At 47.2% G+C, this 121,896-nt stretch overlaps 9 protein-coding genes across 13 annotated transcripts; 5 read left to right on the forward strand and 4 right to left on the reverse strand.

Annotated features, from left to right (window-relative positions):
* The first annotated feature begins 34,328 nt into the window (after positions 1-34,328).
* Positions 34,329-44,051, forward strand: cbfa2t3 (CBFA2/RUNX1 partner transcriptional co-repressor 3). Its single transcript, XM_068759815.1, has 11 exons — positions 34,329-34,449; positions 36,291-36,532; positions 36,621-36,710; positions 37,365-37,546; positions 38,915-39,225; positions 39,695-39,759; positions 40,786-41,017; positions 41,375-41,443; positions 42,674-42,864; positions 43,689-43,858; positions 43,958-44,051. The coding sequence occupies exons 1-11, from the start codon at positions 34,329-34,331 to the stop codon at positions 44,049-44,051; spliced, it is 1,767 nt and encodes a 588-aa protein (XP_068615916.1).
* Positions 44,052-49,927: 5,876 nt separating this feature from the next.
* Positions 49,928-52,154, forward strand: pabpn1l (PABPN1 like, cytoplasmic). Its single transcript, XM_068760958.1, has 6 exons — positions 49,928-49,999; positions 50,583-50,685; positions 51,084-51,151; positions 51,235-51,341; positions 51,430-51,517; positions 51,825-52,154. Exons 1-6 carry the CDS (start codon positions 49,928-49,930, stop codon positions 52,152-52,154), a joined length of 768 nt encoding a protein of 255 aa, XP_068617059.1.
* A 407-nt stretch (positions 52,155-52,561) lies between these two features.
* trappc2l (trafficking protein particle complex subunit 2L) lies at positions 52,562-53,770 on the reverse strand. Its single transcript, XM_068760970.1, has 5 exons — positions 53,711-53,770; positions 53,277-53,449; positions 52,932-53,019; positions 52,774-52,853; positions 52,562-52,695 (listed from the first exon to the last, which is right to left on the reverse strand). Exons 1-5 carry the CDS (start codon positions 53,741-53,743, stop codon positions 52,650-52,652), a joined length of 420 nt encoding a protein of 139 aa, XP_068617071.1. The 5' UTR covers positions 53,744-53,770; the 3' UTR covers positions 52,562-52,649.
* Positions 53,771-54,208: 438 nt separating this feature from the next.
* Positions 54,209-69,151, forward strand: galns (galactosamine (N-acetyl)-6-sulfatase). The gene is made up of 14 exons (XM_068739226.1): positions 54,209-54,323; positions 54,706-54,829; positions 55,210-55,284; positions 55,423-55,525; positions 55,788-55,931; positions 56,558-56,624; positions 56,829-56,956; positions 57,036-57,175; positions 57,268-57,371; positions 60,358-60,500; positions 61,082-61,184; positions 63,350-63,471; positions 67,728-67,845; positions 68,299-69,151. Exons 1-14 carry the CDS (start codon positions 54,216-54,218, stop codon positions 68,383-68,385), a joined length of 1,566 nt encoding a protein of 521 aa, XP_068595327.1. The 5' UTR covers positions 54,209-54,215; the 3' UTR covers positions 68,386-69,151.
* A 296-nt stretch (positions 69,152-69,447) lies between these two features.
* Positions 69,448-72,551, forward strand: cmtm3 (CKLF-like MARVEL transmembrane domain containing 3). The gene is made up of 5 exons (XM_068741843.1): positions 69,448-69,564; positions 70,976-71,131; positions 71,248-71,343; positions 71,451-71,568; positions 71,748-72,551. The coding sequence occupies exons 1-5, from the start codon at positions 69,448-69,450 to the stop codon at positions 71,774-71,776; spliced, it is 516 nt and encodes a 171-aa protein (XP_068597944.1). The 3' UTR covers positions 71,777-72,551.
* A 330-nt stretch (positions 72,552-72,881) lies between these two features.
* On the reverse strand, positions 72,882-82,603 carry cmtm4 (CKLF-like MARVEL transmembrane domain containing 4). Its single transcript, XM_068739735.1, has 4 exons — positions 82,193-82,603; positions 77,247-77,423; positions 74,350-74,448; positions 72,882-74,250 (listed from the first exon to the last, which is right to left on the reverse strand). The coding sequence occupies exons 1-4, from the start codon at positions 82,376-82,378 to the stop codon at positions 74,086-74,088; spliced, it is 627 nt and encodes a 208-aa protein (XP_068595836.1). The 5' UTR covers positions 82,379-82,603; the 3' UTR covers positions 72,882-74,085.
* Positions 82,604-83,393: 790 nt separating this feature from the next.
* On the reverse strand, positions 83,394-92,440 carry dync1li2 (dynein, cytoplasmic 1, light intermediate chain 2). Of its 5 annotated transcripts, XR_011105703.1 has the most exons (13): positions 92,353-92,440; positions 91,569-91,642; positions 91,162-91,278; positions 90,854-91,084; positions 88,930-89,093; positions 88,003-88,096; positions 87,760-87,895; positions 87,500-87,671; positions 87,310-87,354; positions 87,090-87,207; positions 86,833-86,961; positions 86,094-86,261; positions 83,394-84,940 (listed from the first exon to the last, which is right to left on the reverse strand). XR_011105703.1 is itself a non-coding variant. In XM_068745456.1 (12 exons), exons 1-12 carry the CDS (start codon positions 92,436-92,438, stop codon positions 86,149-86,151), a joined length of 1,476 nt encoding a protein of 491 aa, XP_068601557.1. In that variant the 5' UTR covers positions 92,439-92,440; the 3' UTR covers positions 83,394-86,148. The 5 variants fall into 5 exon arrangements, 4 of the variants coding, with proteins under 4 accessions (XP_068601557.1, XP_068601482.1, XP_068601633.1 ...); XM_068745456.1 differs by having other exon boundaries at positions 83,394-86,261; positions 87,090-87,204; XM_068745381.1 differs by having other exon boundaries at positions 83,394-86,261; positions 86,833-86,958.
* An 18,717-nt stretch (positions 92,441-111,157) lies between these two features.
* Positions 111,158-116,512, reverse strand: nae1 (nedd8 activating enzyme E1 subunit 1). Its single transcript, XM_068758804.1, has 20 exons — positions 116,459-116,512; positions 116,051-116,154; positions 115,909-115,969; positions 115,797-115,827; positions 115,527-115,598; positions 114,475-114,554; positions 114,290-114,399; positions 114,110-114,219; positions 113,946-114,008; positions 113,800-113,863; positions 113,609-113,700; positions 113,464-113,523; positions 113,245-113,378; positions 112,981-113,056; positions 112,574-112,613; positions 112,388-112,474; positions 112,206-112,298; positions 111,810-111,924; positions 111,677-111,726; positions 111,158-111,582 (listed from the first exon to the last, which is right to left on the reverse strand). The coding sequence occupies exons 1-20, from the start codon at positions 116,506-116,508 to the stop codon at positions 111,473-111,475; spliced, it is 1,602 nt and encodes a 533-aa protein (XP_068614905.1). The 5' UTR covers positions 116,509-116,512; the 3' UTR covers positions 111,158-111,472.
* A 799-nt stretch (positions 116,513-117,311) lies between these two features.
* Positions 117,312-121,345, forward strand: ca7 (carbonic anhydrase VII). Its single transcript, XM_068743255.1, has 7 exons — positions 117,312-117,348; positions 118,051-118,248; positions 120,077-120,195; positions 120,528-120,623; positions 120,746-120,808; positions 120,907-121,062; positions 121,226-121,345. The coding sequence occupies exons 1-7, from the start codon at positions 117,312-117,314 to the stop codon at positions 121,343-121,345; spliced, it is 789 nt and encodes a 262-aa protein (XP_068599356.1).
* Positions 121,346-121,896: the final 551 nt, after the last annotated feature.

Genomic DNA, 121,896 nt, shown 5'->3' on the forward strand with positions numbered 1-121,896 from the left:
AACGTCCAAAGTAATTAGATTACTTTATAGATCACAGCGAGGCAATGATAAAGATCTCAAGTAGCAATGATCTGTCTCGGATCAGAATAAACTCAGCCCTTCATGTCGTTCTGACACGTTTCTATTGTTCAGTGCATCAGCCGTCACCTGCGTTACCCTCTGTTTGATGGTAAAAGCATTTACTTGTATCTGATGACAAACCAGCGTTCTCTCTGTGGTGTCGCTCTTTTCCCTTTTATTAATATTCTACAAATTATTGAGTTTTGTGTGAGCAAGCGCAACAAATCGAGCCACATATTGATTTATAGAAGGAAGAAGAAGATGAAAGAGGATCAAAGGTCATGTTTCCGAAAGGAAAGTTGGTTAGAGCAGAGAACAAACTGTATTTAGTAACTAGTTTTCTTGTTAATGTGTGATATTTTAAAATAAATTCACATCATGCTCTGATTGCTCATTCTGTACAACCAGCCATCCAAAAATAAAAAAAGATATCCAATTTATTTTAACAAGGACAAGAAAAAAAAGCTGGAAACTTGGAACGCTGATTTTTTTTTAATTATAAACTTACTTGCAATTTTTGCCTTTAAAATTATGTATTAAGACATTTTATCACTTTGATAAAATGTTACTTTTCACCTTCACCTGCCTCTGTGTCCATGTTCGTGTCAATGTGTGTGTGTGTGTGCGTGCGCTTTATTCTGGTCTCTTGACGCTCAGCACAGCATTGGATCCAAAAAAGAGTCGGCTCATCTTTACAGGCAATTAAACTCAGTTCCATCCTGTGCTCCCACGCACACACACACACACACACACACATATATTGTATCCAGGAAAGTGAGGCTCAAATGCCGCTCAACCTCACCGGGGAGGCTGGTGACCTTTACCACAGACAGTCCCGCTCCTCCTGTCGCTTCATGGCTCTTCCCGCCGCTCCCTCTTCCTTTCTTACATTTTCCTCCATCGCTCTTCTCATCCACCAACACCTTATCACACTTCCTCATCCCTCGTTCTCCCCTGAGAGCTCCGTTTCTCCCTCTGTTCCAGCGACCCCTCCCCTTCCCCCCCCCGCACATCTCTCTTTTATACCTTGAACCTCTCTGACAGCGAGTTCTCATCCGTCCTTCCATCATGTGTCACAGGCGCCACGCCCCGTTTTGTAAACGGCAACAACTGATGCATCAAAGCAGTAACTTGCCTTTTGAAAACGAACGCTCTCTGATGGAAGCGAGGGAAAGTGGTGTGTTTTCACGATTTGAGTGTGAAGATTACATTTTCACCTCTCACCTTGTAGCAAACGCCTCCATCGGCCCCATTACGGTGTGAAATCTGGGGGGGCAGCTGCTACAAAAAAAGCACCTTCAATCAACAGGAGACAGATGAGTGTGCACTTATACAGTATTTTGGTGATCGATAGAGTCACAGATGAGGTGAGACATGAAGCTCTTTGGAATATGATGTTTGCAGATGGCACTGTGATGGGGGCGGAGCTAGAAGTGGCGGAGATGAAGATGCTCAGGTTCTCCTCTGGAGTGACCAGGTTGGATAGGATTTGAAATTAGACAATAAGAGGGACATTGAAGGTTAGATGTTTTGGAGACAAGGTCAGAGAGGACAGTCTTGGATGGTTTGGACATGTCCAGAGGAGAGACAGGGACTATATCGGTAGAAGGATGCTGGGGATGGAGCTGCCAGGGAACAGGGCTAGAGATCGACCCAGGAGACGATACATGGACGTAGTGAGGGAGGACATGAGAGTAGTTGGTGTTGGGGAGGACGATGCAAAGGACAGGCTGAAGTGGAGAAAGATGATTTCCATTGGAGACCCTCACGGGACAAGACGAAAGTACAGTAGTAGTATAGATAATTTGGATAAAAAATAAAACAATGCCTGATCAATGGCATCATGGGTAAAAAACACGCAAAGTGAATTCTTGTACTTCTGATTAAACGGAAAGCCTGTCTGAACAAATATTCCTTACTTTATTTTATATTTACATTTATTTATTTATTTTTTATCTATTCATACTTACAATACAATCCCCTAATAATCAAACACAATGATCACCTCTTAGATGAGGCAATGAGTGAAATGAGGATGACAAGGACTCAGACAGAAAGGGGGGGGGGCAAGGGACAGGGTGCACGGAGGAGGAAATGGGAGGGAGGAAGGAGGAGGAGCTGATAGTTTGAGGGGTTGAGCACCACCTGGTATTCCTTTACAACCAAGGAAAATGCCTCGAGAAATGATAATAAAAAGAGAGAAGTCGCAGAGCCTTCTGTTGCTGACAGGATCTGTGTGTGTGTGTGTGTGTGTGTGCGCACGCACAATTGTGTGTGATGAATAATTCATGGGTGTTCATTAAGGAGGGAATGTGTGAGTGAGTGATTGAGTATGAGTGTGTGTGTGTGTGTGTGTGTGTGTGTGCCGCCTTCGTTGCTCTGTGCCACGTTGCCTGCCTTGTGGCTGCCATCTGGCTTCACGCCATCGGAGTGCCACCCTCCAAAGCTCTCCCTCTCGCAAACATGACATGGGGGGGGGGGGGATAGATTGGGGGGTGTTGAAGGGGCAACATATATGGAGGGGAGGGATGTTTGGGGGGGGGGGGGCGGCAGAGCCTCCAGTTAACTTCTCCATTTCACTGATATCATGTGACGTCCACAGTCTGGTAAAGAGAGACGTGCGGCTGGATGTGAGGCGTGATGACAGCCCGTCACACGTGATGCAAAGTGATGCGCCGACACGCCGCTTAACAGAGACCCTGTCCCCTCTTCCTCTCCTCCTCTGCCTCGGTTCACTTCAATATCACCCCTCTGTGGTCGGTGTCCCACTGGCACACTCACACACACACAACTTTCTAAACAGAAAAAAACACAGAAGAGGCATCCTATGTTGTTTAAGAACTATAATCTTTGGTATTTTCATGCTCATTCTTTCAATCTGTCTCCGATCAGTGGCTCAACTTAAAAACTGTTGAATCACATCAAAAATTGAAGAGTCCACTTTTGAAGTTGAAGCAATTTTATGCATTTTATTTCTCATTTTTCCAATGTAAGTTTTTCTCTGATGTCCGATTAACATAAGTGACATGGTGGCGTAGTGGTTAGCGCTGTTGCCTCGCAGCAAGAAACTACCGGGGTCGAATCCTATTTGTGGAGAGTTTGTGTGTTCTCCTTGTGTCCGTGTGGGTTTTCTCCGGGTTCCTCCGAAAACATGCAATTTAGGTAAATTGATTACTCTAAGTGTGTGTGTGTGTGTGTGTGTGTGTGCGTATGGTGGTCTGTCTCTGCGTGGCCCCGCGATGTGCTGGCGAACCATTTGCGGTGTGCCCCGCCTCTCGCACATAGCTTCTGAAACTCCCGTGACCCGGAAAAGCAGAAGAAGGATGGATGGGATTTATCTTGAGTACGTGTTTTATGCCTGATGATTTATTTCCACTTCCCCTTTTAACGCCTAACTTGTTGAAACACATTTATAAATATCTAAATGAATGAATGACATTGTTTTTTTTCTGATTTAATATTAAGGTCCGGGCTGGGCTCCCTGTCTCACTGCTATTGCTTAAAATAAGAGGAACTACTCATCTCTAGAATAACTCCTATACAATTTGTCTTGTGTGAAAAGTGAAATTATCTGCTGGCATGACCTTTAACAATAACAGTACATTAGAATTCCGGGTTAAGGATGCAGGAACAGGACGCAGCTTCCAGCGATGAAGGATGACTGCATGCGATATGTGCATAATCAGCACAAGCAGCTCTGGTTGTTATGGTAATATAGTGTTTTAAATTGAGACGGCAGGTGTGTCTGTGTGAGTGTGTGTGTGTGTGTGTGTCCATCTGGAGGGGTCCATGAGGTCACAGTAATCTGGCATAGCAATCTCGCACTGTAATCATCTCAGCACTCAGCAGGTGGTCCGGCAGAAGGCAGGAGCAAAAAGTTTCTGCACGATTTCGCTCAGCCATCCGAGGCCATTTCGCCGTATCGAGCTGTGGGCACGCACTCAGACGCTCCGAAAGCCCAACAAGCCTTCCTCGGATTTACCACGTTTGTCTAAGGAGAGATGAAACTCGGCATCTTAAACGGCTCAAGTGAGGAAAGGAAGGAAGTCTTGCGCGGTCTAAAAATAGACGAGCACATTTTCATATCGCGTTACCGTCTGCAGCGGCGAGATGGACGTGTTGACGGTGCGATCCCCAGCTTTGTTGACACGTTCCCATCGGCTGGTCTGCGTGTGGGACGGCTCAGGGAAGACGGGAGGCATGATTACGGCGCGAGTGTCCTCGCCACACCAGGAAGTAAAAAACGCATTTTCCTGATAGCTGTTTACCTTTGGGACAAACGCGGCGTATTCTCCTGTAATTGACAGATAGCGGAGCCGTGAGAGGAACGATAGATATTCCTTGTTTCTATTTCAGGGGATCTGGGCCTTATCAGGCCGCCACACACAGGGGTAATGAACTTGTCCTATCTTGGTGCATTATATATGTGTGTGTGGGTGTGTGTGTGCGTGCAGGGGTGTATGGGTGCTCTATTTTAACCCAAGAGGACAACCGGCGTTGTTACATAGTGATGAAGGGCGCTCGGTTATCTCCGCCCGGCGCCCTTATCGCATCTACACCTTTCAATAACTCTCATTCTCCACCTTTTCTCTAAAAACAGCGGCCATATAGATAAAGATTGTGTGTGTGTGTACGTACAGGTGTGCAACAGTACACAATTGTGCGCCTGAAAGCGATTGGACGGCAGAGGAAAGCCTTTAAGGATATAGCCGGGAGATGGCGGAGCAGATTTGGGGAAGGTAAATGTATGTTTACTAAAGTTCCGTCGTGGAGTTCGGTGTTTCAGGAGTACTTCTGAGGAGTTTTGTTTACACTACAGCTGTAGTACCGCAATGTAAGCCTGTCGCCATAGCGACACCGCTCACTCACGTTGCATGGTCGCGATGATTCTCTCCGTCCAATCAGAAGTGGAGAAGGTTCTATTAAATCTAATTTCATTGCAGGATGTTTAAGACACAGCTGGTCCTCACGTAGCGACAGAGTTGCGTTCAAACTGAACCTACTCGGGTAGACTCCGCCTTCGTTCGCGTGTCTTCGGCTCCACTCGTGAGTTCGAACTCGTGTGGAGGGACTTCCAAGGGATTTTAAACTCCCTTTTTTTCCCCCCCGACTACCGAGTCGTTTGATATCCAAGGTTCCACTGTACTTTTGAATTTCGGAAAGCCCATCATAACTCCGAGTATGTCGTAAAGTGAGGACCAGAGTTTCTTTTACTTGACATTACTTTTACGTGCAGTGAAAATACACAATGCAGTAGAAACAGCAAGAGAGATGGGGCGCGAAGGAGAGACGGCGTAATGCAAGAGGAGGAAGTTGGAGGACTATCAGGAGTGTGAATGGGCAGAATGTAGAGCAGAGAGCCAGGTCTGTTGGCCAGGGTCCATTGAGGATAGTGGGTGTCCCAGTGCCAGCTGGCGGCCTGTCTCTCCCATCTGTGGAGCCGAGGAGAGTGCGCAGTAATCTCGCCGAGATGGCGGCTCAACCCGGGCCAGATTTAAAGGGATATGGCCAGCTGGACAGGCGCAGACAGGTCTGTACCAGGGAGGGAAAGGAAGGGCATGAGAAGGCCACAAAGAAGGGAAGGGAAGGGATGAGCGACCGAGCCGTGATGAGGCGGGTCGAGTGTAATGGCGAGGATGATGGGGCTGGGGGGGGCTGGGGGGGGCTGAGGATTGGCGGTCAGGGAGGAATAACGAGCGCTGATAGCGACAGTTATAGTCTTGCTGCCAGCGAGGAATGGGGCAGGCTTGGATGTAATGTCTCTGCCCTTAACTGGGGACGGCTCTGTGACAGTCTGCGGCTAATGCTACTAGCATGCACCCATGTTATTCCTGGCTAATTATGTGAGGCCGTGTCTGTTTCTCTTCGCTCTGTGACACAAAACTAATGAAGCTCATCGCAGAGAGAGAGACACAGAGAGAGAGAGAGCTCTGTGCTCGCTCTACCAAAAGAAATAACACAAGCTGTAGGCCAAGTAGTTCTGCTTAGCTCTCGGGTTGCTCATCGCTGTGATTGTTGCAGATGGTAATCAGAGCCCAGCTGGCCTGTCGGCTGCAGCTTAAGGCTTTCATTTCAAAAATAATATCAATCGTAGGAAGACGTTTAATCCAGTGTTTCACTTTCATTTTTAGTTGGAACATTTCTGGGATTTTTCTCGTCTTCAAATCGGTTCGTTTGAAGCATTCCTTGAATCTGTTTCATCCCCGTTTTTCCTCTCTTCACCGGTGGAATTGAGTTTTCTTGGTGACATTTTCTTATCTTTGAATGAAGCAGTGCAGGAAACTATTTAGGTTTTTTTTTTTTTAAGCGTTTAAGAGGATAAGGATTATTTTTGCCACTAAATATTAACTTCATTGATTTTTTGTGAGAGACTTTTATTTTGTGGGTGAAATAAAAGGAGGCATTCAGGTTCACAGCTGTTGTCTGTAAAAAGCAAATCTCGACGCGCTAGTATCTGGGACCAATATTACGTATATACATGCATGCACAGGTGTGCTTAATGCACATACACACACCTGTGCACGCAGCCACACACACACACACACACACACATGCCCACGGCAAATTGTGGAAACACTAAGTGAAGCCATGCAAATCCCCAGATGTGCAGGCTGACAGGGGGAAGTAGATGAGGAGGAGAGGATAGGGATGGGGGGTGTAGTGCTTAGAAGGGGGGTGAGGAGGGTGGTGGTGGGGGGGGGGGGGGTGTTTACTACCATTTAAAAGGCAGTGGGTGCTGTGCAGATTAATAAACAGGAGGTAATAGCAGAAGGACTCTATATATATTTTTTATCTTAAATGTTGCTTGTTTGTCGGGATGGATGAATATTGACTGTGAAATTGGGATCAGGGGCGACGCATGACAGTGCTCTGTCTTATCTCTGGGATGCAGGCAGGCCCGGGGCCGTTATCGCGGTGCCACAGCGGCGTGCCGGCACTCCAGCGCTCTCAAAGCCGCCACATTCCCTTTGTATCTGCCCAGAGAAGCCTGTTTACCTTTCACTGGCTTGATATTCCTATTAGAGCCGCTGACTATTTACTCACTGCCACCTCCTCCTCTTTCTCCACCAAGCGCTGTGCTGTCTCTCATCTCTTTCTCTTTCTATTTCCCTCGCTCTGTGCCTATCTGGCTCTTTTCTGCTGTTTGTCTCCTTACTGTATAGCTTTTTGTGCTGCCTCCGCTTCTGACCTTCATCTTTACAGAAATACTGGACACAGCTTTTGCCAACCAAGAAGCAAAGAAAGCTGAGAACTGGGGACATACTTTTCCATACAGATATTTCATACATAGTAATGAGGTGGTCTGCTTCACACCAGGAGGCTGTCCTCGCCGGAAAATGGACAGCATGTATCATGTATAAGTTAAAATCTGGGTGGCAGTCGCCATCCTGACTCTGTCTTCTGGAACAAGCTGCCATTTATTTTAAGTAAAAAAAAATAATCAAAGACTCACTTAAGGGCGAATATAGTCTAAATACCTTATATTTTTTATGTAGCTTTAATTTAGCCACTGAATGTTTCATTAAGAAGAGCAAACCTGTTGAGCAAATGAACCGGCATGTTCATTTAATGCTATTTTTTCCCGATGAAAGAAAGGCCTCGCTCGAGAAGGCAGGCCTGCAGTTAAGTTCCCGACATAGATAAACGCAAACGTTTCCAGCCCTGATACCCGCTCCGGGTTCAGGTTCAGATAAAAACATAGCATTGAAATGAAAGTCGGTGCTGTTGGGACGTCAGGAGAAGTTTCCCGGTCCACAAATCTGGATAAAGAGAACAGAACAAATCCTCCTCAACGACCGGAGAAGATGGGAACTGGTTTTAAAATGGAAAATAAACCCCAATCCTCCGCAAGTCCCGAGACGCCAAACTGATTTGAAGAGAGATTGTTCGCTTGAAAGTAGTAGTCAAGGGTTTCCAAGGCAACCACATGGCACTGAAGGTCATTTCCAGATCATTTCAGAATTACATTTTTGTTGTAGAAAATGTCATTGTCTCAATTTTTTACATTTATTTTTAAGTGACTGCTTAACTCGGTCATTTATTTTTAAGTGACTGCTTAACTCGGTTGGATTTTGCAGGAACAGGGGTTTAGGCAGTCTCCTGGTGTCTCTTATTATGTTTGTTTTTGGTATTTTGATATTTTGGAGAATGCCGTGACACTAGTTTCCTGTGAGGCTCCAGGAATGTTTCCCTAGCAGTCTATATCAACCTTGAATATTTCTTTTTTTTGCATTAAATTCTTCTGTTTGTTCAAGAGGAACTGCCCATTTATTGCAAGAGGTTGTCGCATACAGGCCAGAAAGATCTCTTTTAACTACATAAGTAGCATAAATCAAGTTAATATTTACTCCGCACGTAAGGAGGAGGTCGAGGAGGCCACACTCGTGCAGGAGGCGCACTGCAGTAATCACAGTGCAGAGACAGTGAAGTAAATACAAATGCAACAACCAGAAATAACACCATCCTCCATACTATCAATGGCGACAGCTTAATTGCACATATCTTTAGATTGCAGTATTTATAAGGAAATTATCTGTTTATAGGGAAGTGTTCCTTTTTTAAAAGGAATAATGTCCAGTTTTGTATTTTTTTTAAATGAATAACAAGGCAAAGATTTATATGTACAAATATTCAGTATATTAATATATAAGACGAAACTCATTGCATCCTGACGGCATTCACAAAATCATGTGATCAAAATCTCATGAGTGCACACACAAAAATAAAACGCCAGCAGATGTGTTGAAAGCACAAAAGCTACGCTCCCGCTCAGCAGCCGCCGCACTGCTGCGGGCTGCTGGGCTCACCAGCTTTTAATTGCATCACAACCTGCAGGCAAATACAATTAGAGCTGAAGGGAACTGCGTTTTGCAGACAATCAGTCAGTTGAAGCTTCCATGTATGTAATCGGCGCACATACGACAGGAAATTCAGCTGCGGCGGAGTTAAATGGAACTTTTGGACAGTGTCCTCTCTCTCCTATGAAGGACGCTCAGATTCCATCAGCGATGGCTGCCTCCTCTCTGACTGCAATCATAGTTCTTGAGTTTAGTTTTATCTCTCTCCTCCATGTGGGGCGCAACGAGGGGCTCGAGGCACGCTGCACCGCACGCCGTGCCACAAGGCTGGATAAGAAGCAAACAAACACACGGGCAGCACCCTGATCAGAACGTCTGCCAGGGTCCTGATAAACCCACGGGGGGGGGGGGGAGGAGTGCTGGTTGTGGGGGATAGAGGACTGTTGACAATGGAGGGTGAGCGCTAATGGCCTTGAATATCACAACAGAACACAAGAAGGAAAGTTTTATCTTGAAGGTTCCGAACAGCAAATCCGGGGTTTGACCTTGCAGCGAGCGATTGGTTTGAGTGGATGACGTGTTTGATGACGGACGGAGACGCACAGCGTTTGTAAAAGTGTTTCACTTCTTGTCCAATTGTTTTCAGAAATGTGAATTTGTTTCGAGACTTGTAAAACCGGTTATTGGTACTCACTCACCTTCTTTTCATCCCATTTATTTCTACTTTTTGATGTAAAGAGAGTCGCAATTAGGGTAACGTCAGCCATGTAATCGCATCACCTTTGCCTCCGCGTAGCATCATTGCACCCCCCCGTCCCCCCCCCCCCCCAGGCTGATCAGACCATGACAAAATAATTGCGGAGCACAAGAAGCAAATCAGCCTCAATCAAAAGCAAAACTTTGACGTCTGTGTTCTTACTTTGCATGTTGCGCTGATCAAAGTCAATTTGAAAACTGAGTAAAGGCACGATCTTAATGATCACCTTGGCTCGCCAGATTCAAATGTACCTAAACGCAGCCTCCATGTGTCGATTGCACATTTAACACGCATGGTTTTTGCTCGACCTGAATCTTGTCGTCTTTCATTCATCGCACGGGAAGCATTTTGCAGCAGAATTTCCTGACTGCGTGGAACCAGATGAGACCGAATCAATTCAACGCAGCTCACACTGCAGCGTGTACAGTACAGTCTGTAGCCCTCTGTAGGACATTACAGGATGGGTTTAGGGTTTATGTTTGGGGCCTCCTTGACCCAGATGTATTTTCATTTAACTATCTGAACATCTGCCTGCCTTTTGATGATTGGTCAATCCATCTGTCTGCTGATTAGCACTCATCTGTCCGTCCATTTATCTGCCAGCTTCTGGAGCTCGTTTGTGGGGCATATGATCGACACCCCTTTTGTATATGACACTGTAAGGATGAAATAAACCGAGCTAATGTAATATGTTGGTTGATAATGATTGTTTAAAATCTAATCCGGATGCTTGGGGCACTTTTTTGAGGTGACAGTCGTCCGTTTTGTTGTGAAAAGTCTTATAATTAGTTGGTTTTATGTTAAAACTTTTTTTTTTTACGCTATCCATTCCACAAACCAGTGACTGCTTTGAAAAATCCTTCATTATCTTTCACTTTTCTCTACGGAACGTCGCTCTGTAAAGTTTCCAACAGACGAGATGTTTGTGTTTGACCTCTGCCAGCTGGAATCGGATGGTTTTCCGTAAATCCCCCCCCCGTTAAATACATTTAAAAGTTGTCGGAGGATTTTGATGGGATGTTGCGAAGGCACGAATCATGTATATATTTTGTTTATAACTAATTTTGAACACATGATACCAAAATGCTAGGAGCAGATTTCAGCATAACTTATCTAGCATAAAGCAGATTGTTGATTTCTTTACCGTAATGCGACGCTACTGATGTAATCACACAGAAATGAACTGATTAACAAACATAAAGTTAACGGGGTGGGTTCAAACACCTCCAGCAACGAGATAATCTGGCTTTTGCGTCGTACTGACAAAAGTTCAAGACGAGATTACTCCTGGTCGGGATGAACGGAGGTGAAATTGACCCCATTCTCCTGCGGCCTGATCCCACCTTAAGTATGTTTGCCATGAAATGCCTGCGCAATTTGTGCTTCTTAAACTGTTATTGATTCACTTCAGATCCACGGCTGAAATGCGGAGCCGTAGCATCGGTTGCTTATTGGGTTCACGGGAGGTCTGAGGATATAAAAACCTGTACGGATATCTTAAGCTCATAAGAGGAGGCGGCTCTTTCTTAAAAGTGACTAAAGAATACCTTAAATGCAGTTAATGTTTATCAGTATTTTATTTTTGCTCAACCGTATGACTCTCGTGAAGCGTAAACTTAAGCATAGAAAGTATTTGCGAACGTTATTTGGCCAGGATCTGTTTACAGATCAGTGAGCCTTAATTGGTGCTGTCAGCCCAAGCTCGCTTCCAACCTATCCATTTCAATACTGAGACAATAACAACATTACGGAGCTCAAGAGTTCATATTCCTATGTGGCAATAATATCGGGATCCCTCCTCCTCTCGGTGCAAATCAATGCAGCAGGCTGGCCTTTGGCTTCATTTTTCATCTTTCATATTGATTGCTGTTCTCGTTTGGAGTGCACTGTCAGTCCAATTACCCAGAATTTAATTGATTTTTCCTCACGAGCTGCGTGAGATTGGATTGGTTTATGCAAAGCAGATCAAACAGAAGTGCTCCCTGGACTGCTTTCTATTAGTCAAAAATAAAATCAAATAAATAAGACTACGGCTCTAATGAGCCAGGCGCGCCCTGACACTTACGCATCTCGCCCGCCGCCTCAGCACAAAGGTGACATGTGTGAGCGCGTGCGCACACACACGATTCAATCCAATGCAAGTGTAGAAACAGTTATTATTATTATTAGAAACGCTGTGATGATTCCAAAAATGTCACATGAATAATCATCTTTATATGCAGCGGCTGTTAAGAGTGATTGTGTTCATTCGGGTGGATGTCAACTGTTGTGGTCCCCCCCCTGGAGAGCGCAGGGGCTTTGGCTATTATACTGTTATATTCAGTGAATAAAGGCGGGTGTCTCTTCATTTGAAAATGACCTTTACCGGAGGCCTCCTCTCATGAAATATACATGACCTTGAACACAATATATCAGACAAGTAGACATGGCTAATTAGCTTCAAGGTAAATTCTGCAGACCTCACACACTCGCTCCCCTCATCCCAAAACCTTCACCTATGCCAGTAATTTATTCTCATATTTAGCTGTGAGAATCCAATATTAGCCTTTTCAGGTGTCAGATTGGAGTTTCAGTTCAGTTCTTCAAAATTTCTGGAGGCCTCCGTCGGCACTACCACCGCTCCAATTTGCACTTTTGCACAACCTTGCAAGCTTCTTTGCATTCGCCGGCTAGCAAGTGGGAGATGGTGCCGTCTTCCTTGTCTCCGGTTGCCCCCTCGCTGAGCTGTCATCACTCCCTGGCACCGGCTACGTGGCACAGCTGCAGGGGAACCACTCTACAGGGAACCTTCGTTTCCATCTGTCTCCAATTCACAGTCACGCCTATTTAGGGCTGCTCAGCCATGAGCAACAAGACAGAGAGGTGAGGCCGGTTTGGGAGGGGTCAAGAAGTGATCAACCGATCCCATGCTTGGGTTTATTCAGTCTGACCGCTTATATTCACCGAGGTGTCCCATCGTCCCATCGATAGTTTCACCTCTTTGTAACATATTGCATTTTTATTGCATTTATGATCAGTGTCTCATTGGATTTTAATGAGAGTGACACGAAGGAAGGAAATGAACTGATGGTAGAAAAACAACCCAAACACGAGCAGTCATATTTTACTGCGGTCAAGCAACACGGAATTACATTTATTTCTAAAGTTATATTAACGGACATGATAAAAAAAAGAGCATGCAGAGGAAAAACTGCCTTTTAACAGATCTGAGGCTGGAGGTGGGCGGAGCTTCTGCTGCCACTGTTTGGAACTATTGTTTTAACATGTGTTCATTAATGTCACTTAAAGAAGAAGAAAATTGAAAAAATGAAAAGAGAACAGGCAAATAAAAAGGCAATCACAACGGAAGCAAAGTTGGGGTGGAAAAGAGGAAGAGTGTGAGATGGATGGATGGAGGGAGGGAGAGAGAGAGAGAGAGAGAGCGAGAGAGAGTGATTTAAGGACAGGAACGCAGAACGCAGTTTGCATCATTTATAATACCTATCACCATGACAACTAACACTGATAATGAGGATGATACTTATGTTATTAATTATAGTAATAATAATAATGGCAATGATAATATTGTGTATAATTATCTTATGACACACTCACAGCGGACGATCTAAGCGCGCACAACGTGCGTAAACAGACGTTTTTAAACTTTACAGATGTCAAAAAACTATTTTAGAACCGGCAGATCTTCATAACATCCTTTCAGGACAATCTCACCGGTTATCCTCTCAGTCCTTCTCGGTTTACTATCACCCTGAGCGCATATCAGCCTCTCGCTGAACGTGCGCCCGCATCGGGTCCGTGCGTATTTGCGCACGTATATGTACACACACGGCGCGTTCTATTCGCGAGCTCGCGCCCAGCGTCTGTGGAAGTATGCGAACGGGTTTAATTTAGCAGGTGTGCTTTGACGGTTCTTGAACGAGTGCCAGGTCTGCTGTAGGAAGGATAAGAGAGGCGAGGCGCTCCGTGCGCATTTGCGCATCTGCGTGGAGAGACCGTGACAGATGGGGACGGTTTCACTTCTAGAGTTCTGTTAAGATCCGGACGTTTTTCTGACGCTGCCTCTGCCAGACAGGTGTGTATTCCCGAAAACACCACAGAGGAAGAAGGTGAACGACACTCCGCCAGGTGTATTTAGTCGTTTTCTTTTTTCCTGTGTTTCAGTCAGACCTTTCCCCCCGAGCGGCTTTCATTCATCCTGGAATTGTTATTGTTGGTTTTAAGTGATTCGGTTTTCAATTTATCGCTGAAACCGACAGCATGTTAAAACACTACTTTACACAGAGAAACAATAATGAAGTGTTTTGCTTCATGTTTGCAGAACAGCGAAAAAAGAAACGTCACCCTCATTCTATTAAACACATAAATGTTTCATTTATGAAGTAGGGGTTCATGGTTCTATTACGGGTAATGGATCTATTGGGTATGTTCACCACATTTGCTAATCCTGAAACAAATTGGCATTTCAGAAGCAACCTTACAGAAAGGGAATGTCCCAAATCAGGGGTCGACCCGGAAGTGAGCGGGATCAGTTCGGGCTTTTGATGTTTTTGAAATTGCTTCTTGTTGATTTGTTTTCAGAAATGTACATTTGTTTCTGGAGTTATAATTGTGGTTAGCTTGTCCTTGTCGCAGTAATTGGAGGTGAGTTGTAATTATTCTAGGGGGGGGGGGGGGGGGGGGGGGGGGGGCTGCTTTTGTTTTTTGTCGTGTCTTCCTTGTTTCTCTTGTCAATTAAACATTGATTTTGAAAGAAATGTGCACAAAACACCCCCTTATGAGACCTTTAAAGGTTGATCCCGGGCGTTTTTGGGCCGCTTCACCGTTCGGCTGAGTTTCCCACGCTTTGATTCTTGACTCGGGCTGGAAGTACTTTTTTTTTCCCCCTCTTTGCACTCTTTTTTTCCAGCTTTATGGAATTCTGCTGGCATGACAATGAGACAATTAATAACCTGGCTTGAAAACAAAAATGCCAGATTAGATGCATTTCCTGTGGATTCCTGATACACCAATAAAGTTGCACATTTTTTTGCTTCCCCTCCTGCATGCTGATTAGTTTCAAAGGGGTAATGAAGTCCTGGTGTGTCCTCGCGCCGGGTTTGTACTTAGCGAGGGTTGTCTGCGTGCCGCTGATAGAGGGATCTCTGTGACACGGCTGCTCTGGCTCGCCACATCTGGGAGCCGGCGGCGGCAGCCGCTGGAAGGAGATAAGGCTAGCCGCTCGCCTGTAACTCACGGGTTGTCCCCCTTTGCCCTGTTCTACCCTCTTCCCCCGGTCCTCTCTCCACACATCCTCTGTCCCGCCGTCCCCCCTGACCTTATCTATGAGGGTAGGGGGGGCACCACTGGGTTGCTGGTGTGATAGCACCTGCTATAACCAGTGCTGGCCTCCGGTGATTATGGGTAATCATTATCTCTGGCTCCCCCCAAATACTCATTTTATACCTGCCAACAACTGAGGGGAGGTGGGGGCAAAGGGGCAAAGGCTTCTATAGCAGGTAACAGGATAGAATGTAAGTGGGTGAGTGTCTGTTGGGGTGCGTGAAACATCACATTCTCTGTGGCATTGATTGATTGATTATAAATTAGGATGTTTATTTGCCTGCTGATCTGTTTCCAGCCTCTCATTAACGCAATTTATGGAGGGATTACATCTTTGCCTCGAATGAATCCCGAGAACTTCAGCGAGGATTAACAAACACCGATCAGAGTCGATGTTGCTAACGGTTCTTCTGCTTGACGCTATGGCGGATATAAGTGATAGACTTTCCCCAACCCATATTTTGGGAGGCCCGAATCATCCCAAGTGATATTTAATGACCTGCCCGTGGTTTTATCTGCTAGACAGGGCACACATGAAAATGTGATATTTGAAATATCACCTGTCAGTCACCGACAAGGCGAGAGCTGATCAGCGTGCTGACAACGGGAAGCCATCAGGGTTGACAAGAACTTATTTCACTGTTAATAAAGTTATTTCATCCAAAACTCTTCACGCAAAAAAGAGAAGTGCCCGGGAACTTGGAGCGCTGGCGATCGCCGTCATCAGCGTTCCAGCTGCGGAAAACAATGCCGACTGATGTTAGCTTTGTTTAGCCAGAATGCCAATGCAGGGGGTGAACATAAAACTGGTGGACCTATCGCAATATGATTTGAATTCCGAGCTATAAATCCCAGTAAGACGTTAGGAAATTAATTGAAGAGGAGAAAACACGATGTCGATTCCTTGCTTCAATCGCTCCATTTGACGCAGCGGTTTTTTGTTTTTTTTCACTTTCTGTTATAATTTCCTTCCTCTTCCTATAATTGTTTCTTCAGCAGAGAACTTGGTTCACACGAGGACTCTTAATTTTCAGCTTTCATTATCAGACATCTGCAAAACGCACCTGCAGAGCACGTCGCCTCCTGTGATGGGGTTTCGGTGTCCTTTCCCTGACTACTGTAGCGACGGGGACACTCCCAGCTCATCCCGGAAAATAGGACCGAGAATTCAGACCTTTTAGAAAAACTCAAGTTGATTTCATTGTCGTTAAGATGTCTAAGATTGAGACGTGAAATATCAATGTTTGAACAAGAAAGAGCTGGAAAACCAGAAAGCACCTAAAACCATATGTTGACAGGTTTACCCCCCCCCCCCCACCCCCCCATTTCCCTCCCTCCACCTCTCAATGCAAGTTTCTCTCACTTCCCCTCTGCTGATGATCATATGTGCGGCGGTTTCAGGCACATCTGTGCACTCACATCCCCTCTCACTTCTCTCAGCAGCACACTTCTTGTCCCGTGGTGTTGTCCGAATCTGTATTTGTGTGTTTGAGGCGGTGAGGAAAATACACACCGGCCACTCCATTAAAGGTTAATGAGTCCTGGAGGTGGCAGAGGTCAAGCAGGGGACGGCTACAACGGCGCTCCGGTTTCACCACGCCACCCCGTTTCAGCTGTCCCAGCTTCGTGAAGTTTGTTTTGTCGTCTTTGATTGTAGGCGTGAGACTCGAGGGTTTGAGTTTCCCCGAGTGGGGTCGGTCCTTTGGGTTCATCGACACGTTTCAGACGCGATCTGAGTCCCAGCAGGTCACCATTCATGAAGCATGTTACTTAATGTGTTATAAGTAAGCTTTAGTGTGTAGTAAGCGATTAATTGTGATTTCAACTTAATTATTAATAAGTTAATTGTTGTTTTAAAGTACTTAAATATTCACTCTTCCCAAAATATTTATTTATTGTCAGCATTCCGGGGGAGATTTGATTGACATTTGCGGTTTTTGATCTCCAGTTTATAATTTTCCAGCTCAAATATTGAGTCTTAACAACGAAACAAACATTCACGCCATATAAAACCTCATGTAGCCGCTTCCAACAAACAAGCTTCAAAAAAGCTATCTGCTCAGCACAGAACGTCTGAGAACCAAACAGCTGGTGAAGAAAATCAATCGTCTGACAAGCTAACGACAGAGAGTTTCTCTGTAGCTGCACCAAACCAAGCAGCGCTGGACTCACTGAAGATTCGTGCGACGACAAAGGACAGGAAGTCGTGCAATTTGAATCAAACTCGGAGACATCAAAATGTAAAATCCTTCCCTAAACTCAGCTTCTGTGGACTTGCTCAAGATAAAGAAATGCAAAACGGCATGGAAGGAAAAGTTGGAGCCCTTAGTTTGAATGTTAGGAACGACAAACCCAAAGGTTTTGGCTATGCAACCGCAAAGGATTCTGGGAAGGAGAAGGTAACTGAGGCTGGTGGATGTAAAGATGGAAGGTGTAGCTGCTGGTTCCTGATGGAGGCCCAGGTCCTGCTGTCTGCTGCTATCACCACCGCCATGGATGTAGAGCTGCAACACACGCACACACTCTCACACACACATGCACACACTCTCTCACACACACACACACACACTTCCCTTTTGTGCAGCACATGTGCAGGCAGTCAGGGTGGGAGGAGGGTTCAGATGAGAGCACAGCCCCACAGCCACGAGACCTACTGCTGACCTACTACTGGTGTTCACACACTCTGACACACGCAACACAACACACACGTACACACACACACCTACACATACACACACACTGCTGAGAGGGAACGAAGGGAGATGAAGAGACCGAGATCAACGGAAGAAAAGAAAAAGGAACATGCACACAGGAGCGATAATAACGCACGACTATCTGACGTCCTTCTATTGCAACGTTTTACGCAGCCGTGAAGCACAGGAGACAAATCAGAGGAGTCCAGGAACAAAGATCTCTGATGAGGGGATGAGAGGAAGAAGAAGAGGAAGCAGCCTGGGTTATATTTACTCCTGTTTGGAGCGTCCCTGCTACACGGCCGCCTCCTGCGTGGCAGTTCAGAGGGTCATGGAGTGATCGATTCCAGCCTAGAAGTCCCAGCCAGAAGGCTCAAAGAGGATTTTTGACTTTTTTTTTGGCTTTCGCCACACCGTTTGGACCCTCCAGTAAAGACCCGGTGCGTCGCTGATATTTGAATCTTCGGCCATCCCAACATGTCCGCCAAGGTCCACTTGGAGGGCCAGAAGAAGGCCAGCCTCAGAGCTGGAGCGTCCTCTGATCCAGTCTTTGCTCCACATGTCCCGACAGTCACCCTGATCAGCCACAGAGAGCTGCGGAACAAACACGGCGCCCACAGGCTCCCACCCGGAGCCCTCGGCCCGAACCTGGCAACCAGCGGCCGCTACATGTACAGCGAAGGTAGGAGCTCGCTTTCCTAAAGGACCTGCTTCGTGAAATCTTCTGGCAGCGTGTGAGCGATGAGCGATGGAGGGTCTCACAGCTGTCGGGCTTCCTCATTAAGTTTGAGTGATTGATGGATAATCAGTTCGTGTTGACTTAGTGCCGCACGCTATGAGAGCGACGTGAGGCGTCGCCGCTTCGCTAGCGGATCGGTTGATGACCGAAGCCGGGGATTCAAGGTCGGAATGACTTCCAGCATCGTTGTGGAAATGAGTTCGATGTGGCGCATAATCTAAGGTTGGCGTCCCGGTGCCCTTCATTCATACCGGGGCATAAATATATACCCATTTTATATACCCAATCTTGAATCAGGATGGATTTGAATAATTTAACCAAACAGCACCCTGTTATTGTTGCATTACGGTCTTCATGCAAGCCGTCAAGCGCAAATCGTCGGTGACACCGAGCCCGGCGGAGCTCATGGGGTGGGGGGGGGGTCTTCCTGAACCCGACTTTATTCTCGGTTTCAGGACCCGCACGTTCCTGCAGGACATGAGGGTGGATGAGAGAAAGACTTCCAGGGGGGGGGGGGGGGAGAGAATGTAATTGATTCTTAAAACACTGAAGTAGTGTCTTTATGTTAAAATGGAGCCCTTCAGTAAAGAGGTTCGACGGGAGAGAAATGCATTAAGGATCCGACATTAAAGGCCCAATTTTTATTGCCTCCGGTATGTTGGAACTGTAAGCCAGAGCAAGGACTAATACCCAACGGAGTGAATTACCTGCAGCGGCTGCCGTCTCTTGGCAGTAATGAGCTTTGCGAAAGTCGCAGTGATAAGGCCTCTATAATTAGGCTTAGTCATAAGCACCCCCCCCCCCACCCCCCCCTGTAATTCTGAGATAAAATCCCAGCAGAACTCAGAGGAACCGAGGAAATCAAAACGTGAACTGTAAACACAGCTTTTTGTCTTTCTAGTTCACCTGATGGAGCCGTGTGTGTGTGCTGTCCAGCAATATGCTAACGCTGTATGGAGAAGCCAAACTAATGTGTGTGTGTGTGCGTGGACGCGTCCGTGCGTGTGTGTGTGTGTGTGTGTGTGTGTGTAAGGTGTTGTGAGCTGCAGCATAGGCTTCCTGTGAGGGAGCAGATGTCGAAGAGCTCAGGCACAGCTGCGACGGGCGATAACTGCGGTGGCAGGAATATGTCGGCACACTGGCTCTTCTCCCCGGGTCTTATCAGCCGCATGCAGCATGCAGACGCACACACACACACACACACACATGCACACTTATATAGACACTAAGGAACTGCCACCCATCGCTAGCACACCCTTCACAGTGAGCTCAGATAGACGGGAGGAAGGCAATAAGGGAGATGGAGAGAGGAAGAAAAGGAGCAAGGACTAAATCAGGGGACTTTAAAGGAGTGAATCCCTCTCAAAGCCGCGGCTCGCGGACGGAGCGGATCATAAACGTCAGGAATGTTGTGCCAATCCTAATTCCTTGCATTGAACAGGCTATTCTCCACAGAGATAACTGCAGCACTTTTACATATCTGAGATGGAATCTGGTGATACCTCGTATAAATGGTTGTCCCGGCCGCTAAAGCACTAAAGTAGTCTTTTAAAAGTGACAGTATGCCTTTCATTTTCTGGACTTTCTGCTTCTCTGCTTCAAGTTCAAACTCTCACAGATGTGTTTCGGTGACGATCAATTATAAAAAAAAAAAACATCCATTGACGGGTTGCTTGACGATCCCGTCGCCTCGTTTCTGGCACGGATGCGAGCCAACAGAGGTTGAAATGTGGGAGAAGAGGGGAGCTGTTGATGATGCAAGAAGAGGAAGAAAAACTGAGTAAATAAGGAAGGAGAAATAAAGTGAGGGCATGTGTGGGAGGAGAGGCGATGTGGCGATGAGAGGTGTGTTAGAATCCGTGTGTGTGTGTGTGTGTGTGTGTGTGTGCTACCCTCACCGTTTCCTCAGCAGCAGCTTTGCGGTTTCTATGAGGAACAGATGTTCAAAACTTGATAGGGTGCCTCATCCACCTCCACCCGCTATCTCCAGCGCCAGCACCACCAACTGTCTGCACACACACACTGAGACACACTCTCACACACATGCACGTTGCCTCCTGGGAACGGCGGATATATATGTATATCTAGCAGGTGCTTTTTGCACTCACCTGCATGCTGAGGATTCTTTCACTGTTTCTGTCTGAGCTCAGGTTGCACATCCTGGTCTTGAGTCAATACTGGTGACGGTTCAGGCGTGGCTTTCTCCTTTGTCGGTTTGCGCTTGTGTTGGTCGGACGCGACCCTGCTTGGGGGGATCAGTAACGGGAGAACACATTTACAAATGTAGAAGTTACTAAAGTCATGCAAAAAATAAAACATTGCAGTTGCATTTTGTTTGTTGTCATCACTGGAGTTGTTTTATCGCTTAACCGACAACAGTCAAGAACATACTTGATAGGACTTTTTTCATTTTCTTCGTCTTCTATGGATTAAATTTGAAGTGCACATAATTTCCCGATGATTCAAACAAACAACATTCTGCTGCTCAAATTGCAAATAAAATGTCACTGGGTCGACGGGTGCAATTTGTAAGAACAAGTTTCTAGAATCCGTGCAATTGAGGGTGGGTCAAAGATCCGTCGCGCCGCGCTACATCACAGCAAGACTCTGCCCTCTTGTCCTCTGTCAGAAAATTACAACTTGAGAAGATGCTAACATCCAAAGTGAAAGAACAGCATCCTCTCAGACGTGCAACGCTGCAGTTGCAAGTCCTCAGGGAGGAGTTACGTGACGCAAAGCGGGTTTATTATCGCAAACCAAATCGCTTGTATTCCCCGTTACAAACATCATAGCGGTTCTGGGGCTCAGATATAGATATGCTCTTTCGGGTAAAATGTCGCCTGCGATCATGACTTAAATGGTGACTAGTGTGAGAATGGGGTCGGCTGAAGGTGCAGGAGAGAGGCGAGGAGAGGAGACGGGAGAGGAGTGCAGGAACACAATGGCTCTAGCCTTCCTTTCAGTCGGCTTAGGGCCTTATCTGCGGCTGCCACCATAGGAAAGGATTTACAATGTGTGATTGTAGGAAATGCTGCAAACTAAACTTCTCTCTTCCTCTCAGGCTTTTTACTCCTGACACACACAGAAATAGTCATTTCCATGCAGCCACAATGGCTAAAGCCACCCAACCGGGAGGCGCTGTCGACGGGTCCGGAGCCTGGAGACAACGGGGAGGGAGGGGAGGGTGTCTCGTTTGTGAGGCGACGGCGAGATAGAGGAGTGATGGAATAGACAAAAGCTGTTTGCAGCATTAATGCCATCAAAGAGATGAACGCTGCTGGTTTTTACGGCTCGGGGAGTCCATCGAGGAGGCCGGTTCCCAGAGAGCGTGTCTATTTCATTGTGTAGTTTATCAGGCCGGCCACATGGAGCGTCGGAGCTAACCCGGTGACCGCTCGACAAAAGGCCAAATTAAGAGGAGTGAGAGGCTGTGGTCCGGGGAGGCTGACAGGTTGACTGACGCCGCTCCGGAGGAGAATAGCATCCTGTCAATCTTGGAGCTGACACCTTGACAGGACTCCTTTCTTTGGATGCAACCCCCCCCCCCCCCCCATTACCAACCTTTCTGTCAATCAAGGCCACACACTCACACACACACTCACACACACACACACCTTCCCTTGTCTGTATTCTGCACAGGTAACAAATAAGACATCTACGGTACCATATTAAAGACGCATTCGCTTCATACGGCAAGCACAGAGGCGCCGCAGGCTGCACCTCTAAAGGAGGAACATGTATTGTGAGTTCTGTGAATGCTGCATCCATCTCCCTGACAACTGTACGTGCATCCCGGCACACACCCGGCTTCTCATGGTCTCTATGGATGTGATGCTGCTGGGCTTGAGTCTTGAACTTGAAGTCGTTTCATCTCGTTGATCCGCGCATGAGAGGCCAGTCACGGCTTCCCCGTACATTTTTGTTAAAGTCCTCCGTGCTCCGCGTGGAGGTGGCGTTTGAGGCCGGTGAGACCGGAGTCACAGCAGAACAGCTGTCTGTGTGTACTTTACAACCTGGTTCTGTTTGTTCTGCAGAAACAGGAGGGGTCAGTTTGCATGTCAGCTTTGTCTTCTGTCCGCCGCCACGGCTGTGCATGTGCGAAAGAGTTTGGACAGGCGTGTGCGTCCACCAGAGGGAGAGAGAGGCAAAAGGGGGCGTACAGGCCAGTGTGGACAGGTGGAGGATTCTCACTCTCTATCTCCAGCTGCATGTTCTGTCTGTCTGAGAAAACTTCCTTCATGTATTAATAGCACACAGAAATCCACAATGTTTCACAAAAGTACAAACCCCAGGGCGAAAAAATAATCCATAGTTTGTTACTAAATGTATTTCTTTTTTCTAGCAGTTCCTGTTTTATAATTGTCTATTTTTGATATTTTCTAATGACTAAATAATTAATATTTGAATAATTAACAGGTTAAATTAAAAAAACAGTCATTTGTTTGTTTTTTAATCCTACTCTCTAGTCATATACAGTATCTAAAATTATAGATAGATAGATGATAGATAGATCTTTATTCTGTTTTCCTACAGTCGTCGTCCTGATATGAGGAAACAGCGGCCCCTACGGGCAGACAGCGGAAGAGCAAAACAAACACATTTCAGCTGTTTTGACTTTATTTTTTTATTTTTATTTTTTGGGGGGGGGGGGGCGTTGTTGCAGTAAGTGAAGTAATAACACAATATAATATTGTTTTTTTTGAAGCCAAGCACTCACACATATCTTATATCACCTGCATTAGCAGCTATTGTTTAAACAAAGTGTAACACATAGATAACTGATAATAATGCAGGGCAAAGTATTTCCCTTCCATTGGTTTACTCTTCATCACACTCTTCCATTTGATCTTCAATTCAGAAACGATAGCCCTACAATAGCAGGGAGAGAGAGAGGGGGGGGGGGAGAGAGAGAGAGAGAGAGAGAGCGCTCCAGATGGTGTTTAAACGCAGACAGAAGGCTACAGACAGGACACGGAGAGAGGAGGAGGAGGAGAGAGCCGCGGTTACTGCGTGCTGTGGGCCCGTTTGCTCCACTCATCAGTTAAGACACACAAAAAGAAAAACAGCATCAACTCAAAGGAAAGGCGTGAAATGTTCCCAGCTGCGCGTGATTTTGTCCAGGAGGAGATGCGCCTCTAAGACCGCGGAGGATCGGCGCGTCGGAGGAGGAGGACCATCCGGAGAAACGCGGTAGCGCGCAGCGGGCTGTGGAGAAACTGTGTTTTCACAAGGAAAAGGAAAAAGCCACATTCATCCCAGCGTGGATCCGCTCCCGACGCCGCGGACTGCGAACTCAACAAGGTGGTTTTTATCCAAGTTATCACAGGAGGACCCTGCAGACAAGAAGAAGAAGAAGAAGAAGAAGAAGAAGCCGCGTCTTCATTTGCGTCTTTTTTTTTATTTACCACGGGGTGCGTGAGGATCCGTGGAGCGAGCAGCGACACCTGTAAATAGTTCTGTTGTTCCAAACACAGCAGGAAGGACTGAGATTTGAGAGGACGTTTCTTTCAGGTGTATTTCTCTTTTTCTTTATTTCTTCTGCCTGTGATGGTTGCAAATGAACAAGAGAGCGGATTTAAACGACTGGGACAAGTTGTGATTTATTATTTGTGTAATTTGTTTTAGACACACACACAGAGAGGGAGAGGGGGAGAGAGAGAGAGAGAGAGACTGCACTACCAAAGACATCTGAAGGATCCAACAGCTCTGGCTTCGTTTTTCTTTTGAGACAAGAAATACCTCATGATTTATAATAAATAAAGACAAAAAAAACAACTGGAAAATCAAGACACCTTTTTGGAGCTTCCAAAGGAAGGTTCAACCTTTTCTTTTGTTGGACTGTCTCTCCTCTTAATATTAAAAACAACAACAACAAGAGGATTAACACCTGAATATTTCCCCACACTATTTCCAGAGACAGGCTTTACCTTTTTTTTTTTTTTATCCAAATAATGAGGCGTGAGACGATATAAAAACCGGTTATAGTAACTACTGGATTATCACCGCTACAATTACCTCAACTTGACCTCGACCTTCACAAAGTAAGTAGCCCACGACCCCCAGCCTCCACTGCAGCGAAGCGACAATGGAAAGCTTCGTTGTTCTTGGTGTGACCTACTTTTATTTGGTCTGTTTGCCTTTCTAAACATTAGATTCATCCTTTAGAATAATCTTAAAAGGCTTAAGGATACTGAATAAAAGGGAAATGACAAAGCTCATTCCGTCTGATTAAATTCACACACATGCAGAAAAGGAATTAGAATATTATAATTATCATGAATATTCATGTTGTTACTATGCACTCGCCTCTTTATTTGCACTGTTGTTGCTGCTGCTGTGTTGTGCTGAGGGCGGTGAGGGAGAGAAGCCCCCCCCCCCACACACACACACACACATCAAAGTGATGCTGAGACTAAGTGGGGACACAACGTTTGCTCTCGGTGTCCACATAAACCGGGTGGAGGTGCTGGACGTGAGGGATTACACTCAGACTTCGACCCTGAAACGAGATCCGCGGTGCCTCGGAAAGGACCGCCGGCTTTTGTCGGTGACGCTTTGGTGCACAACCAGAAATAAGCGACTTGGAATCCGGTAAAATGTGAGCAACCGTTGCGGCTCCCCGAGAAAAAGTCCAACCGGAGACTTCTTCTCCCCGCTTGAACAGCCGGAGCAGCTCGACCCTCCTGCCTCTGAGCGCCACAGTAAAACACCCCGGCCCCCTTTCCCCGTGCAGGACGAGGCCCTGCATAATTAAGCCCTGGTAAATATCATCTGAATAATTGAACAGCTGATAATTGTCTCCAACAATGGATGGGAGGTTGCAGCGGTGAAACCGCAGTGCAGACACCCTGCCTCTCGCCTCCCCATCGCTCAGCCGCCCGTTAAAGGCCGACGTCTCCGATCCGTTGTTAAATAGCTCTCTTAAAAGGCAGGCCATTCATTCTGACCCCCCACCAGCCGGGTTTATCTGGCCCCCATCCTCCATAGGTGCGTGGATGGGATGGCTTCTGTTCCACTCGCATCAGGAAACACAACGGCCTTTAGAACGAACAGAAGCGCATGAAGTCGACTCTGACGCTGGTGTTCAATGGCGAATACATTTGAGCCACATCGATGCCCGTGTTTTACCAACAACTCGAACCCAGGCTGAGCCAAAGTCAGCCTGGGTTTGAGTAGCGGTTGCTACCATGGGCTGCTAAGCTAAGCACCAAACCAGGAACAGATTTACGGCCGAATTTACCGACAGAAACTGTCATCCCCAGACGAACCTCCAGGGCATCATCCTGGCAGGTATTGCTTGGACTGTGGTGCACAAAGACCAACGACCCAGTAGACAGGAAGGACCGGCGGTGATGAAAGAGGAGGCGGGACCACGTCATGACATGGTCATGAAGAAAAACTCTATTTGTCCCGTATGGGTGCCCGAGTGCTCAAAAGTAGTTTGTAAGTAAGCACGAGACCCTTCCTGTAGGATCCGGGCACCGTGTGTACATCTTTACCGTGCGAGTGTGTGGGCCCATTGAGCGTGCGCAGTAATGATTGTAATCTAAACGCAGGCGACGCAGGTGATGCTGGCCGTCTGCTAATTAATGAGCGGAGCAGATGTCCCCTGGTGGGCGGGAGCTGCGAGCACACCGAGAGGCCGCTCAGGTGGTCAAACCCAGCACGGACACCTGGGCCACAAACAAGATCCGAGCGGCCGTGCGTGCGCAGTGGGGTTCCCCTGAAAGTCACGCGTGCAGAGTTTTACCCGTGTGTGCTTTGGGGGGGATTTCTATGCTTAGGATGATAAATTAACGCCATTTTTTTTTCTGGTATTGACGTTCACAGCAGAAACATAGTGTACGTATAGCACAGTTAAAAAGATCTCTGTGTGTGTGTGTGTGTGTGTTGGTCTCTCGGGCCCGGTCTATTCCACATGTGTTTGACATTAGTGTGACAAGGCTGCCTGGCCTCTCGGGGGAGATGGGGGAATGTCAGAGACCAGAGTGGAGAAGGGAACAGCTTCCCAACATCTGATGGAATGAGAAACACACTGCTGAATGGCTGGCCCACTGACGCCACAGCGTGGGAGCCAAACGGAGGGCGGAGGCCGAGCAAAACCCCAAATGTGTGTGTGAAATGTCACTCTTTTGCTCGTTTGGCTCATTCGCTTCCCTACATTCACATTTCTGCACACGCAACACAGGCGTTGTTTTTATTTCTAAGGTTTATTATAAGGTTTCTGGATTTCCATGCAGGTGAAATGTTCCAAGATTTTTATGGAAGTATACATTTCGGTAAATTGTTTGCAGAAAACGTTCTTCAGTGCATCCTTACCTAGATGCATTTCAAAAGGAAAGCTCAATCCTAAATGTGGCTTTTTTTCTGGCAGCTTCATCCAAGTAAAAACACGTTTCCTCCTCCTCCTCCTCCCTCCCTTGTCTATTTCCCCTCCCGCCGTCCTTCCTCACCTTTTACTTCCTCGGAGTCCCACTGACCTATACGGTCCCCTTTTGACCCTCGTCCCATTCTCTTCGCGGCGCCGCCCCCCCCCCCCCCCCCCCCCCCACCTCCACCTCCTCCACTTCACGGTAGGAAGTGTGTTCAGATGCGAGTCAGACACAGGAAACAGCTGGTCTAATCTACAGGGGTCCTGAGCTCGCTTTTAATCAAGCCGAATGGACAGGCCAAGAGAGAAAATGGGAAGTTCATATTGCTGCCGCTACCTGGTATCACGAATCCCTCCCTTTCCTCTCGCCCCATGCCGAGGCCTTTTACGACAGGCGGGGACCAAATAAGCGAATACAAGGTGAAGTTATTATTATTGCCTCTCCTCCAAACCGGTGGTCTGTAGACGTCTGAGGAAGTGCTGCAACAGAGGAACGTGCGTACGGAAGATTGGGAAGGAAGGCACGTCGCTCACATCTACTCTCTCTCTCTCTTTCTCCGTGTATTTGTGAAATAAAAAAAATAAAAAAAAGCTGTTATCTTCTGGAAACAGATCCTGTGCCACACAGATGGTTCCGTCTCCCTTCAAATGGGAGGCTGAACCATTGAGTGCCGTTGTTCAGTCGTACAGACCTTAATCTTGGCTCCAGCCTTCCTTCCTCTCTCTCTCTCTCTCTCGGTCATACACAAACACATGCAACTCTTAACAAACTAGATAAAAACCTTACTCCAGTGTCAGTCTTAGGTTATATTTGAAGCACGATGCGTTGAAGAGCATCGGTGCTTTGAGATATGAGTCGTTTAAAGTCACCAGGAGCTTCGGTAGGTTGTGTTTTAGTCGTTCAAGCCTCAGAGCGCGAGATCAAACCATTAGCATTGTGGTTCTAACCCCATGTGAGGCCTTCGGGTGCATCAGGAGACGTTCAGATACGCCGGAAAGTTGCACAGAACCGATAATCTCCAGGTGTTTTTCTACTTCATCCTCAGTTTTTGTAACTTGTTCGAGTTTCTCCCATCGAACATCTCGCAGTTCACAAACAGGCCCTTTTTTGTTGTCCTGTGACTTTGACTTACTTCGCCACTGAGCTCGAGCGAACCCGGGTGTTAGACACCGCGGTCGCTCCCGTTCGCTGTGGTGTTGTGACGCCGTCCCTGAAGAATCGCTGATATTTATCGCAGCAGATTCCGGCCTGAGATGGAGAAACATGAATGCATCCTAAATGCAACGCCCCACGCCGAACGCATAGGCATGCCAGAGCGAGCTGCAGATAGTTTTGTCAGTGCTGACAGTTCCATAGTGACAAAGCAGACGCTTAACGGTGAATGAAATACACGACGGCGAGCAGGAGAGTGACTAATCTCCCGTTTGCTTTCCTATCTTCGCACTAAGTGACAGCTCGACGGGGGGATTCTACCGGGGCACAAATCACCAGGGCGAGAGACTTCGGGGTGAAAAATAGGCAACCAACACACTCGAGGATGTCAGGGTGTGAGAGGCGGAGAGGCCGTGGATGCTGCGGTTTCTGTGGTGTGTGTGTGTGTGTGTTGCCAGGGTCAAATCGGAGCCTTTTGTGCTCCGTAAATCATCAGGCAGCGGCGGTGACGTAAGGACAAACAGAGCGCCGCTCTGCTGCAGCTGGCTGGAAAGAGACGGGGAGAGAGGAACACAGACAGGGAAAGAGGAGCAGGACAGCAGCTGTCGGGCCTCCATCGCACACCTGTCACACAGGAAGTGGGAGCCGGCCCGCCGTTTCCTGGATACACCTCCTCAAACGCCGCTCCCGGAGGAAATGGATGCAGGACATCTGCCGCAGGGAGAGACTGACGGGCAGACCGATCGATTAAGAGGATCGATAGGCGCAGCCGTTTGCGGTGAAAAGGAAATTCCAGATAACGTGAGGGGAACATATAAAGTCTGTGTCACATGTCTCGATGTAGAGACCTCGACCTAACTCTCCCACAATGCAACGGGCCGGCATGCCTTAAACGTAACAGCTCGCTCCTTTCATGGCCAATATTAACCAATCCACGCATTTCACGGTCTTCATTTCCGCTCTCCTCACTCGTTTCACAGCCAACAGGAAGTGACATCACTCTGTGTTTCAGCGCCGCTGATGAGGCAGTTTGAGCGGAGCGGGTCTCGGTTGTGAATGTAGTTTGTCAATTCTAGTTAGGATGGGTCCTCAGGACCCCGCGCGTTCTCTATTCCCAGGCTGTCCTTCATGCTGCCTGAATGCAATTAACAGAGTAATTAAGAGGCTGATGAGCGATTTCCTGCTGGCTGAGGCTGCAGGTGTTTGGTCAGGGAGCTGATGCAGTGAGAAGAAGGGAACAGAGGGTTTTTAATATCCATGCCATGTCCGTAGCCTTTGGTTTCCATGCTACCCTTTTCCAACCTGACCCCAAACCATCTTTGGGAATGCCCTGATATGTTCAAGTCTCAAGCGGTGCATTCAGGTTCAGTCTGGTCTGATAAAGCACCTTAAAGTTTCTGCTCTAACTTCGCCACATCCAATCCACAACATGCTGTGTTTTTTAAAATGCATTATGTCATGGCTGAACGAGCCAAAGAGCTGAGCACATCTGAGAGAGAAGGGGCTGACGAAAGAGATCTGATCTGATGCTGGAAACGAGGCGGCCGAGGCCGAGCTTCTCAGCTGGCGAACGCCGCCTGGCAGCTGACGGGGATGAGGAGCAGAAGATCTCGACGAACAAAGGAGCGTTATCGTGCAATGGACTCCTCGTCTCGCTGTGAGTGCGTCTTCCCTGTTTCCCCCTCTTCTTCTTCTTCTACTTCCCCATTTGTCCCTCCTCTCTCTCCGTAGCAGCTGTGCTGGTGATGGCTGTGTGCCCATGGTGCAAGCTGGCTGTGGGGTCCCAGGTGGTCCACATGACAGTTATTGATGTTCAGGTGTTCAACTCCTCTCACACAGAGACCCTGGAGCCACACACACACACACACACACAAACACACATGCACAGAAACACATGCGTGCTCAGAATACACGCATGTAGTCGCATTATTAATCACAAGCTCTTTCTTTAGCGCCTCTGAGGAGTGTAGTCGCCACAGAAACAAGCACAACAGGCAATCTGTGCGACAAACAGCAGTCGGCGGGAGATCAAAACAGATGCAAACGGCGAAGTCTGATTTGTAGACGATTCCTACGGCTCGGTGTTGCGACTACATTTTCTGCGTGCGTTGTGATGGGAGATCCGGGATCAGTGCCGGTGCCCAACGCAGTCCTAATACTCTCCAGATGTGTCTGGCTAGCCAGGGAGTTGTTCTTGGCACAGCTGCCTCGGCCAAATGTCACAAATACTTTCCTTTATTTAGGAATGGCTAGGGGTTAGTGGCTGGAGAAAGAGAAGGCAGCGAGGATGGATGGATCGCATTGGGTGGGGTGCGTGGAAAGAGGAGAGGTAGATGAAAAGAGCTAAAGAAGTGTTTAGTGCAGTAAAATGAGCAGGAGGAGGAGGAGGAGGAGGAGGAGGAAGGACAGATGATAGAGGTGGAGGGAGTGGTGACGGAGTGAGGCAAAAACAGCTCCAGTCTAGCATCTGGATTTTATTAGCAGCCGTTGGAAAATCTGAAAAGGAAGTTTTTTTTCTGTGCGAGCAGCAGTGATGTGCTGCTCATAAGCACTTCACCGCCGACGAGAGCAGCCAGACCCTCCCAACGGAGAACAGATGGTCGCCCGAACTTCAACACAATTACATCAATAACAGCTTTCACAGATAGAAGCGCCGATATATGACAGGATCCCTGCAGCTCCGAGAGGCTGAAGTACAACTCCGCTACCCTCAGCACCTCTGGCTCTGGATAAATTGCCTTCAATCCATCCTCCCTGCCCGCCTGTCTTCACTTATCTTTATTTTCCCCGCCAGTTTATCCATCTTAAAGAAACGCAACAGGCTTTTGACTCGGGAGAAAAGCCTGCCGACTTTTCATTGATTTGCTGGCGGTAATCCGATCAAAGACAAGAGAGCCTTTGTCATTGCTTATTAAGGAGAACCCCCCCCCCCCTCTCCACCCCCCAGTTTGTTGTTTTGTTCAGCGTGTTTGCTCAGCCGGCGCCGCATGTGTACTATCACAGGGATTCTCAAGTAACAGAGGGGGGGGGGGAATATGTGTTTGCTTCCGCAGCGTGAGCGCATGCATCCTGAAAGCGCACAAGCGCGTTCATATGGATCTGAGCATCTGCATGTTGTGTGTCTGTGGACGCACCGCCCTGTTATTAGCCAGGACTTTAAAGACTCTGAATCTAAATCAGCTCAAGATGAAGTCTGGATCTGCCTTCAGAAGCAGCCCGAGATGCTCACACACACACACACACACACACACACACAACGCTAAGACGTGTCTTGCGCTACTGATGCCTGCAGATGTGTCATCTGGAAGTGGAGGTGCTGCTGGTGCTCCGAGTTCTTAGGTCCAGGCTAAGGGTTACAAGCCTTCATGCTGTCATCCGAAGGCCTAGCGGGGGGAACCGGGGCTCAGGCTCAGGCTCTGTTTGTGTGGACTCCTTAGCGGCTTGATAGGGAACAGATGTGGGAAGGCAGGCAGCCGGGCAGCCAGCCAGAGGCAGCTGGGAGAAATTAAAAACAACAGCATTCCTGGAGACTGGGGGAATTACAGAGGGGGGGGGGGGTAAGAAGCAAGAGACAGAGGGAAAGTTTTAGGGCTATGTGGTCACCGACAAGAGTCTCTGAGCACCAGAGATTGAACAGTCAGGGGGATTTAAGGGATTGTTCTGCAGCGGTTCGCTAAAGCTAATCTGTTGCAGCTGTAGTTCAAGTGAAACACACACACATGGACGCACGCACACACACACACACACAGAGAATTCCAGAATGCACCGCTTGAGACCAAAATATATCTGATGTCTTGTCTTCACATGATCGTGTTTATTCCTGCGTGATCATGTTTGTTTTTAAGGACTTTGGTGGGAACATCTTTAAATTCATAAAGAGAAGTCCAAAGTAGTGCCTGTGTGCGTGTGTGTGTGTGTGCGTGTGTGTGTGTGTGTGTGTGTGTGTGCGCGTGTGTGATCTGTGGTTTTGGGTGCTGCGCAGTGAATTGTTTTTCATCTTGTTTCATCATGGCACAAGGGGAAAGTAGAAGACAGAACATTTTTAGAACTCCGACTGCAGACGGCTTCTTTGGTGAGAAATCTCTCAGCCCCAGTTACGTCAAACCTGAAGACACACAGCTGCTCGGAGAGTCAACGAGACACAGACGGCGGCAGAGGAGTGGGGAATGATTTAATCTTGTGTGCTTTTCGATGTTTGAGAGGTCTTGTGGACGAACGGCGAGGTATCTGTGACATGATCGGATCTATGACAGGCTGTATCGATCACGTATTGGAACGCACAAGAGCCTGAACTCTGTTTATCAGCGTGAAGCACAATGGGAGCACGAAGAACTTAATAATATATTGAAAATCCCCTGTCTAGTCCCCCCCCCCCCCATCAATCAGATTACACAGATGTCAATAATCCCACATAATTATAATCTCCTCTCCTCCGTAACGCATGTTAGAATACACAGTATATAACATAATGACGTGCATCGCAGCTTCTTTGTGAGTCGAGGATTCTTCAAAAGCAAATCTATTTCTACCTGTCCTCCCCACAACGTTGCGTGTTTGTGTTCAGAGGGTATCGCGCGGGGCAAACAGCGGTGCGTTGTCGAGGATCACTGTGTCAATGGCCCTCCTGCAGCCCACTCCAGAACGCCGCTCTTTAAATACTGATACCAGCTGCTGGATGCATCAACACGCTTTCACAAATAGGCTAACATCAGAGGCCGGTGCTGACGGAGGAAGTTCACTGAGATGAAAAACACATTATCGGAAAGAGAGTTGATTTTGTTTGCTGAACGGATAAAAGCCCTTTGAATGTGATATAGTGTAAATATATATACTATTATATAGGTGTCAAGACAGGTGTTGCAATAAGATAAGATGAGGTCGTCCTTTATTATTCCCACAAGGGGAAATATTAAGATTTTTTTTTTATAATAATACAAAATTATAATTTTTAATAAATATATATTCGAATATTTGATTGCTATTCGTATTAATTATTATTATTAGTAGTAGTACGAGTAGTATCATGAGCAACAACCATTATTATCGTGTTGTTTGAAGTACTATTAGGGCCTAATTTGAAATAAGACAATGTCTATTTGCTTCCATTAAATGAAAAGTCTCCGACGCCGTCGGAGACTCAGCGGAATCCACATCTTTATTCAAGGTTAGGGTTCATTTCGTTTGCTGAAACTTGAGTCAGAGAAGAAGAAGAAGAAAGCCAGAGACATTGAATGAACCCTCAGAATGCGACCTTGTCCAGCGAACACTTGTACTGTCTGCACACGAGGATGTGAAATAACGCATCATCGGGGCGATCAATGAGTTCCACATCAGGTTGACATTCCTCTTCCATAAAACCGACATTCACTCCACTTAATGGTGGTGCGTGCAGCACTTCTGCACAACAGCACACATTCCTTTACTAACACGCCAGTATATTTGTGTCATTGTTTGTCATTGCGTGGTGCGTATTTATTGTGCTCCCTGCCAGTCACACACATGTACACACACTAAAACTATGTTCACACAGGCTGCAGAAGTCATCATCCAGCTCAGGTTTGCATTGCAGACAGATCTGGTTCCAGCAGCTGCACCGGCAGACGGACACAGAAATACACTCAGCGCTCTCGATCATGCTAAAGTACATTGCGTCGCGTTGACTACCTTAAAGCCACACGTATAGGAAGTCAGACGGCAGAACCGAGCACACATTGGTGTTTGTGGGACATCCACCCCGTGTCATGTCTTCTCCTCAAGTCGCCTGCCGCTCCAGCCATCGCCTTCCTGCCACCTTGCCTTGTTTGGTCCTGGCAGGATGTCTGGCAGAGGACAGCGAGGCTCCCGGTAGCAACACGGAGCGCTGCTGAAAGCCGGTCGGCGGTGATGGACGGCAGCAGATCCAGCTGCACTTGTCACTGGCTGTCAAGCCGGCCGGGGGGGGGGGGGGGGGGGGGGGGGACGAGATGGGACAGGCGGGCAGGACGGCGGAGTGTGTGCATGCGGATATATGTGTGTGTGTGTGTGTACATGTCTAGGGGTTGGAGGGGCACTGATTGGGATGTCAGAGCTTCGTGGAGTGTGTGTGTGTGAAGGAGAGAGAGAGAGAGGAGGGGAGGGCTCAGTCAGCAGCAGCTGAACGAGTTAGCAGGTGTTACTATATGACCCACAAATCTCCAACCAGAGAGACACAATACAACCGTGGATTCTTTTTCCCTCCCTGCGTTGATTTGTTTTTGGCGCTACTTTCTTCATGGGGCGTTTGGGATAAGGAAACGATCAGCGGCTCCCAGGTGAAGATGTCAGTGCTCTCCTTCCTCGCCAGGCGTCTCTGCTACTACTAAGTTGTCGGGTTTTCTTGTTTTATGACGACCGTGTGCGTTCGTCTCTTCCCGTTTCTCCTCTCCCGTCGTAGGTGGCAGACTGCAGAAGGTTGGAACAATGCCTGATTCACCTGCGGATGTGAAAACCCAGCCCAGGTCCACCCCACCCACCATGCCTCCTCCACCCCCGGCTGTTAGCCAAGCAACCAATCGCAGCGCTTCGTTCACCCCCGCCACCAGTAAATCAAGTAAGGACAGTTTTTATGTAGTTTGCTTAGTATTCTAGGATGAGTGACGCCTGCAGGAATCGATATATCAGGAGATTTATCAGCTCGTATCTGGATAAATAGCTCCTCTCTATGCATGCACAAGTCAAATGCATCTCATTGGTGTCAATCAGCGGCCGAGAGGTTACGAACTTAGGATGCATTTCATCCATTGAGGCAGGAAAGGCTGCCGTTGCTGCATGTTTCCCGGCAAATAAAATTCCTTTCATTTGGTTAAAAAGTCAAATCTCTGGTGACATAAAACTCACCAGAGATTTGTTTTTTTCCCTGATTCTCTTTCTGTTTCTCTTTTAAGACCTGCTGCACCTACACATAAAAATTAATCACACACCTTTCTGTAATAAATGGGGCAACACACCTCTGCTGCACCTCATCACCCTTAAAATACATTGGGTCAAAGGCCCAAGTATTCCAAAATGTGTTTAAGTCCCTTGAGTGTGTGTCTGCAAAATACAACGCGTGTGTGTTTAGGTCAGGCATGGGCAAACCACGGCCCGGGGGCCATATACGGCCCGTTGGGCTTTTTAATCCGGCCTGCCGAACTTGTCCAAATTATATCATTAAACTACCTTTTATTATAATTAAACCTCAATCATTTTACCTGTAAAAGGCCAAATCATTTCATGTAATGGCTTTTACATGTCATTTATATTACTTCATACAAACACTCCATCCATCTGTTCCTGGCCCGGCCCCTCTGTCAAATTTTAGAACCCATTGTGGCCCACGAGTCAAGAAGTTTGCCCACCCCTGGTTTAGGTGCACAGAATGTCCTCACCAGTGTGAAGAATGGCTTTCAGCGCATGTGTGAGTGTGTCTGCGTTGTTTACCAGCTGGTCGGGCGGCGGTGGCCGGAGTGGCAGTGCATATATGTGGACTACTTTCTTCCCTATATAGCAATGACAGACCATGTTATTTCACCTGTTGTGGCGAGCGGTCAGCGGTGTAGTTCTCTCCTTGCACGCTGCCTCTAAAACCGGGACACAAGTGCTGCCTGTCGGGATCACATGGGTCAGTGCATTTGTGCTCGGGCCTCCGACCGCGCGGCAAGCGTTCCCGGGAGGAGCCGGGGAAACAGAGAACTGAGCGGCGGAGCTGTTGTTGCCGAGTATTATATATTTATCAGAGGCCATACGTAATACACACACACGGATTCTCCTGTTTGATGTATTGTGTGTTGTGCTAAAGTCCTGCAAATCGAGTCCTGTTAAAAAGCAGTTTGGGAAAAACAACTTGACTTTTGTGAAATAAGAAAATATGGAAAGAGGGGAAAGGTCAAACGAGAGTGTGTGGGAGTTTGTTTATGCCTTCATTTTGAAGAATATGCCAGGGATTATATTTGTGTATGACTGCGACTATTCTGAAACATAAGGCTGCAAATCTACTTTCAGCTGGCGGACATGTGGACGGCCAGATTTAGCTACACACCTGCTATTGGAATAAAAGTAACGCGGGCTCCGGGACTATTTTTGGCTCCTCTTTGACAAGTTCCTCTTATAGTTGTGTCCTAGTGAGCGAGGTGCGGGCCGGGGGGGGGGGGGGAGCAGCAACGTGGAATTGGCTGATACGGAACGAGATGGGGGGGGGTCAAATGGTCAAATGGTGCCATTTGCTCGACAGCTGAAGTCACTTGTGAGAGTCGAACTTCACTCAGAGGTTAGCTTGACTTGCGTCTTGAACTCACGGCCCCTCCATCCCCCCCCACCCCCCAGATCTGCCAAACGCCTCCGGCCTCCTCCGAAACCACTGACCCAGTTTGTCTCTTCCTCCTCCTCCTGTCTGTTCGTCTGCAGTGCTGAACGGGAGCAGCCATTCCCCTACGTCGCTGAACGGCGCTCCGTCCACTCCTAATGGCTTCAGCAACGGGCCGGCGATGTCCTCGACGGCGTCGCTTTCCAACCAGCAGCTCCCGCCGGCGTGCGGCGCCCGGCAGCTCTGCAAGCTGAAGCGCTTCCTGACCACACTGCAGCAGTTTGGCAACGACATATCTCCCGAGATCGGGGAGAGAGTGCGCAGCCTCGTGCTGGGCCTCGTGGTGAGAATGCCAACCAGAACTATTCATTTAGTCAGGTTCTGTGTTCTGAACGTGCGACTCTCCGCTCTCTCTCTCTCTCTCTGGGCAGAACTCCACTCTCACCATCGAGGAGTTTCACGGCAAACTTCACGAGGCTACCAACTTCCCTCTGAGGCCGTTTGTCATTCCCTTCCTAAAGGTAAGCCCTTTTGACTTCTGCTGGTGTCCATGTGGCGCGGTGTTTGGGACCGTGCACGTTTTTTGCCCCCGAACCGACAGAATTCACAGGAAAACCTGCCGACCAAGACTGAACAGACAGATCCTTTACCTAAACCCCTAATAGCAGTACCAAATAGACGTTTTCGGTCCAGATTTGGCCCGCGGGCCACCAGTCGGTGACTTTTGCTTACTTTTAGTATAATGTGTGATTCTGTGGGATCCGCTTGGGAATGTCCACTAAGAGGACAAGGAGTGTGTCGGACCTCATGGTGTGCAGTGATCCTCCACATCTGGGGCAATAAAGCAATGCCTGTGCTATATCAACCAGACAGGTCTGAGAGAGCTGTGTGACACACACACACACACGCGCACACACACACACATGGCTGAGGAAGGTGTCAGGGGACCTGCCTTATCTCGTCCTGTCTCTTCATCTATCACTTCCTTTTTTTCTCACACTAATCTGACATTATTTCACTCTCACCCCATCCATCTATCGCTCCATCACGAGTTCCCCCGCTCCCGTCTTGTCCTCTGTCCTCCTCTACGTTATCCCACACACATCTAGATCGCTCCTGCCACATATATTTCCTAACCTGGGGCCGTCTGTTCTTCTTGCTTTCTACCCCTGAAGGCGAACCTGCCCCTGCTGCAGAGAGAGCTGCTCCACTGCGCCAGACTGGCCAAGCAGACTCCGGCTCAGTATCTGGCCCAACACGAGCAGCTTCTGCTGGACGCCAACGCCAGCTCGCCGCTCGACTCCTCCGAGATCATGCTGGAAATGAATGAGCACGGCAAGAGAAGGACCCCCGACAGGTATCGGAACGTTAAACACGGGAAAGGTCCGACCTCACCCACGTGCATGTGCAGACTCTCCCACAGCCGGTGTTATTCAAGCATTATTTCCAGGGTATTTGAGAATGCCAAGTGACGAGGGGAGTGAATAAATCCTCTGTGCGGGAGGCGGAAGTCTGGACAGCCTCGATGCCAGTCAGGCTCTGTCTGCTGTCTGAAAAGGAGGGGTTAGATAAATCCAGAGGAGGGAAATAAAGAGCATGTCTGAGGAGATAGAGAGGGGGGGGGGGGGGGGGGGGAGCAGAGGGAGTCGAGTAGAGGAGATCACACAACCAGAAACCAGCAGCGACCTCTGGTTTGCCATTATCCCACGTTTTAACCGAGCTATGAAGGTGTCACTCGAGAGAATTAACTGTTTCCCCCTTTTCCTCCTTCTATGCCTTGAATTCTTTTCCACCTTTCCGGTCTTTGCTCCCCCCCCCCCTCGTTCTCCCGACTGCCTGACCCACGGGCTCCCAGCAGCTGCCCATATGTCAGGGATGCGTCCAGATGGCGATGTGCTGACCGTAACACTGAACACATCCTGAATGGAGGCTGGATCCGAATGTTCAATCCCACTGTAATCTGCACACCTCCGCCTCCCGACCTGTAGCTTACAGGCGGGGCTCGGCGGCGGAGGAGGCGGGGGATGAGGCGGGGGATGAGGCAGGGCCTACATCGCGCCAGCTGTTCCTCCGATTTGTCGGATAGAGCCGGAGACATGTGCGCGTGTAGCCAACACATACACACAAGCATAAGAATGAACACACACATGCACAGGCGCACGTCAGGCAGCACTGCATTTATTCACTTTTTGATGATAAAGAGTGATTTCCAACCCGAATGCGCCGCTATCGCTGTCCAGCTAAACAGATTAATATCAACACTCCCTTTCAAACTGTCCAGATGGTTTAAGAACACAACCTCCAGCACACATCTACACAAAAACATACACGGGCACAAATAAACGTCGCTAAACATCTGCTAAAGAACGCCGCATCCAGCCCATACTGCCCCGTAAGCCCGAGGGCTTGCAATCTAAGAGTGGCCTGGGGGGGGGGCATTCAGATTAAGAGCCTGAGATGAGGGGTGTGCTGCTGGACTTGCCTTTGTTTTCTGCATATGGCGAGCAGCTGTGCTAAAGCTTTTCAGGGCTGCAGCTATACTGTAGCGTGTAGCTGAACAACAAGCAACCCTCAGCAGGGATACGAGTGGGTGCGCTTGTTTGCATCCAACAGGCGGGACTCGAGAAGTCTTGCCGCCTTGATATTTGACAAGTTTAGGGCAAACCTTTCTACTTCATATCTTTGGATTGCCTTTATAACTCTGCTTCAACTTTGTTCTACGCAGGACCAAAGACAGCTCCGAGCGAGATGGCTTGCACCCAGAGCACCTCGCCAAAAGGCCCTGCACCATCAGCCCCAGCCAGCGCTTCAGCCCCAGCACGGGCCTTCCTGCTCACCCGCCTCCCAACGGCCTCCCAGCACACCCTCCTAACGGCCTGTCTCACCCGCCGAACCCGCAAATGGGACCCCAGCACTATCGCTTAGAAGACATGGCCCTAGCGCATCAGTTCAGAGACGCTTACAGGCACAATGAGCACCGCGACGTCCGGGACAGACACCGGCAGACAGGTACGGCAGCTGCAACACATTCTCAGGGTCAGGACAGCGAGCATGTGCATCTGAAAGCCGGGTGCATGCAGCGAACAAAGGCCAGCTGTCCGTCCTGTTCGATAATCCTCGTGGCGGTGCGTCTATATAAAGACCACAGCCATACATGCCCTTGTGCCACAACTGTGGCATCCATATATGCCGCCCGTCTGCTTTCCCAAAAGGAAGGAGAGGAATTCTTTGCCACACTGTCTCAGCGTTTAGACAGGAGGCTGGAGCGCGGAGCCATGAGTTGTGTGGTTTCCATTAGCATGCGCAGACAAAATAAAAAAAGGTTAAGACTTCTCGTCATAATGAATCTGCTGTAGGAACAGAAAAGCAACCCGAGGCTTCATTCGGTGGATCGTTCGCTTGCGTGATCGAGGCGCTCACAGGCAGGGTTGGGTTTCGTGTTTGAGGACCAGCGAACTGAGATCAGCCATGTGTTTGCTTCCTGCAGTGCACGGAGCTCGCCAAGAAGAGGTGATTGACCACCGCCTCACGGATCGGGAGTGGGCAGAGGAGTGGAAGCACCTCGATAACGTACGTAACGTATTCTAACTTCATGATGTTATTCTAAAACGATGATGTCGAAACTCCACAACAGACAGCTAACTGGCTTTCCGGGATTTTAAGTCCACGAAGATGAAATCAGGAATGACAACACACACACACATGGAGGCAGACACACACACACACACACACACACACACACACAGAAACAGGGCTCCAGATGGAGCTCAGAACCCAGCAGAGAGCAGCTCCAGCTGGGGAGAGCAGCTGAGACAAGAGCTGCAGTCATGGAGAGAACCGACCGGGCCTGGAACGAAGCCAAATTAGAAACACTCCACTGAAATAAATATAGCTAACACAGGGGGGGGGGGGGATAATAATATGGATTGAATGCCAAACAGGCTAGATCCATTTTAGTTGGACCAGGCCCGATTTGGAAGTACTGGGCACTGTGGGGTGGGGGGGGTGACACTGTTTACGGCGGTGAGGGGAAAAGGAAAGGAAATCTGTTGAGCTGGCAGAGAAAACAGAGCAGAAGGGTGGAAGGAATTGGCTCAACGTTCTCATCAGCGGCCCAGCTGTTACTTTATCGCTGTTGTAATGCTCTTAGACATCGAAATTCTCTGATGAGCGCACGACAAACGACGCACGCACGCACACACACACACATATGGTAGGTGGCGTGTGTTTTGTGACGGATTATAGCAGCGTGTGTGGATTTATTGCTCGGTGGCGCCATGATGGTGTCTTACCTTTTTAGTGGGCATAAAGGGGGTTGTGGTGGGTTAGAGGATCACATCATCTCGGATATAAAGATACCAAGAACAATCTAGAACCTTTTGGTGCTGATCCAGATCACCATGTGGACGGCGTGAATCCAATTAGGAGGGGGACGAGCTGCTTGGCGGAGGTCTGCGCTCTCAGAGTGCTTTTCTTGTTTCTCAAACCAAGTTGTCCTTTAAGCTCGGAGACCCGGAGACAAACATTCCTGATCCCGACCCCCCCCTGCGGAGAATAAGTCCCGCTCGGTTTTAACTCCTCGATGCCGTCCTGCAGCTCTTGAACTGCATCATGGACATGGTGGAGAAGACCCGCCGCTCCCTGACGGTGCTCCGCCGCTGCCAGGAGTCCGACCGCGAGGAGATGAATCACTGGATTCGGCGCTACAGTGACGTGGAGGAGATGAAAAAAGGTGGGAGCAACGGACAGCACTGCCTTCCTCCTCCTCCTCCTCCTCTTCCTCCTCCTACTACTCACCACAACTCCTCCTCCAACACAGCTAGCAGCAGCGAGTCACTGCCCATAGGAACGTCGTCGGCTGGCGAAAGGCAGACAGGCAGACAGACAGGTAGACGGACACACACACAGGAAGGCAAACACTCACAGCGAGGTTAGGCCTTAGCAGAATAACACAAAGATTAATTGTCCTTTTGTTTTTTTTTGTTTTTTCTTCCAGATTTGTTCATTTACATTTCACTGTTTTAACTCCTGCTTGATAAAGATGATCACAACTTATTTGGTGATGTCGCCACACACATAGTTTTTGTAGTTCCAGATACATATTGAATCTTAAACAATGTGGAGACTTGCTGTGTGTGTGTGTGTGTGTGTGTGTGTGACCTGTAGGCCTGCTTGTGTGTTTCAGAGATCCACAGGGACTTCCTACACCGGCCTCCCTCAGGATACCTGCCGGAAGAGATCTGGAGGAAAGCTGGTAAGAGCCCAGACTCGCCCTCCTCTCTATTGTCTCGTGACCTGACCCAGACCGACAAAGCGCACGCAATCGCCATCATCAGTCTTCAGCCCCCTCCCTTAAGGATAGGACAGGCAGATCAGAGGCCTCGTATAGCCATAGGTCCATCAGGGCGGCGGTCGTCTGTGTCATTAGGGCTAAATGTGTGCCATCTGTCATGACTATGAAGGGCCACTGCAGTTAAACCAGCAGTGGAAATGCAGTTACCTGCAGGCCGCAGCGGCGCAGGTGGGCGATTCAAACGCTCCTCTGTGCTAAAAACACTCAATCTGTAGCATCACCATTGTCCCCCTGATTTGTTGCCAAAGCTATTTAGATACACGGAGGAAGGGAAGCTTTGTTCCGGTTTGAATTTGCAGCTTGTAGCCAATGGGAAGCGGTTGCATTTTGCAGGTTAGACAGAGCCCCTCCCAAGAGTCCTCTGGCTCAGGCCCTGTCCCCCCCCTTCCACCACAAGTCCTAGCACTATTATGTTTCTGTCATACTCCAATACCCCTCGGAGGAAAGATGCTGCTGCTCTTGGCAAAACGACCACGCTGCATTTTTACAGGCAAGAAAAAAAAAAAGAAAAAAAAAAGAAGCTCTATTAATTGCAGTTGTTTTTCCACGCAGGCACTACAAGTATACCGCTCTCCCCAGCACTAAAGCACCTCCAAAACAGGCAGGGTGAGTAACAAACCTCCCTCACTACACCTCGACGTTGAGTGTGTGTCTGTGTGTGTGTCCGCCTGATGTTGCTGCAGCGTCTTTTCCTTTTAATTAAACCTAGAAGAACATTCTCTGGTCGGGTTCTGTTGAAAAATACAACCCGAAGTGCGAAAAAGCAGAGCGGAAAAAAAAGGTCTCGGGGATTTGCCGAACCTCTGTGGATTTACAGCATTAATATTTGCTGCCCTCGTGTTTTTCCATCAAGTGCTAATTGCCCAAGCATCTGCCATGCAGCCTCCTTGATGTGAATTAATTACATTTGCAAACTAATCTTAGCCGCGCAGGCATTAAGCCGGAGATAATGCAGATAGTGTTTGCAAGGGAGAAGGGAAGGAGGAAGAAAACGGTTCAGGTATAGGCGTCATCTGGGAAAGAATCTACCGTCCTCATAAGGCAAATCAAAGGGCAGGAGCAGGCAGGATGGGACGACCCCCCCCCCCCCCCCCCCTGCACACTAACGCTCTGTTTCTCTGTCGTTCTCAGAGGAGGCGGTGAATGAGGTGAAGCGACAGGCGATGTCGGAGCTGCAGAAGGCCGTGTCGGACGCCGAGAGAAAGGCTCACGAGATGATTTCAGCCGAACGCTCCAAGATGGAGCGAGCGCTGGCCGAGGCCAAGAGGCAAGCCTCCGAGGACGCGCTGACGGTCATCAACCAGCAGGAGGACTCCAGTGAAGTGAGCATCACAGACCCCCCCCCCCCCCACACACACACACACACACTGTCTCACCCCCATTGAGGGTGTGGAACACAAACCAGTGGAGAATGAAATCCGGTCCAAAGAGTAACGGGAAAATGCAGAAGAGACGAGTCGACTAGGTTTGCCGCCGTTTATCGGTCTGTTTGTCTGACTGTTATTAAAATAACTCAGAAAGTTAAAGATAGATCTTGATGACATTTTCTGGAAATGTTGGAAACAGCGCCAGGAACTGATTATTACATTTTGGTGATGATCCAGAAGAGATCCTGGATTATGGATCACTTTGAAATTTTTGTTAACATTGCAGTTAATTAAAAATTTTGTTCCTCAATATCTCGGTTGATTATTGACAGATGTTTATTGAATTTGACACAATCATGTATGGTGGGGATCTCTATCTTAGCACCAAATGTCATCCTGTTCAGATCCGGATTGCTGATATTATCGAGATTTTTCTACAGATTTTACCTCCACTAAGGAAGTTTTGTTTGTCTGCAGCAGAATTATGGAAAACCAGCTGGATTGGATCTTGATGAAAACAAATCTGAAGATGATCTTGGTCTAACTTTGACAACATTACATTTTCAAGAGCAATCCGGATCTGGATTAAAAAAAAAAGTCTGGATTTTCCCATTTACATGTGCACAGCGTGAATCGAATCACGAGGGGAATGAACTGCTTGGCGGAGGCCTCCGCTCGCTGAGCGCTTTCCTCGCTTTAGGACTTTGGACTTCTTGACTGTGTGGTAACAAAAAGAGACTTATTTCTCTCAACCCACTCTATCCCCACTGTCTCCACAGAGCTGCTGGAACTGTGGGAGGAAGGCCAGCGAGACGTGCAGCGGCTGCAACACGGCTCGCTACTGCGGCTCCTTCTGCCAACATAAAGACTGGGAGAAGCACCACCACGTCTGCGGTCAGGGCCTGCAGGGGCTGCCCGGGGGCAGCACCGTCCCCCTGGGCACCCCCCCGTCCTCCAGCGCGCCCCCCACGCGCTCTGAGAGCACCCCGCCGGGACCCCTGTCCCTGGCGGGCCAGAGCAGCATCACGGGAGGGGCTGGCAGCGGCAGCGTCTCTGCCAGCCCGAAGGAGAGCAGTTCCAGCAGTGCCTCTCGCTCCACGACTCCGGCTACCCCCGCCCTCCTGGACGCCACCTCTCGCTGACGTCATGCCCCCCCCCCGTACACCGAGGCGATGACGCCCACACTCCACACAAAACCAAACTGAGGAATCTTCATCGCACACTGTTCCCCTTTTCTCCTCCGCGACGGCGATTCTCATCCGAAGCTTTCTGGAAATCTTCTCGCTCCCTGAGTACACACTTATCTCACCTTGACCGCCTCCCCGCCTCCCCACGCAAAACAAAAACACATCTTCTGTGCTTGTTTCCTCGACAAACGCAGCCAAAGCATGAACGTGTCTCCTGTCTGTGTGACGAAGACGCGCCCTCAGTGATGCGCTGTCCGCATAAGGGTAAAACTCAAGGGCTGTGGTAAGGTATCGATGGGCGGGGAGGAGATTAGCACTCGGATTAGATTTCCCTTTAATCCATGCCACGTCCCAGCCCTGACACGTTGTCCCAGCCGTGCGAGGAGGCGACGCTTATTCTACGGTGTCCTTGTAGGAACAAGGAAGAAACAAACGGATGAGGGGAAGCAGGTGGGATTAATTCCTCCGAAACACATCTTCGTATTTATGAACTGTTTATTTCTGGCTTTAAAGGAGAATAAAGAGAAGTCCAAATATCCTAAATGAAGAATAAAATGCAATGCTGACGACGCTGATAATATCGATATGAGAATACATTCATTTTAAACTGCTAACTACCTTGCTAGCGAGCCAAGAAAATCTACACCGGACTCACCTCTCTGAACCCAAATGAATTCAACGATGTGATCCAAACCTTTGTATTACACTGCCAAAGTGACAAAGCGAGAAGGAGGAAGCACTCATCTTATAACCAAACGCAAAAGCAACATCACCTCCTCAGCAGATGAGCCAGCCCCGAGAGGACCGGGCTGCAGAACCGGACCCAGAGGAGAAGGAAGCCGCCCTCTGCGTTCTGGACGACACTACGATTCCTCAGCGATGGCCCCAGACTAGTGAACATGGACGAAGCTGTGAACTTAAAACGGGACGGATGGGAACCCCTGCCGCAGTGTGATTTGTGTTTTAGTTTCTCTTGAACGGTAACAAAGAGGGACGGGCGAGAAAATGCAGAGCAAAGGTCAAGCTACACTGCCTCAAAGGAGATGACGGCAACGGAGCTACCAAAAAAAAAAAAAATGAAATTAAAAAACCTCAAAACAAGCTTGAAGACATTGTCCGAGAACGGGCTGCAGACTGTAGAGGAAAGGAAAATTGTTTCCAAGTCCTTTTTATAAAAAAACAATCAAAGAAAACTCCACAAGGAGGAGTAAGGAATCTCTGTTACCTTCATATTCACTCCCACCTTTTCCAAAGGAGGACAGTCAGATGAAAGAGCCCAGCAAAGGGTGGTTCTCCTCTTTCTACCTCCCGTCACCGCCTCTACCACGCCTCCCTTCTACTCCCCGACTCCTTGACCCGAGTCTGCCGCCCCAGAAGCGTCGGGCCCGCTTTGGACAGAGCCTCAAAGCGGCCGCGTGACGAAAGGGTTAAGAACCTTGTAGATATTGTTCATCATTTCAAATTCCAATAATGTCTCTTGTCTCTGATGTCCATGTGTGCTGCCCTTGTGTATATCCAGAAAGATGGACTTGGCTTCTTTTTTTTTTGTTTGTTTCCTTTTATTCTTCCTTCTTTTTATTTGGAACTGAGCGGCGAAGTCGGAAACCAAGACGCTCGTCTTATGAGAGGAGGCCCCGCGTTTTGCTTCTAGCTCGATTTGTCGTATCTGTATTAAGGAGATGAATCCCCTCTTGTAGAATATTTTCCATCGCTCGCATTGTAAGACAGTGAGAGGACGGAGGTGCAATATGAAGAGAATTCAGCTACTGAATGGAACCTCAGCAACTGCCCATAGGGTGTCATATAATATAGATGCATATAAATATATTTAAAGTAACATCAGTAACTTAATGTGAATGTACATAGTATTTAAAGAGGTCCAAAAATGTGTTTGCCAAATAACAGAAACCTTTAAAAATTTTATGTCCAGAATATGATTTTTTTCCCCCACGCAGCTCATTTATTTCTCTCGAGCGATTTAGTTTGTCACCCAAAATCAAATGGTCACGTGACCCCAGAGTGGAGGAAACAAAGTGCCCCCCCCCCCCCCCCCTGTTGGTACAGGATGAAAACAGATTCTGGGTGAATGGGCTTAAGCGCCGCTGCGTTGACCCTCCGTCTCGTCAGTCTACGTGTAAGTGTGTTTGGTTGGGAGTGTTAATACCCCCCCCCCCCCCTTCTCCCCCCCGCAACTGTAGGATCCACCTAAACAAGCTACAGTAAACCTCTAAAGCGACAGGCTCTGAAATATTTCCTTTCATTCTACATTTTTTTTTTCATACTTAGATGCAATTTAAGCTAAAACTGAAGCTCTAAAGCTCTTTTTTTTATATGTCCCCTCATATTTACTGCAGCAAAAAGTCTGTGGTTGAAAACATATCAAAGAAATCTCCCGTTGGGGAAGCAGACAGAACAACGATCACACAAATCGGACTTCGAACCCATGCGGGTGAGGCCTCAGACACACTTGGACCAAACTTGAGCTTAAATTCGTTAAATTCGTCCTTTCATTCAACAGACTTCTTCTGGACTATCTGAGTAATTCGACCGAGATGAGCTATAACGGACCCCCCCCCCCCCCCCCCCCACACACACACACCTTACACGCGCTACCTCCTGTGACCATACAGCTAACCACCAGGAGAGGTTGACCCTGGATTTCTGAAAAGCTGGGCCGAGAGCAGACACGGGGACACGCGTGTTGGAAATGACTTAGAACTACAGAGCTGAATGGAGCCGCCGTTACACGCCGCGTGGAAGAACGTTTCCTCTCACCAGACCTCGCCTCTCGCATCCCATTTAACCAAATCAATACTGCTGGAATTTAGTCAGGAGTACAACCCTCCCTGCACGTTGCCTAATTGAACACAGAATCAGCCACGACATGCCATTTTTTTGTCCAAAACCAATAAAAGCACAGACCAAAGTCCGCCTGCGTTGCTCTAGTGTGTATTGACAGACTAGAAGTAATGGAGGTTAGAGCTCCGCCACACCAGTTAACCAAAGTGTCTGAAGTGCACACAATCAGGGCACGAGAGCGCGACGCATGCGCCGTAATGTCGGGAGTTTCGAACTTATACAATTCTTATTTAACGCAATCAGAATGTTTTGTTGTCCAAAATAACGGAATCGTCTCCGGATTGTGCGTTCTGACGGTTACAAAGCCTTGCAGAGGTTGTTGTTGTTGTTTTTACGGTGTGTGTTTGTTGGCGCGGGTGTGTGTGTGTGTGTGTGTGTGGGTGTGTGCGCGCGGTGCGTTTTTCTAGAAACAAACAAAAACAAAAAAAACCTTGTCTCTGTACAAACTACTTGAAATCTTCAGAGCTTTAATGAACATCCCAGACAGGTTATAGTGGAAAATAGATTCACGATGTGTAGCAGTAGAAATCGTGCGTTTGCGCCACAATGGAAGTTCCATTCAGCTCTTTTACGCATTTGTCATGCGACTCCTTGTCTGCAGGTAAGCCCTCGGACGAACTCAACAAAGCCGACCCCCCCCCCAAACAGACGTGTCATAAATGACCAAAAAAAAACGCAACCAAAATTAACAACTTTCTTCTTTGCATTTCATTTTGGTTACTTTTTCTTTCTTTCTTTTTGGGTTTTGGGCGTTCCAGCATCAGAAGGCCTCCACGAGGTCGACTCTTCGGGATGCCCAGTCTGGGTTTCAGAGGAAGGCTGCAAACAGCCCTCTTCTCTTGGAGCCTTTCTCCTTTCTCCATTTTTCAATTTTTTATTTCACTGGACAGGATATCCGATACACGACGTCCGGCGCAGGTGTTGAGCTTCGTTCAGTCGCGAAACGCGTCAGATCCGCGCCACGGTGACGCGCGCCTCTCTCTTTGATGACGTCAAATAGATGGCAAACACATAAGGGCTCTTGCTGTTGTGAATATCATCCGACGAAGGGCCTCTAAACACTTTATATCAGCCGCTTTTCTCTATTTTGGTCAACTATGTACATGATATGGGGAAAACGCATGTTTAGAAAACACAAATATTAGAAGGTTGGCATTTGTCTCCCGAAACCCCGACCACTGACTCTACCAATGACGTTTCGAGGCTCCTCCGGTGTGACGGCGACACATCCCTCCTTTGAAACAGGCACTAATGAAAAGCTAAGGTAGAAAGCTGAGTGGACGCAGCACTTGTTTCCTGAAAGCCATAAGTCCTGGCTCAGGATGGTCCCGTTTTTTGAGCCCTTACATGAACTGATGAAAGGTTATGTGTGTGTTTTTTTTTTTATATATGTGTAGGGAAGCATTCTATACTGTATTGTGCAATACATTATTACAGAAAAATCATGTTTCTGTAGGAAAGGTTGGCTCTTTGATCTTTCTCCTTTTTTGTTTGATCTCCCTCCTCAAAAGTTGCCGTTGCCCTTTTTTAGACAAAGTTAACTGTGCCAGAAGAATTAAATTCTGATTTGTATTTATTTCTTGCATGCTTTCCTCCCTGTTGCTAATACTGCTCTTTAACTGTTCGCTCTGTTGGATGTGTGAAACTGTAAAACATTCTAATTCAGGTTATTGTCTGTGTTGAGCAATGTAACTGTGTAATTAAAACATGAAATGAACATTCATTGAGCTTTGTGTGTATCGTCTTTACACGCTGGTGGATTCTGAGCGGATGCCCTTCCTCCCACTGACTCCCGTTTGACTTCACATCTCCATTCTAGTATCGGCAAGACTCCAGATTATTCCGTTTCCTGATCAGGTGCTCTTGTTGGCCTGACTTGAGGATTACTTCTTAGATTATTTGGAGATTTTATCATCTCCTGGTACGTTTCTCCCCCCAAAGCCCGCACCTCCCTCAGCCAATCATCCAGTTTCTACTTCTCCCTTTGTGGAAATAAAATATTCACAGTCACCTTGCATTGGTCTCTGTCTCAGCTTCTGGGGCTCAAAAATAACTTGGATGGGGAAAAACATTTTTTTTAATCTAAAAGTTTCAATTGAATAAAAAAATGTGACTGCACAAAAGAAAAATAGAGTAATTACATTTTACAAAACTTTAATTAACTTTATATATCATCCATCTCTTTTTCCACGTGGCCCGTTTTTCTATTCTTGCTGTGAGGCAACAGCACTACCCACTACACCACTGTGCCACCCACGTAAACATGATGTAACTTCCAAAAAGAAAGTAAAACTGATGGGGAAATAAATTGATATGAGACTCAACTGTATTACTTTTCCCAATTCGATCTGATTTTATGCCACACAGGTGATAAATAACATTAAAAATAACTGAATTCCACGCACTGCCTCAGTTCCAGCTTCCCAAATGAAGCGATGCCGCCTATTCCCTGTTCTTGGAAGGTTTCACCCGGCGTTTGGAATCATGCATCAGTACTTGATAAGTTATTAATAAAAACTTTCTGTGATATCACGAGGACAAACAAGCGAAGGGACGGTCACCACAAACTTGACTTTATTTCATTTTATTTCATCTCATCAAACACGGCGGAAGGAAGTCGGATTTATATTAAAACGATTGATTACCATTCATATTGATATTTATTCTCTTGAATGTAGTTTTTAAGGCGTGGACCATGAGGGGGGGGGGGGCTGTGGGCCCCCCTCGTTGACGCGCCACTGCGACGTGGTGCGTCTCTCTCACGTGCGTGCGCGCCACTGTCAATCAATCCAGCGTGGCTCGAGCCTCATTCACAGGTGTTACCTATTAGCCCCTATCAAATGCTGGAAGGTGTAGCGTGCGCGGGCGATCGATCCGGTTCCTGAGCGGAAGGGGGCTCTTCTTCTTCTTCTTCTTCGTCTTTACGCGGCCGGTGTTTTCGCGGATGCTATGTTTGAGCAGCGGCAGCGAGCATGATGGAACATCATCTGGAGTACGGCTACCTCGAGGGCGAGCCCACCGGGGAGCATTTCGTCGAGGACCCGGTTTGTATTCCGGTGTTTTTTTTTTTGTTTGTTTTTTGCGGTGGATCGGAAGGACGCGGCCCGCGCCGGCTCGTCCGGGCGCGCGTCATTAGGGCGTTTTGTCACGCTGGTCAAACGGGACGCGCAGCCGTGAGCTAAAGCTACGTGGTGAAGCCGGGCCTGCATCAGCGAGCGTCGCCTCGGCGGAAGTACAAAAGGAGGACGCGGTCGGAGATGCGCTCCGGAAAAGCGGACGAGAATAAACCCCGATCCTCTCATCCGGAAGCCTCCAGCCGTTCCTGGTGGAGCTGAAACTTTAAATATGGGCCAAAATAAATAAAACATTCTTAATTTGCGACTTCTTATTTTGATCAAACGCACTTGCGGATCTATTTAATCTAATTTTGTCTTGATCCAGCCAGGATCTAACATGGCATTTGCGTAATACTGTTTCCAAACGCACAGATGGATGATAAATCAAACTGCGGTAGCGTGAGGTCGTAGGTTCACCAAAACTGTCGATGCAACACCAGCTTGTAATATTTCACTGTTAATATTCTAAACTCTTATGAAACTGTCTCGTTTCGGGGCCTCGTGTTCTCAGGAGTTGACGGCCATCAAGGCCAGGGTTCAGGAGATGGAGATGGAGGATGAGTCTGAGCGCTGCGACTCCGGAGACGTGCACCGCGCCAACAGCCCGCGACCCGGTGAGAGCGCCCGCCCGCCCGCGTGGTTTGTTTGTACACTTAACTGCTGATGATGCACTTTGGGAAGTCTCTGCAGAGCGTTAGCGACCAGGTGTGTGGCGCTCGCCGCCTCCAGTCAGGTGAGTTCGCCACATCCTCCGCCATCTGGCGTAACACCTGGGACGCGTCGCACGCGCATCATCACTGCCCGATGAGACGAAACGGTTGAGCCCCAGAGAGCACGGAAGGGTCCCCTCTGTGCATCGCCACATCCGTTTCGCCCTCCCCTTCCTCCCTTCTGGTCCGTCCTCACAACAAAAACAATCGGAGGGGGGGGGGCCCAGACTTTGGGGCGGTAACGAGGGTCTCCGCTTAACCTGGAACCCGCCATCAGTGCGTGCGTTTTGTTTCCCTCGCAGTTCCTTTCTACAACATGACGCCCGAGGAGAGGATAGACGCGGACAACAGATCGGTCTACGTGGGAAATGTGAGCCTCGCGTCTTCTCTTCTGGGCGCGTCCTTTCCTTCGTACATCTGATTTGACTCACCGAACAAACCCCCCCCCCCCAGGTAGACTATGGAGCGACCGCAGACGAGCTGGAGATCCATTTCAACGGGTGCGGTCCCGTCAACAGAGTCACCATCCTGTGTGACAGGTTCTCCGGGCATCCTAAGGGGTAGGCCCGACGTCCACACGCAGTCCGTACCTTTACGTTAAGCTCTCTGTAGCACGTTAGCCTCCAAACGTCCTTTTTTTTTTCACAGCTTCGCTTACATCGAGTTCTCTGATCGCGACTCTGTGCACAGCGCTATCGGTTTGCACGAGACCTTGTTCCGAGGAAGAGTGCTTAAGGTGAGAAACGTTCGCTTCCGTTAGCCCTGAAGGAAGTCCTCAACGCTGCTCTGTTTATGGCCTGTCATTTAACACTTGATCACTATCCCTCCAGCTGAATTGGAGAAGTTGCATTTGGTCCTGATATGGATAAAACTCCATTAGGAGTAAAATAAAACTTAAAAGTGGCTTATTATTTTTTTTTTAAAGAAATGATAAATTTCCCTGATTGTAAAATGGTTTTAGAATAAATTCCGATCCTGTGCATCAACACGTTTTTGTTTTTCCATTTACTGCACACTCGAGTAAAGCCTCTATTGGTTTGCAGGTAATGCCCAAGAGGACCAACATGCCGGGGATCAGCACCACGGACAGGGGAGGACACCGGGGCGGCCACTTCAGAGGCAGAGGCCGCGGCTCCCGTCCGCCCCGATACCAGAACGCCTCCCGGGGCCGGTTCCGCTACCAGTCCACCAGGCCCCAGCACCAAACGCCCCACCCTTACTTTGGAAGCTCGTCGGTGGGGAAGAGACAGTGGGGAAACATGGACTACCAGGAACAGATGCCCAAACGTTACCCGTGTCTCCTTCTCATCACCCCGCCGTCAGAGGAGCTGGGGGCGGAGTCGGATGGACAGCACTACCCTCAACAGCGCTAGCACTACCCACAGCAGACGTGACACAAGGAGGCGACTACTAGAACTTATCTTTTCTTCCTTTTTTTTTTTTATTTATTAAAGGTATTTCCAGGCACTGCTTGGTCGAATTCAGAGCCGAGATGACTTTGCGTCCCTTCGGTCATGAAGGGGAGATGTGACGGGCGGCAGAGTCGGGAGGCGTTTGGCTATTGGGTCATGTTTCTGTGAATGCATGGGACAGTCCTCAGATTGTTGTGTAGTTTGTATCTTACCACTTTTAAAAATGTGAGTGTATTGTGTTGCTGCCTGCATCGGTATGTATAAATCCTCCCTATATATATGTATGTCTTAAGTTCTTTGCTATGTAAGTGAATGAATAAATAAAAGAATACCATGCTCATTCTGTGGTTAAAGTAACACGCGATGCGAGACGTGAATTCAGATTTATTTACAGTTCAAAGTCAAGGTGACATTTAAGTAGATCAGAGGGTGGGGCGTTATGTACAGGTCTGGATATCATCCGTTTTGCACCATCATTCCGGATACAATGCCATCAAAAACCCTGGGGAGGGGGAGACCGTTAGCGACTGCAGGATTAGGAAAAGAGGTGCAAATATGAGCAAAGTTCAAAGAGCCTCACCTGGACTGGATGGGGTCTCCGGGATTGTGGAAGGGGTTGCACATTACGTCCGTAAAGGAGTTGTGTAATTTTCTGAACATCTGGAATAGAAAAAGATCAATTATACTTTGATGTGGGAACTTGGCTCGCGGAGGATCGCGTCTGCCGGCTCAACTCACACTCCGGATTTCGTTGTCCCGCAACGATGTGTTCGACGAATCCACAACGATGACAAACTTCACCTTGGAATTGGTTACGTACCCGTATCTAATAGGCACATTAAGGCTATCCCACGTTTAACATTCGGACCTCAACCATTCTACAATGAGAGAAACGCAGTTGTGGATACAGATGGGAACTTGTGTATCTTTCTTCAGCAGCATCAATGTGCGGGATCAGCTCTTATTCGAGTGGAATCTATAAAGATGTTATTTGAAGATAAGGCAGATGCTGGGACTTTTGTCTTGTTGGGTGTTTCCTCAACTCGTAACCTTAAAGAGCAAACCGTAAAATGACAAGGATACACTTTGTAGTCTTCGGTGGGATAGAGCAGACCCAGGTACAGCTCTCTCTGGTCCCCCAAAGACTTGCCCACCGCCGAGATCTTCTCCTCCACCACATCCAGGGATGTGTGCACGGTGTAGTGAAACTTCAGCTCGTTTTGAGTGGGAACGCTGCGGATATACAGAGGGTAGTTCTAGAAGAGGGAAAGCACGCACACACACACAATGAAGAAGCTGTTAAAAGCAACGTGGCTGAACAGGATTCACAAAGACGAAGAAAAGAATGCTAATGTTGTTAGCCTTCCGTTAGCTATGCTTTGGAACGGCTAACAACGCGTAGCATAGCTAAAGAGAAAGATGTCACTTACTCACAGACGAGCTTGTTAACGAAAATGTCTCACGTCGTAAACGACATACGAATAAAACATTTAACATCGGCATTCATCGCCTCTTACCTCTTTAGCTATCACTGCTATGCAAACCGCCATGTTACGTTTCCGGTACGGTGCCGGGCTGTCAGAGGCTTGTCACGTGATATGCTGCGTTTCTGTACTTGTGTAAAATTGGAAAGCCAAAGACTACATCCTGATTTCTACATTTTACATTCGTTTTAGCCTATTTTAGCTGATTATTTTTACATTTATAACTCAATCAAAATAACGAGTTTATACATTAAGAAAAACAATACTTATTATATTTATATTTAAGCTGTAACTGAACCAAAAAAGCTGCATTCGTTTTCGAATGGATTTCATCCTAATATTTCACAAGAATAAACCCATAAGTCTACAACATAAAGTACATTTAAATATAATTAAACCGTATAACCGAATAATGTAAACGCTTTGTGACAGTGGCTCTACTGAAGACGCGCAGGTGCCGCGTCGCTAACTCGCCTGAAGGTAAACAAACCACTTCCTGTCTCGGTGGTCACGTGACTGCAGCGGAGCAGCGCGAGTGATGGCTCCGGAACTCCTGACGCTATTCTGCGCGCTAATATGTTGTTCTTTGGCAGAAACGTCAGCAAATGTTCCGCCGCCGAACATCATCATCATGCTTATGGATGACGTGAGTTATTTATAATATTATCAGGAAACATGGTCGTGTTTTGAGCTGTGATTGGCTGAAAGAGTCTCGAATGTTTCTGTCTCTTTGTGTGTGTGTGTGTGTGTGTGTGTGTGTTCTGCTTTTTGTGGATAACTTCTTAAACTAATAATGATATCAACGTGAATCCAATTACCAAAGGTTTGTTTTCATGGTTAAGGAATCTAAAATTATAGATAAAATAAATCTGTAATCTGACTATTGTGACTGTTCAGTGAATTTTCTCGGATAAAGTTGAAGATATATATTTTAGCCAAGTCTCAAACCTGTCTCCATTTTTGGGTGTGAATGCAGGCTTATAATCAGGAAATGATAAAAAAACACCTTTTCCGCCTCTGTTCCTCAGATGGGTTGGGGCGACTTGGGGGTGTTTGGCCAGCCCTCTAAAGAGACGCCCAACCTGGATGCCATGGCGGCTCAGGGCATGCTGTTTCCTAATTTCTACACTGCAAACCCCCTCTGCTCCCCGTGTGAGTTTGTAGAAAGTAGTACAAATCCCAGCAGTTCCCGTTTCACATGATGCCACTGGGATGTTTCGGATTCTTGTCAATATATAGGGGCGAAGGCCTCGTCATGTTTACGCAGGATACAGTGGCTCGAAAGAACTGCAGGTCATAAAGCCATGTGGGAACTTTTATTCCCCCTAATCTCGTTGTACCGGTATATCGACTATGCAATGACAATAAAGGCTTTCAATTTCTATTTGCTACAGCGTCAGCAAAGGTTAGATTCTAACAGTTCCTATGAGTTGGTATGAGATTTAATACATTTAAATAAAGCAGCTGGTTTTGCTCAGGCTACAGTCGGATCAAATACTTGTACTTATTGACTTTTTTTTTCCTCTCGTCAGCCAGAGCTGCTCTTCTCACCGGGAGGCTGCCCGTCAGGAACGGCTTCTACACCACTAACGCCCACGCCAGGAACGGTAGACTCTCGCCGCGCCGCGCCTTTATTCTGTAAAAGATGCAGCTGACAATAATTTCTTCGGGGTTTTCTCATTACCCAGCCTCTAATGGACAATGTTCAGTTTTGTCCACTAAATTTTGACTCTTTTTCTTTATAGCATATACTCCACAGGAGATTGTGGGAGGAATCTCTAAGGAGGAGATTCTCTTACCCAGCGTGCTGAAGAGAAAGGGCTACATCAGCAAGATCATTGGCAAATGGTGAGCCATGTGTTGGGAGTCATGAGGATGACAGCAGTGGCATGCTGGGGTGTCGTTGAACCTGCCCCCCCCCCCCCCCCCCCCCCTGTGGTGGTCGGGGCATTGTTTGTAATAGTCTTTCTTAAGGGATGAATTAATAAATAAAACTGCAAAGTGATTTTATAGGAAACATCATAGAAATGCAGTCATTCTGATCAAAATGGGGTCAAACGCTGCTATTCAGTTCAACTATTCGTTATTACTATTTATCCTACCCCTGCAGGCACCTGGGCCACAGACCGCAGTACCTGCCTCTGGAGAACGGCTTCAGCGAATGGTTTGGGGCCCCGAACTGCCACTTTGGTCCTTATAACGGCAGCGACAGACCGAACATCCCCGTCTACAACAACTCTGAGATGGTTGGCAGGTTGGATCGCACGCCACGCTCAGACAAACGTAGCAACAGGCCGAAAACACGGGCCGAACATTTCTAGAAAAAAATCCTCTTCCCCCCCGTGACTCGAGTCGAGTGTCTCTCCTCCTCTTCCTCCTCTTCCTCCTCTTCCTCCTGTGTACCAGCTGCGCTTCTGTATTCCATTTTCCGCCCATTTGTTTTCCCCAAAACAGCCATATGTGTATTCAGGATCATTGGAACTGGCAGCCGGGCGTGTTTTTTTGCTTAGCCATGGGTTTAATCAGTGCTGCATACCTGAGCCCTGGGCAGACACACACACACACACACACACACACACACACATACACAGAGGCATGCATACACACAGACACACACACCCTCAAGAGACGGCAGGTATGCGGAGACACCTGGAGGAAGCGAAGCGTGAGAAAGAGAGACGCCTGTCACTGCTTCTCTGTTCGCCACGCCACGCTTCAGCAACACCTCATAACAGAACCCCCCCCCCCACACACACACACACACACTCTGCTCTGCCGAGGGATTTACTTTTATTGTCGCGGCAATTTAGATGCAGATTGAAATCAAACGGGACGCTCGCTGACGAATGATTCCGTTCAGTAAGTGAATTTATTTTCCAGGTACTACGAGGAATTCCAGATCAACAGGAAGACCGGAGAGTCCAACCTCACGCAGGTCTACCTGGAGGTAAGTTACGACTCACCTGCCTGCTCGTCGCCTCAGGCACGATCAATCGTTTCAATAAGCGATATCAATGCGCCCGGGAGGAAGGGCAGCCCGATACCGACTTGTGACTGCAGTTCACGCCTACGTCCGTCGTTTACAACAGCAGGGCTGTGACCAAAGCCATGGCAGGTGTCGCGACCCTCGCTCACACAACCCCCCCCACAGGAAGGCCTTGGCTTCATCCGCCGTCAGACGGATGTCCGGCGGCCTTTCTTCCTCTACTGGGCGGCCGACGCCACTCACGGCCCCGTCTTCGCCTCCAGTCGATTCCTCGGGAGGAGCCAGCGAGGCCGGTACGCTGCGTCCGTCCTTACTGGCCGGTTGACAGCGGAATGAGTGTGTGTGTGTGTGAGACGCTCTGATGTCCTGTAGCTACGGGGACGCCGTGATGGAGCTGGACGACAGCGTCGGGCAGATCTTGTCATTGCTGAAGAAGCTGGGCATAGCGAATAACACCTTCGTCTTCTTCACCTCAGACAACGGAGCCGCTTTGATGTCGGGCCCAAACGAAGGTAGACGTTCGACTGGACTCCGTCTGCCTGGCGCCTGTCTGGCGCCCGTCTGGCGTCCGTCTGGCTTCACCTGTTCTTGTGCGTCTCCTCAGGCGGCAGCAACGGGCCGTTCCTCTGTGGGAAGGAGACCACTTACGAGGGAGGCATGAGGGAGCCCGCCATCGCCTGGTGGCCCGGGAGCATCGACGAGGGAGTGGTGAGAACGTCCTTTCATCCTTCACTCACTGCCTTTCTTCTCCGGAGCTGGAATAAGGAATCGGAGCCAGAGTTTCTGTCTTCCGAGTGTTGCTGCCTCCTAATGTTCCTAAAGTAGCGGCGGATGAAACGCTCTTTGTGTCGCCGCGGGTTGAGAGTGAAGGAATTATTACTTCACTAATCCTCTCTTTTGAATGATTGTTGCTTTTTTTGTTTCATTTGTGTATCATTCACCACTTTACACGTCGGGCTTTTACCTCTTTGGGCGCCGGAACCAGTTCATCTCGACGCCGCTCGACTTCCATCTCGCGCCTGAACTCCACTCGCTGAGCGGGTGGGCTCCAGTTTCCTGTTTCCTCAAATCTGTTTGGCTGGAATTAATGCCCCAAACGCCGTCTCCCTTTCCTTCCTCCCCTTCCCCAATTTACCCACCCCACCCACACCGCGATCCTTTAAGCCTGCGTTCTGCAAATGACTTTTAATTGTATTAGGGGCAGCTGTGACACGGGGCTGTGACGCAGAGGGATTTGGCGGAGGAGCGAGCAGCGGCTGCAGCCTGCAGTAAGCCTGGCCCCTGGCTCATCTCACAGGGGTGTGCTGGAGCCTGATAGCGCGGCAGAGGAGCGAGGGAGACGGGGATTGGGAGCGTCTTAAGGAGCTAATCTGTTTGTGTGTTTGCTGAGGTTGGATTGAGCTGTAATGAGGACTTCAGTATCTGAATATGCCAGGCGCACAGGATAAAGGAACTAAGGGTGGTGGGTGGGGGGGGGGCAAGGAAGAAGTAAAAGAGATGGCTGGTGTAGAAAAGGAGGGAGAGCGCTAAAGACGCTGCCAGGAAGGAGCTTTGGTGCCACATTATTTTTGACCAACATGTCTGCGCATTTTTGTTTCATTCTGCACGCCTGCACTCGTATATCGGGGTACTTGCGTGTCGGGGTACCCGTATGTTGGGGTACTCGCGTGTCGGGGTACTCGTGTGTCGGGCTACCCGTATGTCGGGGTACTCGCGTGTCTGGGTACTCGTGTGTCGGGCTACCCGTGTGTCGGGGCGCTTGCGTGTCGGGGTGCTCATGTGTCGGGGTACCCGTGTGTCGGGGTACTCGCGTGTCAGGGTACTCGTGTGTCGGGGTACTCGCGTGTCGTGGTACCCGTATGTCGGGCTACTCGTGTGTCGGGCTACTCGTGTGTTGGGCTACTCGCGTGTCGAGGTACCCGAATGTCGGGGTACTCGCGTGTCGGGGTACTCGCGTGTCGGGCTACTCGTGTGTCGGGGTACCCGTATGTCGGGGTACTCGTGTGCATCAGAGCTCACTTTCTAGACCCGTGGAGGAGATTATAAATGCTGTAGTTGTGCAACTGCAGCTGTGAGAACGAGGGTCAGTAGATCATCCTCTGGGGTTGTGATGACAAGGCTGCTTTGTTGGCGCTACTGTGCACCACAGCGCTGGATTTATTACTGTAAATGCTGGGGGCGGGGATGGGGGGATGGGGGGGGGGGGGGGGGGGGGGGGGGAATCTATCACAGGGTCGCTCCCTGACTTTATCTGTGGTCCTCAGAAAATGTTCTGTGCATTCAAAAGTTTGCAAGCACCTGCAGAGATCGATGCATGTCTTTTTAAATAAACACATCCATCATTTCTGCAGGTTCGTAGCACAAAAGGCGTTTCAGATAAGAGAAAAAGCGTTTTATCCTCGGATGCATCCGAGGGAAAAGCCTTTGAAGAGGATGGAAGGAGCTGTGCCGGAATGACGGCCCGGGCCGAAGCATTCTCGTAGTGTCCGAGGGCGGGGAAGGGGCCATTACTGCGAGGGCCTGCAGCTGTAAGGAATAAAGATGGGAGGAGGTGGGGCGGGGGGTGGGGGGTGGGGGGGGGGTGACCCTCACGATCCCATTTGTCACGTTTTTATCAGAGAGCAGGCACACAGGCAGGGACGGGATAGAAGCGCTTCCTCCTCGGATAGCCAGTGTCACCTCTCACAACGGGGGGGGGGGGGGGGGGGGCAAAGAGGAGGAGACGGACGGAGGATGTGACGTTAATAGAGAGTGATGAGTCGGTGAAAAGCTGAGGGTTCAGGAGAAGTCAGAGGTGATAGAGGAAGGAAGCTCGTGTGATAAAGTCGGAACGTTTTGGGAATTTGGTCGGTGCAAATTATTACCTACTAAATGTCAGATTTGCTTTGTCTTGTGTCCTTTTGTCCCGTCTACTTTAATGCCATGTGTGGGTCTGTGTGAGGCGGACTTTAATCAAATGAAGTGAAGGACTGTGTGTGTGTGTGTGCCTTAGAAAAGAGACAGAGTGTCTGGATGTTCAGATAGATCATGGAATACATTGCAAAGCGCCCTTTCTGTGGATACAGAAGAAAAGGGAATTCATTTCAGTGCTTAGGAGTGTGTGCGTGTGTGTGTGTGTGTGTGCGTGTGTGTGTGCGTGCGTGTGCGTGTGTGTGCGTGCGTGTTTCTCTGCCCTATGTGTGCTAGCCGCCGATAGCAGCACAGCGGCACATGGCGGTGCAGCTGCAGAGAGCAGATAGCGCTATCTGATTGTGAGCGCGCCGTCTCCCTCTCCGGCTCGCTCAGGAGAGAATGGAACGGAAGATCAAGGATGACAGCGAAAAAAATGGCACTTTATCAGAAAATAGTTCAAAGTTTCTAAATAAAATAAAGCTTTTCACTGGGACTGCGAGGAGGAGATAAAACGCCAGCTCCTGCCGCCTGCCGGCCCGGGCCTTGTCCTCTCCCTACTTCCTCTCCTCTTTTTGTACCTCCTCTCGAGGAGACTGGAGACATGCACCGCTCTCCTACGCGTGCCCGTACAGCCGCACAAAACAGTATCCGATCATGACTCTGCATTTCGACTTGAAAATCCAGCATGAAAGAGGAACCTGGTGGTTTTGAATTTGTGAGCAACATCACAAAAGCTCCTTGAAAGGGGAATTGGCCCTTCCTGGGTTTCTGCAGCTTTGACACTTTGCGCTGTTCTTTGCAGGTGAATTACCAGTTGGCCACTGTGATGGACCTGTTCACCACCAGTCTGGTTCTGGCCGGCATCAGCCCTCCCAACGACAGGATCCTAGATGGGCTGGACCTGACGCCGGTCCTGCTCAATTCCTCGTCTGCACCCATAAATAGGTACGCATAGACATTTGTGGCATTTACGGTCAATCATTTGGGACCAAAACGCTAAGCGTCTCCGGGCAGTGCGCCGAACGGCACGTTGGGATCGCCCTGATTCCCAGATGATGCTTCCTAAAAGATTCAGCGATCCCCTCGATTGGAACGAAGCACCGCAAAGAGGATGTTGCGTGGTTTTGAGTGAAATATCTTTACAGCAGTGTGTTGGATCGCATCCCCCCCCCCTCCTCCGCTTCGGCCATGCTTAGTGTTGATTAGCAAATGCTAGCATGCTAGCATATTGACCAGTCAATTCCCCAGTTTAAGATCAATAAAGTTAGTCTAAATCAAATTGTAATCGAACGAGACGACAATAAACACGGTAATGATTAAACCTGATGAGCGCTAGCATGTTAGCATCGCTATTGTGGGCGTCAATCTTTGCTTCTTTGTTTCACGCAGGAGAGCAAAATTGAAAAAAAAAAATGCACGAACAGAAAAGACCTTTAAGAGAAAATATATATTTTTGTCTAATTTGGTGGTAATTTAATTCTAGAACGAGCATTGTGACATTAGCATCATTTCCTGCTCCTCAACAGGCCGGTCTTCTATTACCGTGGAAACGAGCTGATGGCTGTCAGGCTTGGACTATACAAAGCGCATTACTGGACCTGGAGCAACTCATGGGCCGAGTTTAACAGTGTGAGGCTTCCATCGAGCACAGCGACTCCGCCTCATCTCTGTCTTTCCTAATCTTCCTCAAACACACAAACGCGTTCGCCGCCGATGTTGTCTGGCAAAACGGCTCGTCAGTTGACTGCTGAGCGTAATGACTATTAATGAGGGAGCCCCCACTTCATCCAACTTGCACCATTCGTCAACCAGTTGGCTTGTTTGTTCAAACTCCAGGCGAGGTGATTAATTGCGTCAAAGGAAATGTCAAGTGTTGGACACCGACGCGGGACAGTGTCGTCCTCCTTACTCCCCGTGGTCCATAAAAACATGACCACCCCGTCTTCCCTCGGCGGCTCTGCTTCTCCCCGTTTGCTTTATGCCCCATCAGCCGCCTAAATTGCTCTCTCCTTCAGGGCCGCCGAATCAATCGCAGCCTTCTTTATCAACTCATGTGAACTGAAGTGGAAATTCACAAATAATGGCATCTGATTGCCTGTGAGTTGCCAATCGATTGGCGTGTGGGGACATAAGAGAGAGAGAAGGGGGGGGGGGGGCGAGCAAAAACCTGCATGTGGGTTCAGTTCTCCATTAATCTAAACTGCCTATTGTTATATCTGATTAATATAAACAGTGTAAACAATAAGATTGATTCTTAAAATAGCTTTCTGTGTTCCTGCGTTGGCCTTCGATTTACAGGCGTCCGTTCAAATAAATCTGGGATCAGACCTAAAAAAAAAAACATTCCTTATTTTCCCTCCTTGCTTTAAAAACTTAATTTGTTGGACTACGGTGGACGTGAAGTAAACAAGGCAAGGCGAGTGTCTGCGGAGACGAGTGACTGGCTGCCTTCATCCGGCTCAGCCATGAGGAAAATGAGAAACTTTATTTTCAGAATGAGAAATATGTTGCCAAATATCAGTCAAATATACACAAGGAAGTACATTTTGTTGTTTCAAATATTCAACTTCAGTCATTTTCCAAACCCCATCCGGCCCAGACGGATGCATCCGGGTCCCGCCTTGTAATAGCGGGTCGGTTCTGCCGTCGCGTCCCGGCTCAGAGAGACGCACACACATCAGCTCTTCTTCGCTGCTCCTCTGGGATAAGTTTTATTTTCTCCTTCTTTCATTCTCGTCTGCATTTCGTTGCTGTTGGCTTGAAAAGACACGACGGGCCTGCATGAAAGGAGGCTCCGCAGGGCGGGAGGTAATCCTCCTCGCTCCTCCTCTATATGTATGCTGAGGTGATCTCAGAGGGGGGGCAGCAAGCAGTGCCTTACAGATGAATGCTCTCTCAATATTAGTTGTGCTCATCAAAATGTGTGTTTGTGTTTGGGTGTGTTGAAGATGGAGGCAGATCTCCGGGGGGGCGCTCTGTGGAGGAGCGAGTGTGAATCAATCAGACTGCAATCACTGCCAGGCTCGTGAGAATGGAGTGAGGGGTGAGGGCGTGGGGGGGGGGGATAGGTGATGGGGTGGGGGGGGGCACAGCAAGATCTTACCTCAGACTTGTACCCCTTTAAATGGACTGCAGTAGCTGCAGAAATGGCGTGAAGAGTTAGAAGAGACTGCATATGGCTCGTATTATGTCCGGCGAGGTTCACCCTGGACGCGTCCTCGGGCCACAAAGAAAGACAATCAGTCAAATTAGACCAAACAAGGAAGCTGGAGAACCCGAGCAGACACGGGGAGAACGCGTAAACCCAGAAGAGCGCTACCCGCCGCTACAATCGGAATGCGCTACGGCATTCCGATTGTCAAATTTATTTTTCACATTTATTTGACAATCGGAATGAAATTGCTACGAGAATAAATGGGGGGAAAAAATGCACAGAAAAACTCTTTGTGGATATTTGTTTAAACTAAATCCTCCATAAGGATCAAATAGAGGAATCTGGACATGCACCACGGCAAACAAAAAGAAATGTCTCAATAACTGGGATGAATTTCTGTCTTAAATGAAATGCAAATCCATTCTTCCATTACTCCGTAGACAAAGGCTGATCTTCTTCATATTGAATTTCTGAGCGCTTTGTGTTGCACGTGGAGATTCTAACTCAGAAGCCTTCAACTTTTTATGCCTCGTTTTAATTCTATAGTACTTTGGTTCAAATGCAGGAAATATATTCACCTTTTATTAAAAAAAATAAAAAAAATAAAACATGTGTTTATGTGTTTCTTTTTTTAATATAGGGCATCAACTTCTGTCCAGGCCAAGAGGTCCCGGGTGTGACCACTCATGAGCAGGAAGAGCACACCATGCAGCCAATCGTCTTCCACCTGGGGCGGGATCCTGGGGAAAAGTACCCAATCAAGTTAGTTCTCCGAAAGCGTCTGCTCACAATTGATTTCCTGGGCGCGGGGGGGGGGGGGGTTAGGATGGGGGGGCCGGGGGAGTCAACCAGGAATGAGTGTAAGCATTTTAGAATGGGAGAGAGGGATGAGAATTGGGAAACAGCAACGCAAAAGATATAAAACAAAGATCCAGCGGCGTGAAAGTGAAGACGGGGGGGGGGGATTGATCGGCTCAGCCAGACGCCGCCTGATTGGACGCTTCCCTCTGTGACCGCCGGCGGCGTCTTAAAGATCAGTCTGGCCCTCAAGCCGTAGGTGCACTGCTGCAGGTTTTAACTGCAGGATAAATCATTGGCATCTAAATGATGCTGTTTAATAGACTTTTATTTATCTTTGCCTCGACTCGGGGGAGAGTTAAGAATCGCAGCGAGGATGGATCGACTCCAGGAAACGCAGAGGAGTACAACCAAATAAGGGCGCACAGGAAGATGAGCATATTGGTGCGATCTTTGAAAAGGAATTTGCAGATTCTGCCGCTAATACTTTTAGATAATCCTGTTGTGTTGATGGGAGAATATTATTTTTTTGCTTTTGCTCCTCCGGTCCAGAAAACATCCCGATCGACCTTTCCTCTTCCTCTATCTGCTCTCTGCCCTCCTCTTCCTCTATCTGCTCTATGCCGTCCTCTTCCTCTTCCTGCTCTATGCCGTCCTCTTCCTGCTTTATGCCGTCCTCTTCCTCTTTCTGCTCTATGCCGTCCTCTTCCTCTATCTGCTCTATGCCATCCTCTTCCTCTTCCTGCTCTATGCCATCCTCTTCCTCTTCCTGCTCTATGCCGTCCTCTTCCTCTTCCTGCTCTATGTCGCCGCTCTTCCTCTATCTGCTCTATGCCTTTCTCTTCCTCTTCCTGCTCTATGCCGTCCTCTTCCTCTATCTGCTCTATGCCGTCCTCTTCCTCTTCCTGCTCTATGCCGTCCTCTACCTGCTCTATGTCGCCGCTCTTCCTCTATCTGCTCTATGCCTTCCTCTTCCTCTTCCTGCTCTATGCCGTCCTCTTCCTCTATCTGCTCTATGCCGTTCTCTTCCTCTTCCTGCTCTATGCCGTCCTCTACCTGGTCTATGTCGCCGCTCTTCCTCTACCTGCTCTATGCCGTCCTCTTCCTCTACCTGCTCTATGCCTTCTTCTTCCTCTACCTGCTCTATGCCTTCTTCTTCCTCTACCTGCTCTATGCCGTCCTCTTCCTCTACCTGCTCTATGCCTTCCTCTTCCTCTACCTGCTCTATGCCTTCTTCTTCCTCTTCCTGCTCTATGCCGTCCTCTTCCTCTATCTGCTCTATGCCTTCCTCTTCCTCTATCTGCTCTATGCCTTCCTCTTCCTCTACCTGCTCTATGCCTTCCTCTTCCTCTACCTGCTCTATGCCTTCCTCTTCCTCTTCCTGCTCTATGCCGTCCTCTTCCTCTATCTGCTCTATGCCGTCCTCTTCCTCTATCTGCTCTATGCCTTCCTCTTCCTCTATCTGCTCTATGCCGTCCTCTTCCTCTATCTGCTCTATGCCGTCCTCTTCCTCTATCTGCTCTATGCCGTCCTCTTCCTCTATCTGCTCTATGCCGTCCTCTTCCTCTACCTGCTCTATGCCGTCCTCTTCCTCTATCTGCTCTATGCCGTCCTCTTCCTCTATCTGCTCTATGCCGTCCTCTTCCTCTATCTGCTCTATGCCTTCCTCTTCCTCTACCTGTTCTATGCCGTCCTCTTCCTCTGGCTTTTTCCCTCGGTCCACCCACTGCTAAGCAACTCGGCTCATTCTCACCACTCAGCTGCTGTCGCTGTGCGCCCACTGGGACCGTTCTACTCCATCCTTGTTAAGTGTGTGTGTGTGTGTGTGTGTGTTCCACACGCGTGTGTATGTGTGCATTTTGTCCGTGTGCTCCTCGGTCCCCCAGCTGGACTGCCTGCCTGGCCGTCATTAATCTCTGTCTGCACCTAAAGAGCCACTTAAGATGATGTAGAGCCTGTCTGCACACATACCTTCACTACTGTCGCAGCCTGTGATGTAGCAAAGAGCACGCACACGCACACGCACACGCACACACACACACACACACAACACGCACACACACACACACACACACACACACGCACACGAGTCATCCAGGAAAATAGCATTGATTGCGTTTTTTGAAATTTACGAGGAAAGACGCAGCAGCTTTGCGTTCTCGGTTTTCACCTTTGAATGCGAGGCCGAGCTGACGTTTAATTGGACGATGACAAGCGCCGCTTGTTCGGACCTCACCGGTGACTCTGGATCCCCTCTGGATTCACTCGCGGGCCTTTTGCTCGCCTTCCACCCCGACCTCCTCCTCTGTGACCCCGAGGTTAACGCATCATATTCTCACCACCTACCTGGGATCACATCCCCAGAGGGGGGGGGGCAGCCCCAGCCCTAACTCCGCAGGCGGCCCTGCACCGTCTGGCCTCATCTGCTGCCTGCCACCAAGCTCTTGCGTCTCCAATCCATAGTCCTTACTGAAGGGGGGGGGGGGGGCAGGACAGATGTATTTGATTGTCTCCTCAATTCCCCCACCTTCTGCCAGTGTGTGTGTGTGTGTGTGTTCCAGCAATAGTGTTATGAATCAGTAATCAGAGTGGTGACACACCTGAGCAATGCCCCCCCCCCCCCCTGGGGTGCCATACATTATAAATCAAAAGACCCCATTTGCATACAGGCTGCTTATTATTCCAGAACTTGTCTCTCCACCAGTAGGCACAATCATGATAATGAGCAGTGCTGACTGGGGGCTTTTTATTGTTTGTGTGCAGGGGGGGGTGGGGGGCATGAACAAATGGTATTATTAGTTTTTGATTTAGAGGTCTGCAGAGGAAGATTTTAAGTGCATCGACAAAACAATAGAAAACTTGGTTGTTGTTTTTTCCTCACTACATTCCGTGCTTCGCTTGCAGACTCATGCAGGAAGGGGGCACTTGTAGCCCCCCCCCCCTTACATTCACTTCTATTAATTCACTCCATCGCTTATCACAAAAATGAATCGTAGCAGTGAGTCGCGGGAGCAGATAGCGGGGGGGGGGGGGCGGAAACGTCCCTCACGCTGATTAAGATTGGTCGAAAGCAGAATTTGAGATCCCAGATTGCCGAAGCGTCTTATTTCAACCGAGGGGGGGGGGGGGGGGGCACGATGCTTAGTTAGTTTATGACGAATGTGGCACACCAGGGGAGACTAATAGCAGCTAGTGCATTACCAGTCGAGTAATTGTGGGGGTGTGTGGGGGGGGGGTATCGAGGAAAGGAGCAGGTGCTGGTTGATGGCGGAAGCCCTGCTGCCCTGTGGGAGATCCACGAGGGGAGGGGAGGTGTGAGCTGGACAGGGCCCCGGGTTATTACTCTAATTGACACTTCACCTCACATGCATGCACATGGCCCCCGGGGGCCAATCAGAGGGTTGGGTTTGCAGCAGAGGGGCGGGTGCAAGGCTGGCACAGGTGCTGCCGGCGAGTGTATCAGCGGTGTAATTGCACTGCTGATATTTGTCTGTCCATGTGTCACGCCACCAGACGCCCCCCCCCCCCCAGCACACACACACACACACACACACACACACAGCCCATTAACCCTACAGGTCCTATTGAGAGCAGCGTTCCTTTGAAAGCCTTCAGGGCCCCTGCGTTTTACACACTGAATATAATAATGCACCGAGGTGCTCGGCTTCACTGGTGTCCAACAGCAGTAATTGAGAGACGGGGGGGGGGTCACGTAGTTCACACTGCTCGGTGTGGATGGGCTCGCTGCAACAACAGCAACAAAAAAGACACAAATTCTGCGACTATATTGATCAGCGTGACGCTTTTCTATTAACAGCAGAGGGAATGGACAAAGCGGACTCCGAGGACGTGAGGATGGACAGCGCCGTGTCTTTGGGACGCTTGATCTTATCACAACTCAGCGATCGGCTTTTCCTGCAACGTCCCTTACAATTAAAAAAAATAGTGAATAAAAAATTGAAGCTTAGAATTGGAAAAAAATATGTGAATTGTATCTAAATCCATCGGTTCAAACCACCAGAATAACAGGATGGGCGTATTAACTACCAAGTACCGGCGTAAAAAGAGTATCTTTGTGTTTGCAAGACCTTCTTTTGGACAATAAAAAGACATCTGAAGACATTTTAGGGTGCGATGGACAACCTCCGTTACCGTCGTACCCAACGAACGCCCCCGCTAGCTGCAGCCTTACGTTAGCCTGTGTGCTTTTTGCTTTGCAGCGTTCTGTCCCAGGAGTACCGGGATGTGCTGAGGAGCTTCTCTCCGGTTGTGGAGCAGCATAAGAAGAATCTGGTGCCTGGTGTTCCCCAGCTCAACGTGTGTGACCACGCCGTGATGGTGAGAGCTTCATAAAGGAATACGTCGTTGTTCTGAACCCTGGCGCTCAAACAGCCGCAGTGGAAACGGGTTCGATCACGCTTCCCAGCAAATACATGCAATTTGTGAGATTAAAAAACAACTTCAAAATGCTAATTATAAATTATTATTATTTTTTATTCATGAAAGCCTTAAATGAATTTGTTTTTTCCGCTTATCTTTCTGAACCTGCAGCCTTTTTTATGTTTCCCTTCAATAGATTCAGCTTTTATTTGTTAACAAATAAACACACTCCAGAATATAAATAACAAAATGACCTGAATGTGGAACCTTGTTCTTGTGCCTTCATTTGTGGCGCACGACTGCCCCCTTGTGGTGGGGAAAATACCGCTGTTATAAAGAATTGGTCTTCGTGTAAAATAAAAAATACCTCCTGATGATGATGATGATGATGATGGCTACTCTCTGTTGCAGAATTGGGCGCCTGCAGGCTGTGAGAAGATTGGAAAGTGTCTCAAAGCGCCGGAGTCTAAACCTTGGAAGTGTGAATGGCCTCACTAACAAGTGACGAGGAAGCAAAAAGAACACTTTATATATATATACAGTATAAAGAACACTTTATATATATACAGTATAAAGAACAATTTATATATATATAAAGAACACTTCAGTCGGATTTTGCTTCTGTGACTTTTCCAGGAAAACACTTTTGAGTCACGTGATTTGTGACGCAGGAAGAGGGAAATCTATTTCTTTTCGCCACACCTTGATGAAAGTATGACATGTAGGATGCTTGAATTGCCTGTCAAACATTTAAGTTTTAATTTAAAAAAATAATAATTTTCTGTGTGCATCTTGAATACATTTTGGGAGTTCTTGAAATATCTGACAGTCACCACATGATAAATTGAGTCATCTTTGCTCTGTGCGCGTTTTCCTGGACGTTTTCTGAGCTGCCGGTGTGAAACTATTGCGCGTGGAACGAAGGAACTGCGTGTTTGAGGAAGCACAAAGTTTAAGCTGCAAAGGAAACTGCGCCACCATGTGAGAGAATCCAGCTAAAACCCCGAGCCTTGGTTTATCCGACCCCAGAGGGGGAACCTGAAGGAGGCAGAGATGGAGAGAATATAAAAGATGGATCTGCTGTCCGTGCTGAGACTCAACAAGAGGCTGACCTTCTTCTTCTGGCCTCTCATTTTGGGTCACCGTGACGTCATAACGTCCCACCGACTCGTGTCGATCATGACGTTCAACAGCAGAAGAAGAAGTGAAGCTCAGAACTCAGAAGGACACGTGATACCAGGTCCACAATGATGATGCGTTCATATCTGTCAAAAAATAAATAAAATAAAACCTCAATAAAGGTTTTCCTTTGATTCCTGACATCATTTGGTTGAGTATTTTCAATTTGCAGTGCAGGCTGGTGTTGTATATGCAGCTGAGAGGAAGAGGAGGAGGAGGAGGAGGAGGAGGCATCGCGTTTCACATCTGGAGCAGGCAGATGTTGCAGCCTTTCCTCACTGTCACCGTTTCCGTTTCCACCTCCACGGATCTTCTTCCTCTTCCTCTTCCTCTTCACTGAGGCCGTTACCCTGCGTGCAGCGCTGCGCGGCGGGGACAACCATGGGGGACATCGAGGCTCCCGAACCGACCCGGCCGCGCCAGACGGTCCTCCAGTCGGTCCTTCCGAGCAGAGAGTTCGCCACTTCACGGAAAGGCATGCTGCTCGTTGCTGAAGCGGTAAGAAATGACCGGAGGAAGCGCGTCTCGAACAGACGCGCCGTTACTGCGCAAACAAAAAAAAACAGTCCCGGAGACTTTTCTTTGCGGGTTTTCAGGAATACAAGTTTATTTGTTGCGTTAATGCACGCAACTAAGATTTAGATCACTCGTGAATGCGGGTCACAAGGTTTCCATTAGGAAGGGGAGGAGTTTAAAACTTCCTATAAACATGCGGGACTTGAACGCAACACACGTTGGAAATGTTTTTAATCTACTTAATTTCCAAAACTGTTATTTCCGTGTTTTCAAAAACCAAACGCATCAGCTTCCATCTCTATTCCCGGATCCAAATGGTTTTCCTCCAACCGGGAATTCCGTGGGCGGACAGATAAACGCGGGGAATGTCGCACGACCCTCAACACGCGTGTCAAACTTCCCTTTTCTCACTTTGAACACGGATGTGTTCGAGTCCCGTCTCATTAACGCGCGTCACGTTTAGCAGACCAGAGGAGCCAATCAGACATAAATAAATAGATATCACTTAAAGGTTACTTCCAGCCTCGTATATCACTGACCCCCCCCCAAAAAAAAAAAATCTGGATTTTGCAAAAGTTACATAAATTAGAGCTTCTATAAAAATTCACGTTCTTGTTGTTTCTTTTTGACACATTTGTCAGAAGGTTCCATGAAGACTTTGTTTTCCAAAAAGAATGAGAGCGCTCTGACGATGACGTCGTGGGGCGGGCTTTAAAGGGTTAAATTAATGAAGCGTCTGCTGCTACAAGCCAGGTCAAAGGTCAACAGAGCAGGTCACGGATGAAACAAGCACAGAAGTCGTAGCAGCATTTATGCAGATCTTTTGGGTTTCTTTTCAGGGGGGGGGGGGTCCTAAGCTCGGGGCAAGCTCCGGACGACTGCCTGAGACAAAGACAAGATGGCCGGGCCCGTTTGAGATTACAGTGTCTGGACATTCCTCTGCTCTGATTGGCCGCTTCCAGACAGCATCAAACGCAGGACGGTGTCGCTTCCTCGCGTCGGGATTACTCACGGAGCGTTTTAAACTCTTCTCATTACCAAAGCTTACTGTTTGTACGTGTTTACACAAGGGTGTGCGTGTGTGCGTGTGTGTGTGTGTGTGTGTGATGGGGGATGAGAGGGATTCAGGGTACAATATTGGATAAATATTGCCTTACAACAGCTGTTTCTTCATGCAGGAAAAGTGCCTCTTATATATATATATATATGCTGGATTAAAAATGTAAATGTACTGATGGCTTCAAGCAGCTCCCTTAGAAACAGATAAATACAGAAAAAGAGTGCACCCTTGAACGCCTCTTCACTGAACCACAGGGCGTAGTTTCCCTCGTAAAGCCTCTCCTCAGAACGCTTACGTCAACGGAAGCTCTCTGTCCTCCGATTGTCTCCGCAGGTCCTGTCCTTCGTGTCCTTCGTGTGTTTCGCCGCGGCGACGGCGGCGGCCTTCGTGACGGTTCCGCTGCTGGAGTTTCTGGCCGCCCTCTTCTTGCTGTTCGCCTACTCCACCAAGTTCAACGAGAGGTTTAAAGGGTTCCTCTGGCCGCTCATGGTGAGATCGGATTCCATAGCAACAAGTAATAATAATATAGGAACGTCCGTCTCGCGTTAAAAGAAGAGAAAGAAGAAGTTGAGTGTTTACTTCTGTCTTTTTCTCCCCCCTCAAAGGATTTCATGAGATGTGTGACTGCCTCCATCATCTTTTTCATCGTCTCTATAATCGCCGTATCCAAATACTCGGACGGCGCGTCCAAGGCCGCTGGGGTAAACGGGATGCTCTCGTTGTAGCCGGATCCGCCATCATTTACACGCTCCTGAATGCAACACGCTGCGTTCGCAGACTAACCGGTAAAATGTTCTCCTTCCAACAGGTGTTCGGATTCTTCGCCACCATCGCCTTCGCCTTGGATTTCTACCTGATTTTCAATGAGCTGGCCAATTTCCTAAAGGAAGGAGGGAATTCTAACGTGGAGCCGACCAGGCAGCAAGGCACGCTAAGAATTTGTTTTCTTTACCTGCAGGAATAACAATTTAAGATTAATAACACAAGAATCCTGCTCCTCACTTAAGATAGCAAAACGTTTTGTTTGAGTTTGTGAAGGTTTTTTCATTTGTGTTTTGCTCTTAACCACGCTTTTATCATTTTGGATTTCTCTTTTGTCTTCCAGAGGAGTTTTCGGATTCCGATTCAGACTGACCCCCTCCGGGATTTCATCCTTGGACACAATCAAACGAGGAACAACTTTTGCCAGAAGAAATCTGGCCGCTAAACTTCCGTTCAGATTGTTTTTTTCTTTTTTTCACAATTCCATAAAATTAAAATCACACTGATTGTTAAATGTCTTTAATGTTGAGCCAGATCTTCTGTAAATCTGTCTCACTCCTGACTTCAAAGATGATTTTTTTTAAGGAGCGCACCTTTCTTTGTCACATCCGGAGCCTTAAATCATTTTAGAATAATATGTCATCATAAACCTGATACTGAAATCATCTTTAAACTGTGAACTTGTATAATGGTTTTTTTTACAGCCTCATTCGATGCCAAGTTTGTCAACTCTAAATTGATGTTCATGATTTTTCATCCCATTTTATTTGTATTATAACAATGTTTTATCATCTTCATCCTCATCCTCGTCCTCATTAGCGCTATGAGAACAATGTGCAGCAGCAGGACGCGTTTATTGCGGGTTGGCTGGTTACAACCTCTGTCCAGTAACTCTTACATGTATTTTTGTAATGTTGTTACTCGACTTCTGTGCAGTGACAATCGTTTTGTCTTTGTATTGTTTGTGTCACAATTTTAAATCTATACAAGTAACCCGGATTTTAGTGCAAGTTTTTTGACTTTTTAACTTCTTTCGACCTGTTTGTCTAAAAGAGCACTGAAGCCGTTTACTGCATTCTGTACATTTCTAAATAACCCACCGGTATATGTGACGATTTCTTTCATTAAAAAACTATTTTTGTTTGTTTTTCTGCGTGAATAGTTCTTGCTCTACTGCTGAGAAATCAGACGCACCTGAACGCCTCACTGAATGTGACGTCGAGGGCACTTAATTGAAAACAATCGCGTGTGACGTCATCCGTCTTCGTCGTCCTGGATAATCATGTCGCCAAAATTTTTAAATAAGCCAACGAAACCACAAACCTTTGCATTTTTGAAAAATAGTAGAATTTGTGTTTACATGTAAAAATAAAATACATATCTGGAAAAAAAAAATCACAAATGATCCCTCATGGATGAAAATGGAGCACCTTTGCTGCACATTTTCTGTTGCAAAAAAAAAAAAAAAAGTCCTTCCAATTGTCAAATCATTTTATTTAAATGTTCACATCAAAGAGGTGGAAATATTTTGTCAACGCTCAAAACACAAACATTTCCACACAACAGCGATCTGGAAACCGGTGGAAAGCTTTTTAATTCTCTTTCCTATAAATAAAAGAGCTCATAACATGTTGCACCGTAGCATCAGGTTGTATAGAGAGCTGCTGCTGCTGATGGTTGATATTATCAGAGTACAACGCAACTTTTGGGGTACAAATAGACAGAAAAACACACATGATTGTCTAAAAACGTGTTGGAAAGTTGCTGCTGGTCCTCCTCTTCATCACAGGCGCCTGAAATACGACCCGGCTGTTCGGTCAGTTCAACTGAAGATCAACAGATGGCGCCAGAGAGTCGATTTCCGCCCTGCTCAAATTCAATAAGTCCAATATTCATAAAGAGCTAAAAGCACAGTGAAGGTTAAATACACGAGAGCAAAAGGGACACACCAAAAATCATTTCTTCCTTCATGTCAGGATCAAACAGGAACTTTACACACAGGAGAATTTTAGTTTTCCCCATGAATGAATGATTAGGAAGGTATTTTAAAGAAAACACAGCGTTCAGGTCGAGGCACGCAAACATTTTGGGTCGATACCCGAGATCCAGCATATACAGGCTGAGGGCACTGATCTAATGTCCTGCAAATGTGTGAAAAGAAAAAGAAAAAGATCATCTTCATACGATTGTTGCAGTTAGGATTGATCCCAGGCTTAGAATTGCTGGAGACATTTTAATAGCAGCTAATCATTAATCAATGTGTAACTTCAGCTGGAAATATATCTTTTTTTAAAAAAGGCGCTTCAGTCAGTGCAGGAAAACGTCTGCTGCTGGTCCCGTTCTTCCGGGAAGCGTCCCGTTTGTCACCACAAGCTGGTCCTCTAATGTGACTTCATTCACAGTGAAAGATAATAATAATAAAAAAAAGGAAATAAAATGATCATGTCAGAGCAGGAATTTGCGCAGCCTTTCTGGCAATCCTTGTGAAACAGATTCGAGTGTTTTCCATCCGGACCGGAGCGCTCCCGTGCGTCGCCGAAGCCGGGATGAGGAGCGTGAAACTGTCCTCCGCCCCCCCCAGAAACGCCCCTGAAACGCTCCTGAAGCGTCGAGGAGCCTCACCCGGATCTCCATCAGCTGCCCAACAGCGCGGCTTCAGCTTAGTCCGTCCGGCGGCGCTCTCAAGCGAGGTCGGGCCTCGCCTCCACCTCACCGCGAGAAGCCGTGCGAGCCCGGGTGTACTCGCTGGCCTGACCCGAGCCCTGACGGCCGCCGGCGAGGCGCCACCGCCGCACCGCCAGGAAGGTGTTCACTGCGTACACACCCGTCACCAGGAAGCCGAAGATCTGCGTACAGGAGGGAAACGGCATGTCGAACAAAGGTTGTTGGTGGAACACACACACACACACACACTCGAGTTCCGTGTCCGTGTTCTGGCTACTCACCACCGCCGCTATCTCGGCCGCCGTTTTGTGGTTGATGAAGGCCAACACAAGAGACGACAACAAGAAGAAGAAGGTGCTGGCGGCGGTGTTCACCAGGTCCTGCGAGGAAGACGCACAAAAAAAACTTTATGTCGGACTCCAGACGAGCAGCAGGGATCGCTCGATTCCTTCACACACCGTTAACGAATCAGTCGATCAATACCGAAGTCACGAGTCGATTTTAAAGCTGTATGTTTTAAATACTAATAAATAAATATGTATTTTAAAAAAGAATCCGTGTCTAAAAAGACAAAGCAATGCCTTCCTACAATATCAATCCCCACATGACGTATAGCTCTTGTATTAAGCAACATAATTGATTATAGATGAACGTAAACGTCTTCCTGGAATTTAGGTTTGAAGAGTTCTCAACAGAAGAACCCAAACCCGGTTCCCCCCCGTGTCGTCAGCAGTGCAAACAGAGCGGGGAGGGTTAATAGTGAAATAGGACTCGAGTGGCACTCGTGATCCGATGCATGACTGATCAAGGCAGACGTGGTCGGTCATGTGACCAGACATGTTGGCAGGGTGGAAGCGTCGTGCGCCGATCCTGCAGTTTAATCAGTCGCGTGGAAGCGTGCTGGTGCAGCCACTGAACACCAGTAACCTTCAGCGTGGATCTGAACACCACACACACACACACACAATACACACTTGTCCTACCCAACGGGTTCAACAGGAAGTACTGCTCGTTGTGCACAAAGGCTTTTCCAGTTTTCCCGTATTCTCGTCACGGCATCTCGTGATTCGGTCTTTCGTCACACAGAGACGTGAAAAACCTGAAATTAACTGCCGTTCCCATTTCTGGATCTCGCCACCCGCATCGAGTGTGATCGAACCCTGATGGTTTTACAATCCTCCACCTGTTGAGATTCAGCACCTGAACCGATGAGTATCTTCCTGATACTGAACTCATCTTGTAGAGGAAACATCAGGAATGAAGTCAAGAATCCTGCAATTTGAAAAAATTGAAATTGCGATTTCATTTGCTTTAAATTGCCATCAAGAATTCAAAAATATTGTTTTTTTTACTTATTTTTTTTTTTTTTTTTAATAGGCCCATTATTAAAGTAAACCAGCCATCTATTGTCTAGAACTGCCCATCCCTGCCGGGTTGTGGGCTCTATCCCATCAGAGTCAAAGCACAGAGGAGGCAGGAGAAAGCCGGAGCGCTTGGAGGAAAGCCACAACGGAACATGCAAAATCCACACGGGGATTTGAGACCTGGAAGGTTGTCGCTGCTAAGCAACAGAGATAACAATCGCACAACTGTGCTGGCGAAAGCGAACCAGGTGATCGCTACTCGTGCGGTTAAAACGAGAGCGGCTGCCAGCCGAAGTGGAATTACTTTATATCGTAGATTTGCTTAAAAGACTGAAACACGTGGCACAGATAAGATTTTAGACATCTTTAGATTAAAAAAAAAAAAAAAAAAAAAAAAATAGTTTGTAAATTCAGCACGGCAGATATTTGGCCACATCATGTCGAGCCAATATGAAGCCTCAAGTCAAACCTCAGCGAGCGGCTTTGCAACCAGGTCCCAGGACTGCAGTCATTTCAGCGTTAAAGGGTAGGAAGTGGGGGTAAGTTTTCCCCCCATCTGCACTGCCAAAGTCATCACACAGGGTGACTCAGAGGATACGGGATCACGTAGCATATAATCGCACAAGAAAAAAATAAAAACTCTCCTTCCGAGACTCTGCTGCTTTACGAAACAAGCCCAGTGAGTTTGGAAACACGGGAAGGCGGCAGCAGGATCAACAGTCGGTTAACATCCGGAAATGCGGCGAAATTCCCAGGGGAGTGACGGGAACGGCTTTGAAGTTGAGAGACAAACGCACAGCCTTCGACTGTGGAGGGGATGGGTTCGCGTGGGACGACAGTGTGGAGTCTGCGAAACCTGGGGGAAGTACGTCGTCTGTCTTTATTTGGCAGGGAAGCGGACAGGGAACGCTCCGAGTGTCGTAAAACACACAATTTACTGTCTTCCATTTCTACAAAGACAGTAACAAAACATGAAAGACTTTAACTTGGTCCCCGAACAGCAGGTCTGTAGCAACAACCTCCGCCGTGAGAGTGATGGGTAATCTGAACTTGCTTCAACACACGCTTGTGTGCAGAAACAGACGTGAGGATGAAGAATTGCTCGGTCATCGAACGCCTGGTTGAACACGAGACGAGAAAAACAGCAGAACATTGAAAGCAGAAGGTTTTTAAAAAAAGGTCTGAACTGGTTCTTGGACTGTAAAACGCTTTCTGGCGTATTGTAGAAGCCAGACACACACACACACACACACACACACACGTTGGAGACAGAGTATTGCATCAAGCCAAGGACACGGTAAAGAAATCTGCTTGGATGTGGATGTCTTAACATCCACTGTTTTACTACAACATGCATGCTGTGCGGTTTCTGGGAGCAGCGCAGAAGCCACACACACACACACACACACACACACACACACACACACACACACACGTCAAGGATTCGGCTGCAGCTTTGAACACGCCGACATGCACGTTTACACAAATGAGGCAACCAGCGTTTGGGTTCTGCTCAAGGTTTCTGCCTGTTAAAAGGGAAGTCTTTCCAAAGTGCTTGCCCTTGTGGGACAGGTCGGGCTCTATCCTTCCCCGCAGGTCTTTCCCTGCCACACCTGGAAAGTGCTTTGAGTTCTAATCTGGCTCCGTGCTGTTGCGCAGAGTTAGCATCAACATCAAACGTTTCCCTCCCGATGGGCCGAGCGTTCCACAAAATGTCATTGATGACCCTTCAAGTTAACCTTTTTAAAAACCACACAAACACTCTTCCCCACAGTGGTGTAATGATCCAGCCCCCCCCCCCCCCCCCAACCTACCGTTAGGCTCCAGTTGACATGCGCCACCTTGGTGTGCAGGTTGAGGCTGAAGATCACGAGTAGCACCCCCGTCACTACGAAGGCACTGCAGCTGACAAACTCGAAGAAGTAGACGCCTCCACAGGGAGAACACATCATGATGGTCTCTATGCAGACGAATCCAATGAGTGACAGAATCTGAAGGGAGAATCCAAAAGCACAAGACGTTCAAGAACCGGCACACTTTTTCTAGATGCACCTCATATAGGCAATTTACAGCACAAGTGAGTTTTACATAATTTACCTACAGGTTAAGTTGCTCTTAAGCATGAAGGGATCCGGAGGTCGAACCTTTAAGTGACTGGTTTTTGTTAAAGAGATTAAACTCCCAGAAGATGAAGCAACTGCCCTGTGAACAGCCTTAGAGGCAATAAAGCCCATCTCATCAGCTCTACTCTTGCACTGCTGGCACAGATGCCTCCATTCCAGCCAGCATCCATCAAGAAAACCACAGTATGGAGAGAATTCTGCTATTTAGGTGTTCTGCTGCCATCTAGACCCGGACAAAACCACACACGGGTTACCGACTGGCTCAGAGCGGCCCAGGACCCAGAGACATAACAAAAGAAACGGCGCTGCGACATTCAAAAAGGAGTCAAATTCATACTAGATCTACTATATGTGTATTAAATGCTGCTCTAAGAAGTTATAGAATAACTCGGTCCAGTTGATGCAAGCAACCTCAAGCTTGTGTGGAGGGTTAAGACTCGCAAACCAAGACGTTAACCTCTTAGAAATCATCTCCCTCCATATCGTTGTGGCAATTTAATCACGGGGGAAACCGAAGGGATCACGAGTTAAGGGAACCGACTGTGTAACTCATTTTGCGAGACAATCACATGGTCGCGGAGAATGTCAGGATTACTGACACGGAGTCAAGGAAAAGTACATGAAGAGGAACATCAGGACCACGAGGCATCGATGGATCACCTTTGAGGAACGGTTATTCCAGGTACCTGTGTAGTAGTAGTCACAGTTTATGTATATGTAAGCACGTACAAGAAAGACAATGATTTGCGAAGTACATCCCGACTGGTCCTGAAACACCCAGCTCAACTTTGGCCAATGAAAGACTGAAAATAGACTTGCAGTGAATGGGTTAATTCCCATTTCAAGTCGCTTAACTTCACCAATAGTACAGCAAAGATCCACTTTCATCCGCTAGTCTCAGAAATGGTTCCGTCGGAATAAACTTTGAATTGTTTGCGAGATTATTGTTCATTTATAGATCTAATCTGACTCCAAGTAGTTAAAGTAAAAATAAAAAAAGATTAAAGACTCACTGCCCATCCGTCCTCAACAAAGGGTCTCATTGGTAACCCCCCCCCCCGGCCTCAGCAGCTCAACAGATGGCCGCGTTTATTCCGTTCCATCAACAGATTTCAGTGTTTTTGTGTGACGGCATTATCGAGCTGTCCTTGATTTGGGACAGACCGTCTCTTTGTCCGACATTCCGGAATCTTTGCCGGAGACGTCACCGCACAGAAACACTCGAAACGTCCGTAGATAATAACGCCCGGCAGTCCCGTTACAAGTGCTACGCACACAAAGCAAAGACACAACAAAAGCAACCCGCCGGGCTGTTCCAGTTCATGCTGCTGCCAAAATCTCATTACCGCCTGCAGGTGACGGCAGCGAAGCAAACAGCTGCGGCATTTATGTCCAAAGAGACAGAAAGTCTCACTCTGTGTGGATGTGGACAGACACACCCGGTTGCCTCCGTACAGTATGGACGGGACATAAGGATTAGAGTAAACAGATACGCTCCCTCTGGCTGGGGCATTAAGGATGAGGTCATGTGTACACAGAAAGCATACCGGTACTGCTTTCTCCCAAGTCCCTGTGTAGGTGTCCGCCAGCCACGGGGGGGGGGGATTGCAAATCACCACACCTGATCATTTTGCAAGTACCGGTAATGATTTTACGTTAGCCTTCACTGCAATTGCGCACGTCTTTCTCAATCACGTCTCACATGCACCCTTAGCGTCAGGATTATGTACGTTATTAGAGGTCTTAAAGAATCCCCCTTCTGATACACCATCTGCTCCGTGGACAGGAAATTAATGGCGGCTCTGGAGACCTTGCAACATCTCATGCGTCAATCCCAGGGCTGCAAAGCCTTGCGCACAAACAATGGCGAGTATACTCCTGCAACAGCCGCCGGTCATTTACACGATGGAAAATGAGGACACAAGAAAAAAAGAAAAACAATGCATGCATGTCTCCCCAAATGCTCCCGTAGGGTTCTGTTGTCGTTGCGACTCGTACAAGCTCCAATAAGTAATGTTTTAACCAGCGGAGAATGGAGCATGCAGCGTCTCTCTCGGAGCAGGAAGTGCTCACTGACATTTGGGAGCATCTGGTAACTTCATTACAAACATTCAGAGACAGAGGGAAAAGAAAAAGCTCACTTTGTTAACCACTGGTTAGAAACAAGCCCTCGTGCACCGTCGTGAACAAACAGGGACTTTATGTGTTCAGAAACAAAACTTGGTTGGTGCACCTTCAAGACCTGCGAGGCATCGTATTGTTGTTGATGCAGGTGAGCAAGGAGAAGGAAAGAGACAAAGACGAACCGACGTCCATCGCGGTGGGCAATCCTTGGTCAGGTTACATCCCGATAAGCGTAGTTTCCGATGGATACAAGAAGTCCGACCTTTCATCGCCGGTGCTTCGGTGTCAAACACCTGGTTTTGTGCCCACAGACAAATTTATCATTAATCTTGGGACTGTGCGGGGCAAAGTTCAGAGCGGTTTCTAACTCGCACCAAACTGCACACAAGGCCAGGGCGTGGAGGAAACATTTAGCAACCGTAAAAGAAACCACAGACTATGCCAGCAGGGTTTGCACGACACCGTCCACTCAGGTTTGAGTGATGACTGTCAAAACTGCCCGACTCCTGTTAAACCAGTATTTAAGCTAACAGAACGCTCTGAGAAGGCGTCAGTTGACGCTGTTCATTACTTCTGCTAAAAGATGATACTTTAAAACGGCAGGACTCCAGTTCTCCCGGCCACAGAATAACTTTCCATCGACACAGGGATTCAAGGAATAGACACGGCACGACTTCCTGGCGTAGCGTTTCCAGACTTGGTAGAAACATCAGGTCCCTGAACACCATCACGTCAAGCGGTCGGCTCTGGACTATTGCATTAATGAAGATCGTTATGCATTCAGCTGGCGCAGAGTTCAGCAGTAAAATAAATTCACTCCCTGCACCTTCGCAAGCCTCCTCTTAGACACTGAACGTAAACTTGGATGACTTTCAACAGTCTCCGTCCTTGTCGGTGAACGAGATACGACTTCCTCAACGTGGAAAGTCATTATCAGCGCCGAGCAAGTCGTTCAGGCAAACATAAACTTAAGATGGGAGATAAGCGCAGGCACACTCGCTACTGTATCGTAGCTGTATTTTAGCCCTCCGAGGCTGAATCCAAAAGAACCGGACTTCTGTTTTGGGGTTCTGAAGACCCCTTTCCGGCTGTAAAACAGACAGCCAAGTCGCTTCAGATTCAACCTTCAAGAACCACGATGAGCTGGAAGGGTGAGGATCTACACCTACAAACTGTTTTTTACTTTGACTATGTCATTTTTATTTTGTGTTCCATTTCATTATCAGATATTTGTATTTTTTTTATTTGAATTGGCGTTCAATGATAGTTTTTCTTTAGTTTTTCGTCCAGGTTTCATCATTTGAGAACCCAAGCTCCTCAACTTGATGACTAAATGTTTAGGTTCCGTGATGTCATTGATATCTGCACAAAGCATTGAAAGATTTTAAGCGACCGACTTGAAAGACTAAGTCTGTAATGAGTGGAATTCCTACGATTCAGAAGGTCAAATTATAATTTAAAATGAATGGGTCTTCATAATTTAATCACGAGGTCCGGCACCGGTGTGATTTCACACATGAATAAAGATCACAACATGTGATCCTTATTACGTTATTATTTTTAATCTATTCGGATGAATGGACACGAACCCTCGTGGTTACCGCCCACTTCCTCCCACGCTGGTGACAGATGGAAACTTCCCCGACTTTCCACAGAGATAAACAGAGGTTTGCGCAACAAGACCAGGACGACTTCCTAGCCTCCCACTAAGAACCAGTATGAGGGTCAAAAAACTGCTTTAAGGCGTTTGAAAAGTGAAGCAGAGATGAGCGGAACTCGGCCGGACTATCTAACCGTTTGGAATTTCAGTTTGCTTGTCCCGTCCATAAACTTTAAGGGTAATTGCTGGTTTCCTCCGCGTCATCGTTACTCCTGTTGTGGACAATCCCCACCGCTTGTGTTGGAGGTCGCCTTTTGTTCTTTGCTGCGGTTTGCCACTGCAATAAAAGAAATCGCAGGGGCCCTTTGAACACAACAAGGACTCAAAATGTGGTCTGGCAAACCGATGATGATCAAGTCTGATCGGATCACGAGACAGTCTTGTCCTGTTTTACTGGAGCAAAAACCTGATAATCCAGGTCCGGAATATTTCTAGGGTTATATCTTGGGGGAAAGCATGGTGTGTTAGTCGTTTCAGCTTAAAAAAAAAAAAAAAAAAAAGTTACTATGCTAGTAAAATCTGACATTAAAGTTAAAGCAAGCTCCAGTAGTTTGGAGGGATGGAAAAAAGCACAATTTCTTCTAATCTTCAAAGGCAAAGCTTTACCGGTAATGAAAGCGCTGAAGTTTGGACCCCCTGCTGCGACTTCAATGTACAACAGGGTCCAACATTCAAGGTTCATGGAAGGGGGGGGGCTCCAAGCCCAGACACGCCCCCTGCCCAGCACCGTTAGGGGTGCAGCCCAGACCAGGATCTGGACCTGGACCATCACGTCTATTAACCAGCGTGAAATGAAGTGTCCCCTGAAAGCGTGACTTTACGCGCGACGTTTTCACCAAGCAGCAAAACTCACCACTTCAACCACCTTCAGAATCCCGAAGTGCGACTTCAGGTACTTCCCGTCGCACCTCACCCCGCCCCAGAGGGTCCTCGCGTGGACGGGCTCGGTGGTGGGCTGGTAGGGGCTGCTGGCCCCGGAGATCATGGACGTGTTGGAGGCCTCGCCGTCGAAGCCCTCCGGCTCCTCGGTGGTCCTCATGACGCCGCCGCCGCCTACGGGAGGCGCTGGACTCTTAGCCTAAAACAACCCCCCCCCCGCTGGGACGCGTGAACCGGAGCCGACGGAACCACCTGGATCCACCTCGCGGCGCAGGTTCCGTCTCATAAAGCAACACTTTGGTTCCACGCAGGCTGGAAGTGGACCGGGAAAACAAACCGGAGCGTCCCACACGACGAACGGCGCCGCTCGCCGAGGGAAGTCCCCCCCCGCCTGCTAACAATGTGGCGGCTCGTTAAATAATGCCCCCCCCCACACCGGGTCCGTCTAACTCGCCTCCGTTACCGAATAACAGCCAGCCATTGCGGCCCCGGAAGAGCCGAGACGGAACGTTACCAATCCCGGTTGTGAGCTGTTCTCTCCGGCAGCCCTGCGGCGAGGCGGCCCGTCCGCTCTAGGATGCGGGGGCCAGCGTGTCTCCGCCCCCCCCCCCCCCGGAGGCTGCGCGTTCTCGTGCGGGCCGATTGTATTCCTAAACAGCCCGAATCCAACCGGAAGCACGCAGACAGAACTTCCGCATTATTTTCTGGCCTCTTGTTCTTTTTTTTTTCTCCTCACCGGCTGGTCGTTTCTCACGGTCGATATACCGGAAGTCAAATTCTGGAAACATTCCCTTAATCTCCAGAGGACGAGTGGCCACATGTGATTATTCTATTATAATCTGTAAAAGTTCAAATGTAAAAATAAATAAATGTGTAAATAATTATCTAGAGTTGTTTTGCTGCGTTTTGGACCCCAACAACTTGGAGAAATGGCGGGATAGTTTGTAAATATCTTTTCCGCCACAAATAACTGAGATGTGACAGAAAAGAAACTCCATCTTGGACTTTTATCAGATTTCATACCACCAGGATAAATAAACCTCAGTCAGAGATAAGTCTTATTTTGAAAGTAACTGCGCCAACCTCTGCGGTGCTGCCCTCTGGTGGAAGGAAGGTGGTACTTAACATGAACTGGGATACATCAAATTTATTGCATATAAAGAGACAAAGAAGTATCAAGTTGTAAATCTTGCTTTATTGAAGCCAGGGGTCTGATAAACATTTTCCCTATCTTTGCCGGCATAAGAAGCTAGAGTCCGCATGGCAGCTTAGAGGCTACAGAATTACGTTAAAAGTCATACAATCAAACTTCAGAATTAATTCAGGACATGAAAATGCAGCCAGCCATGTGCTTACAGTGTCCTGATATCCTGAATACGAAAGGGACCGGAAGCAGAAGCTCATATCGATGCAGACTGTAGTGGTCAAAGGCAATTCAGTTAGGATTTGGAGAACAAACATCCGAATATAAAAGCTACAACTGTTCAGAGATGTGGGGAAAGACACGTATTCAAAAAGGATGAGTGCAACGTTGAAACCAGCAGCATGAGAACACTTCATCGCACTTGGCTAAATGTGAAATTTCAACAAGCGTGGCCTATGAAGAAATTAATCGAGTCAGGCTGATGCAATTATTTCCCCCCTGCGAAAAAAAAAAGTGTCTGTGGAGGCTGTAAACACAAGGCAGAGGACGAGTCATGCATAAGGATATATATGGAAACTCATTTGGTTTAGCTACTTCAAGCCGTCCTAAAAACATTCTTCTCAAAAGTTCTAATGACAATGATTCTTATAGGTCTGATATAAACGTCTAATACTACCAGGAAAAAAGGCGTTATTCCACATTTTACCACCGGGGGCAACATCCTAAAAAACTTAAGCAGCAAATGCAAATAAAGTTGTGCTGTACTGTGCAAGGTTAAGTTCCAGGTTCGTTACTGTAAAACAACAAAAAGGCAAAGGAAATGCACGGATTCTGCATCTTGCCGTCGGGACGACACGAGTGTCCGAGGAAAAGTGCATTTCCATACGAGGCGGTTCTGCTCCCGGACGCTTAAACTGGACTTCCGCTTCAGCAACGGCTCCTCGGGAGAACCGTCCACCGCAGTCAAAAAATGAAAGGAACAAAAAAAAAAAACACTAACAACTCTATTTTTGATCAAGACTAAATTCAGAGCAACCGTGAAGCATCACTGAAAACAAAATGCATAGACTTTACACCAATATGGTTTTATGGTTATTCGTTTAAAGAGCGTAATAATTGTTAATCCTTAACAATAGACCGAGTTTAGGGATTCCTAATCATAATCTGCTGTACAAACATGTTTTACATTGACGACTGACATCCCGGATACGGTTGAGTGAATGAAGGCATTTCTACCATTTCAGGAAAGAGTGATAAATATGCGTCTTTGGTTCCTTGTCCCAATTCACTCCCGTCTTCCCTTTTTAAATCTTCTTATTCTGCCATCATAGCAAATAACCGACCTGAACGATTGCTGTTAATTCACTGAACGCTACTGACGCACACGATCCATACCCTCAAACGGGGCCCTACGTAGAGACTCAAGGGGAGTGCTCGCTTCATTTCGATCGGACTGCGGCCGCTTTTGCTTCGGCGCAGTGAGAAAGTTAATTTGAAGCATTCCCATGAAGGCGGGGCGCGCAGCTGGCAAGCAGTTGGCTGCGTATCGAAGGCAAAGGTTGCAATTGTAAATGGGCACTGAAAAAGAGAACAAAGATACATGACTGCTCTTCTCGGGGAGGGGGGAGCGAGGGGGGGGGGGGTTGCTTCCACAGCGCTTTGTGTAGAAACTAGGAATGTTTCACTAACGTGAAGTACAGAGAGGAATGAAAACAAAAGTTTGAAACCGGTGCTGGGAGACACTGAAGGATATCGTCTCTCATTTTGTTCACACCACAACAAATCACGGCGCCTCCTTTGGCTGCAGCGTGGAGTGATTTCAACCGCGAGTGTTCTTCAGATCCGCGCCGTCCGGCGGTTTCTCTCTACCGTCAGCAGCCTTTACAGTTTTGTACGAAAGCATTCAATCCATTGCTCGAATGAATACGATATCAACCGGACCACATAATTCTGACTCATGAAAAAGAACAGACCACAGGCTTATCGTACATTAATAATAATAATAATTAAAAAAAATGTTTAAAAAAAGTAAAACAAAAATAAATTATTTGGACGACAAGAAATGGACAGAAACCTACTCAGTGACGCTACAGTGCATTTCCTCTTACGTAGACACAAATGGGTGACTGCGCGAGGCACTTAGGAGTAATAGTAGGAAAGATGCCGCCCAAGCCCGTCCCAAAACGTACACAGCTGTAGCTAAAGGGTTTCCATAGCAACCACTACGCCTATCTAATCACAACCGGTCTGGCTTACTCAAAGAAGCCGTTTCCAAAATTTTGAGGAGGTTAATTTTATACAATATCGAACTAAACCTGAATAGATTTTTTTTTTTTTTACTACTATTTACATAATCCTTGGAGATGATGAGGGCGAACGATTTGAAGCGCTATCAGATGTCGTATTGGCGTCGCCACATCAGGGGCGTGGTTACAGATGAATAAACGGTGCACGAAATCAACCAAAAAGAAGGCGCTTCGTACGGCCCGGAGCCCAGCACATCAGGCAGGTTCTCAAAATTAGAGTTACAATGGAGGAGAGGACAGAAATAAAGCCAAGCTGTCAGCGTTTATCGTCTCACGAAGAAGCCGTCCTCTCTTCCCGCCTCACTAGAAGCGCCAAAATATCGGAAAATTCATTTTTGGCAAAAAAAAAAAAAAAAAAAAACACCCTGTGTGCGCCGACTGATACGGACATTGGGAATTTGGTCTGTTTTTTAATGCTCACATACGTATGAATTTTTCCAGAGTAGTAAATGCAGCGGACGATGCAGCTGTATGTTGCCTTCACGCTTCGTTCTCTGTCGGCGGCGGTATGTTGTTCGTCGAAACCACGGAGTCCTGTTTGCGAGTCATCCTGTCCAGCTCGGCCTGGACGTCAGTCAAACCCGGCTTCTGCCCTTGGGGAAAAAAGACAGGAGACAAAGTCCAGAGTAATCTCCTGTAGTGTCTGTGTGTAAGAAACAAGGTTGATGATGGGGGGAGGGGGGTCAGCTGGTGATGCAGTCCCATGCTGGAGATTGGCAGCCACAACTAAACATGCAGAAATAATCATCGGTGAGACACACGACAGGCAAATGAGGTGGAGCTGAAAATGAGAACTGCCGCCCGCCATGCAGCACAGCCGAGGAAAACGGGTCAGCGCATTAGCCGAGCCGGAGAGCGGCGGGACATGACGTGGCGTGAGTGGCAGCGGGCCACGCATGGATGGGGGTGGGTTGTCAGAGGAAGAAGGCGTTAACTTTTCTTTTTCTCCCGTTTAACCTTCTCTTTCAGACTGCAGAGATAAAACGGTCTACGCTACGGCGTCCCGTCAGCAGCGGTTCTCTCTGCTCTGGTCTAAAGGGACTGGCCGCTCCAGCAACTCAAGCACAAGTCTGAGTGTTTTCATAGAAGGACAACCACTCGCCTGTGAAGAAGGTCTAAGAGCAGAAAGACGGGACATGAAAAGGCACCGGAATGAGGTCCTACCTGTTTTCTTGGCCGACCCTTGCACTCCGGCGCCGACTGCTCCACTTCCTGGGCTCCCTGGGGAGCCGGTCTTTTTACTCAACAGACTGTTGAAGAAGTTAGCCAGCACTCCCTCGTTGGCAGCCCCTGCTGAGGGAGAAACGGATTCACTTGTACAGACACATAACCCCCCTTTAATGGCATAATGATTGAGAAAAGTCAAATATTTCGGCTCCAGGGGGGGCCGACACAGAAGAGCAGAACACTCGGCGCTTTACCTTTCAGGTTGGGGTCGGGTTTTTTAACAGCGGTGATCGGCGAGCCACCGGTGACGGAGGGCTGGCCGGCGCGACCTGCGGGCCGGGGAGACCCCGAGGCCGTCCGCCCCGGAGACTCCTGCAACGCACGTTAGCACGCAGTTAGCACGCAGATCCAGACAGCGGTCAGAGAACAGGTAGCGCAGTTTAGCTAAAGCTCGAGCTAACTTCAGACACTTACCGTCGATCCTCTCGTCAGGGCGGCTGGCTGCTTTGCTAGCAAAGACTGTCGGTGAAAAAAGAGACGCGCAGTTTATCGGATTTGGTGGGAAAACTACCTTCAAAATGTTTAAACATTTGTATTTGGAAATCTTCCAGACATACAGTAGGTCAAATAAGAGCAGAGAGTTCCCCAGAAAAGGTCACGCTACCTGCTGCTTCATCAGGAAGACCTGCTCGTCCTCCGCGTTAATCTCTTTGTCGTGAACCAGCTTTCGTACTGGAGGCTTTGTGACAAACTCCTCAAATGGATCTTCAGGTCTGACTGTTGTGAAGTTTTCATGCAAAATTGAGATTTTCTTCTCGTTATCCCATCCTGACGGTCTGGAAGAAGGGACCAAAGACATCGGCAAGTATTTACTTGGAATAAAAGCTAAATTAGGACTTTGTTTGTGTGTCGTTAAATCCTTACATGAACACGGCGTCCTTCTCCACCACTAAGGCAGGTGCGGTGAACTGGAAGTCATACATCTTGTGTGTTATATATTTGTAAAGCAGATCCAGGTTCTTCTCCTCTTTCACTGAAGTATAAATCAGCCCGGCGCCATCTGTTTGGTTCCGTTAAGGCAGCAAATCCTCCGGGTAAACTGACCGATTAACGATCATCAATAAATACCAAATGACAGAAGTATGGCCTTTTCTGTTTGAAGGATACACTGTAAGGAGAATCGCCTGATGTGTGACTGGATGAAGTCAAAGTGCTCCTCTCTGTAGTCGTGCTCCTTCTCTAGCACAGTGATGGCGTCACACTGGGGAACAAACGATAAAAAAGGCAATGATATAAATAGATTAATAGACTCACAGAATTAGAATCAAGCTTTCACTGCTCTCTGCACAGTTCCTGATGAGATGATACGGGACAGGAAGTATTGTTACCAAGATTAGAACACACAAAAACAAGATATTATCTTGATTTGGTTCATTTATTGCTACGATAAAGGGATAAGTGTCGTTTCCTTCAGGATGAGGCCTAGATTTCAGTCACAGGCATCTTGTGAAGCTCTGCTGATGGTCGCTTTGTTTTTTTTATTCCCGGAGGGTTAAGAATCCAGCAGAACGACAGCTTTTTATGCCTCACAAAGCGTAACATCACCAACGCACTGCATGTAAAATGTTTGGGGAGAACGGAAAGGCTGGCGGCGCAGGGTCCATTCCGGTCATGGGTGGGAACCAGAGGGAACTGACAGGGACGGTGGTTGGGAAGGACTCGAAACAGGCTTCTAGTGCTTTTTCACGTTACGCAGCTGCAGGAAGGAGCGTACAGGGAGTTTACACCCATCCGCAGTCACAGCGTTAGCCTGGTGGAGGGCGGAGGGCGGAGGGCGCGTTCCACATATGGTTTGTAGGAAGAGATTGAAATTTTCATTTCAACAGAAGCGGAACACATCAATTTTTGGGAATCCCCTAAAAGCCAACAAGGACAAAAAAAAAATAAGAGCACAGAGTGTCTGCTAATGGAGGGAGGACATCCCAACTGAGTCACATGATCCCTTGGGCTCATTCCCGAGTACAGCATGTTTTTAACATTATTTTTGGGGGCTTTTTTTGTTTTGTTTTATAAAACAGCTGAAAAGAGACGTACCTTTGTGCAGACTATTAGCACCGGAATTCCCAGGTTGTGTGTGAGTGTGTTTTCCCCGAGCGGCAGCACAACGGCCTCGTCTTCTCCGGCTGCTGCGGCCCGTCTCTGGGGGGAGGACGGAGTGGCGTCTTCGGGTTCTGCGTACTCCTGAAACGCTTTTACCACTGGCGGAGCAAAAAACAAAGCAAAACAGACAAATTCAGACGTACAGTAAACATCAGGAAGTATAAAATCACAGCTTTTACCGTTCAATAACAAAAAGCCAAGCCGCCTTTTCTGTTAGAACCAAGTATTTCTGCACTTCTAACATTATATTAGTCTATTTATAGAATTAGAGCCAAATCAACATCGACTCAAAAACAAATTCAATAATTTCCAAAATTGTCAACTAAAGCCTTTTAAAAAGTAATATTTTTACTGTGGTTTAAGCCATTTGCTCTGTGAGACGCACGCATCTGTGAATTTAACAGCCACACGTCCATCAGCTGTTAGCTTTTCACGCTACGTTTCTAGACCTCAGACAAGAAAAAAAAAAAAAGCTGGAGACGCTGCAGCCTTCACTTAAAGATGAACTACAACCCGTACTTTCTGCCAACTTCCTGCTTGTCAATATTATTCAAATTGATTAGATCTATGATCTAATAAATCATTCATCTTTAGTCACTAAATCTTAGCCACTCTGACCCTCCATTGTCCAAGAAATTTCTTCTCGATTTTGCACCAGCCCATAAGAATATTGAAAATCGGGGGACTTTTTAAACTGTTGAAATTTGAGGCATAAACCATATTTGAACAGCCAACATTTATTCTGGCAAGATTCATTTAAGTGAAAACTAAAACATGGCAGCTGCTGAGTCAGGGAAAACCACCCGCCAGGCGAGATGTTGGGTGGAACGATCGCCTTAAGACACAAAGTGAAAGAGAGACTTTGTCCCCTGAGACATGTCTCAGTACACATTTTACAAATTAAATATCCATTAAACCGAGATACTGATCATTTTAAATGATGAGAAAAGGCCAACATTGTTCATTTAGGGCCTTTCTAAATTCAGCATTTTCCTGGAAAGCAACAATAAATAATGCTGCTGCAGATGCTGCGGGATCAAAAGAAGCACCGAGAATGATTTTTATAGTAGCACTGAAGTCTCAGGTTTCGGTACGCGTGTTGCTATTGCAAGACAAACCCAATTTTTCCAACAGTCTTTAACTCTTTACTACTTCATGTAGCTCAAGATAAATCCAGTCAGATGATCATTTCCTTTAAGTGATGTGAAGCATGAAGACATTAAAAGGCCTCGTCTGTCCCACAGGAGTCCCTGATATGGTTCTGTTTTTAATGTGTCGTCCTCCGATTCAGTTACAGCACAGCCGGAGTCAGAACGTCTGGTCCGTGGACTGTTCTCAAACCTCCTCATTTGACTTCCCCTCCTTGCCACTGGAAAAGCAACCATGATGCAACAGGCCTGCAAGACTCCCTGGACAAAAGCCACAAACACACACTTCGGATCTGCCTGTCTCTCTCGCGCACACAAACACGAGATGGTGGAAGATGATTTATCTGGACGACATACCACGATTTAAATGGAACGCTGGCCATGTGACATTGAGCGGAAAGAATGCTCGAGCCCTCCTCTGTTAGATATAAGAAGCTTCTTACTGTGTTGAAGAAATCAATTGTGTTCCATTAAAACCACTACCAGGTTTATCTTGCATGATAACCTAGAAACATCAGCGACAGTGAGCAATGCTACACAGACCTAGCCTTCAATGCTAAATGGTGACCACCTCTCCTTTTTTACCAGAAGCCATTGTGGAAATCGTCTGGCACTCGTGAGGTAAAACACCCCCCCCCCCCCCCCAAACATGAGTTTCAATAATAACCATGTGACTAACACGTGGGTGGATGAAGCCAAACATTACTTACTCATCTGCTCCATTCCTCTCATGTCCTCGGGTGGGATCTTGAGCTTGTCCACATGGTCACGGAGAACGCTGGCCCACTTCTGCAGGGACTCCATGATGGTCCAGGGCCGCGACATATCCGCGACAAACACAGCTAAACAGTCGCGCAATGACTGAGCCGAAACAGCGAACTTTAGCAGGCCTTTGTGGTACAGGTCTCCGTCCAGGATCCACACATTACAGCGGGTCAGGTCTGCGAAAGAAAACCAAAGACGCATATTAAATACAAGCGATGCGATTATCAACAGTAGGTAAAGTAGGGAAACTCACCGTCTCTGTCTTCATCATGGACATTTAAGTACAGATACTCCAGTCCCCTCCCTCTCTTGTTGTGATCACTTCCTTGAAGTTTGGCCATAAGTGTCGTTTTACCCGATCCATCCTCACCTGCAAAATACTTTTCACATTAGTACACACCTTTAATTGCAATAACAGTTGTAACATTGTTCAATAATTCCTTTTTACATGTTCCCGCCATCTTTTAGACTGCACCGTTCTCGCAAAAATGTGGTCGGCATTTCTCCCAATCTTGGAAGGCCAAACCTCAAAGGTATAGAGTATTGTTTGAAAAGTCAAAAGAGATCTTAACGTGAAGTCACACCTTTGTGCGACACGACTCCCCTCAAGAGTAACCATCAAAAATACATTTCAAAAGCATAGTTTTAAATAACACTTACCGAATACAAGGATGTTTTTTCCTGATGGCAACTTTGAACTCGATCTGGTTGAAACTTCACTCAGTATTGAAGACCTAGATGGAACAAATAAAAGTACACATTGAAAAGCACAGATCTAGCCAGACAGTGAATGACCATTCGGTACCCAAACAACTATTCCCATGCTAGCATCGCTTTAACAAAGATAATGAGAGAAAAGAGGAATCTACCGCTACACTTCGCCTTGTAATGCGTCCTCTACAGCCGGAAAATATCAGGAAACGTCCATCTCTGCTGGCCAGCAAGTTGGGGATAACAGCTAATGTTGTGAATCCATTCATAAAAAACCCCAAAACAGCACGACCCCTTCTGAAACGCGATGTTTTGTTAGCTCGCGGTCCTGTCAAAATTGTTAGCTTGTTGTATACTTCAAAAAGCAGCTAACGTCAAATTGGATTTAACTAATATTTAAAAAACATGGACAATTTATATGAATGTAAGTCTCAAAAGTTGCGTCCTCAATTCAATATTTGTATTTTATTTTAGTAAAACTACCTAAAGGTAACCTGCAGTGTCGCTAATCGGTTGGTCGAGTTAGCATAGCCGACGTTAGCTTTCCTAAGTAAGTTAACGTTAGCGCATTGAACGCCCAGTTCCAGTGCATGCTAATGTTTGGTGCTATTCTAGCCGGGCCGGTGTCCGGTTGAGGGATACCGGCAGTGACGAGGCAGATACGCCACGGTTGTTCTTTTAACGGAAGCGTAACGCCAGCAGTTGAGTCCGTTACAAGCGCCGCGGAACTCGCCAAAGATTTTGTCCTTCCTCGTCTTCGTTGTTATTGTCGTTCGCCCCAGCTGCGCCCGGGAGCCGTTTCTCCAGAACGGGAGCCATCTTCTCTTTCAAAACCACAAAGGCATTAAGGCAAGGCCCTGCTACTCTGACGTCACTAGCGCCGCCCTACTTCCAACGAGACAAGGGTGCGTTACATTCATATACCGCGACGTCGCGCCGGAACACAGGACGCGTTTCTGCGCATCCGGCGTTTGTTTATGACAGTTCCTTATTACCACAAAAATAAAAGTATACATATTAAACATTTACAAGGTGGCGATGGTGCTCCACGTTTGACTGTTCAAGTAGTTAAAATGTCGATGAAATACTTGTGGTGGGCTATTCCCAGACTGTCATCAGGCGAGACGTTATTAGAAGTTAGTAGCAGCCTAGCAACCTAGCAGCTAAGCTATCAGCAAAAGTGGAACAAACGCCCCCTTTCAATTAGAAAAGACGGAGCGTTCTGATTGGATAGGGCCTGGAGGGGGCGGGAGTACGCCGCCGATTGGTTTGGCATGCTTCTGAATGTGCTTGATGCGGTTATGTGTGGATGTGGGTGTTTAAAAAAAACACAAACAAAAACGAGGTTGTGTGGATTCAATTATATTTTTCTAAGCGTAGGGGTAAGGTTTAAAAAAAAAAAAAAACGCCCTGCTACGTGTGTACATGGCCGAAAGGGGGAAGCAAATCACAAAATAATTGATTTCAGCCTGCAGGTTTATGCACCGACACTGGAGAGCGGTAGAGGAGGGGTTTCAGATTGGGAGGGTATAGATTGCAGACGGGCGGCCGGATAGTGAGCAGGACCGAGGGCTCTGCTGCGCAGCTCCACCACAATTACCCGGACCGCACCTCGGAGCAGGGGCGGAATCTGCAGCTGTCACTCGACAGGGTTCCCTTCGCTATCACACCCAGCCAAGAGGTGGAAAGGAAAAGAAACCTCAGTGGTCATTCCATCGAGATACAGGTTGGACATTTTTTTTTATCCTCCTCACTGCCTTATTCTCAATGGCACCATTTCTGGGACGTGCGTTCTGGTGCGCATGATGTTGGTGGAGGCACAAAAGCAGAGGATAAGAGATGCTGCATTCATCTCTTCCGGTCTTTGGCTTTATGATCTTCTTTCTTCTTGTTGGCGTAAATGTGTTCGTTGCAAGACTGGCAAAGTGAAAAATAGAAAATAGTCTCTCTTTCCCTTCTGTTCTTTGTGGTCGGATTTGGTTTTAGTGCGTTTTCTTCGACAGAAGCTGGTTTCCAATAAGCCTGTGTGATTTTTTAAAAAAGGGGGGGAAGCGCAAAACAAAAGTTAAGAAGTTGTGACACGTTATTGTGGTGAATTCCCCCCCCCCCCCCCCCCCTCGTGCGATGGCGTAAATGGGACATTTTCAAACGCCCGTGAACAAAAAAAAAAGGGGGCAGAGCGGCTGAGATGAGAAGAGACGGGGGGGGGGATGGAGAGAGACCGAGACCCCATCTCGAGCTTTTGTCACTGGCGTGTTCGTGGGTTCCGTACAGGATAGTTTCCTGCGTAATATGCGCCGGCTGCAGAGCCAAAGGGCTGATTTCGTAGTCCTTTATGATCTTCTTCTCGTCTGCTCACCAGATTACTTCTGTCAGCGAGTATAGCTGGTGCGTAAAGACGCATCCTTTGTTACCGGCCGGCGCATGCTCCCCGGGCCCCCTTTCTCTTTCTGATTCTCACGGGTGTTCCACGAGTTGAGTTCTGAGGCCCCGGAACCACTTCGTGTTTTCGGTGAGATATATATATATATATATATATATATACCTTTTTATTAAAAAATAAATGAATAAAATAAAAACGTAGAATTGCCGAAGTGGCTTCAAACTCAGATTTAGGCTTGTTTTTCTTTTTTTTTTTTTTTGCTGATGAATCGACTTATTTTGAGCCCTCCAGCTCAGATTATAATTAGTCTAATTGCTGCGCAACGATCCTGGTTCTGTGGCGCAGCTTGGCTTGATTGCGTGTTGCAGCCGCTGTGGGTAGTTCCACCCACGACTTCCCCGAGGTACAACCCTGCGTGTGGCACTGTCAACGCAGCACAAAAGAAACCCTTCATTGCATGACCTTAAAAAAAAAAAAACTAAATAGATTGTCAGTGTCGCAACTTATTAGGAATATAATTGAACATGTAACCCGGCTTTGTGCCAGCCGGTGAGGTGAAGTCGAGCTTCTAGTTCCCTGTCCTTCCACTGAAGGGAAGTCCCATTCTGTGGCAACCGCTGACTCTTCCTCCTCAGCCACAACAGTGTTGTAACATTAACAGGAATAGATGCCAGTTGTTTCACAAAGCACAGAATCTGCCGGTTGAATTGTTAACGTTTTACGCCGGTCGGGTGGTCCAGATGAAATATTATGCGACTCTAACTTCGGTATCTCCTTTGGGGAAATGTTTTTAATATGTTTTGTCGTGCCGAGGAGCGGAATAGTTGTTCGTACGTGATGGATTGTTCCTGTCAGCGACGTGGGCTCATTCCGCGCTGAGCCTGAGCCGACATTCCTGAGGGGGCAGAGGGTCGGTGGAGTAATTTAATTTCAGCAAGGTCCCCGTGATTTAGATTTGTTTCCCAGCCAAACTGTGGCCGAGGATCATGTGCCCAATTAAAGCTCCAGTCTAGGTCACGTCGGGACGATGCCTTTCTCTCCGTTCTCGTTCACGTGTGGAAGAAGTCGAACTGGCCTGCTTTCTCGTCTGCCAATAAATCATACACCGCAGGTTCACGTGATGCGTGTAATTTTTAACTGCAATGACTGCCTAAGTAAACATGAACTTTGTGTGTCGCCCCCGTGCTTGAAACGTGGTGCGGTTCAGCTCAATCCCAGCGAGCTGCGACCCGATTTGGAAGCCTTCATTGTGTCGTGTACAAGGGTTGGATGAACAATCAGCCGACCAGATGGGTTTCTGACAGAGATGTTGGTTTAGAAGTCTCCGGCATATCTGGAGCGGATCCATGTGTCGAATGCACAAAGTCCATGTGTTCTTTATTTGTAACTGCGTAAAGCATCGAACAAAGGGAGAGCGAATGGATCGAAAGCATCGCAATGCGTCTGTTCTGTCTGGAAAATACAGCTTTTCTAAAATCATACAGTGTTTGTCTGGTTTTAATGACCGGTCGGTTTGTTCTCGAGTTTGCCCTCGTATATTCTGGGTGTCCATAAATTCCATATTTCCTGTAGACGTTAATGTTTGTGTGTCTTTTAAGATTTACTACTGTATTTTGGTTGGCCAGTTGTAAACATATATGCCCCATCTGCTTCCTGGCAATCCTTTTCTTCTCTCTCTCTCTCTCTCCACCACCTCAATTCTGAACTGCCCAGTAGTCCACACCCGGACTCGTAGTCTGTGAATTTCTTAGTTTGCACCATTAAAACGCAATATTGCATCAGAGGTCATGCAGCTGTAGCTCCAACCGAGGTTGCATTACATTACAGTGCATCACCCTAGGAAGTTACGAGACTCGCCTTGTTGCACCTTGGCCAATCAATCGTCACAGCTCACCTTCACATGTTCATTCATGTGTCTTCAGTCTTTCCTACTAGCATTTTACATATTAAGAGTTCAGTGCAATTTTTCCAGCTGTATTTCTTTTTGACGATGCTAACTGTAGAAATAACGATTACCCAACCGCATGCGTAGCCAAACACAATCCAGCGTCTGCCACAGTTGCGAGTTCAATACAAATGCGCTTAGGTATCATCTGCAGCTACGTCTTCCTTGCAGATCAATAAGCTCCATCTGTAGAGATCCATTAAACTGTCTTCCCACTCGCAGGTCTCATAGATTTGTCTCCTGTTGTGACATTTCTGTCCATAAAGTGATTCTGAATGAAATGGAGCTTCTGTTCTAAAATCATCCATTTGCAGTTTTTTGCTCGACTGCAATATGTGAGGAAAATGTCTCTCATATTCAGAATTTGCTTAATTACTGGAAAATGTATACAGTTCTAATATTTATTTCTTTATCCACTTGTTCCTAGGAGACATCATGGGAGGTAAACTGAGCAAGAAGAGGAAGGGATACGATGTGAGTGACCCTAAAGACACCAAGGATAAGACTGAATTGCCAGCCAGTGGGTCAGAAGAGGGTGGAGCCCCAACAGAAGCTGTGCAAGCAGCTGAAGCAAACAACGGAGTAGAAGTCATTGAAGATGTAAAAGCTCCAGAAGAACCCAAATCTTCACCGCCAGAGGAACCAGCAGCAGCAGAAGGATCCTCCCCAGTAACTGAACAAGTTTCAGCAGCAGAAGGATCCACCCCAGTAACAATAGAGCAAGTTTCAGCAGCAGAAGGATCCACCCCTGTAACAATAGAACAAGTTTCAGCAGCAGAAGTACCACCTCTGGTGGAGAAATCGGCTATAACCGCAGAGGAACCAGCCTCCGATGTTAAAGAAGCCGTTGCGATGGAAGAGGCTCCGGTGGTGCCAACTCCAGCAGCAGAGGATCCATCTTCAGTAATAGAAGAAGAAATGGTAGTAGCAGTAGAGTCTGTTCCTGTAGCAGCAGAACTGCCCCCATCTGTAAAAATACTGGCTGTAGCAGCACAGGAATCTGTTCCAGTAGAACTAACAGAGACCAGAGCAGTAGCATCAGAAGAGCCTGTGCCGGATCCCAAGTCTGTATCGGCACCTGAAGAGCTCCCTGTAGAAGAAACTGCTGCAAATTTGAATTCTGTGCCAGAGCCAGTGGTTGCTCCTGGGAAGACAGAGGAAGCACTTGAGGAAGAAGAGCCAAAACTCGACCCAGGTATTGTTCAAGAGCCAGAGACTACGGCGGAGGAAATCGTGCCGCCTACTGCTGTCCCTGAAAATGAAGCAAAAGATGAGGAGCCCGAGCAAGTACCAGAGCAGGAGCAAGCTCCAGAGCCAGAACAACTACCGGAACCGGAGCCAGAGCAGGCCCCCGAGCCAGGGCCAGAACAAGTACCCGAGCCAGAGCAAGCCCCAGAGCCTGAGCAATCACCCGAGCCAGTGCTAGTTCCAAAGCCAGAGCGAGTACCCGAACCTGAGCCAGAGCAAGTACCTGAACCAGAACCAGATCAAGCCCCCGAGTCAGGGCCTGAACAATTACCTGAGCCTGAGCAATCACCCGAGCCAGTGCTAGTTCCAAAGCCAGAACAAGTACTAGAGCATTCACCGGTGCCAGAAGTTGAGCCAGAGCCTGAGCCAGAGCAAGAACCAGAACTAGAGCCTGATCAATCACCTGAGCCGGTGCTGGAGCAAGCGCCAAAGCCAGAGTCTGAACTAGAGCTTCAAAAATCACCAGAGTCTGAACTAGAGCTTCAACAATCACCAGAGTCTGACCAAAAGGCTGATGAGACTAGGGGACCAATACCAACTGAGGTCTGTGACACTGCTGCAGAGGACGGCCCCACGGACCAGCCTGAAGACGAAGTCTCCAGCATGACGGTGACAACTGAGCCAGAAGCAGCAGACTCTATCCCAGACCCGTCTGCCTCTCCCAACACAATTATTGCTGAGTCTGAAAAGGTAGCCGAAACATCTGTGGGAGATGTCTCTTACCAAGAGTCCCAGCAAGTAGAAGGCAAGATGGAAAATGGGAATTTAGAGAGCCCCTCTGTTACGGTTAATGTGGCAGACGTAGATGAACTTCCAGCTGTGAATGGAGAATGCATGAATTCTGCTGTCACACAGATCCAGGGATGCGTAAATGGAAATAAAAATCCAGAGGAGACACCGATTAAGGAGCAGAATGACTTTGAACTGAAAAAAGATCCGGTGCTGAGTGGGAGTGTCCAAGAAGTTCCAGATGCAGTTTCTGAAATGGCGTCGGCTCTCGGTACTGAGGTGACCCAGGCAGTCTAAAAAATAAATTAAAAAAATCAACTTTCAAATCAATGTGAATTCAGTTCAATCCCCTGAATTGAGAAATGCTGTAACCACTGCAATGTCTACCGTGGTAACTCAGGCGAAATAATGTTTTCTTGTGTAAACTACATGAAATGCAGCCACTTGATAGAAAGGGATGAAGACAAGCGGGTCAGTGAAGGAGACGAGATCGGCGAGGACGGTTGATGTGCGGGTGAATGCAGACGGTCAAACTGGGTAGCGGAGCAAAAACGGTGGCCGTGGAATATGTCCTAAGGAAATGAAGGTGTATTGTGCGTCGGTGGTTCGTTTGAACGACACCCATTAGTAGTATGTTATCTTTAGAATGCCATCTATCCTTTCTGTTACTTTATGCAGAGATTGTCCTAAATGTTTTTGGTCTTTTATAATACTTGTACTTATAAGGACTGTTCATTTTAATCTGATTGTTATGAATACGGAATAAAGAGTGTCTTAGCCCATTGCATCCTCCTTTTCTTTCCTTCTCTCAGCCTCAAATGTGCCAACATTTTAGAGCGATACGGCTTCAAATTATCCTCTAGATTGTTTAAAGCCTTTATCGCAATCATGTTGAAAGAATATTTTAGTTGCTTTTTTTTTACACTATTGTACCTCTGAAAGCGAGGATATGTTTTTTTTGTCCGGTGTCGTCATCCCCGAACTTTATGCATAACACTTTGCGAATGATGGATAAGAAACTTTATTTTTAAGCTATAAAATCCAATAATTAAATTTTGTTAAAGTCGTAAAAGACTCTTAGAAACTTGCTGACATCAACTTCCTTTTATTGCCTCTGGCGGTTCAGAATGTATCCGCTTATTCAAATTTATGAAGAGCAACAACCACAGGACAAATATTACGGACGTCACGAACGGACAAGCGAAGACATTTCTCCTTCCTCGGAGGAGTCTCGGGTCTTTCCTGAGGTTCTCTGATCTTTCCTCATCCCTTTTCTCCCTTGCATCACCATTCCCATCACGGAGGCTGCATGCCGTAGCAGTATGCCCCGCCAACATTAAAGACTCATACCAGCAAAATGGGTGGGGGGGGGGGGTGCCTGCAGGAAGGCAGAGAAAAGGATGAGTCGGGAGGTCTGGGCGCTACTTGCAGAGGAAAGGAGGTTAAAAAAGACGATGCAGATATTTCAATCAAGCAACAGTGAAGAGTAGAATTAATTTCATGGCTGTTTCTGTAGCCTCCTTGTAGAATACTGCCTGCTGGGATCACATACATTAACATGGATTAAAGTGATCGGCATGTTCCTGTGAATCTGCCTGTTTCACACAGTGAGAGGATGATTGTGAAGGTGTTTGAGGTGTAGAATATAGTCATCCAAGCACGAAAGGATTACAGGCGATGGTTCAGAGGGTATCGGATGGTGATAAACCTCCAGCAGTAGCTCCACAGTGGGCCGGTCCACACTGGCATCAGGGATTTAGGAATGATTGGGGGGGGGGGGGGGAGGGGAAGCAGTTTCGTCTGATATCTGAAGTTATGCGCTCAATCGACAGTAACAATTTTCAATGGTTTTACGTTCAAACCCCTTACAGGCCGTGAGTATTTACGGTTGAATGCAATTTGACACATTTCACTTCGACAGCACCGTGACCTGCTGAGCTTCCACGAAACATCGATATTCTTGTGCTGGAACTGTAAATATGGAAACCCAATCAAATTAAAGCAGAGTGACATTTGTAGCGATGGAAGGAAACTTCATCTTGAAATATCGCCGCTGTTTAAAAAAAAGAGACGTCTCCACCGCCACAAGAATTTGCTCTTCCCAAAATTGCATTAACAGCCATTACTGAAGTCTTAGTGGTGCCTCAGCATTCCCAGCTTCACTTTCTTTCCCTTTATTTTTCCTTTTTGTGTGGGAGAACAAGGTTTGTGTCTCTTTTCTTTTTTCTTTCCCATCTTCATTTAAACACTGATTTAACATTGCAACGCTGTGAAAGGCCAGCTGCACTGGCCGGTCAGCCTGACACTATGCTCTCTATATGCAAGCTCCTTGCACAAAGCTCAGACTGTCCTCCAGCGTCTTCCTTCGCTGCGTTAAAACTACCCCGTAGGATTTATCTGACTATTCCTGATGGATGTCTCATAGCATCAAAAGCAAAATGAAAAAAAATCTATCTAATTCTAAATAAGATACAACTGCTACGCAATTTACTGAGGCCCATATCATGCTATACCGGTCAGTGGTGACACGAAGGACTGGTAGCAAATGTCCTGGGAAGTTACGGGGTGATCGAAGGAATGAAGGAGGGAGTGATTGAACTGACTATTCCAAATTTCAAATTTCAGAAGAAAGAAAATAGCCCAACCTAATACCAGTTTAAGACTCAAAAACGCTGTGTTATCAGGGAAGTTGTCATTGGCCTGGCTGCAAAAGCAAAAACAACTCATGTCCAACCGTCACGAGATTAGGACAGAAAATGTGCCGCATTCTGATTGGACAACATTTGCAATGTACCTTTTTCGTACTGGACAAAGTTTCTAGTGACAATTTGGCCTCAGAGCCGTCAAAATGTTATTACCCAAAGAGAAAACTGTGGCAAATGACAAGAAACAATTCAGGCAATTCATCTTGAGAAGCCGTCGTATTGAAGACGTTGTGCTCCTGGGGGGGGGGGGGGGGAAGGGGGGGGTCTTCTTTTTAGCACTTTCTGGGTTATTACTGAGATAACGAGAAGGGAGGGTGTGAGTGTGCGTGGGAAGATTAAGCAGACCTCAGAAATGCGTCCTGCTATCAGAGATACTCTCTCCTCGGCTCCATCCACTCGGCTGGCTGAGTAAATATGAAGAGGCAGGTGGTCTGAGTTCAGCAACAGCCCATCGCTGTTTATTATTCAAGCAAGAGGGTGTCGACGCAGACGTACAGACAGGAAAACACATGCATACATGACCGAAACAACTCACGCTGTCCTTTTCACCCGCGCACACACACACACACACACACACACACGCTGCTCTAAAGCTTTCCTTATGATGGCTGCGCAGAGACCTCCTCTATTTCCCTTTATGTACTCTGAAACGGCCAACCAGAGAAGAGGCACTAATTAACTCACCTCCTGATTGACACCCACATTTATCCATCTTTAATTTTTCTATATTTCTGTCTTGTTCAAGCTCTTTTCTCCTCTATTTATCTTACGTTCATGATGATCGGCCTTACAGTCTCCCTGCCCTTCTCATCCTTTTTTGCCTCCTCGTCACTCTTTTTCTCTCTTGTTCTGCTTGTGGCTTACCCTCCTACCCCCAGATCCTAAACCGTTCTGCACATGTGCGGTAATGCGCTCCTTGTGCCGACCGGGGTCGGCGGAGGGCTATTAGACAGAGCTCGGGTCTAGTAAGAATCAATATTGATCCGCAGGGTTAGTCTAATGGACGCTGAGAGGAGCAACGACTCCCCTTTGTCTGCTCAAAGATCCTTTCACCCTCGACCCATCACACACACACACACACACACACACACACACGAACACACACACACAGAGAGAGATTGGTTTTATGCTGTGCTTCACTCTGCTGATGCAGCTGCTGTACTGAGTGAGCACTCTCCATCTCTCTCTCTCTCTCTCTGTGTGTGTGTGTGTATGCAGACTGTATTCCTGCACTCTGAGCTGTGCATCCTTTATCATTCACACGCATTCCAGGCATTGAAGACAAAAACAATCAGATCTAATTCAGTGTCAATTAAATTTAACCATCCACCCATTTTCTGTTACGGGTAATTCTACTGGGGGAGCACCCGGGGGGGAATCCTAGGGCCTTTCCACATAGAGAGGCACATGCAGAACATTCTTGCTGTGAGACAAAAGTGGCAACCATGTCACCCTTGTGCTGCCCCAACACAATCTAGTCACAATCGGATGGAACTGAATGTTATGGAAATCCAAATGGTCATTTTGGCACATTGCCCGCAGAGATGTTTTGTCCTGGCGACTATTCAATACCGTATTTGCTGCTTGGGAGTAAAAAGAACCTTTAGTTTTAAATTCAAGGCAGTATCTACAACCGCCACATCCACTATTCATCGGATTTCAGACACAATGGATCCATTTCACAGCAGATAGCCAGAGCTGTCAGAGCAAGGAAAGTGCATGCTCCGCTAACGACATTAGCAATGGCAATGAGATTTTAACAGTTATTTTTGGCAGAGGCTCACAGCCACACCGTTATAAAATGCAGAGAACTGAATTACGCGAATGTAAGCAGAATGTCAAAGTTTACTTTTAGCAATGACTTGAGACTTGAGTTATGTAAGGCCATGTTTAGACATCGGGCTCATCGACAGGAGCCTCACTATTTTAAACACATTTGTATTTGTCGATAAGTTTGCATCATCCAGTTCTTTGAAATAGTTAGGCATCCCAATTCTAATTTCTAGAAGGGCAGGGCAGGATGCAAGATACAACGGAGGCACCTGGATTTATCCTGGATGTATAATATCATCTGCATAGTGGTGAAATATCTGAAATGCTGTTTTAAAAAAGCGTGAACCAAGTTGGAATCAGGATTATTCATCGACACTCAAAGTTTCACACTGAACACACACACCTGTTTTCTCAGCTTAGTCATTGAAGGCAGGTTGCGTTAAGTGCGTCGGTTCAGTGTGTGTTTTAGATTAGTGATGGAAAATCATTCCGTGTGCAGTCACCTTGATCGAGACTCTGGGCCATGCACGTTCCACTGAAATGCACAGTGTGAGGTTTAAATGCCAATTCTTGTAGTCCGCCTGTTTTAAACGACAGTAAAAAAAAACGTGTTTTCTTCATTCAAACACTCACTTGTGATTTCAGATCAATGAAAATCAGAATCAGAATACTTTAATGCAGCAACACAACCGAATTCAGAGGATAGTTTATGCCATGTAAACGCTCACACTTTTAAAACGAAGAAAGCGCAACGGGGTTTTTAAAGGTTTTAACATTTACAGCTAAAATAAAAAAAAGAAGCATACATTTCAGAGAAGAATTAAACACTGCTTTTCTGTAAGTAAGGGGAACTCAAAGACCTTGAATATACAGTATATATAGAAAAAGTGACAGAGCTGAATTTCTAGAAATATTGCAGCTTTTGTGTCTTTGTAGTATAATTCGGCTTGTAAATTGTGTCAGTCCCAGACACCACGGCTACAAAGGCGTGTTCGCTGGCGGAGAAGTGACCTTCACTGTGCCGCTGGTGACAGAGCTAAATCAAAGCTGCCGCTTGTTTCAGACAGCCGCTGGCTGCATGGCCTCTGGTGAATTATTTAGACATGAATTGAAATGACCTCTGGTACCTTGAAGACAGCAGGAATGGGGCAAGGACAAAACAGAGGGAGAAAGCAAGGGAGAGAAAGTGTGTTTGTTCGTGCATTCGATTTAGAGTATAGGAAGTGGACACAGAGAGATAAACTGGTCGCTGAGATCTTGACCCTGCAGAGTTCATGTTTTCGGTATTTTCCAACCTGTCAGAGCCACTTTGTGTTTCTGCACAGGGCCAGCAGGACTTCTATACCTTTTGGAAAGTCATACATTTGCATTTATGTTTGAAGGCGAACGACCGAGGCTGGAGTTAGTGAGGATCAGGCTGGGGTGACTGCGCTCATTATCAAAACGATGCTACGGCCACACATAAGTGATTATAGGGTGTTAAATTGGTGCCCAACCCAGAAAGTTGCACAGTTTCTATCGCTTTCCAAAGCATTTTCGAGGCGAGGAAAACTTTGGCCACATCAGAGAATTGGAACAGCCAATCTGTATGCTTCAATGAGCCTCTGTAGAACGCATACCCTCGCCGAGCCTGAATGACCCAACACATGACCGATGCTTCACCCCTCCACAAAGTTCCATAGGAATTAGTTTAGCAATTTTCACGTGACTGCGAGCATAAATGGTGTGGATGTGTCGGTCCTGTGACAAACAGGTGACCCGTCCAGGGTGTGTCCCTCGACAGGTCACACCCCAAAATTACACCACTTAAGAATATAACACCATCTGCTGGAATATAATCTAAATGTGACAGGCAGATGTGAATTGTTTTTGATTTTTTTTTTTTTAGCAGCTGACTAGAAATAGTCTCTGAAAGCATCTGTCACCTCCAGTCCAGCTGCTGCAGGCACATCAGCCGTTGTAACAGGCGCATGCGAACACACCAGCCCTTAAACTGTATTTCCAAGCTACCATTCCTCCAAAAGGCCCGTCAATAGCTTTCCAAACTGAATCCAAGCATGGCCTAAGAACCCTGAATATTGTTGCGCATCATTGTGTTCCTTTTGTCTTGGCCTGTCAGCATTTGTTTAACTGTGGAGCGCTCTGAAGGACCGCCGGCGCCGCGGAGAGCCATTCCAGCTTTTCACGGCCGTTTTATGTCAACACCGACGGAGGAGCGGACAGCGGGAAAGCGGGATTTATTTCTATGCAAACGTGCACGGGCATTAGAACTATCAACAACTTCACCATGCTTGAGAATTTATAGGTTTTTAACGCCGTACAGCTAAAGGAAGGAAAGGAAGACGAGACTTAGAATTATGGAAAACGAGACAGATGCTTGAAATGGAATGGAGCCAAAGCTGGAATGGTTATTCTTCAACATTTTAATGTTCAAGACAAAACTGAACCGAAGATGTTTGACTAAAGGACTGAGATGGAAGGACGATCATAAACTCAGGATCTATTCAAAGCAGCGCCTCCGTTAGATTTACAGAATCGCTGGGAAGGTGCTCGGACCTCCTTCGGATGTCTCAGTAAAGCCTTTAACTTGGTCAAAGATTCGATCCGATGTGCCAACACACATGCACATGCACATGCACTCACACACACACCCGACATGATGCCCCTTGGCCTGGGGCATTGCCATATGTTCGCCACACAGGCATGTTTTCTTTTACCCCCTTTGCACACATACTTCAACTTTCTGCAAAAATGTGTGAGTAAAACCCTGCAGACTGTCTGGCAGGCAATTACAAACACACACCAGGCTTTCATGAAAGACGTTCATAAGATCAATCCCACTGTTGCCACTGTGGACAAGCTGATGAAGGCTGAAGAACTGCACCAGCTTTCACAGCTTTCATTCTTTCCACTGGCGTTAATGGATTACATATTCCGCTTTGGGTTGGGACAGAGCTCCGAGCTCATATTTTCAGACGGGTGCTTGCCGTAGATTAAATCGCTTTCAAACAAGAGTCAGCCGAAGATGAAATATCGCTTTGAAAATCCCCCAAAAACATTGTACAACAAATGCTTCGCCATACGACTTATGACTCATGAGCCTGAAGTGGTGTTTATAGCTTGAGGTACATGCTATAGACGTAGAGATGATCCCGCCTTATTTGGATGACAAATACATGATGCTGTTTAGTGTGTAACCCTGACCGAACCAGTACGGCTGCCACACTATGCTACATTCTACACCTAATCCCAACTCGTCTCATGACCGGTGTGTAATCTGGTCAAAGCAACCATTAAAGTTTGGTTATGCCACTTTGGATCCTGTTGTAAAGAGGCAAAAAGAGTCCCCCCTCACCTCAAAGCCCTGCGATTTGTTCAGGGTTAATCATGAAAACAAGGGGTCAGAAATGGCGGCAGCGTCGTGTTTCACAGATGATTGCAAAAACATCTGTGATCAGGTAGATGAAGGCGGGCTGACATTAGCACGCTCGCCACAAATAGCAGAAAGAGAAGTTTGCTGCGGTTGGTGTCGAGCGAACTCTCGACCAGGAAGTGATGACTCGACGGGGAACATCCTAACATCATGCCTGGTTCAACAATATCCTGACATGGAAAGCAGGACAATTCCTCTGGGTAGCATAGGTGGATAACACGAAGAGACACTACAGGATGAAGCACACAAGGACAGCGGCCTCCCTGCCCATCCGGAAGCTGGACCAGGCAGAGTCGGCAGAGTGACTCAGCACCCGGTGCCGGGGACGTGACCCAGATCCGCCACCGACGGAGACGTGTCAAAGAGGCTGACATCACTTACCGACATTCAGATGCAAAGGCTGAATGCATTACCTGATGCTACTGATGTGTGTGTGTGTTTAAGTCTAAACCTCAAAGTAAGGTTCCCATTAAGTTTCTTTCCAAAAACAACAATCAACCAGCTTTCCTTCATAATCTCACTCTCCTGAACCTCGCTGCATTATTAAAACCAGAGGGTGTGTGTGCAGCATTACACACAAACGTCGCACAGGTATTCCAACCCCCCCACCCCCGATCAAGAGATTACAGCCCATTAACCTTCTTAACTATTAATAAGATCATGTTGTAAAAAACGCAACGAACAATGTCCTATTGTTGCAGAACATGGAATGTAAAACTCTCCTCTGAGATAGGCCGTGCTGGGTTTGTCTTCAAAGCCTGCCTGCGAGAGGAAAGTGGTGGTGGTGGTGGTGGGGGGGGGGGGGGGGGCAGTCACTACAAAGGTGGATACTCTTGGAGGAAGAATTCAAGAAGGCCTGTTAGGCAACTTCTTAGAAACGACTCGCGCAAAGAACAAAAGTGGCTCTCTGGATGATGGCCTTGAGCGCCAGTCGTCATGGTGACTGGATCTCAAAATGACAGGAGCGGCTAAATGAATGGAATTTGAAAAGAAAGTGAAAATTTATTGAAATATAATTGGATCCTGAAAAACCTATAAAAAAGAAAAGAAAAAGATTTCCCAAACTTAGAGAGGAGAGGAGAACGATGACGGGAACCAGGGAGGGGAAAAACCAAAATTCTGTTTTTCTTTCTATCTGTCTGCATCGGATGAATCTCTTCAGAGCCAAAGAATTCTTCATCTCCTCTTGAGTCTGATTGCACCCCCCCCCCCCGCTGTCTGCAGAGAGGATTAGACACGACATATTTGTTTCAATCCCCTGCTCAAGTTCCCCTTCCTTTCTCCTCCTCCTCCCTGTAAGGCCCACCGCTGTGTTTACGGGCTCCCCCAGCCTGCTGACCCAAGGAAAGCACATCGAACACATGCACATTCCTTCAAACAAATGTAAACCAGAGAGCAAGGGAGAGGAAATATTTATGCTCGGTGGGGTTTTAAAAGCCGGCATCGCAGCAGATGGAGGATCCTCGGTGTTCCCTCGCTCGCTATCTCCGCTCTTGATCACAAAAAGGGTCTGAGAATGACCGCCATCGTCTTCTCCGGTTAGCTGACGAGGACATAACGCTGAATCGGACCTGCCGCTTACAGGCAGGAATCTGAAGAATGCTGCGATCTGGACTGAGCTTGACCCCATGTTGAGGGCCCCGTGCAGCTGATCTGTCCACTCGCAGTGTGTGTGTGTGTGTGTGTGTGTGTGCGTGTGGACATTCTATAACTGCTTACGTGCAATGCTTGAAACAGATCCCTTCGATGGTGCTAGAATAAATGTGAAATACTCCCGACCACGCGCTCCAGCGGCTGCATGTGTTCCTGAGGTTTACCATATACAGCCTGGGGTCTGCTGCCGCTGAGAGGCCGCGTCACTTATCTGAGGAATTCACCCTGAGCAGCTCCTCTTCATAAACACTCCTCTGTGACACACACACACACACACACATTCCCCTCTGGACCCATGCATATATGAGCAACAGAAACCGGACCGTATGCAAGACAGTATACAACTAAAAGAACATCCATCATCCGAATCCTGCTGGGTCCGCCATGGCCAGCTGCAGCCTCCGTGCACGCCGCACGACCCTGGCACGGGTCTCCATCGTTACGTTTTTTAATGTCATGGCTTCCCCCAAACAGGTGGTCCTCATTAATGCTCGCCTTGAAAAATGAGCTGAGGCTCAGAGCAACGCATGCAGGCATCTCTCACGCTACGTTTAATGCGTTTCTCATTGCCGTAGAAAGTCTTCCCTCTGGCTGTGACGCAACAATCGCAGACACGGAGGCGGAGAGAGAGGGAGAGGTTGCGTGCTTCTCTTGAATGGCATTCCGATTGATCCCCGGCGGGGACAGAGATAGGAATGGCACCTGGTAAATGCTGGCTGGAACACGCTTGTGCATTTCTGGGTAAAGACATATTACCCTACAGTGCTGTTACTGCGCAGCCCCGGCGAAGATAAGAGCATCAGCAAAACATCTACGGTGTGAATTCTTGTGGGTTCCTGCTCAGCCGGGACCAGGAAGCCGAGCAGACTGCAGATGAATCAGCAGAAGTCTTTGCATACTTTATAAAATTGTTGTGTGGCTGCGTGTGCATGATCTCCAGTAAGAAATGAGCACACACACACACACTCACGCATCTGCGTTTTGTATAACGTGTAACGTGACACCCAGGGGAGGCCGAACGCCTGACCCCGTCTGGAGATGACGACTTTTAGACTTCCTTTAAGGCCCTGCTGCTAATCGAGCACAAATCTCGGTGCAGAGACGACGGACCCCCCCCCCCTCCCCCTGACTTCCACTGGCGTCAGAGAAGATGATTTAGCAAGCGTCTGGATGAGAGGAATTAGCTGAGCTATTCAAAATATTTCCATTAAATCCCATAATAAAATGCTGAAACAAGCCCATAAACATGTCTGCCTAGCCTTATGTAGTCAAATACTAGCCCAATGCTAGTAGGCAGTCGTTAAAACGCGAGAATCGGACTTAGAATGCACAGATTCACGCCTTCCCGTGTCGTCACTGACCGCTTCAACCACAACGTTCTTTCATCGGCTCCTTCTCAAGACGACAGGACTCCAGTTTGCATCGTCTGCTGTGTTGGTGCCAAATATCAGCCGGACGGAGGCGCTTCGGCCTTCAAATACTTTCCAGATTTGGTAAAGGTCATGAAGGTCTTTATCTCCTCCTCATATCCGTGGGTTGGATCTCATTAACGATGCATCTGGAGAGCATGTGACCCATTAAGGCCTGGCAGCCGGAGCGGCCCCTCCCTCACAGATTCAGCGTGCAGCGCATTTCACAGACACCACTGCTGACAGGCCGAAGTGTGCAGCGGCAGTTTGATCTTTAGCACATGCGCAGTGGTGCACAATTACATGTTGTGTGTTTGGGGCTTTGTTTCCCACTCACAGCAGGGTTATTGCATGACGTTTGTGTTAGTTTGGGACCGGTGGGGGGGGGGGCTGCTCCAATTTGGGCTAATCTAATCTGCTAAATCAAAACGGCCGATGCCGTGTCCTTCAGCTCTTTCCTTCATTTCCATACGGCTCTGGACGTATTGTGCATTCCTCACAGCTCCATCTGTTTGTAGGAAGAATGGAGGGGCCCCCAGCGGACCCCCCCTCCCCCCCCCGGGAGGTTTAAAGTATGCCGGCCTCCCGCAGTCTCCCAGCAAACAATGAATATTCCACTCTGGTCTGGCAGGCCGGTTTTAATTCAGCCGGGGCCTCATGGTGAACCAGTTGGACCCCGGCCATGTGGAAGGATCGGAGTAGAAGCCATGAGCCATCAGACCCCCCCCCCCCCCGCGCCTCTGCCTTCTACCGCCTCCTGTCCTCTTACCAAAACACTTTAAAAAAAAAATACAATCTCATAAGCAATGACGAGGGGGGGGGCAAACGACCCTCGTCCTTGTTGGAGATAGGACCACCGATCCGCCACGCCTCCCTTCATGTCCCAAAGATGACTCATCCTCCTCCCCCCCCCACCTTTTGGCTCAAAGCTTCTAGTGAGAATCATCGTTGGCAGGTCGATCTCTCTCTGCAGGCCGTGCCGTCTATTTACTGATTGATTTTTGCATTAACGACCAGACCCCCCCCCCCCCCCCCCCCACACGGGTACACTCGCCCGTCTGCCCACTGTCGGCCTCTCCTGTGGCTTTATGATAAAACTGCGACAAGCCAAGGCTGGAAGGCCGGAGTCTTGATAAGGTGTGGATGCACAAGAGGAGGAGGAGGAGGCTCTCCATGTTGTTTTTGTTTTGTTGTGCAGGTACAATATAAGTTGGGGGGGGGGGTAATATTTGCCCCCACAATGACAGCTATTTTATAAGTTTGCCACTTTTACTTGCAAAAAAATGCTTTTGCTAGTTTCCCTGTCCGATTAAGAGATATTACAAATACAGTGTCATCAAAAAATGGAATTCCCACACACTGACCAAGTTGCAAAATAATCTTTATTTCAGTGTTTCATTTGTAGACCTTCGTTATAATAAAATATTAGTTTGCATGTTTGTCAGTGTGTGGCAATTTCATGTTTTTTTCCTTTTGCAATTTTTGAGATTAAGAGAAATCTAATGCACGCCGGCGCCTCATGAAGTCGGGCAAGAGGGAAAAGCCACGATCACAGGATTACCGAAAGAATTGCTCCACTTTTTCAGTTCCGAAAGTGTCATTTCAGTCCGGCTGCCAACAAATCGCGAGCCGGCTCACAGAACCTGACACATACGTGTAATTACCTACTTGCATAACACAGACTGAGCTCTCGTGGTGAGACACCTTCCTGCTGTAGAAACCGGTTTGAGGTCCCAGCCATAGGAGTGGATTTTGACAGGAAGGAGAAAACCTCCAGTTTAAATGTGTTTCTTTAAACATTACCAGCTGAGGAACAATCAGATGCAGCAGATGGAGGGCACGGTCACAAGTAAAACCAGAACCAGCAGGCCGAGCCGATTCGTCTTGGACCGTTCCCGTTGGTTACGCAACAGCGAGCCCTCCTGAAGGGATGGAGATGGAGCAAAGGTTATGATCCGTTTCATTTGCAACACATAAATGGTAGTTTTAGTACGTGCACTCTAAAATATTAGCATTTTGCACTCGGGCAACATTAAAAAACGTACTTTTTATCCTTGAAATTTAGGATTAGTTTTTTTCTAACTGCAATAATAAGCAGGGGCACTAGGGGGGGGGGGTATAAGATTAACCAGCTGTGTAGTAACAGGTGTAGAGTACCCCCTAGTGATGGATAACAATCAGTTCAACACTAACGTTTCATTTGAACAGAAAAGAAACTGCAAAGGCCCAGAAGATAAAATAAACAAATCAGACTCAAAGGTCAAATATTGAATGTTTTTATACAACATGAAGGTTCAACATTACAAAATTTCCACTTTGTTCCGAACATGACACAGGAAGCAGCTGTGATTGCATCATCACACAAAGTGTTGCTACATTATCATGAATCCATGCGATTCACAGATGAAACTACTCGATGAATTTACAGCTTTGTTAAGTCAACAATTTTTTTTGAAGAACTCCTCGGTGGATTCTGGTTTCCTCTCTTCAAGAACAAGAAATAAGTTCTACAGCGATTCAACTTTTAAGTTGGGAGTTTTCTTTTTCTTTTTTGAAACGCAGGCAAACGGAGGATTTACAACTGTAACGTGGCGGACGTCTGTGACATGGCGTTGTAAATGAAAGTGTTGCTGAAGGGCACAAACTGGTGGCTGATGATCTTGATGGCCTCCTGCGCAGCTGATCCTGAAGATGCAGCAAGATAAAAACGTTTAGTTTGTTTGATCAAGAAAAACAAAAAAGCAACATGAACTCATTTGCTCGACTGCTGAAATGTTACCTCCCAAGAACGCAGCGACTGTGTGCGGCTCAGCGGCACCGTAGCGACAGCTGCAGGTCAACGGAAGAAAGAAACGGTGATTAGCAGCGACCTTCAGCGACCCGCTCCGTCGATAAACCCGGCGGCGACTTACAACTCGTGGATGTAATCGTCTTTGATATTGACGTTGAGGCTGTACTCCTGCAGGAGGCTGTTCACGCAGAGCTTCAGTCTGCTGATGTCCTCCTCCACCTGGTAGTCATAGACGCCTGGCGAGGCAGGAAAACTAATCGATTCAAACATCCCAGCAGGGATTTCCCTCTCCCCAGACAAAACCAGCTGACTCCTCTCGATGTGGAGGAGCAGCGGCTCGACTCCCAGTTCCTCCCGGGTGACTGAGCTCCTCGCCCAGTCTCTCAGGGAGCGCCCAGCCACCCCTGTGGGGGACACTCATTTCGACCGCTTGTATCCGCCATCTTGTCCTTTCGGTCACGACTCAAAGCTCAAACTGATTCTGCGAATTAGAAAAACAACAACAACAAAACCGTACCTGGATAGCGGGCGTGCCGCTGATAGAAGCGATCAATAGCACGAAGCATGAGGTAAAAGACCATCTCGCTGTCTGGATTGTCCATGCATGAGGCTGAGGACACACAACTAGTTAGCAGCGCTCACCCAGTGCGGGTTAAGAATGAGACTGAACACATTCATTTCATCAAATGCATCTCGTACTGATTTCATCTTTATTTACTGTTTCCACGCCGTATTCTTCAGCCAAAGACCTGCAGCGCACCACCCGCAGGAAGGAAGAATTCTTACCTGCACGGCAAAACAAACGCTTACAGCTACAGGCGGGGGGGGGGGGGGGGGGGGGTGAACACTAACGGAACGTTAGTAATTATAGAAAGGGCCGCTTACAAACGAGCTTCACGTCCCTCTCAGAGATGCCCTCTGGTGGCTGAAGGAGGATAAGAAGAAGAAGAAGAAAGCTTCGTCACTGAAATGTCATTTCCACCCTAGAACAAGGGGCTCCTCGAAACAATCGCACACATTCTTAAACGTATAGGGGCCCAATGATTGCCTTGCTCAAGGGCACCTCGGCAGCGGTCTGGGGGGTAGACTGGCCCCTCTCCAGCCACCAGCACACACTCCATATTTCGTTTTAAGATAAATATTTTTCACCCATGGAGTGAAGCACGCTGGGAAAATTATACTAATGCATTTAAGCTCCCCGCAGCTGCATGCAAAACAAAAGCCCAGAACAAAAAACGCTTTTCAGACGCACATAAATGATCTAATTCAGTGAGAGCGACTTCGCAGCGTACCTTTCCAACCGACTGCAGCAAACGTTCCACGTGGTTAGAAACAGCCGCTGCATCCCGCATGGCCTTTTCCCTGTAACTGGAAAACACGAAATCAACAGAAACATACACAAAAACGTGAATTATGATGTCACGCACTTCAAGAAAGACCCGACACCAAATCGGATCAGATCAGCAGATGAGAGAAACAATTATGGAATTCTTCGTTTCTCTCAATCTCTCGTCAGTTTTGCTCTCACAACCCGCACTCGTGTATCCTGCACTCACACGTTTTGTATGTCGATGAATTTCTGAGAGTCGGCGATCATATCCGGGATGGTTCCGCGTAACGGCAGGCTTCCGCTGCCTTCACTTTGAACGAACTCCTTCACGGCTCGCAGCATCACCCAGAAGGAGAGGGTCTGGTAAACAGGCGTTTAAAGAGCAGCAATCTCAGAAACCACTTAGTGAACGGCGTCATTTAATGTGCGTGTTAAAAGGAAAAACCTGCGGCGTGATGTTGTTACACTGCTCGCTATTGAAAAGGTCCTCAACAGCAGCAGGAATCTGCAGGAAGGAAAGGGGCGACTGTGAGACAAACGAGGAACAGGAAACGGTCACATGCGTGAAAAGAGTATTTCAGAAATGGCACCTTGGTTGGGTTTAAAGCCGTGTTCACATTTTTTATAGCTTCCTCAAAGTTTTCTTCGTCCTCCGGTACGCCGTTTTCATTCTTCAGAATTCCTGAAGGGACACAAATAAGAATCAATCAAAGATAAGATTTATTTATACAGCGCAGCCACTCAACTTTTAAGAAACTACAATCGAGACGTCCACATCTACCTTCTCGAATAAACTGCCTGAAGGCCTCTTTGTCCTTGTAATTCCGCGGCGGCTGACAGTTGTGCTGTAATTACAACAGAAGAAGAATATTTTACTGTCAACAATAAATATGATGAACATAAAACTCTGAAGAGAATATTCTGCACCTCACTGAGCCACTTCTCCAGGTTCTTAGCAACAATTATAATCCACGGTGTGTGACTGTGATCCTGCAGATGAAATGACGAGAGGGAAGGAGAGAGAGGCGTGTTAAAGCGGAACACTTCAAACAAATGTCCACCCCCAGATGAGCCGAAGCCAAAGAGAGAACCTTTTTGTCCATGCCGTCGAGATCATAGGACTGAAGATGCTCCTTCAGTTCAGGAAACGGCTGGTCTAACCTCAAATCCTCCAAGGCGTTGTCTGGGTGAGATTCTATCACTGGAAAAGTCCAAACTAAATGTTGGCGTCCGTGACAAGCGGAACCCGTGTTTAGCGCCGGGGAACCGACCTGTGTGTTCCTGCACCACGAGCCTCATGTAGCCCATCATGCCGTAGGTTTTGCAGACCAGAAACGGCACAGAGGCGCTCCACAGAACGGAACCGAGCCTCAAACATGTGCTGTTGAGGTTTGAGACAATTAGATTGTACCGAATATTCTGCTCAATGAGAAATTATTTCAACGGTTTCTCATACCTTTCTGGTAAATGGACGCCGATGACTATGGTGAACCTGTGGAAGAACTCTGGATCGTTGTCCAGGAGCTTGTCCGGACTCTGGAGGAAAATCAGAAGATTTAGAGATAGAAAAGCGTATTCCATATTAGCGCCACTTTCCGGTGATTGGAATAAATTAAGTAAAATATTCATTCATTCGTTCTCTTGATAATCCTTGCCGTCTTATTCGTGCCACTCTGAAACTTACTTTATTTTTAGAGTCCAGGAAAACATCCTTGAACACTGCCGAGAATGTGTCCGCACACGCGAATATGCAGATTTAATTATACGATCAATAGTACAATCGATCGATCGATGTTTCTGCCCTCATAACTTCCAGCTGCCGTTCATTCTTGGTAGATTCTGTGTTTGAGACGAAATTTAACGGCATCATCACTTTTATTTGTTCCTCATATTTTCACGTTTTGCAAAATGCCTCCTTGTCTGAAATGTCTGATGTCGATCTCCGTGAAACAATAAATACAGGAAGTACTATGAACGTTTTGTCTAGAACGATGGTATATACATTTGTCTTCATACTTTTGAAGGACAAATCTTTGACTTTTTTCGTCCTGATGTTGTTGGTAACACAGAACATTTGGCCAACACGTGACAGTTTGTTGATTATGGCTGAATTAAGTGAGGAATAATTTGACATTTCTGATGGTATGATAGAAAATCGACATGCAGGTAATTTTTCTTGTGTGGGGAAAAATAAACCTGCGCAAAAAAAAAGCACAATTTGGAGAACGTAAAATGCGTATTATGTCTTTCGAATGCGTATTCGTTACATTTTAGGTTGAAAATCGTACAAAACACGCCATAGGGTTTCCTGGTAAACAGGTCTGCAGCAGTAATGAGCCGCTTACATACGCACACAGCTCGTGTTGTTGTCATTGATGCGTTACTATGAAACTGTATTTTTATAAATTGCATTTTTCCACTCTTTGAGATAAGATTTGATTGTTTCCAGTTCCAAATGAAAAATTGCCGCCACATAAAAACCCTCCGTGTCAAAAATTAAACACCGACCTCCTCGACGAAGTTTCCAGAGACGTCGCTGTTCAGCTCTTGTAGCAGCTCAGTGGCAGCCTGAGCTCTGCTCTAGAACATAAAAACTAAGATCATTCAAACTGGAAAATACTTTACTCTCACAAAAAAAAAACATTAAAATGACTTTTCAAACTATTAAGAATGGAGGTGAAAGCGCAGAGAGGCGATGGAAATTAGGGAATATCTGTGCAGAAGAAATGCATATCATCATTAAATACATCAATAATGATTCATTTTAAAGAAACATACCTTTCCAATGCTGTCGCTGCAAAGAAAAAAGCTGCGAGACAAGATAAAAAAATGTCAATAAAAACTAAGACCTTGTTTTAATTCAAGACCAACTTCAGGGGGAAAGTCTTACTTGTTTCCGACATCCTCCCCAGTAACCGTGTGCCCATCAACTATAGTAAATGCACCGATCCCTGATGCAGAGAACAATAAATTCAGCCATAAACACTTGATCACCTGCAGCATCACAGCCATACAGAGCCAGGTGTGTTTACCTGGAAGCACCAAGTTCTTCAGGATCTCTGTTCCGGTTGCTGCGGCGTTAATGAGACAAACATGCGCGTTCTCCAGTGCCTCCTGGCCGTGGTCGCCCCACAGCCTGAAAGCACACACCGTGACAGAATGACTCGCTAGCTGGGAAGCTAGCTGCTAGCTCCAGGAATATTGAACAGATATTAGAAAATGTGAGAACAGCCATAAAATAGTTCAAGCAGTTCTTAATTCTTAATATTAACACGCATAGCTTTAGCTTCCCGACACTGTTCTAAGTGGAGCGCATAGCTAGCTAACACTGGGTCGCGTTTACACTCTTGCCCTCATTTTTCTGTGGCGCAATAAAATAAAAATACAGCTTAATATATATAATTTATTTATGCACCGACATATATTTATTTTCATTATACCTGAGCTGCCTGTCATATTTCTGTTCTTTGGACGCTTTGGTGGCCGCCATAGTTTCTTCCGACGATGACGTACTTTTGACGTAATTTTACTTCCGTGTTGTCAGATTCGTCCCAAATTTAAAGGCGCACTTTCGACACAAAAAAACTCTCTCTGAATACATGATTAAACCCAGATTGATACGAAATTAATTATATTTTAATACATGGAAATATAATTATAGCACCAATGATACTTCTAAATAAACAAGCAAGCAATCAAATAAATCAATAAATCAATAACGAGAATACCGCTGGAAAACCAGCCAATCCTCACATTTTGGACTGAACTACAAATTACAAATACATGTACACATGTCTTGCTGATGAGCGATATAATGATCGTCATATAAATTAGCTCTATTGATTTACCGGTCATTTATCATTTCTCACATCTGTTTGTTAATCTTTTCATAATAAAAACAACTTTAAGTATAAAACCATAAAAAAAATCAAAATGCAAAGTATTCAGACTGAATTTGTATGCCTTTAAAAATAGACCATATTTTAGTTTTATTTCTTTATAAGTCCATCACGGACTTCTATTTTATACTGTAGCCTTTTATTTCCTCTATTATCTCTAACTACATTGCATACCATTGAAAGAGGATGGCACATTTAAAGCACGGACATCACAGGGGATTAGTTAAAGACCTCCGACAGGTGGACAGGAGGTGCGTGTTGGGGGGGGGGGGGGGGGGGGGGGTAAGGGGCGTGTCCTCCCCCCCCCCCTCCGTGCTCTACATAAACTTCATCAATCGCTGCACTGACAGCAACGAGCCTCTTACCGGCATTCCTGAAGCCACTACTCGGGACAATGACAGGGAATCACTGGGGATATGGAAAAGAGGACGGTAAGATCTGGCAGCATCTCTCATGCTGGTAGCGGAGGAAATTAATAATCTATGCAACAACAACAAAATATTAAACGTCTTGTTTTGTTTTTGATTACTATAATTTATTTTACAAGCAGCCACCCTTATATAGGAATGAATGTGGTTACCTGAAAAAGACCGTCTACCTAATTTACCCTGGAATGATGATGATGAATATATTTATTAGATAGAATGTTAGAGTACAAGTACAGTCACACAGTAGCATGTATTACAGTACAAATAAAGTCAAACATCCTGTCTAAGAGGAGCATTTCAAAAAAGCCCTTGCGGTCTTGTTTCCGTTGAAAGGATTGATGGAGGATTGATGTAGAACGAAGCAAGAGTTTTCCATGTTAACAAGGTGGATCAATTTAAACCTGACCGGATCACCGCTTATTCTGCGCACCTAACGCAACAGCAGCGCGTGACGCTCTGTGTTTAGAAATTAAATCTGGATTTAGGTTTACTTGTACAGCTGACATCAAAACCAACGTGTCTGAAGATAAACATGAACATTCCACTACTATCCTTCAAAGATAATCTAATCCTTGCAGGTGACCCAAATCTGTTTATTTTTATTTTTTATTTAAGACCCGTTGGTCACCCAATGCTGATGACCCAGCTCACAGTGCTGGGTGTACCGAAGCCTTTAAACGTTCTCTTTCTGTTCTGTCTCTTCAGGTCCTTCTAAGTGGCACACAAACTTCCCCATCGCCCAGGGCAACCGTCAGTCTCCCATTGACATCGTCCCTCATCAGGCGTCGCATGACGCCAGCCTGGGTCCGATTGACCTGAACTACGATCACTGTACCTCCATCAGCGTGGCTAACAACGGCCACTCCGTCGTTGTCGAGTTTGATGACACCGACGACAGATCCGGTAAGAGAACGTGGCCTGTTCTGTGTTGTAGATTTTACACTTCTAGCTCTGCATACTTCAGCCAAATAGGAACACAAAGGGGAATGGTGACGTGCAGGCAGACCCAATGACTGATTTGAACTATTATTGACTGCCTTGCAATTATTGACAGAGGTCACAGTCCTGAGTGCGTAATCCCGACTCATAGCTGTTTGTCACTGGAAATCTCGGCCTTTCTGCCGACAAACACTTGAAAGCTGCAGATTACCTTGATTTCTAGAAAGTGCACACCGTCTGCATTTCTGACCATAATCAAAGGTTAAGAGTAAACCCTCTGATTATGCTGCAGGAAAGTGGAACCTGCAGTTAACCATATGAGTCTCTGTCTGCTGGACAAGCGATATAATACGCTTTGATGAGCTCAATGGTTATTATGACACTATTGGGTTTTATAAATGGGCGGACTTGTTATAACCACCCTGTCATTTCTGTGAATGATAAGCTTCCACATAGTGAGTGAATGGAAGAAGAATTCCTCCTTCAGCTCATCTGGATAGTTCAAACCTGCCATTCTCAGGATCTGGATGACCATGTGCAGCATCCCGTGTTTCTTATTTTGGTAAAGAAAAAGAATAGAATGATACTAGAAAATAACTCGTAGAGCGCAGGCCTCCACCAAGCAGCTCATTCTCCTCCAAATTGAATTTACACCGTCTACACGGTGATCTGGATCATCATCAAGAGGCTATAAATTGTTCTTGGTATCTTTATACACCAATCGTGAAACGTAAAAGTGAATCAGAGTTGATGCGAATTTTTAATCGATTTTTGAATCCATAAATGGGTTTTAATGTTAAAATGGAATATTTTTTTCCTGACCTCATTCTTGATCAGATCCAGAAGACATTTTTAATGATAGTTCATTTCGGACCCCTTTATGACTGAGATTGTTGCTGAGTGAATTGAATGCATATTTTACAAGATATGATTTTTTGAAAAAGCCTCCATTATAAGTAAATGGTAAAAAAAAAATCCAGATTAAAAAAAAATATCCAGACAGGTAACCGGATTGCTCTTATAATTTTATGGGATCAAAGTTAGACCAAGACCAATCTTGAAAATGTTTCCATCAAAATCCGTCTGGCAGTTTTGCCGTAATCCTGCTAACAAAAAACCAAACAAATAAACAAACAAAACCTCCTTGTCAAAGTTTCTATGAAGACAAAATGCTCTTTGTTAAAGTCAGTTACAAAAATCATATCAAAGATCCGAGTTTGGCCGTTAGAATAACACAACTTGCTCCTTCATGCAAAGCTAATCTGATCTCGGCTTGACTGGCCTGCTCTTAGAAGGATGCCCGCAGCATCAAAGTGAATCACAATCAGACCAGAGCCTCCTCCATACCCAGCTGTGAGATCTGTGCTAGCCGTGCTAGCCTGACGACGGACTGACAGTCATTGTGACACACGTTCAAGTTTCTATTCACGCTGGCTGGCCGGTGGATCTGAATGTAAAACCGAAGCCATCCTGAAGTAGCTTTTGACGTCGGTTCGTTTCGCACAGGTCTGGCTATTTGTGTCTAAAGCTTGTGCCGCAGGGCTCTAAAGATAGATGATGCTGCTGAAGCAGACTGTTGGTGCTCTTGTCAGCTCGGGGTGAGAATTTAATTAAGTCTGTTGGGTGCAGGTTGCACACATGTGTGTGTGTACGTGTGTGTGCGTGCAAGTGTACATGCCCTGCAGTGCACACAAAGCTGTTTGTGTGATGCTACACACACACACACACACGGGGCACTGCATGGGATTGAGTTTGAGCTTTATTGATATTTATTACTCCTCATTTTCTGCAGTGATCCAGGGGGGCCCTCTGGATGACCCCTACAGACTGAAACAGTTTCACTTCCACTGGGGGGGGAAAGGCAGCCACGGCTCTGAACACACCGTGGCAGGAAACGGCTACGCATCTGAGGTCAGCGCTGCATATGAATCTTTATTTCATCAGCACACAGCGTAACCCGTTGTTCAGTTTATCTCTGTAACATCATATGATAACATTACATTTTGAAATAAAATTAACATAAAGCACAATAAACATTTTTAATTGGGTCATGTCAGGGAAAGGCTTTTTTTTTTTTTTGCACTTGAGACACGATAACGGTGATAAATGCTAATAGAATTCCTGAATTTTAAAAGATAGTATGCATTATATAGCAGAAACAAGTGTGTGTGTATATATATCAGAAAGTATTCACACATGTTTATCTCATGTTTATGACATCATCATTTCTGGCTCTCCTCCAGCTTCATCTTGTTCACTGGAACGCCGTTAAGTACGACACGTTTGGGGAAGCAGCCAAAGCTCCGGATGGCCTCGCCGTCCTCGGCGTCTTTTTACAAGTGAGTAGAAGATTTGTGAGGTTTCTGAGTGTGTGAGAATATACAGGGTATGGATCGACTTACTATGAATGAATCTGGTTCTAAAGTTGCAAATCATTCAACAACTTTATCTGTTCGTGTAGACAGGTAATGGCCATCGATGGCTCCACGCGATAACAGACGCTCTCTACACGGTGAAGTTTAAGGCGAGTGCCCTCGCTGGATTTTATGATGCATAATGCTTTTGTAGCCTGCTATCAGGTTTATCGCTGATAAAGAGTTGTCTTTTGATTTCTTTTCACAGGGAAGTATCACAGACTTCAAACATTTCAACCCTAAGTGCCTCCTGCCCAGCAGCCTGCACTACTGGACCTACCTGGGGTCGCTGACCACGCCCCCCCTGCACGAGAGCGTCACCTGGATCATCCTGAAGGAGCCAATCGTAGTCTCCGAAAAACAGGTGTGTACAGTTTATTGATCTGTGTGATAGATTGTTGGGCTTCACCCTTTTGTTATTTCTCTGACGTTAGTAGGAACGAGTGAATTATGGGATTATGGAATAAAAAAAATAAAAACGCTGTAAAAACATCAAGGGAAGATCATCGCTTTCTTTGTCTTTGCAGCTGGGCAAGTTTAGGATGCTCCTGTTCACCGGAGAAGAAGAGGATCAGAGGAAACACATGGAAAACAACTTCAGGCCTCCTCAGCCTCTCAAAGGCAGAGAAGTACGTTCCTCCAATTAACGACAGATCTGACGTCACAATGGAAGCTCTGTTAGACAATGAAGGCAATAAGTTGAGTGTTTTTTTTAATTTACTTATCATGAATATGGTAATATTAGCCCTCTACTGGCCTGAAAGCTGCCACTGCAGGGGGGGGGGGGGGGGAGACGTCAGATCTAGAATTCATTATTTGACTGCTTCTTGCCATTTGGGTGATTTTGATGAATCAGAGGTTGGATGTGTGTTTGTACCTCCGTGCATGTGCTGCTGAGACGACAGGACGCCACATCAATGGGCCTGTTGCTGTTTGCAGACTGGTATCGCACCACTCTGCAGCCTCAGCCTCCTTACTGATCCCAGTTTGTCCTCTCATTGAGTCGGCCTATTGATGATGGATCCAGTGGCCATAGATCCCTTCTAGTCCAACAATCCCAACTGCAGGTGGGATTGGATTAGCGCTGCTATTGTTTGAACAGCTCCCATGTTGGAGGGCATGTATGTCTTTTAGGAGGGAGATATTCGCCCCCCGGCAGAAGGTTGATTTATTTCATTTTTGGCATGCTCTCCAAATG

Source organism: Brachionichthys hirsutus, chromosome 1 (assembly GCF_040956055.1).
Source record: "Brachionichthys hirsutus isolate HB-005 chromosome 1, CSIRO-AGI_Bhir_v1, whole genome shotgun sequence".
Lineage (NCBI taxonomy): Eukaryota > Metazoa > Chordata > Actinopteri > Lophiiformes > Brachionichthyidae > Brachionichthys > Brachionichthys hirsutus.

Coding starts and splice junctions, on each gene's coding strand:
- cbfa2t3 (XM_068759815.1), top strand. CDS start 34,329: ATGCCTGATTCACCTGCGGATGTGAAAACCCAGCCCAGGTCCACCCCA. Junction 39,760..40,785: donor AGTGGAAGCACCTCGATAAC/GTACGTAACGTA, acceptor GCCGTCCTGCAG/CTCTTGAACTGCATCATGGA. Junction 43,859..43,957: donor GTCCCCCTGGGCACCCCCCC/GTCCTCCAGCGC, acceptor TGGCAGCGGCAG/CGTCTCTGCCAGCCCGAAGG.
- dync1li2 (XM_068745268.1), bottom strand. CDS start 92,438: ATGGCTCCCGTTCTGGAGAAACGGCTCCCGGGCGCAGCTGGGGCGAAC. Junction 91,085..91,161: donor CCATGATGAAGACAGAGACG/GTGAGTTTCCCT, acceptor TTTCTTTCGCAG/ACCTGACCCGCTGTAATGTG. Junction 89,094..90,853: donor GAGAGGAATGGAGCAGATGA/GTAAGTAATGTT, acceptor TTGCTCCGCCAG/TGGTAAAAGCGTTTCAGGAG.
- cmtm3 (XM_068741843.1), top strand. CDS start 69,448: ATGGGGGACATCGAGGCTCCCGAACCGACCCGGCCGCGCCAGACGGTC. Junction 69,565..70,975: donor TGCTGCTCGTTGCTGAAGCG/GTAAGAAATGAC, acceptor TTGTCTCCGCAG/GTCCTGTCCTTCGTGTCCTT. Junction 71,132..71,247: donor GGTTCCTCTGGCCGCTCATG/GTGAGATCGGAT, acceptor CCCCCCTCAAAG/GATTTCATGAGATGTGTGAC.
- pabpn1l (XM_068760958.1), top strand. CDS start 49,928: ATGATGGAACATCATCTGGAGTACGGCTACCTCGAGGGCGAGCCCACC. Junction 50,000..50,582: donor AGCATTTCGTCGAGGACCCG/GTTTGTATTCCG, acceptor TCGTGTTCTCAG/GAGTTGACGGCCATCAAGGC. Junction 51,342..51,429: donor TTCTCCGGGCATCCTAAGGG/GTAGGCCCGACG, acceptor TTTTTTTCACAG/CTTCGCTTACATCGAGTTCT.
- nae1 (XM_068758804.1), bottom strand. CDS start 116,508: ATGGCGGCCACCAAAGCGTCCAAAGAACAGAAATATGACAGGCAGCTC. Junction 114,220..114,289: donor CGTGGTGCAGGAACACACAG/GTCGGTTCCCCG, acceptor GGACTTTTCCAG/TGATAGAATCTCACCCAGAC. Junction 112,475..112,573: donor GAGGGACGTGAAGCTCGTTT/GTAAGCGGCCCT, acceptor TTTGCCGTGCAG/GTAAGAATTCTTCCTTCCTG.
- trappc2l (XM_068760970.1), bottom strand. CDS start 53,743: ATGGCGGTTTGCATAGCAGTGATAGCTAAAGAG. Junction 53,450..53,710: donor TAGCAGTGATAGCTAAAGAG/GTAAGAGGCGAT, acceptor TCCCTCTTCTAG/AACTACCCTCTGTATATCCG. Junction 52,696..52,773: donor GGAGACCCCATCCAGTCCAG/GTGAGGCTCTTT, acceptor CCCCCTCCCCAG/GGTTTTTGATGGCATTGTAT.
- cmtm4 (XM_068739735.1), bottom strand. CDS start 82,378: ATGAGGACCACCGAGGAGCCGGAGGGCTTCGACGGCGAGGCCTCCAAC. Junction 77,424..82,192: donor TTCTGAAGGTGGTTGAAGTG/GTGAGTTTTGCT, acceptor TTCTCCCTTCAG/ATTCTGTCACTCATTGGATT. Junction 74,251..74,349: donor CGGCCGAGATAGCGGCGGTG/GTGAGTAGCCAG, acceptor TCCTGTACGCAG/ATCTTCGGCTTCCTGGTGAC.
- galns (XM_068739226.1), top strand. CDS start 54,216: ATGGCTCCGGAACTCCTGACGCTATTCTGCGCGCTAATATGTTGTTCT. Junction 63,472..67,727: donor GGGGAAAAGTACCCAATCAA/GTTAGTTCTCCG, acceptor TTTGCTTTGCAG/CGTTCTGTCCCAGGAGTACC. Junction 67,846..68,298: donor TGTGTGACCACGCCGTGATG/GTGAGAGCTTCA, acceptor TCTCTGTTGCAG/AATTGGGCGCCTGCAGGCTG.
- ca7 (XM_068743255.1), top strand. CDS start 117,312: ATGACAGGGAATCACTGGGGATATGGAAAAGAGGACG. Junction 118,249..120,076: donor TGACACCGACGACAGATCCG/GTAAGAGAACGT, acceptor CATTTTCTGCAG/TGATCCAGGGGGGCCCTCTG. Junction 120,809..120,906: donor TCTACACGGTGAAGTTTAAG/GCGAGTGCCCTC, acceptor TTCTTTTCACAG/GGAAGTATCACAGACTTCAA.